Source organism: Thermobia domestica, chromosome 7 (genome assembly GCF_964235325.1).
Source record: "Thermobia domestica chromosome 7, izTheDome1.hap1.1, whole genome shotgun sequence".
Lineage (NCBI taxonomy): Eukaryota > Metazoa > Arthropoda > Insecta > Zygentoma > Lepismatidae > Thermobia > Thermobia domestica.
In genome coordinates this window covers 242771898-242890923 of record NC_137460.1, presented here as the reverse complement: position 1 = coordinate 242890923, position 119026 = coordinate 242771898, and the positions used below count along the sequence as shown (strand labels likewise).

Below are 119026 nucleotides of genomic sequence, written 5' to 3'. Positions count from 1 at the left end.
TGTTAAACAAAAGAGAATAATTGTTTGTATAGTATTCGAGAGTTTCTCGTCATGATTAGTTTTGTAAACAATTTAATTGCAGTTATTTGGTGTTCATTTCTAAATAATAAGTCCTAATACAATTTCGTAAAGTTGTAATTCTTCCTTAGTTTGTATCAATTTACACAATGATAAATCCAAAAGGTTAAGTGTGTTGTATTGGTGCAGTACTAGTTTTTCACGTTTTTTTAAAATTTTCCAAAGAATAATTTTTACTTTCCGATATTTTAGTCGTGACAAATTACTATTTCATAATGTAGTCAATGTTTATAATTATTTGGCAATTGGCCGTCTAAACTAAAGACATCATAATGGAGTCGAAACCATAATTTCAGTGAGCGATAAGAAATATCTCGCCAGTGCTTTTACAATAAATAAAATTCTATAATTATTAAAGAATAGTGGTAAGAGATTTTATAATAGCTCTTTTATTTATGAGTATTAAAAAAAAAACTAAAGAATAGTTTGGTGGAACCACAAAAGACTGTTATGAATACATACGTACCTTACTCACCTTTTATAATTGCTATGCTTACGTTCTCCATAAAAGCAGAAATTCTAGTTTAGTGATACTTTACACAAGATTATGAAGTGGACTCCAATTTAATTAAACGCAAAATTCAATAGAATAATCTACAAAAATTGCCTCAAGTGAGTTGAACGATTTCTAACCATTAGTGCGAAACCGGGCGATGCCGATTTGCAGAGCTTGAGACGAAAGTAAATTGCGGATCCAATGATGCAAATGAGAATTTCATATCCAAGATGAATAAATTAGTTTGTGTCAACTTTGTCTTTTTTATATATATTATTGTATATCAGTGATAATGATATCTTGTGAGTGCAGTCCATTACATTAATAGTATATAATCGTAAAGTGACTTGCAGAATCATCATGTCTAAATATTTTTAATTTCAAGAATGAATTAGAAATGATAAAATTATTACTTTTCCAAGAACCTAATTCTTTCCTTCTATGCCGCAGGATCTGGTGCTCACTATTTCTAGATAACTAGCGAGTGCAAGCCTCATTGAGGATCGAGCCCAAGCTCTACTCCAGTGAGGTTAATGAACACGAGATCGAACTAAAGAGGATTTCACAGTGAATATCAGGCTCAAGCTCGAACTATTGCGAATCTTGACTAGTGTGATCCCCATTGAGATTAGCAAACGCGAGCTCCATTGAGAATAGAGAGCATGAGCCCGAGTGAGTCACGGTTGCAAAATGAACATTTTTGCTTCTTTCCTTCTTTTTTTTCTCCTACTCGAATGCGTAAGGTTTATGAACAGCAGAAGTGCTTGCTAGAAAGACCTTAATCAGCATGTGTTTGAATTATGAATAGGAATTGCTTAGATATCTAATCCAACTTACGTTCGCATTTTAACAATTCAGGTTGTAAATAAAACCTTGAATACTGAGCAGATGAGCATGCAGAATTTTCTGTTGGGGCGTATTTCTGATACGCAATTAATTCTTCGTAAACAAATACAACTTATAGTATCTGAAGCGGATTGAGTTGGATTGAATAAAAAAGTGAACATGTATTCGAACTACGCCAGGGGCGGGTCCATGGGGGACGATCGGGGCAATCGCCCCCCCCCCCCGAAGAAGAAACTTTCTTATTTTATATATATAAATAAAACCCATCCCAAAGTTTGGAGCCCTTAAAAGTAGCAGTATGACAACCCACCGCCCCCCCAGAAGTCGGTTCTGGATCCGCCCCTGAACTGTGCAATGTATTGTTAATTATCGTAAACTAGAAAAAGTAGAACAAAAAATGGAAGCGCGACTGATGAGCACCAAACATAAAAATTTCACAAGGTATGAAATATTTGTTGACGTCAAAGCCGCGCACCTCAAAAACCAGAAAAAAAGATTGCCCCATCAACTATCCTTGTCTTGTCCAAGTCAGTTGCTTCTTGTCATAACTTGTGAAATTTCCTGCAAGTTAATCAGAATGTTGAATATTTCCTACATTTTAAATTTATTTATTATACACCAATCAGCCAGAACATTATGACCACCTACCTACTATCGATATAAACCTGTTCAGGCGATAGCAGCGTCACCTGACGAGGAATGCCTTCTAGTCAGACACACTTAAGTACATGTAGTATCAGTGAGAGTGCTGGCCGTGTGTAGAATGGGGAAGGCGCACGATCTATCTGAGTTTGACCGAGGGCAGGTTGTAATGGCCCGAAGACTCGGCCCGAGAATTTCGGAAACTGCAGACTTGTCGGATGTTCGAGGAGTGCTGTGCAGAGTGTCTTCAACAAGTGGCGAAACCAAAGGGAAACGACGTCCAAACGTCGAGGAGTTGGGCGCCCTTCCCCCTCACCTCATTACAGATATCGGACGTTGTAGGCTGGGCAGACTGGTAAAACAGGACAGGCAGCGAACTGTAGCGGAACTAATATCAGACTTTAATGTTGGGCAAAGTATAAGTGTGTCTGAACACACAATGCACCGAACACTCCTAACGATGGGCATCTGCAGCCGACGACCCATCCATGTGCAAATATTAACACCACGACATCGGCATCTACGACTGAAATGAAGACGTGACCATCGCCACTGGACCTTGGCGCAGTGGCAGAGGGTTGCATTGTCTGATGAATCCCGATACCTTCTTCATCATGACGATGGGAGGGTGCGAATCCGTTGTGTTCCAAGGGAACAGCTGCTTGACACCTGTACGGCGGGACGGAGACAAGCTGGCGGCGACTTAATTATTCTCTGAGGAACATTCACATGAACATCCATGTGTCTAGTGAAGCTAGAGCAAGACACCATGATGGCCGAGGCGTATTGCACACTGCTTGCAGAGTACGTATACCCCTTCATGACGACAATGTTTCCCAACCAGAGATGGAGTGGGTCAGTGGGTCGGTGGGTCAAGTTTTCTGGGTGGGTCAATGGGTCGTGGGTCAACAGCATGTGACCCACCACCCACTGCGACCCACCGGCTCAGTATGATCTACCGACCCTCTGTGCTCACTGCATTGTAGACAGTAACTTCTGAGGACTGGTAAATTTGTCTCCGTTTTACTTTCAAGACCTTCATTTCCCTTTCTTTTCCACTTGTTTCTGTCTGCTTACCTGAGGTGAGTATATCTAAGCAAGTGAAAAAAGAACTTCAGTCACTTTTGGATATTGATATTTTTAATAGTAATAATAGCAATAGGACTTACACTACTACTTGGCTTTCGATACCTGTGAGTTTTTAGAGCTAACTACTGGAAAAAATACATTTTTGAATCACTGTAATATATAAATTATTATATATAAAAAATTGAATGTAACTATGTGTGCCTGATCATCACGGTCAAATTGCAAAGTCAAATGAAATTACTTTTGGTATATAGTTAGGCCTTAATCCAAATTGGGATGTTATATTGCTTTTATTATAATGCATAATATCCTAAGGAGATAGTGAGGATCCGAATTTTTGCAAAAAAAAAAAAAAAAAAAAAAAAAAAAAAGTATCTACCAAGCCGTTAAACTTAGAGCTGAAATTCAGTGTATTAACTCTTTATTGAAAATAAACCGAGTGTGTCCTAGCATGTTTTAAAATTCTCCTTTATGTGGGGGAAGAGGGGGGCACTTTCTATATATGGAAAATTGGTAGTGAGTTGGTTTGTAAAAATGATCGAAAACGATCGATGTTATTTAAGAAAAAAAATTAGAATGAAAAAATACAGTGCTTGGCTTCATATATCCATTGCTTTCTGCTATAATAATTGCTGAAGTATATGTTTATTATATGGAGCGCTTACAGCACAGGCCAATCAACCCATAAAGTTGTGAGAAAAATAGACATAAAATTTGTACTGTAAGCTTAATTACACGGAAATTTGAAGTTTGGATTGTACTGTACGCATAATTGTATGGAAAATTTTACACTTTTTCTCCCTTTACGTTGGTCTACTTACTTTGATTTTTAACTTTGAAATTTCATCCTTTTTTCCACTGAAAAGTATTGATAATTCAACAAGAAATAATTATACTATGATAATTTAATTGAAATTCATCGTAATTTGGCACATGGCAAACAGCAGTGTGGTAATTGAAGTTGAAGAAGGAGGGAAATTCCCATTCAACTCTGAACACTTTCCAGGAACCTCGTTCCCTTTCGCTTTCTAGACAGGGGAGGGAACTTGGTAATGGTATCAAACCTTCATGTGTAATTACAAAAATTAAATTTATAAACAAATAAGAAATCATCAGTTTATCAGGCTTTAATTGATAATTTATTCACAAGATTCCTTATCAAAGGCGTGGTAGATGAAGTTTCTGTTCTACATGGGTCGACATTGCCAACTGACATGGTCGATATGGAAAATATGTTGTTTGGTGATAGAGAGATGATACTTCTTGCTGAGTATTTCAAACCTGACCAAGAAAAATCGTTATCAGACTTAAGTCTAACAAGTAGATTGTCGATGAGAAGTTGCAGAAATCGGGTAGAAATATTATCAATTTCCACGACAGAGTGCGAACGGAGATTTCCCCTTATGAATTTACAGGTGACTAATATTAGAAATACACTAAGTGCTCAAACATTGTCTAACTTGTTGCTCATCAATGTTAATGGCTCACCGCTAGACAAGCTCAAAGTAGACGAGCTAGTTATTTCTTGGCTGAAGGATGAACATCATTCCACTGCAGATGATTTACCGCCAAAAAGTTACCAACAGGAAATAAATCCGATTTCAGATTTGTTTTAAGGTGGAAAATTACGAGTTACGGAAAATGTATACTTGTATTACTAATGACTTATTTGTGTTATTCAACTTCACAAATGTACCTAATTTTTAGTAAGTCTCTTTTTTGCTTTAGGTAAACTACTTTGAATAAATATTCATAATAATTGCAATTATGCATATTTGTAACTTAAATTTAACGTGGTGTTTTAGTGATTACACAAATTACAATTATGAGCATACTTTATGGAGATGCTCTCACAGAGAATACCCGAGCACCTTTATACCCTATGAACAACTGATTTTTCAAGTCTTTTGTGAGAAAAATACTGTGAACTGAGAAACCATAACCTTTTCCATATTGTACAGGGGTATTTTCCTGCGAATAGAAGTTTCTTGTGGAATGCGTTCAGAAATTAACACTTGCAAGAATACTCTCTTAGTACAAGTATATTTTAGGCACACACTAATTTCCCCCCACCTCGAACTGTTTCAATTTCCTCACTGACAAACACTTTATATCGTAAAGGTCAGATCCACTGTTATTGTAACAGATTGGTGGTTGAGCGATTGACTTGAAATTCAAACTCCGATTATTGACAATTTCACAGTCTTGTTTTATTACAAGTGTAAACTCTTTAGTCAGTTCAGAAGAGGCTGTGGATCGTGTTCAGAGTTGATGACGATGGATTTTGGTGAGTCAGAGTAGGTCAAAGTGGATGAGAGTGGTTCATAGTGGGTGGTGGGTCAGAGTGGGTCACCGTAGGTGGTAGGTCACGGTGGGTCAGTGGGTCGTGGGTCAAGTTTCCATTGACCCACGCCAACTCTGTTCCCAACGGTAGTAGCATTTTTCGACAAGATAATTCACCATGTCATAAGGCCAGAAAGGTGATGGAGTGGTTCGAGGAATACAGGAGCTAGTTCCAAGTGATGTGCTGGCCCCCCAACTCGCCGGATCTGAATTCAATCGAACACATCTGGGATGTGATTGAACGTGACGTTAGAGCGCATCGCCCCCGTCCCCGGAATTTACGGGAATTAGGTGACCTGTGTGTGCATATGTGGTACCAACTCTCTCCAGCGACCTACCAAGGATCATTGTGTCCATGCCAAGATGCGTTACCATTGTTATCCGTGCCAAAGGTGGATATACTGACAATTAGGAAGGTAGTCATAAAGTTCTGGCTGAGGTTTGCATATATTTTAACTCGTATAATTTGTCTCGAATTCGACTCGAGTTGAGACGGAAACATATTTTCGAGTCGAGACAGGCTTAAATCTCGACTCGTGCGCATCTCTAAGGACGTGTTTTAATGCTTCCAGTATTTGTCAAATGGCTGACGTTAAAGAGCAACGGATTTGCATCAAGTTCTGTGTCAAGTTGAAGAAAATGGCAGCCGAAACCTGACTACATGCTGAAGAAGCATTTGGTGCGAGTACACTGAGTCAAGCAAGAACATTTGATTGGTTCAAGCGTTTCAAAGAAGGCCGCGAATATGTTGGAAGATGACAATCATTCTGATCGACCGTCAACATGCACAACACCGGAAATGATCATGAAGGTGCGTGGTGTGATTCGCGAAGACTGAAGGCAGACAATTCACGATGTTTGTAACAGATTTCGACTGTCGTACGGTACATGTCAACGAATTTTATTCGATTAACTGAACATGAGACGAATTGCAGCGAAGTTTGTCCCTCGCCTTCTCCGCATCGACTAAAAAAACTTCAGGATTCAGACGTGCACTGAGCTGCAACAAATAGTTTGAGTGTCTCCAAACGGTCCCCTCCCCTCCCTACTCCTCTGGCCGCGCCCCGTGTGACTTCTATCTGTTCCCGAAGACGAAACTCGCGTTAAAAGGGTGACGTTCTGACTTCATTGAAGACATCCAAGTGGAATCGAAATGGGTTCTAAACACCCTTCACCCTGTGGATTTCCAGGAGTGCTTCCAAAAGTGAAAATAACGCTGGGATCGTTGCATACATGCCGGAGGAGACTACTTCGAAGGTGACGGAGGACATTAGGACATAGTTTTCCGATTTTCACATTGACATTCTCAGATATTTTGGGTAGTACCTCGTATTTGAATGTTAATTAGAGACAAGTATTAGGATAATGGATGTGATGTTACGTTACAGATGGAAATACGTACCAATGAATCGACAGCTCTCATCTCACTTGATCGTACTGTTTATTTGAAATTGCAGATGATCCTGGGATAAGAATTGACGACAGAATTTCTTCGTCTGAAAAGGCTCGAATGTAAAGCTTGTATCATATTTAACAGCTCAGTCCAGCCTTTTTTTTCTGATATATCGTGAAGGCAATTGCAACAAAAGGAAATCTTTAAAAGCAAAAATGTGTAACTTAAGATTATTATAAAAACTTAATTTGACCCCGTAGTTGGCTCTCATGAGATCACCGAAATCAAGCAGAGCTAGTTTTGGTCAATATATAAATCGATGGTTGTTGACAACAACCACGCGTTATTCACACTGTGGCCTTTACCCAGCATTATGAGAACAGCTGGGAAGCAACTACTTGAATGAAACAAATAGCGGAGTCCGGCCAAGAAGACCGATGTCAATGGAGCTCATGTACTAACCACATATACTCCAGCCCAAAATCTACGTTGGTAGACCTTCGATTTGTGTCACGGAGTTGGAATGAAACGCAAAAATGTTCCAATCTTCCTCATATTATTTTCAGTAATGAATATCCAAGAAATTCTCATTACATGATTTGAATTCGCACATAAACTCCTGAATTTAATTTCCTTAAGGGGGAAAAAGTAAAAAGGATGCAAGCAATTGTATAAGACATGCATAATGAGCAATTATGAATACCATGTGTAAGAAATTTCGGAGCCATAGGTGAACTCCGTTATGAGTTTAAAGATAACGAAAAAATGGAAAGTTGTTTGAAACAGGTAGTTTTCAATCTAAAAGGAAGGAATTTTTCTAATCGCACCAGCCGTGTGGGCCCCGTTGGTAAGGTGCCCTATGTTAAGTGAAAAAGTAACGTTGCCAGTTCAGCAGACTTCTTTTGAGCCCCCACCAATACCAGCATACAGCATTGTTAGGAAACGGGTTTCTGGTGTTCACAGAAAATAATCATAATAATAACTTGATTTAGGGGCCATTCAAAAATTTTATCCCCTAATTCAAAAACCAATTATTGGCCAACATCGCAATCTTTTGATCCATTTTTCGTTTTTTGGATCATTCCTAAAATTCTTTTATTGTACCTGTCGAAAATAGCACTTTGACCTTCATTTTGAGCAAAGTCTCATTTACTATTGATGTTTGTGAGAAACACAGCTTTTAAACGAAATACTACTTGAACCCTCTTTCTATTTTAAGGGTACACCCCCTCCTCAATTTTGAGAAGAGTCATCATTACTGAAGTATTCCAAGATTCAGTTTTTTCTTCCAAAATGGTTTCAGCAATTACTTCAGAAGTTATAACAGTTATCGGTCATACATACATACATACATTCATCAGACTGACAGCTTTCGAGCACACATTCATCTCATCAAAAGAAGAGAATACTTAATGTTTTAATTGATACGCACAGCTACGGAATTATGGACGAATGAAAGTTTTCTCGGCAGAATACGTTACCTCAAAAATTTAACTAAAGACCCACAGATTTCTCATCTTATTCAAAACGAGATAAGATAGGCTTCTTGCGCTTCATTGAGACGCACTGGGCAAGGAATCTATGACAGAATCAGAGTTGTATCGGCTAAACAATATGTACATGGCCTTTATAAGCCTTGTATTTAACTTTATATACTTATATACGGTACCTTTTTGTTAATGGTTGCGTATGTAACTATTGTCAGTGAAACCGAAATTGTGTGAAAGATTTCACAATGATGTATGCTTCATATAGTATATGATGAGAAAGTTAAAATTCCAGTGAATTACTATTGTATATTCTTTGAAACCGTAATTAGTAGTTTGAAACAATTTATACATGGTATTCGTAAAATTTGGAGAGCAGTTGGAGCAAAAATAAAATGTTATTTAAATATATCTACCTGGAAACTCATTTTATTCTGATGACTGAAAGGAACGAGCTGTGAAACAGTGAAAAGGAAGTCGTTAAAATATGTGAACTGGAGATTATAAAATACTTTTTGCATGTATTATCCTTTGGAAAGAGACAGGAAGTTGCAAGGAACAGAATTTTCATAGTTGGAAACTAATGCCATATTCTTTGTTCGTGTGCTAAAACTTGGTTTCACATTCTCTGAATTTTAAAATAACGCCATTTGAGATATGTATCACTACGCTCTCTTTTCAAATGTACTGACACTTCTTTCGAATGAATCTGAAAAAGTGAAATATTTCAGTTTTACGTCCCACGATTCTGCTCTTTATATTAAGGGAGACGGTGATGGCAAGGCAAGGAAAGTGAATGAAAATGATTAAATAGTTGGTGGTGTGACAATCTAGGAGGAAACGTGAAATTCCAGGATAGCCTACGGAAATACTGTTGTCCACCACCAACTCAATTGGTTAGGGATCGAACCAGGGACTCGTTGCACCGGAGGTCGCTCTACCACTGAGCTACCGTGCCCTACAGCTACACTTGCATATACCAACTGTCTATAGTGACAAAGTGCCTCCACCGGAATTCCATCTGTGCTATTATGTAATAAGAATTGTATATTGTGCACATCTGTTGCAGTTCTGAAAATGTTTAATTTATAAATAAATGTTTTTTTTTTTTACAACACCGTTACTGTATACATATTAACATTTCACTATCATATTTGTTATGGGTATTTGAATGACTACTTATGTTATTTCAGTACCAAGGAAGATTTCCTTTTCCACTGCCTTTTAAAATCAAATCGTCTTTCCTTTTAATTCTGACCATCAGAATGTTGTTTGTAAAAAAAAATTAAAAAAATCTAATACCAAGAAATTCAAGTTAAATTAAATTTATAAGTTCGTTATTTCACTGTACAGAAATGACGATTCCATAGTTGTACAACATATTTAATCCTGATAAATCAGCATAGTGTAAGAACTTCACGCGCTGCAATCAGAGCTGGAATATGTCGTGATAGGGAAGTACGGAGGAAAGTGGGTTCTGAGGGTCCACTCCAGACTCCCCAAAATCCCGACTTTTCTGTAAGTTTCGTCTGATTTTTAGGGAAATTTTATAATTTACCTTCATACTCAACTTGGATCCTCCGAAATAAATTCCTTCGTTGTTACATCGATTCAAACATATGTTAGATGTGTTTCTGTGAAATTGCGTGTCGCACTACTTGTGTAGATTATGCAAGATGTCGATACTGTCTACTGAAGAATGGTGACGAAAAAGGTGCCAACCATACGTATCGCACATGCGTTCGGTGATGATACAAATGATTATGCAAGCCAATAAAGTAGCGGTACCCAAGCATTGTTTTGCTAAAACATGGCGGCAGAGTTGTTTGAAGAACGATTCTGTAAAAGAAGAGTACATTTCAGATCCATCTTGATGTGTCTGCTGAATGTAAGTGGTAGAAAATCTTTACTCCAACACTCCCGATTGCAGTATTAATCTCCATGAAACAAAAACGGTAAAAAAGAAGAAGCGAGAAACAGCTTTTTGATATGTGATTCTGTATCTGAAGTATATGATTCATCACCCACGAAAGGTTTTGCTGTCTGTGTGGTGGAATTGTAGGCAAGTATGTGCATTACGAGCTACGAGCAAGTCCCAATAATAATTCCAAGCACTTAGCCAATAGAGGTAACAGTGACGACAATGTAATAAATGCATATTACCAGAACGTGCGAGGTATAGCTAGCACGGAGCAAGGTAAACCTCAACATAATGCTATACAAGGGTGCACGAAAAACAATACAAAATTGTTTACAGAGTCATATAATGGCACAGCAAAAGAAATTGAGCAAATAGATAATAATGAAGTTGGTCGAATTAAACAATCTAACTTAACTAGACTTCTTAATGTTAGAAACATAAATGATATAATTTTAGCACAAAGTAACTCTGGTCTGTTTTCAAATATGAAAGGTGTTATAAATTCTGACTTTGAAAATATCTTGCTGTTCCACATTAACGTACAATCAATAAGAAACAAATTAATTGAAATTGAAATTTTTCTTGACTCATTTCCGTGCCATATTCTTTGCGTTAATGAACACTGGCTTAGAAATGAAGAAATACTTCTATACGTACCTAAAAATTATATCATGGCAGCAAGCTATTATAGAAGTAGAATTACCCATGGCGGAGTAGCAATTTATTTAAGAGATAGCTTCACCAATGACTATATTGTTATTAACGTAGATAATTTCTGCTATGAGGGGGATTTTGAAGTAGTTGCAATTTTATTTCCTAACGCGAAAACAATTGTGGTATCAATTTATCGAACACCAGATACGGATGTCAATGTCTTTTTTGCACGCTGGGAAGACCTTACTAACTACTTAAGTAAGCATGATAAATATAACATATTATATCTGGGGGATGTAAATATCAATGTTTTAGTTGATACTCCTACCAAGAATTATTTTTCTGATATACTTAGATCATATAACTTTTATTTTCTAAATGATCAGCCAACAAGAAAGGAAGCTTGTTTAGATAACATTATTACAAATGTATATAGAAATGATTTATCGTGTGGTGTAGTACAGTGCTCATTGTCAGATCACGATGGCCTATATGTGTTATACCCCTTTGTCAAACACAATAATACTAGGGTGGTGACCAAGAGTTTTCGAGTACTTAGTTTAGATAATATCTGTAGTTTAAGACATAAATTAAAGGAAATTGACTGGAGCAAATATTCTTCAGATGTAAAAATGTAGTAGAAGCGTGTGATTTTTTTATGTACAATTTAACACGAAGCCTAAACGAATGTTGTCCAAGAAAATTTAAACGCTATAACTTATCTACAAACAAATTACAGCAAAATGTTAGTAACTGGTACACTCCGCAACTAGCAGAGCTTCGTAAGGTTGTCATTGCTTGGTGCAATAGGACTAAATCGGGCTGTCCTGTGGGAAAAGAAAAATACATCAGAGCTAAAAGACACTCCAGAAAGGAAATAAGTGCGGCAAAAATTAAGGCAAACGACAATTTTATTGTAAACCATACAAATAAATGTAAAGCAGGGTGGACAATTATAAACAGGAAAATAGGGGTACGAAAAGAAAATGATTCAATATCAATATCCCCTGACACTTTTAATGAATTCTTTGTAAGTAGTGCTAAGTATGTAAATGGTAATACAAGCAATATCTCTAAGTCCGCAGAAAACGGTGTTATAGACTTTAAAAGTATTCTAAGTTCATGTAGAAATCACACTAGTAACTTGACATTTAAATGGACAAACGTAACACCTGAAGCAATTTTGTCAGTGGTTCGTAAGTTTAAGACATCTGGTAGCGAGGATTATTATGGGTTTACTAATAGTACAATTAAAAGCGTTATAGACGTAATAGTGGAACCCCTTACACACTTAATTAATTGGATACTAGTAGAAGGAGTGTTCCCAGATTGCCTTAAGATTGCGGTTACTATTCCCATACATAAAAAAGGGGACAAAAGCTGTCCCAGCAACTATAGACCAATATCTCTCGTACCAATTGTATCAAAAATTATTGAACATTGCATGAAAGAACAACTAACTCTAGGGATGCATTCGAGTCGAGTCGAGTCGAGATTTAAGCCTGTCTCGACTCGTCTCGAGAAAATGTTGTCTCGACTCGAAAATATGTTTCTGTCTCGACTCGACAGTCTCTGTCTCGACTCGACTCGAATTCGAGTCGAGACGTCTCGAAATTCGAGTCGAGACAAAATATACGAGTTAAAATATACGCACACATCAGCCAGACCATCATGACTACCTACCTAATTGTCAGTATGTCGACTTTTGGCATGGATAAAAACGGCGACACGTCTTGGCATACACGCAATGATCCTTGATAGGTCGCTGGAGAGAGCTGGCACCACATGTGCTCACTCAGGTCACCTAATTCCCGTAAATTCCGGGAAGGGGGGCGATGTGTTCTGACGTCACGTTCAATCACATCCCACAAGGGACATCACTCAAATGTCCGGCTCCAATTTCAATGAAACTTTTTTTGCTGATAGAAGGCATGTATGCATCATTACTTGTGATGACAAATTTTTGCCATAGTGCATGTTTTTTTTTTTTATTAACTTTTAAGAGTTGTGATGTGGTTATTAGAGATTACTACAGAAGTCCCTTACTACCCTTTGTAAACGGAGCGTTAATGAAGAAAAGTGAAGAAAAACCATGTGGATACATATAAGTCCTGGGGGGAAGTCGTATGGTAGATATGACCTTGATGGCAGCCATCTTGAAATCCGCCATTTTGAATTAAGGTCAAGTTTTCAAAATGGGAATAGGGTAATATGATACATAATTTCGGGCTAGAATTTAATTAGAAAAATAATGGTGAGGTTAGTTTTAAGATACACCCATTTGGGGGAAAGTTACAGGCATAGTAATTGTTTTTACTTACTGTGTGCGTAAGTCCCTTCTTACTTTCGTCTCAAGACCTGTAAATCGATCGCAACGGCAGAGCCCGGTTTCGCACTAGTGTTTAGAAATCTTTAAACTCACTTGTGGATTATTGTATTATATTTTGCCTTTAATTAAATTTGAACCCATTTCATGATCTTGCGTAAAGTATCACTAAAAGAGAAATTCTGTTTTTATGGAGAACATAAGCATAGCAATTATAAAAGGTGAGTAAGGTGCGTATGTATTTATAAGAAAGTTTATTTTACGAGTCTTTTGTGGTTCCGCCAACCTATTCTTTGGTTGTTTTTATTAAATACTCATATCTCATAAATAAAAGAGCTATTATGAAATCTCTTACCACTATTCTTTAATACTTATAAAATTTTATTTATTGCAAAAGCACTGGCAAGATATTTCTTATCGCCCACTAAAATTACGGTGGAGCTCCTTCGTGGCTAACGGTTAGCATACTTGCCTTTGGCGTGGGAAACCTGGGCTTGATTCCCGGTGGGAGTTCATGTGGTTCGGATTCCACGTTAATCAGTAGGTCCACGTCTCACATAGCCTCGCTGCTGAACGGGACCTTAAACTCAGAATCAATTCAACTCAAAATTATGGTTTTGACTTTATTATGATGTCATTAGTTTAAACGCCCAACTGCCCAGTAATTATAAACATTGACTACATTATAAAATTGTAGTTTGTGACGACTAAAATATCAGAAATTAAAGATTATTCTTTGGGTTTTGGAACATTTTGAAAAACGTGAAAAACTGGTACTGCACCGATACAACACACCTTTTGGATTTGTCATTGTGTAAAGTGATACAAACTAAAGAAGAATTTTACAACTTTACGAAATTGTATTAGGACTTATTATTTAGAAATAAACACCAAATAAGTGTAATTCAATTGTTTACAAAACTAATCATGATGAGAAAACTCTTGAATACTATTATACAAACAATTATTCTCTTTTGTTTAACACTGTAATGTAGGGTATAAAGATCCAATAGTCAGAAAAATAAATATAATAATAATTGTGTTTGAACATAATTCACGGTCGTTTTCTACAATCCTAAAACACGATTGTCTAGTTTGTTCAGCATTGTTTATTAAAAGAATACTTAAGAGCCTGACCCTAAATGATGTCTGTCCGACCTAATCTTCAAGGCTGATTACGGCCATGGATGTCAATATGTTTCCCATACTAAAAGAATAAGCCTTCAATTTAATTATGATTTAATTGGTTTTTTTAAAAAATGAAATGAAATCTTTGAGTTTAACGTCCTAGGATTATGTCTGTTAGGCTAAGGGAGATAAAGATTAAAGTAAGTGAATGATGATGGAAGAATTGTTGGAATGAAATTGTGGGAGGAAACGGGAGTACCCCGAGAAAACCCACGAGCACGATGTTGTCCACTACAAAACTACTTTGCCGGGAATCAAACCACATCCCCACGCACCAGAGGTAAGCGCTCTACCACTGAGCCATAGTGCTCCATCTAATTTGTTTAAATAATAATAAACTAAGTAGTAACAAAGACTATTTCAAAACCACTGGTTATTTACTAAGTAGTATTTTGTGCTCGCAAATATGATGTACGCAAATGTTACCACCAGGTCTCAAAGGGTTAAACATGCATTTCGCGGTCTGCAATCTGATTTCCAATAGTGATTCTGGACAAACATTCATCTACCAAGTGATAGAAACACGCAATGAACCCAGGAACATTGTCGAACATGATCGTTTTGGTGTACATGTGTTCTTGTGTGTGCGGTTAAAAAAAGAAAGAAAGAAAAGAAAAGAAAAGAAAATGAGTTCGTGGCTTCTATTGTTACTAGTGTCGCATTTAAAATAACATATAGTAAATAACTATTAGTCTTGTAATCTTTTCTTTAACTGTAAAAATTTGAACTGCCCGGTAAGTTTATCTAGGGTAATTAACAAGCACAGAGTAGTACATACCACATGTTTAAGGAAACTTTGATAAATAAAGCATTTCCACAGTCCATACAGGATATCTTGGTGCTTAAGAATGGTGCTCTGATTTGAGAAGAATTTCCTTTAACTGTCATGAAATAAAAGACCAACTTTTCAGTCCGGAGAAGAAGTCGCCTACTTAAGCCTTTATGAAACTATAACTCAAATCGATTTTCTTTAACGCAGCTAAGCTGTGCTTCAATCATGAGAGAGCAGAACATGTGTTTTCTTACATCATACTCCCTCACATCTAAAAGACAATTTCAATAATCAGAAAGCTGTCTGGCCTAAAGTCCTAAACATGGAATGGTCTATAAACAGACTCTCCATTAAAAAGGCTAATTCTGTTATTTATAGGATTGAGTTGGTTGAATATAAGAAAATTCCTCTCACCAGAGAAGTAAAGCGCCTTCAGCAGAATCTTCGTTTGAGGTTAGGTTCGCATCGAGAACTAGTCCAGTATTCTATAAGTTCACACTCAGTTGAATACAGTCAGACTGTGGTTTAAAAACAGTCTTTGAACCTCGTAAACAAGCATCCTTCTTGCTCACAATTCAAATAAGGCTCTCACTCTAAAATTCCTACGACTTGCTCCGTTACTATGGAAACCAGGTATTGCTAGCAATCTTAAATATAGGTGGAAATGTCAATATTCATAAAAAGACACTGTCTCCCGTGAAAATGTTAGATGTTCCCTACTAAGAAATAACATAAGAGTAATCTATTTCTCTATCCGGGGATTGATTTACCTTGCCTTAACTAGAAACAAGTCGAACGGACTCAAAATAGTTCTGAATTCCACTCATATACTCAGAAATAACTTATTTCAACAGATATGCTGCCTGCTTCAAAGTTTGTTATAGAGAATACTGCTCCAACTCGAGTTGTATATCTGATATATCCCAGATAATCCATTATTCTCGAAGAGAAACCTTTAAGTCAGGGTTGCCACTCTTGAGACAATCGATGATGCCAAACACGGGCCTGAATTACCATATATTTTTCTAAATTATGCCAGATTCTTTACTAATCTTTCCACACTAGTTTTAAAGACCAACCACCACTTATTTTCATTAAGAGGAGCTAACTGTATTCATGTACTTGTATTAAAGAAATAACATGACTCTTTCATATATATATATTCAATTTTTGTTTAAAGGTATTTGAATGACTTAAATTTATATTTGTACGATTTTAGTTCATATCCGTATCAAATACCAAGTTTATGATGAATCAACTACACAAAGTAGGATCCAAAAACGCTCATTGCAATTTGTTCCATCCTTCAGTCTAACCAGGAACTGAAACATAAAGAGTGAGATTTTCTTTTTAAAGATACTTTGTCCAGCTGAGTATTGTGAAGGTTTATGTCAGTAGAAGGAATTGCATTCCGTTATACAAGCGCAATTTCACAACTTTATGTACACATTACTAAATATCGAACACCCTTGTCCATATGATTAGCGTACGCGTCTTTGGTGCGGGAGACCTAGATTCGATTTCCGATGGGAACTCCTGTGGTTCTGAACCCACGTTAATTTGTAAGTTCACGTCTCATATAGCCTTGATGCTGAAAGGGACACTAAACTCTAATCTAACACTAAATACAAATATTTAAAGAAAAATGATGACGCACCAAGACGACGTGAATTTGGCTATCAAATCCATTTTGTGTTTTCAGTTATTTTCTAGTAGTATTTTTTCTAGGGATCCTTTCAAAAGACAGTGATGCAAATTTCGTAACTGCGAATTCCTGTTAGAAGCCATGAAATTATCCGATTAGATGCAAAATTTCCCGTCCACTAAAATAGATACCGTAAATTTACAATATCTAACAATAAATAATTTTGAAAGATATCGCTTTCGAGGAAAAAAATGAAGTGAAATCTTTGAGTTTTACGTCCCACGGTTATGCCGGTTAGGCTAAAGGAGAGGGGTGATGATGAGAAATTAGTGAAATAGTGGAATGAAGAAAGTGGGAGGAACGGAAGAACCCCGAGGAAACCCACGCACACGGTGTTTGTCCACCACAACGTTCACTTGGTGCGAGCTGGGATCGAACCACGGTACCCAAGCACCAGAGGTGAACGATCTACCACTGAGCCCCCGCGGCCCTGCTTTAGAGCGGCCATGACGTATAGTTGAACTCATTCTCGTAGCATGAAAGGCATTATTTATAATTATGCATGATAGGATCACAAACAAAATTTTAAAATATTATGTGCACTTTCTTTTAACAAACATTAAATTGTCTTTTATGGTGTGGAAGGGAATGTTATGTTCGAGAAAAAAGTCCTTAACACGATTCTTGTTGCTACACACTGCATGTTCCTAGCCACAGAAAAGATGCAGCGATAGGTAGGCTATTTTTCAATTGCTTTACATTAGCTTGATGTTTCAAGTCTTTTGTGTGTTTCTGAAGTTCACTTTTACCACAAAAGAGCTCAATATTAACATGTCTTACATAGCTTTGGTTCGATTCTCAACACGGACTGCAACTACCCGTTAAATTGTGCATCCGATAGGCACTCTTTGTTAAACCTCGCTTATCACCGCTCATCTTAATAATATATATAACTTCACCGCGAAGCAAATGTTGCATTTCTCTCTTTCATCCTAACAGAAAACAAAACTAGCCACAGCTGTGACACGAAGGAGCTATTTCGAAAAGAAACAAGCTGTGCTTCATAGAGATGTGTACCAAATGATAGAAGTATAAAGTATTGTTTTCTTTCCTGTTTATTGATATCAGTTGGTGTTCTTAATGAGTTTACTCATTAGTTTAGAAAGAGTATATATGGAATTTGGACATATGTTGTACGTATTCTCCTGAGAAATTGATGAGACCAGAAAAATTATAAGGACAGATGGAATAGGTTTAAGCGCATCTACGTGACTTTATCAAATATTTATTCTCCATAATGGTACCACGCGGAAAACTTGGTATAGGCCTACTTTTATCTTTACCTCCCTCTGTTAGCTGTTTCGTATCATATATATCGAATGGTTTTGATATTTCTTCTGATCATTAAAACAACAATGGTACCTGTGTGCGTGCAGAAATGCAAAAGCACAAGGTAACTTCCTATTTGTTTTGAAAACAACAAACCCATTTCACGTGTGCGAGAGAAATTGAGCACAGCGAGATCGGGTGTTTACTTACGGTCAGTTCGCAGCAGGAGTCCATGGTAAAAGATTTGGCTATCTCGAAAACACTCGCAAAACCTTACAAATACAAAAGACTGCGCTTCAAAGAAAGTTTAGACACAGATGTTTCAATTTTCTTTTAGCATCTTTCTTCAGCAAAAGAGTCGGTTCATTGTATTCGAAAAAGGGAAGGGAGAAAGGGTGAATTTATATTTTATGTGGGGGTTAACGTTGTAAGTAGTATAAACAATACATACCACTTCCGACTCCGACTCATCCCACCTCAAGTTGTAAAGTAGAAAGGGACAGAAGTAGGCCATTCAACATGACTGCGCACTTGAGTTTCAGTTCACAATACTAAAACCAGTGAGCAAGTAAACAGTCTTTTGTAGGATCGTGTTTTACTTCTTGAATTTATTTTTGAACATTTCTGTGAATTCAACAACAGAACGCAGTAGAAATACTGACTAGTTTTTACTCCAACCATTACTTTCGCTCCAACCCAGGGATGCCACATTTATGATTTCGTACTAGATTTAGTGATTTTACTATTGAACTAGTGATCTAGTACGTACTTGGGTAAATAGGCACATTCTAGTGATTTTTTTGCATTTTTTTTTCTGATGCAGACAAATGAGAAGGAAATGGTTCTTAAAATAAAAGGAAGAAGTATATTGCAGTTCAAAACAAATGTAGAAACCTTAAATTATTTTTTCTTTTCCCTCTGACTGAATGAAACCCCTGCTGTGTAACGACCTTAGGTAAACAACGGCTATCTTTGGTCCGCTACCTCCTTTGGTTAGCCGACATGAGATGGGTTACTTTTTTTTTTTGGAAGAAAGTGAAGAAATAATTATCCAGTACATTTACGTTTTGTCAGGCACACAGGCGCAGTCTGTACTTGTTTTCTAACGAATTTTAGCAACATAAATGAAACATATGTACCAGAAAATAGAGGCAGTACAAACGGAAATTTTCATCTGTGACACATTTGATGAGAAATATAGTTAGATGTCACGTGCAAGCACTCTAAACATGTCCTATCCTGTAATTCTATTCGTATGTTTATGTAGGTGAGACTGAGAAATCGAGAAACAATAATAACTGGTTTTCTTCCAGGGGAAAAATCTAAATGTGAAGGGGTGTTACACTGGGACTTTAATTGCGTCCTTTGTACAAGATTAACAAGTAATAGCATTTTTAAATTTATCTTAGTTCTTGGGGAGAGGAAGATGGAAGCGAACCTTCGTAAGGACCTCTGCAAGGAAACATGAATACTATCCGCCACTGTTTGTTACATTACACAAAATAGTTTTATATATATATATATTGAGTATTAGTCAGGGTTTTCATTCTGCAGGAGAGGGGGGGATAGTAATACCTGACGAACATTTTCTATTCTCAGAGTGTTGAAATGATAGCATTTCCTCCATTATAACTTGGCCAAGCTATTGCATTATATGTAAGGATTAAGTTAGCCTTAAAAGCTTAAATTTCTATGGCTGTTTTACTCTGTACCCATGTTTCTCATTTTCGGTCTACGGGACTCTGTGTCCGGAAATTTTCGATGGCTTCCAAGTCGGAAAATAAGTGTATCAAAGGCATATATATTATATCTATGGTTATATGAGGCATGGATCTACAGTTTAAAGTGGGATACCGGTAACAACTTCATGAGCTTCCACCGTAAATCGAACCAGAGTCTCCCGCGATCAAGGCGTATGTGTTAACCATACAGCCACGAGGAAATTCACATAAGCACATACACATATATATTGTTGAGTTGATTTTGACTTTACCGTCTCTTTCAGCAGCGAGGATATATGAAATGTAGACCTACTGATTAACGTGGAATCCGAACTAAAGAATGAGTCAGAAAAAACTTGGCCAGTAACTTTGACCAAAAAAATAGGTAAAGAAATGAAAAGAAGAAAGGTCATTTTAATACTTTAGTTGACTATCAAGTAAACAAAATTAAATACACAATATATATCATAAAGAACTAATTGTGGAAAAATGCTCGTACATTACTTTTAATCCTCTTCATAAGAGTTCGCACATCTTCTTCTGTTATTTGATTGGCAGCTGCAGTCCACTTGCGACGAAAAGTTTTCAAGTCAGCCACCTTCCCTTTTGATGTTTTCAATGTTCTTTTAATGTGGGCCCAATATTTTTTAATTGGCGTAAGTTCAGGGCAATTTGGTGGATTTGCCCCTCTTCGAACTGCGACAATACCCTTTTCTTTATAACAATCGGTGGCTGCATTAGAGTAGTGAGAGGTAGCAAGATCTGGCCAAAAGAAAACAGAGTTACTGTGTGACATCACAAATGGATGCAAGTGTTTTTGTAAACACTCCTTCGTATAAATTTCGCCGTTAATTGTACCTGTTGTGATGAACGCCTTGCTTTTTTTTACCGCATGAACAAATAGCTTGCCAAATCAAATATTTTTTGGGATATTTGGATGCCTTCCGTTGTTTAAATTTATCCTGCACATCTCCCCTCTTCAGTGCCACGTAGTACTCCTTTCCGGGAATTTGACTGAAATCAGCGACACAATAGGTTACGTCGTCCATAATGCAACATTCATATTGAGTAAGGTACTGATCATAGAGTTTTCTTGCTCTGGATTTTGCCGTCAGTTGTTGCTTTTCGTCTCGGTTAGGTACCTTTTGCACTTTGAAAGATCGTAAAATTTTCCTTGCTTTAATTCTGTGCACTGTAGATTGGGACGCTTTGACCACACCAGCAACTGCTCTTTCCGATAAATTCGGATTCTGACGCAGCAATACAGAACCCTTTTCTTCAGCTTCGGTTGACTAGTCCCCGGTTTTCTACCTGAGCCAGGTTTTCTTTCTACAGTTAAATCTTGTGTGTACTTTTAAATTACATTTTGAACAGTAGACCGAGGGTACTTTACGAGTTTGCTTAATTTTTTTTAAGGATATACCTGGATTTTCGAGGTATTTGTTCACAATTAGTTTTCGTTTTCCTAACTGACTCATCGTTCTTTACCACACCACGCGCACTTCACAACTGACAATCTATTCGTGAGTAAGATCGGCAGTCTGTCCTTGCTTATGCACCGTGCTGTCAATGTTCATCTTATATACTAGAAAATATGGCGGGAGGAAAGCGGCCAAGTTTTATCTGAATCATTCTTTACATGAGCTCGCGCCGGGAATTGAACCCGAGTCTTCCGCGGCAAAGACGCGTACACTAGCCGCGAAGTTCACACACACACACAGAATCAGAGTCCTCACACACCAAGGGTGAGAGCTGTGCCACTGAGTCACAGCGGCCACGGGGCTACGTCGAGTCCACTTTACGTTCATAGTTTCTTAGTACATAAATGTTACGATTATGAAATAGATTTTCCTTAATGAGCTGCATAAAAACAAAAGCTTTCGAAATGCATTAAACAATTAGCTCGATTTGAGTGTGAACTTAAAGTTATATCAGAGTGTAAATACGGATACGCACCAAAGCTCGAAAACTTAATACACTATTTCTCCTATATAGTCAGCATGTATCAAGCAATCGTTCAGCTTTCATTTGAGAGGATGGAAATCGAAGGCTCCTGAACAACTATGTTACTAATGTGCGGAATGTATTTATCTTACAGTGAACTGCTTTGATGCCAAGTGGACTAACTCCAAAATTGAAATTTTCCAGAAGTGAAAGTTGAAGTTCAATATCTCATGAACAATCCATATTTCTTTTATGTTGGGAACCAAAACCATAACTACTGTATGTAGTTCATTGTTTTATAACTTAGTGTTTACAAAAATCCTTTTAAAAAATACCTATTCATAGAAGTGAATGGTACTTATCTGTACTAGTTCTTGGCATCCAAGCAGTCCATTTATTGTAATACTAGCTTAATATACCCATTCTTCGCATGGGGGCTGTATTTGGAAGTCAACACCTGTGGAAGTATCACCATTCATTTCGTGACCGCGAAAACTATGGATTTGACACTAGTATCAATCAATATGGGCTATTTATACATGTCTCGGTATTCCTCACCTGCTGACACCCGGCCCGCATACAGTAGTAGCTGAATTTGCAAGTCATCGCTGATGAAAGTGTCACCATTGATCTCAGCGACCGTGAAAACTATGGATTTGACACTAATGTCGATCAATTTGGATTACTTTTACTACATGTCTCGCTAAACGCCCCCCTGAGACCCCCTGTTTCCAATTTTGACAAAAACGCTTCGCCTTAGACTGGGACCTGGACCAAGGTATCCGTGACCAAAATTTGGTAACTCTCGGTCAACTTGTCTAGTCCCCAGGTCGGTCCCAGTAAACGTCTCCCCCCCCGAGACCCCCCTGGTTCGAAATTAAAAAAAAAACGCTTCGTCTTGATCTGGGGCCTGGACTAAGGTACCCGTGACAAAATTTTGGGAACTCTCGGTCCACTCGTCTGGTCCACAGGTCGCACACAGACAGACAAACCCTTTATTTTATTTATATTAGATAAGATATACTATGTAAAATAGTCTCGTATCATAATATGTGATGTTCAACAAATGTTACATTATATATTATCCGTAGCTCGTGATATGCTGCAACATATTAAAGCCTCAGAATAGTTGGGAAAGCGAATAATCCAGAAGTTACGTAACCCTATTGCGTTCATGGGAACGAAAACACAATAATTATAACTATGCTAAATTACTATAGACTACCAACTGCTCATTCAGAGAATTTATGAAGTTCACTTTATCGCAATAGTTTTATACAAACTAGATTTAGACTGCGGATAATAGTTTTATACAAACTGGATAATCAATTATTATTATTATTATCATTATATTTGCAGTACAACCAAATACAATGACATTAACTATTAGTTCTAATTAACTGAATTGACCTGAAAATTAAATCTTGATCTTTAAAGATTAACTATTAATTTTATGCGTTCTGTACCTTTCTGAAGGAATAAAAGCTGGAATTGTTTTCAAGGCTGTTTCTGAGTGAATACTTTCTTCAATATAATATTAAAAATTATAGAAAGATTTTCGAGACATTCGAGTTGAGTCGAGATTTTTAAGAGCCGTCTCGACTCGACTCGTGTCTCGACTCGAAAATTCGAGTCGAGAAATACGTCTGTCTCGACTCGTCTCGAATTTTACAAAGTGAGTCTCGACTCGAATTCGAGTCGAGTCGAGTCGAGATTCGAGACATGTCTCGACTCGAGCGCATCCCTAACTAACTCTGTACTTTGAAAATAGCAATCTCATTAACTGTGCACAATATGGGTTTCGGAAAGGTATGTCCACAATTAAAGCTGTTGAAAGAGTTGTATCTGAGATAATTGATGCCTCTGAAAACAGTTCATTCGCTTGCGCAACATTATTAGATTTAAGTAAGGCTTTTGATACTGTTTCACATGAAATATTGATTCAGAAATTACAGTATTATGGGATCAGAGGAACTGAGCTCCTATTGTTCAGGTCTTATCTTGAATGTAGAAAACAAGTTGTGTGTGTATAAAATAAACAGTCAAACGTACTTGATATATTAACAGGAGTGCCACAGGGAAGTGTCATTGGACCTTTTCTATTTCTGGTATATATTAACAATTTACCTGACTACGTATTAGAAACCACTGTTATGTATGCCGATGACACTGCATTTATAACGAAAGATAATAATATCAACGCAATACACATGAAAAATAATAATGCAATAGATAAATCTACTGTTTGGCTGTTCCACAATAAATTACATTTGAATCATAATAAAACAGAGAAGTTATACTTTCATCTCAGCAGCTCCACAACTGATACAAAAGAATGCTCCTCAGTTAATCTATTAGGGATATACTTAGATACGAAATTAAACTGGAATGTGCATACTATGCAGCTTTGTAAAAAATTATCAAGGGCAGTATATGTGTTACGTAAATTAAAAATATCTGAAAGTAAAAGTCTATTAATCACTGCATATTATGCTTTCTTTCACTCTCATCTTTCGTATGGCATACTATTATGAGGTAATTCTTCCGGGGCACAAACAGTATTTAAGTGGCAAAAAAGAGCGATAAGAACGATAACAGGAATTCCAGAGAGAGAATCTTGCAGACATTTTTTCAAAGATTTTGGAATAATGACCATCCCATCCTTGTACATATTATCGTGCCTTATGTATATCAAAGAAAACTGTACAAATTATGTTACTCGAAGTAGTGTTCACTCACACAATACAAGGCGCAAAAATGAAATAAATATTCCCCATGTGCGGCTGTGCAAAACTCAAAATAGTAATAAATATATAGGGATGAAATTGTATAATCTGTTGCCACTTAGAGTGAGAGAAATGGAGATTAAAAATTTTAAATGTTTTTGTAAAAAGTGGTTCTTAGAAAAGTGTATATATAGTATTTAAGAATTTCAGGAAGAAATTTCAGGATTAGAATAGAAAAGTAGTACTAGGTAAAATATAAAATATTGTATTGATTAATTAAAATTGTAAATATTACATGTACGCAAACTTAAATTTTGACGTTGTCTATTACAACATCATGTTGTTTAACGACAATAAATTATTCTTATTCTTATTCTTATTCTTACTTCCACATGGTTAGAGCATCACTGCTGACCTCTATTCTCAGCAGTTGCAAAGTACTATACTGGCTGTACTATAAATGTTTTGTTTTATGGATACGTAACTTTATACATACATTAAAAAAAAGAAAAGTGATTGTACTGTACCTGTATCTGTTCTCTCCCAATAGCAACTATATTAATTGATAATACAAGACTGGCGTATATAAGAATTTTTTTTAAAAAAGAAACATTATAATGTGATATTTCGCAGGGCGCACTTTACCCTTCACAGGTTCTTTACGAACAGCCACTATATGAATTTATTATACAAAACAACTAAAACCACTTATCTATAGAGTAATTTTGAAAGGCGATTTATGTTAAGTGTGCGCTTATAACCGTCACCAGGTTATAGAAGTATTTTTGTGGACGCTCTGTATATTTCGTAAAGACAATAATTATTTTTCGATTTATACTTTATTCTGCGACGCAATAACTTCTTTCTTCGATGAGAACTGCTTCTTTCCCACGCAACAGGACAAAGAAGTCTCTCATCGTTTATTCATATATACATTTAAAACGTTGCTTTATGGTGAGAACATTTTAGTGAGCGACGACGGTTCTCAGTGTTTCTCCCTGACTTATTAATATGTAAAGAGTATGTTCTATGGTTATTTGGAACTGAATTAAGTGTATCTTCCACTCATTCATGAAAATACTGCGACCCAGAGCACACCAGGTGTTTGAGCGCCAGAACGACGCCAGCCACATCGCTTTACCAGTTCCTTATCTAAATGTTCCCATAATCAAGTTATCGCAATGTCTCGTGCGTCGTGGCCAGTGGAATAAAATTAACGTTAATTATTTTATATTCTATTTGCATGTACATACAGGTGATTTAACCTGAGTGTTTTTTAGAATGAACTACCAACATTAATCAGGCGATCAGTGCAGCTCGTATCTCGAACGTCTGAGTTCGAGGAGTCTTACTCCGTAACTGTAAGCAGCAACCACGTACGTTGCATCGGGCATCAAGCATAATCTTGTGCTAAGGGGTATACGTTATTAGCCAGTCAAGGACCTAGTTATGGCTAGCCCCAATCAGTAAAATCTCAGGTTCACATACATAGTGCATCTTATTTATAAACGCACCCTCCAACATTAACATTCCATTTTGGTGACTACATATTTTTGCTGAAGACTAACGTCGACCTCTAAGGATTTTCTGGAGTAGCAACCATACTACTTCGTGGAATCATCACGATATTAATCCCACAGTGCTAATTCCCCATATGCATTACCGGTGTGAGAAAAGTATCTATAATGGAATCCTAATCGTAATCTTCCATTCTAATATATAAAAGTGATAAAGGGCTACAGTGTAATGAAAAAGCAAAGTGTGACTTTATTAATGAAAATAAATAATACGGCTGATATTATAAGGATGGTGTCTTGCTCTCAGACTACCTTCCAAAGGGCCAAACCATAACTGCAGAGTATTACTGCAGTCTGCTGGCTAAGATAAAGAACGCTATTAAAGAAAAGCGCCGGGGAAAGTTGACACAAAGTGTCTTGTTCTTGCAGGACAATGCTCCCGTCCACAAATCTGCAGAACAATGGATTTTCTGAGGGACCTAGGGTTTCAGAGCATTGACCACCCACCTTACTCGCCAGGTCTTGTCCCTTCTGATTATTATCTGTTTCCAAAACTCAAAACAGTACTGAAAGGAGAGAAATTTCACAGTGATGAAGAGTTTATAACAGCTGCGGAACAGTTTTTTGCAGACCTTGAGAAATTCTCTTTTTTTTTTTTTTTTTGGAGGGGGTTGGAGAAGTTGCAGCATCGAAGTGCCAAGTGCGCTGACCTTCGAGGGGACTATGTTGAATAGCTTCACACTTTCATGCCTGCAGCTCAAGTCCTGGGTCGGGCCGAGAACTTATCAGCCCACCCTCGTAATTCAGTGTTGAGTGTTGTGACTGTTTTTCTACTACGTCATTTTTATAGTATTTTAATAAATAAGCATAGTGTCGTTTAATCCAGTGTATTTTTGTTGTATGCATGAATAATGTTTGTGTGCGTTGTAGTCTGAGTGACCGTCTGATTGTCCGTGAGGATTTAGAGACGAGACATCCGAACCTCTCAGTGCCTAATTCTCATCTCGTTATTGGAACCGGCGGGCAATTTGGGAACAATTTTGTAATATCTTTTTGGAGATGTCCTTCAACGCCTTGTGTCCGGAAAATACTCATTGGCAGGACAACGGAGGACAGACCCCGGAAAGCGGTTATACACTGTACCCTTCACAGATTCTTTTCCAACAGTAAGTGTATGTATTTTGTATACAGAGAACTCTGGTATACAGAAGAATAAATAAAATAGTTTATCTTTGATGCGGTTTCGCAAGGGCGCCTCATATAAACCGCGCGCCGTACTTTTCATTGGTTCTTTACCAATAGCAACTGTAGGAATTTATTATTTTTTAAAAAAAAAACTTTTACTTTATTTATAAAGCGTTGTGCTGGAGAGTGCACCGGAATATGTCCCGGTGGGCCAACCCATGCCCGGTGGGCCAACTACGCAGAGACTCGGAGACTTCTACCCAATACATCAATTTGTCTGGCAGAAATCTGGAAAATCGCACGGGATTGAAAGTCGCCCTTCAACGGAAACTACTTTTGGTTAGCAACGGATGAACGTCTGCAGCTACATGGTTACATATTAATGTTCATCAGCTTCGAATTCTAGACAACAATAATAGTTCATATGCCTCCCACTGCAACATCCCAGGGAACGACCATTGATATGCTTAGTAGTTATGAAACCCAACATGGCACACGTACTGATCTCCCAGCATCCGCCTTCTCCAAGCTGTTGCTTCAGCAACGGCAAACAGAGTGGGCCATCTATCAACAATAACAACGTCAGGATCTGGGATATATTGTTGGCAAATAGAACCTTTACCTACCACGAGCAAATGGGAAACTTCTCATAATTGGACTATAAAACATCATTGTTTAAATTCTCACCTCAGTCTCCATACTGCTCACTCCCATCCAGCAATATAAACAAGAGCAGCATTCGTTCCTTTTGTGTTCCTGTGGAGAAGGTTCTATGCACCACCTGACCTTTCAGTGTTTTTTAACGCATGATACTCACCACACACATTCACTCTGTTTATTTCACTAGTACCCTTCGCAAACAAAAACCACGTTATGCAACATCTGTTGCAATATTCAAAGTGAGCAACTAAGATTTAGAATGTGGTCAGTGTAAATAGTGGAGTGTTCTCTTTATTCATAGCATCATAGGTATGTAGTATCTCCGTCCTAGTCTGTGTTCCTGAAGTGATTGATTTTATTGTGCGTTCTCACTTTGCTCACTTATCCATCCTGGAAGATACTTTAAATGTAGTTTCCAAAATTACCGATTGGATTGCTCATTGGACAACTCCCTGGGGCATCAAAGCAATGAAACATATAAATCAAGGTGCCAATCAACTTCGTCAAGCCATAGACGGCCTACAACACTGGTGCAGAGATCATGGCCTTAGTGTAAACTGGCGTAAGACCCAGTACATCATCTTCACCCGGAAAAGGCGCACAATCGCTCCGCCACTAATACTTCAAGATGCCCAACTCTCGCCTGTTCCTAATCTCCATTACCTCGGAGTGACATTGGATTCTCGACTCCTTTGGAAAGCACATCTCGACACAATTCACACCAAAGTGCAACCCGTACTTAACCTTATCAGTGGACTCAGTGCCAAGAGATGGGGATTGGATATTAGATCACAGTTATGTATATTTCGTCAGTGTTTGGAATCAAGACTTCTATATGGCTGCCCAGCCCTTTCTCCACTACCTCGGCGTCTCAGTGAACTGTGTATTCGATTACAAGTGCAAGGACTCCGTTCAATACTTCGGCAACCTCGAAACTCACCCAACAGGGCACTCCTGGAAGAAGCAGGTATCATTCCATACAATATCCAAGCTTTTCATGTAGCTAAACTTTTCATCTTGAACCGTATGGCAATTACAACGTCACCCATCATCCCCAAAACTCAACTCCTATATGCTACTAATCGAAGCAAAACCCTACCTTATCATCGCCAGCTGCCTTGGACCTATTTTGCGTACGTTCGTGTAAAACATTGGCTGAATTTTATCTACCGCACGCCTAAACTCCCATCCTATCAATCCTCATACACCACGCACATCACTCCTACTCAAGTGGAATTTCCATCTCTCTCGCCCCACTGGCTGAATAATGCTCCCCGCTCTCTAACACCGCATTTATGGGAAGACTATATTAATCAACACCATTCAGACGCTTTACTAATTTATACGGATGCTTCTAAACAGATCAAGGCTGGACAATCGAAGGTGGGCATTGGCGTATTCATACCGCATTACAATTGGCGCTTTCATCAGGCATTGCCTGGCCACACATCAATCAACATGGCCGAAGCGTTCGCTATTCGAGCCGCATTGCAACGTGTGTTATGTCTCCAACCGCCTGTTAGCTGTATTTGTAGTGACAGTCAGAGCGTTCTTCGTCGTCTTCTTCCCACAGCCCAACCAGCACATTCCAACTGGATTCTGGTCAATATTCTCCAACAGGTATGTCAAATACAAAGCAAAGGACTCCAGGTAACTTTCATACATGTTCCAGCTCATAAAATGATACCAGGTAATGAAGAGGTCGACCAATTAAGTAAACAAGGAGCGTTACTAGAGCCTGTGACGGTGAAGTTACCGGCTACATCATTTATCCCAACACTTGGAGAACAACAGCAGACCGAATGGCGGAACTATCAACATCAGGCTCGAAGTGGACCAGGTAAATACTACTGGCGAATAGAACCTAACCCAACCACGCGTTCCTTTATCTATCACCCTAAATGGACTCATGCTCATCATGTGTTGTTCACCCGACTTCGACTCAACACCGTACAGACTCCAGTGCAAAAATATCGTCAGGGACTACGTGATAATCCACTCTGCTACTGCCAGGAAGATCTAGGTACCTTGAATCATCTAATCTATGCCTGTACATACACCCAGCACTACCGACCAGTGTTTCTTTCTTCCTTGCACTCTTTACTTGGTTATGGTCCCATGCCGGTGTGCACCATTCTATCCATCAACAATTCCACAGTGATTTATCATCTCCTACAGCTTCTTCTGCTTAATAACCTTGATCTGTAATCACTGAGAGCAGCCCCCATTATCTTTACCTACGCTAAATGACTTCCTAAACTAAGCTAACCTTCTACGTCATTTACCCTTGTACTTACCTTTCTTACTACACCCCATGTTCAAGGCGTCGCTGCTGGAACATAGAAGGGGGAGCGTCTCCTCCCCCAGAAGTGGAAGTGGAAGTGGAGTGGACCTTGATATAGAGGGAACTATTATTGCCAAATCAGGCATTTTGTCGCTAAGTCTAGTAATTTGATAATATATTTCAGAGACAAGATTTGTTTCGTTTACTATTGTTAGACTAGGGATTTAATGACTTTTGAAATGTTTCATAGCGAATAAACTAGCATTATTTCCATTACAATTACGGTTTCTAGCTATATTTCGCAGTATGTTTAGTGATACTCTTCTAGTGTTGTTGGCAACACTGGAGAGAATGATCGTACATAAACACAAATAAATGTCAATTCGATATTAAACTCAGTAAACTCCTTTACGAGGCCATAGATGTGTAAACAATCTGGTAAGTGCTTTAAGGTTCTGAGTATGAAATATATTTTATTTACTCCTTTATTTAAGATAAGCCCCTTTCTGTTCGGGACAGTCCCGTTTCTTCAAATCTTTCCATTTTTTCTCATGTCGGACTAATCTTGGTCGGAAAAGTCCCACAATGCTGGTTGTACCCACAGTTGAAGGTGGGTGAGTAGCCATGAAGGTTGTTTTCTTTCTATATTTTTATTTATTTATTTTTACAATTCACATAATGCAGAGCGAGAGATAGCGAATGAAGGCGGGTTAGTAGCCATGGTGATTTATTTTCTTTATTACAACTTAGCGAGGATGGAGACCAGTGTTCTAGAACTTTACCCTAAAGGTCCCATTGTTAAACAGAAAGTATAGTTCAAAATACAAATGATCAGATCAAATTTTAAACTGTTTCGTTGGACTACGAACAGAACTATTTTTGGGATGCTAGTCAAGTTTAAATGCACCTCCTTTTGCGAATTTTGCAGGTCAAGTTCAAGGTACTGAATAAGAATAGTTGTAAATGTGACGGTTAAATGAGTAAAGTGTGTATGACAGAGGAGTGTGCAGAATATTCAGTTCCACTGACGGAGGAATTTTTCATAATGTAGGAACCAGTACTTCATATTTGCAAGCATAATGTACAAGTATCAAAAGTATTACAAGCACTATACTGGAGTTATAATAGGTGCCTTCCATTTCAACTCAGGCAAAAAAAAAAAAAGGTAATAGTTAAAAACAGCTACTTCTCATCTTCTGTGCACGAGGATACTTCTTACTGTTGCACTACCTACAGAAATGATGCTATACAATGTACAAGTGGTAATAGAACACACAACAAACCCAGATCATGCTCTGTGGTCTGGAGTGTGAATACACCTTGGAGTGTGAATACACCATGATCTGCGTTTGTTATGTGTTCTTATTACCACTTCTACATCAAATACAATCATTTTTCTAGGAGTGTGAATACACCATGATCTGCGTTTGTTATGTGTTCTTATTACCACTTCTACATCAAATACAATCAGTTTTCGGCAAATTTTTACTTTGACTCAAAGAGTGACTTCAACCGATTCATCTGATCCGGTTCCCGGAGCAGTTTAGGAATGATTCCTAAACTGCTCCCGGAACCGGATCAGATGAATCGCTTACAGTTACTAACAGAGTGAAAGTTATGTACGATGTTAAGAATTATACTATAAGTACAAGGGCCAAAATGTTAGTATACGATGTTAAGAATTATACTATAAGTACAAGGGCCAAAAAGTTGCTATACGATGTTAAGAATTATACTATAAGTACAAGGGCCAAAATATTACTAAACATCATTCCTAAAGTCTTCCGAGAAATCAATTCAGGTGAAGCGGTGACTATCAATTTTGAGGTCTAAATGGGGGGCTACCGCCCCCCAAACCCCCGCTCGAGTACCATAAAAATATCCAAAACAACAATAAATAATCAAACCACTACTATAAACCTAATTTAGAAGCGGAAAACAAATCAAGAATAAAAATAATATAAATTTAAAAAATGAAAATACTCACCGCTAATGATAGACATATCCAGCATGCCATAAAAATTGAAAATATCGCTTTCCAACTTGCGCAATACTAAAGTTCACATTACTGAAAAATGTTCCTTTCCGCACAGACGTCGATTTATTAAACCGAGCACATTTGCTATTATTACAAAGAAGAAAAACCAATAAACGCCCACTTCTCCCATACTTCGGAAGTAACTTCAGCCTTCGACCACAACCATCACAGGTTTTCTCTAACTCAATTAAACCACATAGTGCCGCAAAGCGATATGAGTTAATATCCGAACCTAATACAAACTTATTTAAAAACGACAAGTTCAAATTCTTTGTATTAAATTCATGAAACGGTTTCTCAATCGCATTTGCTAACTCGATCGTCGCCATGAAACGAAAATTGAATTACGCGCTCCACGCATGCCACCAGCAATAGCACACACATACAAGCAGACAGAACATGTGACATCACACTAACAAACTACCACATGACTGTACAGACACACCTAGTGGGGAAAATATGAACTAAGACGTCACACCAAAGGCACGGACAGTTCCAACAAGTGACTCACGCAGAAACAGTTCCAGGAAGTGACTGAACTTATAAGAACCGATTAAAGTCACAGTTTGAGTCAAAGTAAAGACTTGCCCATTTTTCTAGGTAGTGCAACAGTAAGAAGTATCCACGTGCACGGAACATGCGATATGTGTTTTCAAATCCCCCCCCCTCCCACATATGTATCGTGTAAAACCAGAGTGAACCAAACACCAGAGTGTTCATCATGGAGAAAACTGTCTTCTTTGCTGCACTTATGGAATATCCAGAAGGATACAAAGAGGATAAATGTACTGAACCCAGGTCTTTTGGTCGTCCTTTCACACTTCTGTTAAAGTTGACGGAATCATATTCGTCCATATTGAAAGATGTCTTGTAATACGTTATTCCAGGATTATACTTTTCAACTTTTATTTCATTTATCTTCAACCATGGAACTTTGCACTTATTCGAATTCACTGTCCTGTAGAGTGTGCCTGCCAAGCAGCACTAGGTGCCGTGCATGCAAACGAATCCTGCTAGGAGAGGCCATCCTGACCGAAGTGTTCCCTGAGTTTCCTCAGTCCCACCAGGCGAATGTTGGAATGGTACCTTCTGTAAGGTCAAAACTTCTGTCTTTTCACATCCTTCCCCTTTCCTCTCTTGCCATGAGCATTAGTTGCCTACTGGCCATAAATAACAATTCAAATCAAAATACAATGAATTCCTCTTTTACCAATAAGACAAAAATGAAGTAAAATATTGAAAACAAATTGTTAATAATATAAACTGACATAAATTTCTGTTTGGGAACCGCATTGCTAATTAAAAACACCAGAGGATAAGATCAGGGGGGACCAGAGGGAAACTCATATCTGATTCATTACAAATGTTTAATTTATTCGCTTCTACAAAAATAACAAGAAAATACTGGGTCGTTTTGTTCCGTGGTAAGAACAAGCACTTTGCGAAGCATTCGGCTGTTTTGGCATCTTGGCAACGCTGGAATCATAGCCCAGCGAAATGTGAGAACCGGAAACAGAACGGCCTGATAGATACATTATCGTTTCATAGTGAACTATCTCCAAACTAATATAGAGAACATTATCATGCTATAGTGAACTATCTCCAAAATTGATGCATAGGGTCATTGCGTGCATGTGTTCACCAAAAGTATTTTCACTGTCGTGTAGCTACTCTTCATCTCTAGCATTTGCCGAATTTTTATGCATCAAATTCTTCATTTACAGATCATTTGTTCTGGACTAATATATCCAATTTCCCTAATCTAAAAGGGAGTCTCTAACATTTTCTGTCATTCAGGGAATTCCTGTCACTAATTGCTATATCCAAGTACACAAGAAATGTAGCACTTCTGGACTAATATATCCAATTTCCCTAGTCTAAAAGGGAGCCTCTAACATTTTCTGTCATTCAGGGAATTCCTGTCACTAATTGCTATATCCAAGTACACAAGAAATGTAGCACTTCTGGACTAATATCTCCAATTTCCCTAGTCTAAAAGGGAGCCTCTAACATTTTCTGTCATTCAGGGAATTCCTGTCACTAATTGCTATATCCAAGTACACAAGAAATGTAGCACTTCTGGACTAATATCTCCAATTTTCCTAGTCTAAAAGGGAGCCTCTAACATTTTCTGTCATTCAGGGAATTCCTGTCACTAATTGCTATATCCAAGTACACAAGAAATGTAGCACTTCTGGACTAATATATCCAATTTCCCTAGTCTAAAAGGGAGCCTCTAACATTTTCTGTCATTCAGGGAATTCCTGTCACTAATTGCTATATCCAAGTACACAAGAAATGTAGCACTTCTAGACTAATATCTCCAATTTCCTTAGTTTAAAAGGGAGCCTCTAACATTTTCTGTCGTTCAGGGAATCCCTGTCAGTAATAGCTATATCGAAGTACACAAGAAATGTAGCACTTCTGGACTAATATATCCAATTTCCCTAGTGTAAAAGGGAGCCTCTAACATTTTCTGTCATTCAGGGAATTCCTATCGCTAATTGCTATATCCAAGTACACAAGAAATGTAGCACTTCTGGACTAATATCTCCAATTTCCCTAGTCTAAAAGGGAGTCTCTAACATTTTCTGTCATTCAGGGAATTCCTGTCACTAATTGCTATATCCAAGTACACAAGAAATGTAGCACTTCTGGACTAATATATCCAATTTCCCTAGTCTAAAAGGGAGCCTCTAACATTTTCTGTCATTCAGGGAATTCCTGTCACTAATTGCTATATCCAAGTACACAAGAAATGTAGCACTTCTGGACTAATATCTCCAATTTCCCTAGTCTAAAAGGGAGCCTCTAACATTTTCTGTCATTCAGGGAATTCCTGTCACTAATTGCTATATCCAAGTACACAAGAAATGTAGCACTTCTGGACTAATATATCCAATTTCCCTAGTCTAAAAGGGAGCCTCTAACATTTTCTGTCATTCAGGGAATTCCTGTCACTAATTGCTATATCCAAGTACACAAGAAATGTAGCACTTCTGGACTAATATATCCAATTTCCCTAGTCTAAAAGGGAGCCTCTAACATTTTCTGTCATTCAGGGAATTCCTGTCACTAATTGCTATATCCAAGTACACAAGAAATGTAGCACTTCTGGACTAATATCTCCAATTTCCCTAGTCTAAAAGGGAGCCTCTAACATTTTCTGTCATTCAGGGAATTCCTGTCACTAATTGCTATATCCAAGTACACAAGAAATGTAGCACTTCTGGACTAATATATCCAATTTCCCTAGTCTAAAAGGGAGCCTCTAACATTTTCTGTCATTCAGGGAATTCCTGTCACTAATTGCTATATCCAAGTACACAAGAAATGTAGCACTTCTGGACTAATATCTCCAATTTCCCTAGTCTAAAAGGGAGCCTCTAACATTTTCTGTCATTCAGGGAATTCCTGTCACTAATTGCTATATCCAAGTACACAAGAAATGTAGCACTTCTGGACTAATATATCCAATTTCCCTAGTCTAAAAGGGAGCCTCTAACATTTTCTGTCATTCAGGGAATTCCTGTCACTAATTGCTATATCCAAGTACACAAGAAATGTAGCACTTCTGGACTAATATCTCCAATTTCCCTAGTCTAAAAGGGAGCCTCTAACATTTTCTGTCATTCAGGGAATTCCTGTCACTAATTGCTATATCCAAGTACACAAGAAATGTAGCACTTCTGGACTAATATCTCCAATTTCCCTAGTCTAAAAGGGAGCCTCTAACATTTTCTGTCATTCAGGGAATTCCTGTCACTAATTGCTATATCCAAGTACACAAGAAATGTAGCACTTCTAGACTAATATCTCCAATTTCCTTAGTTTAAAAGGGAGCCTCTAACATTTTCTGTCGTTCAGGGAATCCCTGTCAGTAATAGCTATATCGAAGTACACAAGAAATGTAGCACTTCTGGACTAATATATCCAATTTCCCTAGTGTAAAAGGGAGCCTCTAACATTTTCTGTCATTCAGGGAATTCCTATCGCTAATTGCTATATCCAAGTACACAAGAAATGTAGCACTTCTGGACTAATATCTCCAATTTCCCTAGTCTAAAAGGGAGCCTCTAACATTTTCTGTCATTCAGGGAATTCCTGTCACTAATTGCTATATCCAAGTACACAAGAAATGTAGCACTTCTGGACTAATATATCCAATTTCCCTAGTCTAAAAGGGAGCCTCTAACATTTTCTGTCATTCAGGGAATTCCTGTCACTAATTGCTATATCCAAGTACACAAGAAATGTAGCACTTCTGGACTAATATCTCCAATTTCCCTAGTCTAAAAGGGAGCCTCTAACATTTTCTGTCATTCAGGGAATTCCTGTCACTAATTGCTATATCCAAGTACACAAGAAATGTAGCACTTCTGGACTAATATCTCCAATTTCCCTAGTCTAAAAGGGAGCCTCTAACATTTTCTGTCATTCAGGGAATTCCTGTCACTAATTGCTATATCCAAGTACACAAGAAATGTAGCACTTCTAGACTAATATCTCCAATTTCCTTAGTTTAAAAGGGAGCCTCTAACATTTTCTGTCGTTCAGGGAATCCCTGTCAGTAATAGCTATATCGAAGTACACAAGAAATGTAGCACTTCTGGACTAATATATCCAATTTCCCTAGTGTAAAAGGGAGCCTCTAACATTTTCTGTCATTCAGGGAATTCCTATCGCTAATTGCTATATCCAAGTACACAAGAAATGTAGCACTTCTGGACTAATATCTCCAATTTCCCTAGTCTAAAAGGGAGCCTCTAACATTTTCTGTCATTCAGGGAATTCCTGTCACTAATTGCTATATCCAAGTACACAAGAAATGTAGCACTTCTGGACTAATATATCCAATTTCCCTAGTCTAAAAGGGAGCCTCTAACATTTTCTGTCATTCAGGGAATTCCTGTCACTAATTGCTATATCCAAGTACACAAGAAATGTAGCACTTTGGACTAATATATCCAATTTCCCTAGTCTAAAAGGGAGCCTCTAACATTTTCTGTCATTCAGGGGATTCCTGTCGCTAATTGCTATATCCAAGTATACAAGAAATGTAGCACTGCTGGACTAATATATCCAATTTCCCTTGTCTAAAAGGGAGCCTCTAACATTTTCTGTCATTCAGGGAATTCCTGTCACTAATTGCTATATCCAAGTACACAAGAAATGTAGCACTTTGGACTAATATATCCAATTTCCCGAGTCTAAAAGGGAGCCTAATTCCTTAACTATTGCACAGCATTCACTATGTACTTCTTTATTCCTAAGAGAAAATCCACCCTACCGTTCTTCCATTACAGGACCTAAATTAGTTCATGTAAATCTACCTGAAATACCCCTTCTTGCAGGACCTAACTTAGTCCAAGTAAGACGATAAAGAATACCCCTGTTGATTGAAAGTGAAGTGCGGCTTCTCTTAGCCGGCCAGTTCACAAGGACTGCATATTAAAAAAAACTCCCAATATTCTCCTACTATGAGAGAAAGCTCCCGTTCGGCTCATCCAGCCGAACTGTCCTTTTCGACTACATCTTGGAGTCTGACCCCTCTCTGGAAAAAGACCCGTTTATGTAGGAAAGTTATTAACGAAGACACAAGAGTGTCATATCTTGAACTATGTAGAAAAACGAGCGGTCGAGAGGAGGGTTCTCCCACAAACAAGAGGAAGAGTTCTGTCGTGGTCTGCCAACGTACTATTATACTCAGAACAGAGTTGCTATCTATCTATTCTTTTATCTGAAAGGCATTTTTAAAGTAATTGCTGAAAATAGAAATAATGTAAGTATACATAAGTAAATACAATTACGTTACAGTTGCGTGCAAATAATACTAATAGTTAATCGTATCGTCTGACGTTAAACTCAAACCAAACCAAAAAACAGTAATACCTTAAGATTATATAAAGTCAATAACAATATATAAATTAAAGAAGCGTTATTTAAATATAAAATCAGCAAGTGACCCGAAAGTGTCAATTGCACAAATTAATGTTGGACAGTATCAAAATTGTGTCGTGCACTGAGTAGTAGAATGATTAGGAAATTATTAACATATAATACGTTAACATGGGAACTAATATCATCGATTATAGAACTGGCCAACCTTAATCTATGGTAGTATAAGTACCGTATCAAGTTCATGACTACTAGAATTTAGTAATGCCTAGAATGAAGTGTGTTTATATGTAAAATAAATTTAAGGGTATACTGTTACTTAAAGGAAATGTATATGTATAATAATTTAAAATTCAGTCATAAGTAGAATTAGTATACCATTTATTAATATAAAGTGCTGTTACCCGGAAATTGGTGTAGATTGAGAATAGGGTATCGGCGAAACGGATTTTATAGAGGCAGCTACGGTATAGGTTCAGCTCTTCCTCCCCTCTCTCTAAAATCATATGCGCCGGTACATCCTAACTCTGAAATATGTTTATTTAAATGGACTGCGTGCTAGTTCCTCTAATATTTATTTAACTGCCGTTGATATCTCTCATAGTTTTAGAGCTAAGCAACCTCAAAGTTACAGTTTTCTCGATTTCGGCATCTCGTAACTTTAAAACAACGCGTTTTCCGCCCTATGTTCATATGGACCTTTTTTATTGTTTAGGTGTGAAGATTTCACTAGTGGATTTTGACTATATATTAAATGAAAACCTTGTATAAATAAATACATAAAATAAAGCAAGTAATCGCATGAACAGGCATTTAGTATTAACGGTAAATAAATAAAATAAATGCAAGTATTTGGGTTGAAATAAAATTATGATATTTAGTCTCTTTTAGTGATCAGGTCTAGAAAACGCATTGTACATTATGTGAATAGCGAGCAGATGGATTGTCTGCTGCGTACATATAACATACACTGTATTTCCCTATTCGCTTCATTATTCAGAAAGAACTCAATTTGTCCAAAAAAAAATCTTCTTGGAACATGTTTACCATCAGTTCATACTTCAGCACCCTGCCCGAAGTTCACTATATGTGATTCACGGTGAAGTAAATCACATATATCGAACCACTGCTCCAGGGCATTGAACCCTCAGCTACGACAGAAGCAGTACACCGCAACAATGAAAAGTTATAGAATAAGTGAAAACAATGTGAAATGAATAAAATAAGTTCTTTATTTAGTGCGCAAGAAAATTTTTAAAAAATCCAATAACGATATTCGCGATCTGACAAATTTTGAATTTTGATAACAGAGATTGAAGTCAGGGTTCTAATATTAGACATGGGACTTTAAAAATAAGTAAAATATAGTGAAATTCATAAGCCATTCTTTGCCGTGACAAGAAATAACGAACCTAAATCATACTGTGTAATATTGTTCCCGACATTATCGAAAATGAAACACTTCCGTCGTAAATTCATATTTAAGCCATTTACAGTTTGCTTTGTTCGTATCATTGACTAGAGATACTCAACATCCCTAAAGTTCTTTTCTTCGTTCGCAGCATTTGAAGATTTGTTGGCTTTACGTCGGTGCACTACTGATCTAGCAGTACACTTAAAATATGAAGATGTAGCTAGAAATACCTTCGAGACAGCCATGTTCATATTTCTACACGTTGACACCAGCTAATGGTAGCTGAAATATCCGGAATGATATATGCCGTTAGGTAATGACACATAACCGAGAATGATTATAGTTATGGAGACCATACTCCCGTTTTTAATAACCGGATTTTTTTTTTTTCCAGAATGTCATCCGGATCGAAGGAAAACTCAAACAGGACTTTTTGTTTGTTTGTTTGTTTAATTCAAGGATCCAGTTTTTGACTTATATAGTTACAGAATATACGTATTAGTAATTTCTTTTCTGGACTTCAACTATGCTTTCAAGGAAAGACGAATTCTTCTCAAGGAATTTAGTGGTAAAAGATATAATTTCAAAAGACAGTTGATTCAGGTTCCTGCTAAATGTTAAAAAAAAAAAAAATAATTAAAATTTAAAACTGGAATAAAATTAAATAAATAAAGAAGCTGATCATTTTAAAAACCTGGACATTTTCATCATTGACATGAGTAATGACGTAAATGACTAACAAAATAAGCTAGTTTGCCGAGTAATTTTTTTTCCTCTAAATCTGGTCGCCCTAATTCAAGTACAATGATATCAAATTATACATTATAGAATGGCGATATAAGGAAGCAAACACTATTGCAAGGAGAAGGATTTAGAAATCACAATTTATATTGTTCTATTTATATTTTTAAAGAAGTTTCGTTGGAGAAGAAATTTGCAATTGTGAATCAAGAAATGCCAAAACTATAGTCAATATTAGGGATGGCCAAAATTTTTCGGATTTCGGAAAATTTGGAAATTTCGCTTTCCGAATTTCGAAAAAATTCCGATTTTTTCGTATTCTGGAATTTTTCTGAAATTTTGACTTTTGAATTCCGGATTTTTTCCGAAATCCTGATTTTTCGATTTTAGTTTCTGGATTCCGAAAAGTAAAAATTCCGGAATGGGTCATACCTAGGTAATACCTAAATTTAAGTTTTACTGGCTAACCAGAAAATAAAAATAACTATATTGGCAACCCAAGAGCGTTGAGAATCAAATATGTTAGACACAGTTGTGGTTTTGACTTAAGGACTTAAGGGCCGACGTGAAAGCAAGGCTAAACATGTACAGGGGAAATGGTGCCTGTATCCTAGATGTATTCACTCTCATCTTAACGTTCTCTACTAGGCTCTTTAGTGAACTTAATACGAGGGACTGCTGAAAAGTTAGTAGCCCAACCGAGAAGGGCTCCTCATGGAATGAAGAATGATGAAATTTTAATGTTATTCTACATACTCTTCCCAAAGTCGGTACACTTTTTTTGCACGGTGCTTCAATTTTTGACGACTAGATTAAAAAAAAAAAAAAAAAATCGGACGACTGTTCCTTAGCACTAATCACCAACTTATCAGAACCAAAATGCCGTCCATTCAAGTGTTATTTGAGTTTGGGGAATAAGTAATAGTTCGACGGACTAGATCTTGGGAATAAGGAGGATGATCTAGATAGCAGCAGTTTGAAACGTGGATTAAAAACAAGGCTAATAGTAGTGAAGGGCAAAATACGTTTTATAAAGCAGGAAAATCGTACCTCAAAAACCGTCATGTCGATTTTGAGCACAAAATTAGTGTACGTTTTTATTTATAATATAGGTGTTGGTTTTTCGTCAGAAAGACTTTAATTTTTGATCCTTTCTATTCAAAAATTTCAAAATTTTAATGTAATGTATGTCGCACAAGCAAACGATTCTTTTAGTATTCTAGCAGATTTTTTTAAAAGTCGGTTTCAAATTGCATGGAAAAAAATTGTTTTGAAAGTTTGAAAAAAGGTGTTGATCTTCCTAAGAAACAACAATAGATGAATCTGAATTTTTGTTCGTCACTAGTTGATACGTTACGTTAAGGAACCAGGAACCATAAGGGAATTTGGCTGATTTGTGAGAATGTCGTCTCAAATAAAGTCCGCAATCTTGCGAAACTGAACTACGCCTGCATAAGTCCTTTTTGCTTGATTTTTTCAACTAATAAACAAACATTTTATGCCATCTGAAGATTGCTAACAGTTAATACCTAACAATATTTTAACCTGCTAGTAGGAAATGTGCTCTTTTAAATGATATCTACAACAATGTCTTACGTTTTAACAACGTGGAACAGATGTTTCATGGATTAGGAGTCGATTCATGCTGTTTTATACAACTTTCTCAAAATTTTCATCGAATTTCCAATAGGTAAAATGAGAATTTTAATATCCAGTAACTGAAGTGTAACATGCTATTCTGTCGTTTCACTGCATCGTTCACAAAACTTCCGAACACAGTAATCTTTCGGAGGCTGTAAAATCTTAACCAGAGGTAACATGGAAAATAGCATCTGCGAGGATTCTGGCTCTGACATTATAGGAAGCCAGAACGATTTATATGGGGAAAATACTACTGGACGTGCATAAGCGATTATGTGTTTAATGAAGAAATACTTACATAGTTCTAATCACAGTTGTCAACCTGTAGCTGCTCTGCTCCAGCTAGTAATTACTAGTTTACCGTATTCTTTTTGAACCACAGGGAAAGGAACTGGCTTCTACTCCTGCCTAACTTAGTGGCCCCATCTGGCTACGCTAGGATAAGTGGGCTTAAACCTACCTTCGTGCAGAATACTCATATAGGTAGATGTGGAGAAAATAATATGGTTCTTACGTTTCCCAATAAACATATACCAAGCTCCATGAAAACCTGATGAAAGGTAGACACCCCTGAATGATGTGATCCCAGTAATAGGTTCTTTGTACGCCAGACAAACCGTTATTAAAGATACTGGTATCTAGTAATTTAAAGTTAATTAGAAAATATGAAGGGGGTATGTGCTCTCGCTGACTACTATAGACACTTTCAAACAACATCTCCTTCCAGAAACGGTGATAGTGAATTTTTAATGCTGCAACGCCAATACATGCTTCCTTGAATTCATTACGGTAACAATTAGCTAAGGTTATTAGAACAAAGCATTTATTTAGGTATTATAAACCAGGGTTGAAATACGAGGGGCAGTCAAGAAGTTCCCAAAATGCTATTGTAGCAGGCCCGTTTCTACGGGGGTCTAGGGAGCCACCGCCTCCCCTAAATTTTTATTGCCCCTCCTAAAATTTTCACGGTAGGATTTCAAATGAACAAAAATATGGTTAGATCGGGACCCCTACACTTTTGGGCTGGCCACCGGCCTGTATTGTAGTTTTGGCATTTGTGATTAATCTTGTACAGTAGAGTTCTTAGGTTGCCTAATTATGAAATTGACAAGTGTGAACAGGTCATAATAGGCAATATATGAGTTATGTAGTAGAACAAAGGAATGTGTAGTGATCAGTTAGTGCAGTTTCACAAATCGAGCAACGCGCAAACATCATGTTCTCCGTAAATTGAGGAAAATCTGCTTCAGAGCGTTTGATAGCCTTAGAAACAGTTTAGCACCATCGGATATTAGGCTCTTCCCAAAGCTAAAAATGGTCCTTTTCCGTTTCCCCAACGTAGAAGAGATCAAAATTAACGCTACGGCCGAACTTCGGAAGATACGAAAACAGGCCTTTCGTCGGTGTTTTCACCAATTGTAGGACTGGTGGAACAAGTGTGTCAGGGTTTGGCCAAGTGGGCCCAGCACGAAAAAAAAAACTACGCGAGGTTTTGAGCTTTTTGTTAGTATATTATCAGTACAACTAAAGTGATCACATTGACAGTGATTGTTATCAGATTTTGGACTTTCCTTGGGCGAATTTGATGCTTTCACGTTAACGTATAGAACAACATTCAAATTCTATTCTATGTCTAGTCTATTTGATGTTAAATATGCAGTTTTATATTTTAAAAAATACTTTACGTAAATATTGTGCTCGATGACGCCGAGGGACGTTATCCCTCATACGTTTGGCGGGTTTAAGGCCATACGTGCTGTTACTACCAGTAAATATGTAAATACATCAGTAAAACTATTAGTATTATTTCTTACCTTTGATAGTAACACAAATAATTATAATTATAGACACACAAGTAATTATAATAGTAATTATTATTCTTCAGTAAAATTTGGTTTTTCAACTACAACAGTTTAGTTCCAGTTATTTGTTGCTACTCTTCAAATAAGCATTCTGTAGAATCAACACCAGCAATAGCGTAAAAAATTCTTGTTAAATTTAAGAAGCTTAATGCTTGGAGTTCCGAAGACTACGTAACGCTTACTATTTCAAGTGCTCAATTCAAACTTCCGTACTAGTGGAAGTTTCAATGTACAGTAAAGAAAGCTACATTTCGGGAAAAACTCGCCGTGACAGAATTGCTCAGGAAATTCCCGCAATTGAACACACAAAGCATTGGAAGTGAATACTTCAACAATAAAACTATTTATTTTACGCTGGAAGATATTTAATTTCATTTAAGACATTTTCAAACATTTACTTTCTAATATATGAATTATACCTTTGGTAATTGTTTTAGAATTAATTTTCAGGAAAGAACCGTCTTTGCAACGAGTGCTCTTGAAATTCCGGTAATTCAACGCACAAAGTATCGGAATTTAACTTCAACAATAAACTATTTATTTTACGCTGGAAAAATACTTTATTTCGTATAAGATTTTGAAACATTTATTTTATAAAATATGAATTATATCTTTGTTTTAAATTAATATATTTGGTATTCAATATTCATATATACCGAGGCTCCTGGGATGACTCGATCTACATTTATTCGTTTGTCTGCCTGTACCACACACACTACAGGGTTTTCGGTTCTCGGCTTTCGGTTTTTTAAATTAAAATTTTTCAGGTTAGTAGCACGAGACTCTCTAAATTTCCTGTATGAATTTTGACAGCATTCCAACGTAAAATTTCAAAATGCGGTCTTTTTTTTTCCCCCAAAATAGCGGGTATGCATGCTGCAAAATGTAATTTTCGATCTTTTAAGTTGAAATTTTCAGAGTAGAAGTACAAGACACTCTAAATTAGCGGTAAGTATTTTGGTGGCAATGCAATGTAAAATTTTAAAATGCCGGCCATTTGTTCAAAACAGCAGTGAATAGAAAATTGTTGCAAGTTGTGACAATGACAGTCTTGAAATATAAATCACATTTTAACACTTTTACCCCAAAGACATTGAAATATTTTGTAAAAACCCAATTAAAGATGAAAATACTCCCCCCCCGCCCCAAAAAAAAAAGCATGGAGTCCAGGTTGGTTGGGTTTAAACAAAACGGGTTTTTTCAAACCCTAAAGTGTGTGTGTGTTAACTTCGAAGGTTATTAAGTAAATGTGTTCTGATATTGTGGTAATAAAGAGCTTCAATACAATTCCGGGAACCTTCTGACTGCTTCTCGTAAATCACGATATTTTTGGTTTTAAAAAATCGATTTTGTTGATTTCTTTTTAAACGGAATACAATTTAAATCATATTTCTTTCCTTAATTGGTAAAATACGGAATTGGGGAGTTTCAACCTTCTTTATTAGACGATGTTAGAGTAAAATCGAAATCAGGAATTTCCCGATACTCTGTTTCTTCAAGGTGTTTCTCACAGTTACTCAGCAGCAGTGAAGTATTATTCACTCAACATCTAAGAATAGGCGAGGTCACGGTGAACTTGCGATCTCATTTCATAATGGTTTGACGAAAGAAAGACAATGTATGGTAATCTTAATTTTTCTATTTAAGTGTCTTAATCCGTCAGTGGCGTACTCAGAAGTTCTGCAAATGGGGCTCAAGGTCCCAAGTTCATATAATTTCACGGAGCAGGACGTTTGGGCACAAAACCCTATACCTAAATAGGTTAATCTACGTAATGTGTTATGATGTATTTCATTTAATGTGTTCATTTCATAACTAGAACCCGGATGTTTACGCACTAAAAGTCTTGAAAATAGGCACTAATATCACAAAAACTTTGTCATAAAAAAATAACTGCACAACTTAAAATTAAAACATTCAGAAAGATGAAATTTGATCCCAATTTTCTTTTTTTAAAAAAGACCATCTTCAAAAACCCTAAATTTTTGTTACGTTATGGTATGTCCTATGGTAAACAGTCACCGAAAGTCTCAGTTGGAGTAAGTGCTTACTTTAGTTTTTTGTATAATGTAGAAAGAAAAAATGCGGGTCTAATTATTTTGTTTCTAGAATGATATATCCTAATTTCAGGAAAATCGGAGACCATGACCTGCAGATTTTTTTTTTTTAAACCATCAATTTCTATTGGATTAAAATAAAATTTGCTGTAGTCATCCTGTGACACCTCAAAATAAACTTCTGTGAAGTTACCTTTATAATATCTCTTACTTTCAGAACCACCTATAGCATTAAAAACAACATTTTTATTCCAACATCAACTCTTATTAATTTTTTTTGACCTCCTGGTACAGGCCATACTTAATAAACTTTTTTTATGTTTTGTACCATGCGTTTTAATAATTTATTATAGAAAAAGAAAGTGCAAAAATGAAAATATGTACAATATTGTATACATTTGAAGATAAGTTGTATAATGTCTGCCTCAAAAAATCAAGCATAGTGCAGTATGAATGTATAGTCACATTTTAAAATAACTAAATATTAACGAAAAACGTACTTTTTTTTTTACACAAATTAGACTACTTTATGTCTTATTTTATTAAGAAGAAATATTATTTTCAAAATAAGTCATATAGTACGGAGACCGGATAGTCGGGAGTCTGCTATAGTTCCTTCCTTCCCCCTCCCCCCTCCCCCCAACTAGTAGAGACAAGTTGTGCATGATATAAAGAAACTTTGGTGTGTTCAAGATGTTGGTTTTTAGTTTTTGCAAAATTATTTGTGGAAGTTTTTCCAAATTTCCAGTGCTTATTTTCATACTTTAGTGCCTAATCGTCCGGGCTCTAGTTATGAAACACACTATAATATATGTAGGTAGATAAACCTATTTGGATAAAAGGTTTCGTGCCCAAATATCATACTTCCTAATTTCAGGTGTTTGTATGCGTATCAAAATGGTTAATGTTTATTTTTACGTAATATCTTGCTTAAGGAAGGGATCGAAGCCCGAAGTCCCTCTTGCGTACGCATCTTAATCAGTAAAGAACCATAAACTTAACGGTTACGGTTTAAGAGAAGTTGTCAACTCATAGATTAAATCTTATTTGCAAAGTTGGGCCCAAGCTGTTGAAATATCATTTGTGTCAGACTTAGCTGAATCAGCTACTCATAAATCTAAATTTAAAAGCATTTCTACCGTTGTTCCTCAAGGACCAATATTAGAACCCATATTATTTCCCTTATATGTAAATGATTTGCCAAATGACGTATCATTAGCAAATACAGCTATGTACGCTGATGACACAAGTCTAACTATAACAGACACAAGTTATGATATTATCCGCGATAAAATTGACGAAACAACCAGTAGTTTAGAAAACTGGTTTGCCCAAATTCAAAATAAGCATTGCGTAGATATTGACATAATGGTAAAGAATCAAATAATAATGTATTCAAACTCAATAAATTTTTGGGACTTTGGCTAAATCATAATCTTTCTTGGGAAGCACGCATATCTTGATTGGCACAAAAGCTCAATAAAATGCTCTATGCAATAAAATCTATCAAACATGTTTTAAATCTAGATACGCTTCGTAACTTACATTTCGGACTCTTTCAGTCTTTACTAACATACGACATACTCTTCTGGGGAAGTTCCCAAAAAAGTAATATGTTGTTCGTGATTCAAAAGAGGGTTTTAAGAACAGAAAAAGAAAGAAAGGAAAAAAAAAAAGACTCGTGTAAGCCAGTATTCAAGGAACTTAAAATATCGCCTTTATCCTCTCTCTATATATATTTCGCATGTTGCTCTTTGTTAAAACCAACATTGAATTACTTAACACACCATCAACTCATAAATACAACACAAGGCATAAGGATAAAATCCCCAGCAAACAGCATCGCGATAAGTTATATGAAAGGAATCAACATTTATTGGTACCATATTATATAATAAACTTCCTCAGCATATTCGAATGACAGAACAAAGAGGAAAACTCAAGAGATTACTTAAAACCTATCTATTACAGCACTACTTTTATTCTGTGAATGAATTCTAGATGTGTAAGTGAATTTGATTACTGACAGTATTAATAATATCTTTTTTTTATCGTAGATGTAGCCTAGTATTCTAATGTAATCAATGTGTATATGTCACTACTATGTATGTTTATGTATTTTATGCCTTGATGTGCCTTATTCATATGCAAGGATTCGTGCAATATGTATCATTATAGAGACGAAATAAAATGAAATGAATTGAAATGAAAGTATATGCAGCGTAGAGTATATTACCATTTGCAGCCTGCAAAAAATTTGCATTACGCTACACAGCGAGTGTGTAACCTTCTTAAAGTGTTTTATTTATAAGTTGAATACAATTTATTTATAGTTCTTTCATCATAGTTTTTTCATTATAAATATCAGTATCTTTGACTCTAAAATCGTAAAATTATTCAAGATAAACTTGTATATCAGCATGAATATAAAAATTTGATTTCAAGTTATCTGCACTCTATTATCTACAAAGATAATAGCTCAATATGTATATTTTAGTAAAAAGGTGTTTCTAATCAGGAATGATCTCGGTTTTTTTTTAAATATTTTAAAGTGCTTTTCTATTTATTAACAACTAGTTAAAATGTCCGTTCTTAGCACGAAGAATAGGTTCATTGCAAATATTTAAAAGTTATATCTGAACCTTCTTTCCCAACCCCGTGGATGCATATTTGAATTGAAATAAAATAATAAAAACCCAGGTCTTTCCCAAGTGTGAACTACGAGAGCTATAACCAGAAATTTAACTCAAGGTTTGGAGTAAAAAGAAAGCAAGTGAAATTAGATATTATTTATTATTGGAGCGAACCTCCTCTTTACTCGACTTAGGCGTTCGTTTGTCCGGATACTCCACCGAGTTGCCCGAACCGTTTTTAACTAAGTCTGACATGGTGATTGGAGAGCGTGCGCTGAGTGTCGTAAGGGGTCGCATGTCCCGATCGACCATATCATTGAGGAATAATCACCGAAAACCGAGGTACCGATGGACTTAACCTTGGAAAAGCATTTGGCGCGCGAATTCTCATTGTAAACAATGCAAAATAGAATTTTCAGCTTAAAATTTGGGTGAAGCTTTTTTCGTTTTGTTCTGCGAACACAGTTTTTCAAATTCATCATGCTTTTCGCTGATTGCCAAATTCAGCTATTTGCTTGTCTTGTTCGATCACGAAAGCAATTGATATATTTAAAAATATTCTGTGAGTAATCAACAAAGATCGATTACTTGGCTCCAAATTTGCTGTTATTACACACCTAGTATACATTTTGAAATGACAATCTTAGACGAGCTATTTTTCAACTTAGTCGTCGCACGTGTTCAGGCACGTATCTTAGCAATGAAGAAACTTACAAAATCCATTGTCATAAAAAGTTGCTGCCTGTGACTTAAACCGATCCTCCACGCCAGCCTGAATGTCTGTGTCATCATCAAAGCGCTGCATTGCTAGTCATGTAGGAAAGCAAGTGCTAATCACTTGGCGTTAGAACGAGCTATACGGCAGATAGTCAAAAATTTCTCAGCGAAAATCTTCTAAGAGTTCGTGAGTGCACTTGGACGAATGTGGACGGGAGTTATCATGAAACAGCAGGACATTTGCCCTCAGTTTTTCTCCGCTTGTTTTGAATTGCTCTTCGCAACTTCTGTAATGTTTTACAATATATTTCACTGATAATTGTTGCCCCATGTTCTAAACAGTAGGCTAACAGTACACCTTCCCTATCTCAAATTTCAGTAACAATAAGTTTTTTGCGGACATGGTTTGCAAGCATTTTCCTGGTTTTATGCAGGGTTGGCTGATTTAAACCAAAAAATAACGAAAAAAGTTCGTAAAAGTGTAAGTGTTCGTAAACTGTTGATGAACACACATTTGTTGGTTATCACGTTTCACTCTCGTATATTATTCGTATTATATTCAGACATAAATTTCCCATTCATTACTCAAAGAGATTATACTACAAAAGCAGCTTTTTTTTTTTTTTTTTAAATAAGTTTATGAATGTTTCTTTTGTCATTTTTTTTATAGTTTGTAATTATTGTTATGCAATTGCAATCAAAGAAAAATTTTAAATATTGTTTTGTTTTAATGTTTACTATTGATACAATACATCGAAGTGCCGTAGTATTGATAAAATGCATCGAAGTGCCGTACTTTTTTGGGAGGGAGGTCATACAAACCCCAAGAGAGGCATTTATTGAAATCAGAAGTATCTATTTACGAATAAATGGGTCAGAGCCAAAGTGGACTCAAATAATTCGTATCTTTGTTCACTTTTCTTACTGATATGCAAATTAAGTCGTCATATTTCTTTAACTTGGACTAATAAAAGTCGTAGTGAACTAACTTAAACTAAATTAGTTCTTCTGCACTCTGCAGTATTTTGAAATTGTTCATATGTAATTCTGTAAAATGGTTTCATTTGTGCAACAGTTTATCTTTTTGTCCTTCTGAAACGACTCTTGACAATTATATTAACAAGTATGTAAAGATCAGTGCAACGTCTTTTTATCAGGAGTACTTCGTAAGTGAGTCGGCAGACGTATCGCATTTGTGGCCAATTAGTCCTGGCTCCGAGTTCACATGGAGGACAATTTCTCTCGGATGTAACTCGAAAAGAGGTTTTTATTCCGCTTTAAGCTTATGTGATCCTTTCCAGCATAACCCGGTTGTTGCATAATATAACACCAAGTCGAAAGAAACTTATTTCTGTCCATATGTGATATAAATATATAGAGCAAATTATTTAAACCAAAAAACCGTGATTTTTGTTTTTTCAATAAAAACCATGGTTTCTGCCAACCCTGGTTTTATGGGTGAACTGGTGTCTTCCCACTCCGTACATTTTTTTTTGTTTCGTTTTGTTTCACAATTAACATGATAAATGTAAGGCTCGTCCCGAGTAACGATACGATCGATAAAGAAATTAACTTTGTTATAGGCCTCAAGAAATTTCAAGACAGCTGCTATCCGCTTAGTTCTGTGGTTTTTTGTCAAAATTTTCGGAAACCATCTTGAATGAAACTTATCGTAGCCTAACTTTTATGCCACAACTTCCTGTAATAAGCTCTGTGAAATTTGCGGAAACTCAAACGAGAGCTCTGTTATTGTAAAATAGCGACTTTCATGATCTTGTTATTGATTTTTGCGACCAGTTCATCTGTTACAATGCTCGGTTGCCCACTTCGGTCTTCATCGTGAACGTTTTTGCGGCCATCTTTAAACATGGGGCACCAACTCTTCACTTCACTTTCATATTTACCGCAAACTTCACACAGCCTTCAATGAATGTCAATCGGTTTAGTAGTTTTTGCCAAGAAAATTCGTATGACCGACCTCACTTCACAGCCGGCGAGATATTCAATCGGAACACTCATGTTAGTAATGTATTATGAACAGAGTAAAATCAACACGAACTTCACACGTCCACAGTTAGATGGACACTGAATGGGCGGAAGTCTCAGCACAAAATTGCGTCGCTCGCTCCGCCCTTAGCAGCATCCTGCCGAAACGTGACAATTTTTTTATAGAGGGAGTTTGGCTACGGGCATATAATTTGAAGTACTCAGCAACTGCCTCTATTAAAATTCTTGCAGAATTCTAAAACATGGATATTTGGATAGGGCACATATTAGTTCCTAAGTGAAGTCTTAAGCCGACTATGGTAGGTCCCATAGTATTGTAGCTATGGACCTTTAAATTTCATGTTTTCGGCAGTCTATAACTCCGAAAGGAAGCATTTGTGCACCCAGATTGGTCTATACTTTTTGTCTTATCTCGGTGTTAGGAATCACCCCCCAAACGTTGTCGGTGTTGTTTTGAAACGCCATATATATATATATGCCTTCAACAGAGTAAATAACTCCAATTAAAGAAGGCTTACAAATACTGCTTACACAAATTAGATATATATCAATAAGCAATACAATTAAATAACACACTATTAATTACATGCATAGTAAAAAAATAAAACAATGAAAAAAAATGAAACCAGTCAAAAGAAGTAATCTAAATAAATCCTACGTACATACAAAAATCTAAATTCCAGTATAAAAATAATGTTTATCTAGAAGAACTCATATTTTATTAATACCATATTAACAATGACGAATGTATAATATTGTTAAAATTCAAATTTAACAAGGATACTTATATAATATTCATACTTAGCTATTTGAATTTTTAGTTACAGATTTTATGATTTTTATAAATGTTGTCAAGGGAACTCCTAAATCCAAAACTAGATTTTTTGCTGACAGGTTATTATATAATTTACACAAACGTACTAAATGGGAGTTCTTGAATTTTTCAGTTCTAGGAATATCATATTTAAATAAATTTCTGTTCCTGTTTCTAATTCCAACAGCATTAAATGAAATGTTTTCCAAAAATTCTCAAACATCTATCTTATAATTTACAATTTTATACAACAAAATGTGCTGGTGTATTACACTCCTATCCTCAAGGATAATATATTGAAATTCAGATAATAAATTGGAGTATGAAATCCTTAATCTTAGTGCAGACAGATGATATTTCTTAAAGTAAAGAAATTGTAAAAATTTCTTTTGTATCATTTCTAATTTACTTGAATTTAACTTACAAGATGTAAACAACACAGATAAACCATACTCTAACTTACTTCTAACTAATGTGTTATATAGTAATTTGAAGCTGTTAATATTATTTAAATCAAAAGCATTCCTAATTATGAAACCTAACTTTCTATAAGCTTGATTTCTTACTTCATTTATATGAGCCTTGAAGGTCAAACAATCATCCATTACCACACCCAAATCTTTACACATATTCACTCTGTTTAGCTGTTGTCTGTTTATTGTGTAGCATGTATTATATGAGCGTTTTGTTGTTGAAAATATCATATATAAGCACTTTTTAATATTAAACTGCAAATAATTTTCAACTGACCATTTATAAAGTGAATCTATGTCATTTTGCATAGCAATAATATCATCGTTACCTTTAATTTTCTCCATATAATTTTATATCGTTTGCATACATAATGCATTTTGCAAATTTGACCTTTGATGGTAAATCATTAACATAAATCAAAAATAATAATGGGCCTAGATTTGAACCTTGTGGTACTCCTGAAGTTGCCACAAATTCAGCAGATTCAAAATTATTGTAAACTATATATTGAGTACGATTTACTAAATAAGATTTTAATAGAGACAGGAACTGATTTGACAAGCCCATATTAGATAACTTTAACAATAAAATTGAATGATTGACTTTATCGAAAGCTTTAGAAAAATCGAAATATATGGAATGTACAATTGACCTTCTATGTAATACAGAGTATGTATATTGCGTATACGTTATTAAGTTGGAAATAGTTGACCTTCCTGGGAAGAAGCCATGCTGTCTAATATCAATATATGATTTTACATGAGCAAGAATACGATTATATAAACTGTGTTCTAATAATTTAGATGGAGCACATAAAATTGCAACTGGTCTATAGTTTTCAATCTTACTAACGTCTCCTGATTTAAAGAGAGGTGAAATACGAGTTTTTTTTTCATAAGATTGGATAGGTCATAGTCTTTATAATTAAATTGTAAATAATACATAATGGTTTCTCTAATATTTCTGCACAAGCTTTCAGTATGTAAGGTGGAAAACAGGGTTGGCAAAAACCATGGTTTTTATTAAAAAAACAAAAAAATAAAAAAAAACGGTTTTTTGTTTAAACCAGGTTTTTATGGTTTAAATAATTTGCTCTATATATTCATATCATATATGGACAGAAATAAGTTTGTTTCGCCTTGATGTTATTATGCAACAACCGGGTTATGCTGGAAGAGGTCACATAAGCTTAAAGCGGAATAAAAACCGCTTCTCGAGTTACATCCTAGAGAAATTGTCCTTTATTTGAACTCGGAACCAGGACTAATTGGCCACAAATGCGATACGTCTGCCGACTCACTAACGAAGGAATCCTGATTAAAAAAAATACGTTGTACTGATCTTTACATACTTCTTAATATAACTGTCAAGAGTCATTTCAGAAGGACAAAAAGAAACAGTTGCAAAGTGAAACCATTACACAGAATTACATATGGACAATTTCAAAGTACTACGGAGTAAAGAAGAACTAATTTAGTTCAAGTTAGTTAACAACGACTTTTATTGGTCCAAATTAAAGAAATACACCGACTTAATCTGCATATCAATAAGAAAAGTAAATAAAGATACGAATTATTTGAGTCCACTTTGGCTCAGACTCATTTATACATAAATAGATACCAAAGATACTTATTTCACTAAATGCCTCTCGTGGGGTCTGTATGACCCCTCCCCCACACACACAAACACAAAGTACGGCATTTCGATGTATTTTATCAATAGTAAACATTGAAACGAAACAATATTTAGAATTTTTCTTCGATTGCAATTACATAACAATAATAACTACAAAAAATCACAAAATAAACCTTTATAAACTTATAAAAAAAGTTGCTTTTGTAGTATAATCTTTTTGAGTAAAGAAATGGGGAATTTAGGTCTGAATATAATACGAATAATATACGGTAGTGAAACGTGATAACCCACAAATGTGTGTTCATCAAGATTGTACAAACACTTACACTTTTACGAGCATTTTTTTGTTTTTTGGTTTAAACCAGTTTTTTTTTTTTTTTTTTTTTTTTTTTAAAAACAGCTGGTTTAAACCAGCCAACCCTGGTGGAAAACCATCTGGGCCACTAGCTTTTTTCGGCTTGAGTTTCTTAACTGCTTTTCTAAATTCTTCAACAGTAATTAAATTCAATACTAACGTGGGAGCCGCGGTGGCTCAGTGGTAGAGCGTTCACCTCTGATGCTAGGGGTCCCGGGTTCGATCCCCGCCCCCGCCAAGTGAACTTTGTGGTGGATAAACACCGTGTGCGTGGGTTTTCTCGGGGTTCTCCCGTTTCCTCCCACTTTCTTCATTCCACCATTTCATTCATTACTCATCATCACCGTCTTCTTTAGCCTAACCGGCATAACCGTGGGACGTAAAACTCAAAGATTTCATTTCATTTTTTCAATACTAACGTGTGTGGAAGTAAGTTGTTTAACTGATTTAGATTATTAATTTTACAACAATCCGAATTTTCATGAACTGATTTAAAGAAGTCAGCAAAGCCATTCGCAATTGAATTATTTGTGTCCAATATATTTTCTCCATATGTCATTATTCTGTTATAATTATTTTTAGTATTTATGTTTTTACTGCTTAACAAATTCCAAAAACATTTTATATTTGACTTCAACCCTTGCTCTATATTATTTATATATTTCTTATATGCTTTATTAATCATTTTCTTGGATTGTTTTCTGAGTTGTCTAAACATTATTCTATCATGTTCTGAATATTTCATTCTCTTTCGATGTATTTGTTTTTGTTTAATTATCCCAATTATCTCATTGTCAAACCAACATGGGTATTTGTTTTTAGTTGAAGAGATCACTTTCGGTACATTTTTATCAAAAATGTTATTCACTTTAGAATAAAAATAGTCTATTGCCTTATCAACATTATCACAATTGCCAAGCGTTTCAAACGTTTCTTCCCTCAACATTTTATAAATCTGTAGAAAATTAGCTTTTTGAAAGTTACGTTTTGATACATATTCATTTTTAGTTTCTTGTTTCTTAATTTTTAAAATTACATCCAGCATTAAAGCTGGGTGATGTATATCTTCGTTGACAAATGGACTCTGAATTCTAGATAATTTCATCGCTTCTTCTACCATTAGTTAACACCAAATCTAACGTTTTTCCATTTTCATTACTTACATCATTTATTGATTTTAAACCATTCATATTAATGAAATCTGCAAGTGTATTGTAACATACCCCATCCTGATTAAAATCATACGTAGGACCACTAATATGCGGCAGATTAAAATTGCCTCTTATAATTACATTTTTGTGAATATGTCTACCATAGAATCACAAGCATTAAAGAACGATACATAGTCTCCATACTTTGAAGAAGGGGGGTATGTAGCAAGTAATAATATAGTATATACCACCATTTATATTTACTTTAACACATAGACTTTCTGTATTGCATTTAAACTCTATTTTATTAGAAATATAAATAGTTTTAATAGCCACTAATACACCTCCCCCACCTCTATCAATCCTCTCATCTCTATAAACAACATAATTATCAGTAATGAATTCGCGACTATGAACATAACTATGCAGCCAACTTTCAGTAACTATTATTATATCATACATACCATCGGCACTATTAACATAAAATTCATTTAATTTTGTGTTTAGTTAGTCCCCTTACATTTTGGTAATATATTAACCCATTAGTGCCCAGAATTTCCCACTGGTATTTTGAAAAGTTTTTTCGCCTATTTGGTCTTACTAGTACTCTAAAATATATATTAGAATATTTTTGATTTTTTTTTTTTTTTTTTTTTTTTTTTTTTTTTTAGCCCGGCAACTTAAGTTCCCAACAGGCAACATATTCAAAAAAGGGAACATTTTGAAAAGATACAATTTTCAAGGAGAAAATACACTCGAAAATCATAACTATCAAAATCAAATCAATCTTTCCTTTACAGACCCTCAATCCTTTCTTCTGGAGTCTTTCAAATCAATCCAGTTGCGTCTTTCTCTTCTAAACACATTGTACCCAAAAAACAGTGCTAATCCCGCATCACTATATTATACAAAGAAAATGCAACAATTCTATAACGAAACAGACCCCAAAGTTACTTTACGGTTACAACTAGCAATGCTAATCCATGAGTTTTTGCGCTATGACGAAAAATTGCCATGGCAACTTAAGTTGCCAAGGGGCAGTAATGGGTTAATATATTGCTGTCATTTATTGCCATTAGTATGAGTTACGAATCTCGTGTCTGAGAATTGGGCATTTTACAATTTTAAAACATCATCCATTGTCTTTAATAATACAATATCTCTATCAGTATCCTTTTTCTTTAATTTTACCATTCCAGCATTATCAACCCAAACAAACGCATAGCTTTTTCTTTTTTTTACTTTCCTTGCTTGTCCCAAAATTTTTCTCCTATAATTAGTTATACTATGATTGATATAGATGGTTTGCATAGCGTTCAAACCCAAGTGGGTTGTATTTAAATTTCGCTTCACCTTACGCCTTTGTACAACCTTTTCCTTATGCGTTCTCCTAACAAACTTAACAATAATACCTCTGTCTATTTGATTTGGCACCTTTTTCATTCTATGACAAATGTCAATTTGTTCCTCCCTGATATCAATGTCCAAAGCTTTACAGACATTCCAAACAGTTTCAAAAGTATTTTCATTCTGATTTTCAGGTACACCGTAAATTTCAATAGAATTATGTCAATTGTATTGATCGACCTCATCTAATTGCAAATGGTATTCAGCTAATTGCTTCTTTAATATCACATTTTCACTCTCTAAATTTGAAATTTTTTCAACATATGAATTCAACATTTCCGATTGCTTTTGATTAAGTCAGTGTTTTCATCTAACTTCTCATGTATAGGCATAGGTATGTATTACAACGATGTGTAAATTCCTGAATCAAAAATTGTGATGTTGAATATTAAATGGATTCAAGCTTTCTTCTTAAGTCCTCCGTAGAATATAAACTCGTTAAATGAAATGCATTGTCCAAAAATTCATGAACCATAATAACAAGTTTAAACAAATATCTAATTTCTTTTTACACTAAAGTTAAAGTAGTACTACCTTCATGTAGTACGGATTAAGATGCTAGATTCAGACTGACATTCGATTAGTGTCCAAGAATGGTCAAAAATAATGTATTTCTGTATTAAGCAAAATAAATTTCATTTAAATAATGGATTTTAATAAAAGATCATTCGATTTTAATATTTTTTTGAGATAAACATTTTGGATTTAAATTAACAAAGAATTTGTTGCCAGTAAATCCTCCCGTGGGGAAACTAGACACTGTCCACACGTTTCGGTGCAGAAAGCTAGTTCCGTGTGCATTGGTAAGGTAACAGGGATAATAGTGGTTGGGACGAGAAAGAAAAGTGTAGACAAAGGAATACATACCACAGAATGAATAAATATAACGTGAAGGTAGTAAATACAACTACAAGTCACAAGAAGAGGGCATATCGGGATTGGCGCTTTACTTAAAACAACATAAACACAATATAAAGCAGGTTAATGTAATAAGTTTAGCAAAAACAAATTAATAAGTGGAGATTAAAGAACCTTTTCTTATTCATAAATATAAACCAGCTTTAAATTTGGATTTTAGTAACATTGATAGAATCTGGTTACCTACCTTTGATGTATATTTTGGATCTGGCAACAGTGACGTAGCATAGACATCGCGCTTCCATCAACTCAGCTCATTCTTTTGCACTGTGCTCTGCTTGTGGTATTTTAGCATCCTTTACGTTATATTTAGTCATTCTATGGTATGTGTTCCTTTCTCTACACCTTTTTTTCTCTCAACCATTATTATCCTGAAGACGGAACTAGCCTGTTGTTCCGAAACGTGTGGAGGGTGTCTAGTTTTCCCCATGGGAAGATTTATTGGTAAATAACCAATTCTTTGTTAATTTGAATCATCCTTTTATGTGTCTACATAATAATTTTAATTTTGGATTTTGTGTTTCTTTGTGCTGATATTCCTTCTTGATAACTAAATAGTATTTAGTCCTATTGAACTTAATCATCAACATTAGAATTACGTAAATAATAAACTGTGTTGTATCTTTCTTCCAGGTTGGATAATTCAGAAGTTTTAGAAATTTCTTCGGAAAGAACGTCTCTAGTTATTAATTGTTTCCAGTGTACCTGGATTCCCTCCTCCATAAAAGAGAAGGCAACACTAGTAAGCAATGGATTTACCGAGAATTCTAAAAGGTGTAAGTGGCACTTTGAACAATGTAAAAACCGGACAAAATGTTTTAATTTCAAGATGCAACAAAAAGAAAATAAAGGTGCAATTTGACTCGGATTGTTTGTATATTAATGGTATACAGTTTAGTGAGGACTTCTGCGATGTCTTAGGTTCAGTCGTTTTCGATGCTTACTGTATTGATTCGGAGAATCTTCTGTATGAAGCATCGCTGTTATGGGTGAGAAAGAAACCAAAAATAGTGCCTAGAAGATTCTCACATTTAAGGTATGAGGAGCCATATCGTGCGATAGTCAACGAATATCTAGACGATTTCAGTGTTGTAGCAACCGTGATTGATTCTGAAGTGCCAGTTCCGATTATGATATCCACAACCAGTGATGCCTTGTTTCCAAGTTGGGGCTGTGCAAAAGGTGCTCGAGAAGTGTACAAGAAAGGTGAAGTTTTACGTGTAATGTTGGTAGCGAGTAGCAGTGGAATATTTGAATGGGAGTCGTCCCTTGTTTGGAAGGAATCACAAGATCAATGCAGATTAGAATCATTTCAAGAATGCATACAATTAGCTAAAATCTCCTTATCGAAGGAGGTCTCCCATACTTTAAATGTAGCTGGAAAAGTACTTTTTATAGTCAGCTCGACAGTGGGTGTGGTTTCATGCATTATAGATGGAAAGCAAGAAAATATTGTGTTCTCGAAACAAGTTTTCTTTGAAAATGGTCAAAAAGTTCCTGAGACAACTTCATTACGTGAGTGTTTGCACCCAGGAGATAAAGTTAACTGTACGATAATTTGTACGATTTGTAAGTCAGACGATGGAAGTGAAGGATCAACGTTCAAAGTAATTCTGATATGGATAGGCGAGAAGCCAAATTTGGAAATGATATCCCCTATTAGAATAGATGGACTAGATATCCACACACAGTCACGCGTAAAGTATGAGAACTCGATGTCTAAAGAGTCCAATTCGAAACGAAAGTCGCAACCCTTAAACACCAGTATCCAGAACGATACTGCAAGTGGGCGGTTCGTTTATTTTACTTCGGTTGGAGGTGTGTTGAGGTGTCAGAAATTAGGAAGGGTTTATTTCCTTAAACGAAAATTGTATATTGAGGAGGGGCAGTTTATTACAGATATTGATATGGAGCGTTCATTAATAGGAAAACTGTGTTCTTTTCATGTTATGTTGATGAAGGTGAAAGATCTGTTCATCTATTATGCTCCATTTGTGTGGGTAGGAAGCAAACCCTATGGTAGGAAACGAAGGATAAGCAATCAGGATAGGATAGATATTGAGGAATTAGTGTGCGAAGATTTTGCACCAGTATCGGCGTTATCGAAACATACATTGACAGGGGCAGAGAGTTCACGCAAGGTAGTGTCATCCGAAGTCAAAGAACAGGTGTCAGCACTCAGTATGCCTACATCATCGACAACGACGCTGGACGACGATATTGGTCTGGTTGCAGGTGAAATATATGAAGGTGTTGTAACGAATATATGTGGAGTATTGTTTTATTCTATAGTGAAAGTAAACAACAAGAGCTTCTCTGTGGTCGCTCTATTGTCCAGCTGTGCTATGTCCGAGGATAGTGGATCCTTGACATCAAATCCGTGTGTTCGTGTACAAGATAAAGTGAAACTACTGATCAAAGGCAAATCACCCTCTGATTGTTGGGAAGCAAGTCAAGTGTGGAAGTGCTCGGACTCCTGCAATCAAAACAGTGAGAATGAATCATTTAGCGCTTCTTCAGAGGAAGATACAGAATCACAAAGTTATAAATCGAAGATATCTGTTAAACAGGCACAAGTATCTGCGTTATCGAAATATACATTGACAGGGGCAGAGAGTTCACGCAAGGTAGTGTCATCCGAAGTCAAAGAACAGGTGTCAGCACTCAGTATGCCTACATCATCGACAACGACGCTGGACGACGATATTGGTCTGGTTGCAGGTGAAATATATGAAGGTGTTGTAACGAATATATGTGGTGTCATGTTTTATTCTACAGTGAAAGTAAACAACAAGAGCTTCTCGGTGGCCGCTCTATTGTCCAGCTGTGCTATGTCCGAGGATAGCGGAACCTTGTCATCAAATCCGTATGTTCGTGTACAAGATAAAGTGAAACTACTGATCAAAGGCAAATCACCCTCTGATTGTTGGGAAGCAAATCAAGTGTGGAAGTGCTCGGACCTCTGCAATCAAACTAGTGAGAATAAATTTAGTGCTTCTCTAGAGGAAGATACAGAATCACGAAGTTATGAATCATATATACCTGTTAAACTACTACAAGAGAAAATAACTGCTGCCACACTAAAGGATTACAAAGGAAAATTATACAAATTTGTGTCTGATTCTGAAGCAATTATCAGGTGTAAGTTATTCTGTGAGTCAATAGATGTATTATTTAGTATAAATAACCTATATCTTAATGACTCTCCTTCTGGGAAAGGATCATTAGTTGATGTTTTGAAAATAAGAAGAAAACAATTAGGATTTTCTGCAGAGCGTCTGAGTGAACGTCACTCGTCAGGCGCTGAGTTCATAGCAAAGTTAGTGTGGGTGGGCAAATGCCCGAAATCTGTTGATATTCCTAAAACTGTAACAGCGGCCAAGAATGATCCATATTCTTACCTGAAGAAAGTGGAGCAAGGTAAAGTGCATAAGATTTTAAATCCTAATGAAGCTCTTTTTACAATTAATAACAATAATAGAAAAGTTCTGTGTGCAAAAAGTGTGGTATTTGGCCCCAAGAATGGAAGAATGGTGTCCCATGTTTATGAGTTATTTAAACTTGGTCAGAAAGTTTTATTTTATTGTAGACCTTTAAAAGAAATCCATGTTAGTGGCGCTGAGTACGAGTGTGTTGCTGCGTGGTTGAGTTACAAAAAGCTGAAGAAAGCGATATTACCAGAAAGGGATGCTAAGAATAACATGGACTCTATTTCTGTATATTTTAAGAATTTAGCGTACAGTGGAAAGGAAAAGGAAGGAATATATGAAGCTGTTATTACAGAGGTTAACCCAAAGGATTTCATTGTCGAAGTTCAATGTAAAAATAAACCAAATCTAAAGGTATCCGTCAATATAACAAAATTCAGCCTTTGTATCAGTGGAGAATTGTTACCAGCTGGATCCATTGCCTACCATTACGTCTCTCCTGGTGATTGCGTACAATTTAAGTTTAAGCGTACAAAGAAGAGTAAGAAGATTAAAGTCCATCATGCGTGGCTTATTCCTGTTGACAAAGAAGCTACGCATAGAAGACAAAGGAAACTAGAAGAGCTAGGGCAGTCTCAACAACATTCACTCAACCTTCAGAAACCTCCAGCCTCACAGAGAAAGAGCACAACAAAAGTGAAGAGTTCTGAAGATATTTCACAGCAATGTACATTGTTAGAAGAGTTCGTGATTAAAGAGCAGCAAAATAATGTTTTTGTGGGAAAAATTGTGTCTCTGAACTTAGATCATGGGACTCTTCAATGTGTTGATGGTCAAGTTACGGAATTTCACAAGGATAGAACTAAATTATTCGGAGTGTCTTTAGAACGCTTTGGTTTGCTCGATTTCTTCAAGAAAGGTACGCTTTGTTGTATTTTATATATTGTATATTAGAAGATATAGAATGTAGTTAGATTCCAAAATGCACCCATTTTTGGTGCATAAAAGGCTGCTATGGGAGTTGTTATGCAGCGGTAAATAAATTATGTTTATGGTTTGAATAGTACAAAATATGAATTCACTTGGATTGACTTTTAGTATAATGTCCTCTTTCAACACTGAGATTACATGTGACCAGACCAATTTTTAAAGTGAAATTCGAGGCCGTAGTGACTCAGAGTGCATCTCTGGTGTGTAGGATTCCCGAGATGCAGTTGCATCAGTGGGCTTCGTGATGGACAGTCTCGTGTGCGTAGTTTTCTTGTAGTTCCTCCGTTTCCTTCCACTTTCTTCATTCTTCACATCATCACCGTCTCCTTTAGCCTACACGGCATAACCATGGAACGTAAAATTGATAGATTTGATTTAAAGTAAGGTTCGAAGCAGTATTCGACTTTGCACTCGAGGCAAGTATCTTTTCCAGAAATGAAACCGGGGACCATAAGTAACAAATTAATAAAAGTACTAATACAAGGCGAGGACAACGTGAATATAGGGGAATGTTCAGCGCGCATGTTTTTCGTGCATGAATTCTCGATATTTCTTTAACGCCCTGAGGCAGTTGAGGTGCTGCTTCAGTTGAAGATATCAAATTCCAGTGTGGAAAAGAAGAAATAACGTCCATAGTAGCCTTTATGTTTACGATACGACAACAAAGTCGTATACCGTGTAGGCCGAACAATACAGCGATTATGAGAAGGAATGAAATGGTAAAATGAAGATAGTGTAACTAAATGGGAGAACTCTGAGAAAACCTACCCACATGATGTTTTTCTCCATCCACTTGGCGCGAGCTGTGACCAAGCCAAGGACAGCATGAACCAGAAATGAACGCTCTATCATTAGGCCGTCGCAGCCCAAAAATACGTACGGGTGCAGCGGCGACGGCATTAATCAGCCACTCAAGAAGTTGATGATTAGCAGCTCATAATTATACAGCCTCTAAATATAAATTAATTGATCAGTTATCTACAAGAGGTCTTGTAAAACAGATTGCATTATGTGATTTTCCATGCGAAACAATGTCGTCCTTCTATTTTAGATATTTCAAGCACGAGCATGAAGTATAGTTTCAGTGTTTTAAACTTTATATCTCATTTTCTTTTAATATTTACAGGGCTCATAGCGAGTCACTTTTTTTAATTTGTCACTAAAAGTTACTTTTTTGGGATTTAAAGTGACTTTTTCGTGTGATTTATGTTTTGCATTGGCAGTTTTCTAAGAAAAATATAAAAATAAATGGAAAAAGGCAGAAACTTGTTACTCATTACTCTTCTGAAAGCTTCAGTACTTGCTGCCACATGTGAAACAGTCAGCTTTATTTTCACTTCAACTTTTATTCTTTTTAAAGCACAGCGGATATTTGGTGGATGCTTAAGCTCTCAAGGAGGGGTTCAGAACCCTTTTGTATCTATTCTTTCTGCTATCATAATAGTCTTTTACTTTTCTTTCGTAATAGTTAACGCTCCGCTCAACGTTTGTGTGTTTGTGTGGTTCATCATATTCGTCTTATGTTATGCTTCTTGTATGTTCTTCTGAAGAGTAGGTGATGAATTTGAATATTTCATGGCTTTGAGAACTCTCAATGCTAAGTTAAATATAATGTCTGGGATGAAGAAATTCGGAAATAGGCCAGAACTGGTTCCACTTACTCAGAAGCTTCTTACATCTGCTAAGTCTGCTTACTGTAACTACAAAGTATACTTAGAAAACCTAAGAAAGGAGGAAGCTCATAAAGAAGAAGTAAAGATGAAACAAAACAACAAAGAGAGAGGCGATGGAGAAATTGACAAAGAAAAAAGGGGGCATGATAAGATTTTGGTCACTTTTCAACTATTTACAAGAGACAAGACCACTATGAGCCCTGTATTTACAAAAGAAAGAGTGTTTCCAAAAGTGGATACTAGGAATTGCTTTAATTTACAAAATGTGAAGTTTTTGACCAGATATGCTATCATAAAATAATTTCATAATAACGAATTACTAAAATAGAGTAAATATCAGAAAAATTCATAAAATCAACAAAATACACTTCGGTGCGTATACGTACTTTCAGGAATATTCAAAATTAATGAGTTTTAAATAATAGCAAATTTAACAGTGATTTTGTTTCTGTTACGATTAGGCACACATTTATGTTACTGGCACGTATTTAAAATTAGAAAAATAACAAAATACGTCAACAGAACAAGAAATGAATATAAATAAAACTCGAATAAAAGGCACTATAAAACGGGTCCTTTCAGGGTTCCAGTAAGATCTGCCCTTTTCACACACAATATGCTTCCTCCTCTTGTGGGGAGTTGACAGATGTGATGATCTGTGTTAAAAACACTGTTATTAAATTCCATTTGTTTCGCATAATTTATACTCTCTTCTTGTTTACAGTAATAATAATATTAATAATAAATATTGCTTTAAAATAACCTTTCCCTCGAAATGAACATCGCAGACATAAATTTTTTTACGCGAAAATTTGTCTTTTCGAGGAAATGCTATTTTCCGTTGTTGAAAACAAAGTGTTGTGCATTTCGTTGACTATATATATGCTACGTATAATAAAAGGTGAAAATTGTGTTCATTGCAGAAATAGCAGCTATACATAAAAAATATATTTAGAAAACACGCAATTTAATTTCTGTTTTTTTTTTCTTAATTTTATGACTTTTTAAAATGAATTATAGTTTTGTTTGAAAACAGTGTATATGTATATATATATATATATAGAATGACCCAGAGGAAGGAACAGTATTTTGAGAAATGATAATATGGGTTATTCAAAGCAAAAAAAGCTCATATGAACATTGGCTCTAATCTCAACGGCTTGAGAGCTAAAGTTATTAACCATTTTTGACTTTATGTTGTGTATTGTCCACCGTGTAAATTATCCTACAGAGGTGGGATATGGCGTATTTGAAAGGTCATGGAATTACCTTTCCAACGGTATGCAACATGTGACAGTGATGGCTTTGGAAGGGAAGTTATTGAGGGAAATTTGGGAATCAGTGTTGTCATCCAATTCCCTTACATGGTCTTAACTTTCTCTCAACGACCCCCTTTCCAAATACACCACTGCCACATGTTGCATACTGTTGGAAAGACAATTAAATCACCTTTCAAACCCGTTATGTTCCACCTCTAGAATAATTACAAGATGAACAATACGCAACAAAGTCAAAAATGGTTCACAACCTGTAGCTCTCAAACCGTCGAGATTAGAACCAGTGTTCATATGAACTTTTTGCTTAGAATCATCCATACTACCATTACCCGAAGTATTTCCCCTTCTTCCTGGAACACAGTATGTATATATAGCGACCGACTAATTTGTTATACCCGTGATTTTATTCATTACATTATTTTATATTAACTGTTGAAATCCAAAACAATCCTCATTTCTTAATACTGAAAATTGCCATTTTCAGTTTGTTGAATAATTTTAAAGTTATCTTTAATTTTAGCCGATTTTTTCTGTTATTAATACTCGTATTTGATTTACTCAGTTATTTTACTTTAATTTGTTATTGTAATTCGTTGACATTTTCATTAGTTTTTCCAACTCTGTATTACTTATCAATCTGGCTTTCATATTTGCAGGTCAAAAGATAAATTACGGATGGATAACGGCTTGCAACAAGCAGGTTGTTCACGTGTGGCTTGGAACACAAAACCAGAAAAGATTCTATCACTACAAGGACATCTATAAGTACTGCTTGCTTCAAGGGATCAATCAGCAGACTGTATTAAAATTTGTAAATATCATATCTAGAGATCCTTATTTTACGAGGGCCATTCCATAAATAATGCACATTGAATTTTGTTTGGTTACATGTTTAGGTATATAAAACTCTTAAGAAGCCTTCAGTGTAGTCTCCCTGTTTCTCAATGACCAGGTCCATTTAGAGCATCCCGAAAATGTGGGCCCCCTCTGTGTAGCGGATCATCAACGGGAGAGGTGGAGCTGAGAGGGCAGCTTCATTTCTTATCCTCATGATCATGCATGCCCTCTGAGCCACGAGTACCGCTATCAGACTCGCAGGTGGTTGGTGGGAATGTTGGGAAGTGGATGATCTGTGGTCGTCTTCCCCCACCTGGGGTGGACGTACACCCATTCTGACCTGCTATTGTGTGCGTCCAGTGTTTGTATTATCCTTCGTCCAAGTCTTTGAAAATATAAAAAATACAAAAAATCTGTCTATATATTAAAATGCTAGGTTTATATGTTTGTCGCCAATCCTTTCGACAATGAGATCTCGAAAACCACAAGTGCTAGAAACGTGCCGCTTTTTCTGATTGATTCCAAATTTTGTGTAGATTGTCATTTCTAATTGAATATTTAAAAAAAGGCCATTATTACATTTTTAGAGGCACACTGGAAAGGTAGATTTTTTTTTCTTTTAAAGCATCATATCCAACAACCAACACCACATTGTTGTATATAGGGGTTGTATATCTCTCAGACGTTAGTTTCATATTCAAATGATGATGAATAACGAAGGATAACCAATTCTTCAGTCTAAGATGAATCTTTATTATTTGGAACGTTTTGCTCAACGAACATCATATATATCACTGACATTATAATTAATTGTGTATGTAATATATTAGCTTATTACATACTGCATGCAAGAAGAAAGAAAACGCTGATCATACATGAATTAGAAACTCCAACAGAAAGTACGCTCAAATCTTGCAAATCGTGCAAGATATTGAAGAAAATAATCGAGAAAATCTCTCCTTTATGGTACCTCTTGCCGATTTTTATAAAGACGTCCTTCACTTGTGTCTGTAAAGGGACATGTACAGATGTTTTGAGAATTGATAAGGACACACAATATATTTTGTTCTGTTCTGGGCTGGTGGTGCTCCTTATTGTTTTTTTATTAATTAATTAATTTATTTATTTTTGTTGTTGTTGTTCGACAGGTTGTGTCTTTCAGTTTCAATTCTTTTTCCGTAGCCATGCGTTTCTATAGATAGGAATGGTTTTCTTGCAAGCCCATTCCGCTTAACCGCATCGGCCCGACCCTGATCCGAAGGTGAGGACGTGCTTATAAGGTGGCCAGGGGAGTAGCCTAAGTTCTCCTTGCAAGCGCCCCGGTGTGAATTTTCGACGTTCACACTCATTTTCAATTGATAAATGTATATTTAATACCAGCCTTTTACGGGTACTAACAAAACTTCAAAATCGGGTCCGCGCTTCGTGTCACGTTGTTTGCTATCGCTGTCAGCAGTGTTCCTTCGCAGCTCCAGACTCCTGTCCATGGTCTGCTTTGTGTTGAGGATCTTGTTATTTACTGTTGCTCCCGACACCTTCGCACCAGTACTCGACAATTTCAAATGACGCTACAGCGCCTTGTTCGCCGGTCGAATGAGAGAGGATTGTGCTTTTCCGTTGAGAATTCTCAATGTGTTCACTTCTGCCGCCAACACTCTTGCATTGTTGACCCGGACTTGCATCCCGATGACACTCGTTTGTCCTTTGTTGATACTGTCCGTTTCTTTGGTCTACTGTTTGACCGTCAATTGTCGTGGGCACCACACATTCGCTGTTTTAAGTATTCTTGTCTCCGCGCTCTGAATCTCCTTCGTGTCTTGTTCCGCCGCACATGGGGTAGTGATCGTACTGTTCCACTTCGCTTATACGTAGTCTAATCCAGTCCAAGTTAGACTATAGCTGTATTGTGTATTCGTCTGCTCGCTCTTCTCTGCTGCGGAAGACACAGTTTATCACCTGGGTATCCGATTAGCTACTGGCGCTTTTCGTACTAGTCCCGTTGCCAGCCTTTATGTTGAGGTCAACGAACCCCTGTTAACATTTCGTCGTGAGAGATTTCTCCTGAATTATTCTGCATATGTTCGCTGTATCCCTGGTCATCCCTGTAGACCCTGTCATCGTGGTGGGCAGATCTAGCAGCGCCATGCTACACATCCTAGTGCTACATTCCCATGTAAGACATTCCTCATTTTGAGGTTTAAAAATAATAATATAGAAGTACACAGTTAACGGATCAACTCTAAGTTTCTAGAACAATATAACAGAGTGAAAACATTTTTAAATAGAACTAACAACACGTTTGTAGGTAACGCGGACGAATTTAGAAAAGTGAAAACAAAAACAATTCCAGTTCCGTGAAATGAAAGTATTATAAAAACCGTAGACAATTCAGTCTAGGTGTGCAGAAGAATCTATCAACCTCCTAGTTACCACTCTTGCTTTGTAGAAAAGTGACATTGGGAAGGAATAGTGCAGTATCTGATAATAATGGACGTAAAGACACTGTAAGTACGCTCACAATGAGCTCTGTTAGTGACTCTGGTGAAAAATACACATAGACAGTCCTGACATGTAAAACGAGAATGTGAACCCTTCAATTATCTTGTTAATATCATTCATTTAATAATCTCTTTTGGTAATGGTTTATCTTATATGCTCTTTGTTATATATAATTGTAATAAATTAGTTTCCTTCATGTAATGCCTATAAAAGTGAATTTCTAATTCTATACTACCTCTCTCAATCTTAGTCAATCATTCAATCAATCATATTATTTTTTAAAGATTTGTTATGGCTCCCCGGCGGGGAATCGAACCCCGGTCTCCCGCGTGACAGGCGGGGATAGTAACCACTATACTACCGATGATTAAGACATTCCTCATTTTGAGGTTTAAAAATAATAATATAGAAGTACACAGTTAACGGATCAACTCTAAGTTTCTAAAACAATATAGCAGAGTGAAAACATTTTTAAATAGAACTAACAACACGTTTGTAGGTAACGCGGACGAATTTAGAAAAGTGAAAACAAAAACAATTCCAGTTCCGTGAAATGAAAGTATTATGAAAACCGTAGACAATTCAGTCTAGGTGTGCAGAAGAATCTATCAACCACCTAGTTACCACTCTTGCTTCGTCGAAAAGTGACTTTGGGAAGGAGTAGTGCAGTTTCTGATGGCATTGGACGTAAAGACACTGTAAGTACGCTCGCAAAGAGCTCTGTTAGTGACTCTGGTGAAAAATACACGTAGACAGTCCTGACATGTAAAACGAGAATGTGAACCCTTCAATTATCTTGTTAGTATCATTCATTTAATAATCTCTTTTGGTAATGGTTTATCTTATATGCACTTTGTTATATATAATTGTAATAAATTAGTTTTCTTCATGTAATGCCTATAAAAGTGAATTTCTAACTCTATACTACCTCTCTCAATCTTAGTCAATCATTCAATCAATCATATTATTTTTAGAATTTGTTATGGCTCCCCCCGAGGAATTTAAGCTCTCGTTGTTAAGACTGTCTTGTGTACATTTCACATACTTGTAAGGCAAGACTTTTATTTTCATATTTCATTATACTTATATTTTCTGTTATGGTATGCCTATAACTCGTAGACAAGCATCTTTCATACCTCTCACCATGAATTCCACTTCAGACAACAATACCAATAATACTTCTGGTACAGTTTCTATCATTCCCGACATATATGATCCAAGTACGCACCCATCCGCGGAATTATTCTTAAAGAATTTTCTCAAAATCGCATTAGTGAATAATTGGTCAGACTCAAAATGTGTGCAGATTTTTGAGAAATCCTTAGTTGGACCCGCTCATTTCTGGTTTTCCACCCAGAACCTCTCATCCCAACCTTGGGCAACCATCCAATCAAAATTCTTACGTCAGTTTGGTCAAGATCAGGTCCCCCGTTCCCGTATTCACCAATACCGCTCACGCGTTCAGCTCCCCAACGAACCTCTCTCTCATTATGTCTTTTCCAAAAAGCATTTAGCAGACCGAGCTTATACCCAGCTAGACTTTCAGGAATTTTTGTTAGAATGTGTTTCTAATATGTTACCTGAATATATTCGTTGGTTCGGGACACGCTCAATTCCTGACCATTCTACCCTCCTAGATGAAGTAACCTTACTGGAACGGACCAACCACCTTGTTCACAAACGGGAAAACGAAACAAAGACACATTCCACAACCGCGACCGATACCACAGCGCAGGCTATTTCCGAACTAACAGATCAAATATCTCAACTCCGTCTCCATGTTAATACTCTTTCAAATTCCCCATCCGCATCTGTCCATTTTGCTCCCTCCCGTTCCCGTTCTCCAAGTCCTCATAACCGCTTCTACTCCTCCAAACCATCCCGACCTTCTTCCCCGAACACAACTCACTCACCTTCCTCTTCCTTCCTCCCACATTCCCATTCCACCAATTCTCTCACAACCTATCAACACCATTCTTCGCCGACTCCTCCACCTTTTCATTCCGCTGCTTCCACCTCTACCTCATGTGCATCTTGCATTACGCACTCCGCTCCCCTCCCACATTCCCATCCCACCAATTCTCTCACAACCTCCTATCAACACTGCTCTTCACCGACTCCTCCACATTTTCATTCCACTGCTTCCACCTCTACCTCATGTGCACCTTGCGCTATGCACTCCATTTCCCTCCCACATTCCCATACCACCAATCCCAGTACACCTTCCTGCACTAACTGTATCCCACAGCAACATCAATGTTGCCAACACGTTTCTTCAACCCCTTCCCATCCTTCTCATAACTTCACAAACGAACCTTCATCTACAAACAATACCAAACGAAAGAACTCCAAGAAACAGTGGCGTTCCAGTCAGAACAAACAACCTCCATCCCAGAATGTTTTTTCCACACAATCTACCCAAATACCTATTCCTCCCTACCCGTTTTATCATCCTTTTTTCCAGTATCCCCCACCTCCGTTCCCTCCTTCTGCCCCTGGGACCACACTAAACACACCTAAGAATTCAAAAAACGGCCAAAATTAGCGCGGGAGTCACCTCACCGCGCGTTAACCACGCAATCTTCGCTTCCCCTTCCACTTCCTCTCCCACCGCGACTAGCCAGGACTACCATACCCTTCCCTTGCAGTTTAAGGGCAATTCTCCGTATATACAGGGCACTTACGCAAACAAAGAATTACTTTTTTGCCTCGATAGTGGTGCAGACGTAGGATTATTCCCATTTGAATTATTGGAACCGAATGCGCATACTTTCCATCTTCCGTCCCTTCTTCACGGTTTGTCAGACAAACCCGTCCAATTAAATCGCGCTACCATTCTCAAAATTAACTTTAATGGTCGTAATTACTCCATTCTTTTTCGGTTAGTTCCCTTCAAAAATTTCCCACCCCTTCTTTCATCACGTTTTTTGCAAGATCACCAATCAATTTTGGATTACCCACAAGGCACTTTGTCCTTGAAACATTTTGGAAAAATGCCACATACTGTAAAGGATAAAAACCCAGTTAGTATTAACATCTCGCATTTCTTTCAAAAACACTCCAAACCTCAGGTTGTATTTTTTGCGCGGCGCACTACCGTTATTCCCCCTCATTCTGTTAGATTCGTACCACTGGCTACTAATGGTTATTTCCCTGATGCACAGTTTCGCCTACATACACCGCTTTCTCGGAATTTAAGTAAATGTTATATGGCACATACTGTAGTTTCCACACAAAACCTTGTTCTCCCGTTAGCTAATCTCACAAACAGAAAGCAAACTATTCAGGCTCATAATCCGGTAGTTATAGGTTCTCTCTTTTCCCAACAAGACAATGACCACAATATCCTGACTGTTAGGCAAATATATTTTCCTACAGACGAAGATGCGGCACGCAACAAAGAAAAGCGTCTTAAAGAAATTGGTCATCTCATAGATATTAGTAAATTTAAGCTGTCTCCAGACATGAATGAGGAACAACAAGCTCAAATGCGGGAATTACTCTCCGAATATGCCTTTTTATTTCAATGGGCAAGTGACCATTTTACCAAGATAGATTCTTTTGTGGCAACATTAGATTTAGAAGACAAAACTCCATTTCAGTGTAACTCTTTTGTCATTCCGCTCAAATTACGTCCCAAAGCGAGAGAGTAGTTATACAACTTTTGAACCAAGGGATTTTTGAAAAATCGGATTCCCCCTATAAAAACAACATCCTATTTGTTTTAAAACCGAATTCTGAATCTCTTAGAGCCGTATTTGATTTGAGGGTTTTAAATGGGAAATGCCGGACTTTAGCTTCTCCATTAGAGGACATACAGGACGTTATAGATTCGCTTAGTGATTCCACTTTTTTTTCGAGTTTCGATCTCCATTCCTCTTTTCATCAGTTATCCCTTCATCCCGATGATCGCCCTGCAACAGCCTTTAGTTTAAAGGGCCTCTCTTTGCCCTTCAATCATATGCAACTCACTTCAATTCCACAGGGTTTTAAAAATTCATCTATTTTATTACAACAGGTACTGCAAACTATCTTTCGGGATTTATATACCAATAACATCACTTCGTTCGTAGATGACATGTATATCCATGCTGATTCTTTTGATCACATGATGACAGTTTTACGCGCATTTTTTCATACAGCTGCAAAACATTCTTTGCTGTTCAATATCAACAAATCAGTATTTGGCACTAGACGGATTAAATGCTTAGGTCATATTGTGGAAAATCATACAGTCAAACCTGATCCCGAGAAAACCGCTGCCCTCGCCAATGCACCCAAACCAACCACCATCAAAGGGTTAAAAAGTTGGTTGTCTTCGGCTAATTACTTTAGGAAATTTTTCCATCACATTTCTCTCATATTAGCCCCACTTTATGAAGCTATTTCGAATGGAAATCGCAAATTGATATGGACACCTGAAAGAGACCGTGCCTTCGACTAGATGAAGCACCTCCTCACTTCCCCACCAGTGCTTGCTTTGTACTCAACAAAGAACGCAGAACATATTTTAATGTGCGATTCCTCAGCCCTAGGCGTTGGCGCCGTATTGTTACAAAAAGACCTTAGCTCTAATGTCATTCAGCCCGTCTGTTATGTTTCTTCCAGGCATCCAAAAACTGTCAACCCACTCCCGATTTTTCATCAGGAATTATATGCAATTTTCTTTTCGCTTAAGAAATTAGAAAAATACTTTCTGGGAAAACATTTTACTTTGATCACTGATAACATTTCCATTCTCGCTATTAGGAAAACTGTTATCCCAAACGCAAAAATTCTCCGGTGGATCACTTATATCAACACTCACTTTTACAATCAAACACGTAAAAAGTCAGTCTAACGCAGTCGCCGACCTACTTAGCCGTTTTCCTCTGGACGTCTCACCAGACGCCATTGCCTTAGAACAGGATGACACTCCCGATGCCGTCCTCTTTTCCAACACGACTGATACTGACCAGACCCACCCATCCTTGGAGGACACTCCTCCTACTGTTCTAACTACAATAGGTGACAACACTGACCTACCAAATCTCCAGCTTCAGGACCGTTTTTTTGGCAAAATTATTACGACTCTAAATACCGAAAATGAATCAGACCCGGCCTTTCAACCTCTCACGAAACAGTACGTTCTTAAGAACAACATCTTGTACAGAAAAATGTATCGTGCCTCGCAAACCCGTTTGCTTGTCTGTATTCCGGACGCGCTAAAACCTGCTTTATTTCAGGAATACCACGGTGAACTTACTCATGTAGGCTTTAACAAACTTTACTGGATGATACGTTATAAATATTACGTACCACGCTTGAAATCTTGGTTAGCGAGTGAACTCAAATCTTGCAAACAGTGTGCAATTTTTAAACGCAATTATTTGCCCAACAACCCCAACATACAACGTTTTCCCCAAGCTCCCCTATTTTCGGTTTATAGCTTGGACTTAGCAGGAAAATTCATAGCCAGTGACCCAGAGAAATACCAATATTTCTATGCCGCAACCGAACATTGCACAGGCTTTACCATTACACAACCCATCACTACCCCAAATACTGACAATTTCATCTCCTTCATTACGAACCAAATAATCATTCTCTTTGGTGTTCCTTCCTGTATTTATACGGACCGTCAGTCAAGCCACACTTCCGCTTTATCCCTGAACTTTCTCAAATCACTGAACATTACAGTTAAGTATGGATTACCATATCAGCATTTCACACTAGGAAAAGTTGAACAACGTCTGGGCACATTGCAAACCAGTTTTAAATTTCTGTGTCAATCTAACCAAAAACTCTGGCCAAAATATTTGCCTCACGCCACTTCCGCACTTAACAAGACTCCATTAACATCTTTAGGTGTCTCATCTCATGAGTTGTTATATGGAGTACCTCCTCGCCTACCCATAGATAACTTGCTACATGTTGAGAAAGAACATCTAGATTTACAGGACCGCCTTTTGGCACTGAAAGACATGAGGGATTTAGTTGAATATAGGAAGCACCAAGCATTTCTTGACTTCAAAAAAAAAGTCGAATCAAGCAAACCGCCCACAGAGTTCCTACCGGACTCTCAAGTTATGGTTTTGGACACATCCTCTCAGCCTGGTACTTGTAAACCACTATCCAGAATTTATAAAGGACCTTATAGGCTCATATCAACTGTTTCTCCAAACGAAGTCCTCGTTGACATAGAGGGTAAACCCACCCTTATAGGAAAGACTCGTTTGAAACATTATGTACCACCAACAACACCTAATTCAGAATTCGAAATGAAATATAAGCGTTTTTTGAAATCGTCTAATTAAAGTTTTCAGCTGGCAAAACTCCCGACTTTGTCTCTCGTTCTGCCATGGACTCATATTTCAAAAGGAACTTTATTTTCACATCCCCTGTTAGGTAGGCAACACAGTTCACACAAATCTTTCTCCCGTGCAATCATTTTCGGCCGTACACTGCACTCATATCTCACCTACCGAATCCTGATTTCATATTGAGGCATTGGTTCATTTCCCGACACACCTTAACCTCTTATCCCTTTTCCCCTTCTTCCCTTCACATACGTACCTCGCCACTTTACAAATCGCAGCGTTACCCTTTCTAAACATACAAGAACAGTTCCCCTACCCGTTTTCACTTATTTCCTTCCTGTATCTTAATCTTAAACAGCTGGTTCTGTTTAAACACTTGCGCGCGCTTTGGGATACACGAAAGAAATCTGATGAACGTTTTTCTTTTTCTTTTCCAGGTATTTTATTATCTTCCCCTGCATATACGTACATGCAACCCTCATGCCTCACGGCATTCAGTTAACCAGTGGCGTTGATTATGAACTTGTCCCACAGGCTATCCCCTATACCCAAACCTTTCCCCTCCTATACAATATCTCCACACCCCAGTTCCAACCCTTAAACCTTTCACTCCAATGCCAAGCCAATACTTCACGCCTATGCACCCACTTTCAGGATTTTCTCCACTCTGTTCAAAATATTTCAGATGATATACAACAATCTACCTATTTCTTTAAATTTCTTTCCGATGATAAATTTATTTTACGGAATACGAAACGGCCACAGAGGGGACTCTTTAACTTTCTTGGAACTGCCTTAAATTTTTTAACTGGCGTTGCCACTGAGGATCAGATACATTCCACACAAATTGATTCTAACCAGTTAAAAACTCATATTCAAGATTTAGAAAAACATGAATCTGTCCTCACTTCTCAGGTCTCCGACCTATCTCATCAACTGGCTAACTTAGCGAAACAAACCTCCACCTCATTATCGGATGTTCAAACTACAGTTTCTGCTCTCATCAAAGAAGAAACCCGCTTATTAAACGCCTTTACTTCGGATCATAAATCTTTCATCACCTTCTCTAAAATGTTCTTAAAATTTGATAATTCCATTCTTCTCATGGTCCGCCAGTTACTCTACTTAGTTAACTTTAATGACATCTTTGACGAATGTAAAGACAATCGTTTATCTCCACAAATTGTTCCTATTAGACAATTACATGCTGACCTCCATAATCTAAATGCTAAACTGACGCCTAAACACCTTCGCATTCATCCGACCCTCACAGCTTATATTGTATATACTCTTCCCATTACCACGTGTTATTTCTTGGATAATCATATTTTACTTCACGTTAAAATTCCCGTCATTCCCCTTTCAGCTTTACCACGTCTTTTTCAGCTACATCTCTACCCCATTGCCACACCGCACGAGCAATGCTCTCTTCATCCTTCATCAGATTTAGTTGTATTTTTTAATAAACAGGCAATACCGTTCTCGCAACCAGACTTACGCAACTGTCGAATTTCTAACAAACATTTTTTATGTAAAATTCCCATAATTTTTAATCATACGGTTGCTTCCTGCCTTTCAGCGCTGAAATATCAGCACATATCAGGATTATTAAAAAATGCATGTACCTATACATGTTCTACTTCCAAACACTTTTCAATTACTCCCGTACACAATCACCAATATATTTTGACCAACCCTCCCAACGAACTCCATTTTCAGTTCCTTAATGATACACATATACCATTATTTGTCAATAACTCACATAACCTACGTGTCACTGTCCCTTGCGACTCTGCTTTGCTCTCCGGATTAAGAGAGCTCATTCCACGTTCTCATTTTTGCTTACCGACAACTACGATTCATAGATCATTAATCCTCCATCACATCCATCTCATTAACACAGACTTGCTCATGCTCCCCGCAGATCGCATTCTTTCCTTTCATTCTATTCAGCATTTGCCGCTTAACTTTAGTACTCGAATCTCCCCCATTCCGGAAATAAACTCTACCTATCAACCTCCGGTATGGCTAAACTGGATCCCTATTGAATCTTACCCTACCATTTCGGTTTCCTTTTCCCTACTTTTCTTTTTTCTGTCTATGGTGAATTCTGTTTTCATCTACATCCTCTATAGGCGTGTTCAACATCATAATCACCCACATGTCTTCCACCCCACTCCTGAAACAATACCCCTTACATAACAGGCATAACCAATTTCATATATTTCCCGTTGCACCTATATATAATTATATAACAAAAAAAACGTTGGACTTACCTCATCACCTCTTCTTTCGTTTCCCTTCTCTCTTCTCGCCGCCACCATGCTTATGAAGAACAAAACACCACACACTTCCACCCTCACCTTTTCCCACACTTTCAAAAAAAAAAAAACTTAATGTTTTTCATAACCTCCGTCGGCCTGCGCGTATTACCGTCATCAGCTGAAACTCCATTTTTTTTCACTCGATCTGTTCTCCAGAACTACAATAAGACTACTGAATGCCACCTGTCAACACCCCGTAATTCCACTACCTTACAGTACCTCCCCAGAACTACACTTATACGCCAGTCATTGACCTCTGTAACCTACTTCCGGGTTACAGCAACATGGACCTTTTCCGTTCTTCCTAACCTACGGGCACCCCATCTTGCGCTGTCTAACCACTGATCTTAACATCATTACAAATATCTTCAGGGTAACATGCCACTAATAATAATAATAATAACAATAATAATATAACTCATAAGCATACCCATCACATTTCTTAATCATTTTATCCACTTATCCGTTTTTTTTCTTTCTCTCCTTTTGCAGCCTTTTTCTCTCATCCTTCCCCCTGAAAGTAACTGCTTTCGATTCCCGCTTAATGTACATTTATATTTCCTTCCCGGTTTTATTCTTCATTTTAATTCTACTCGGCTTAATTATTTTTCACTACTGCCTTCGCCGACGTTTACTGCTTAACACACTTCCCCTTCGCAACCGACCATCACCTGTGGTTGTTCAATACACCCCTCTCCCACCTCCACTTCCCACCACCCCTCCTCTCTTCCTTCACTATCAACATACCTCACCCGGTATCTCGGCCTCTTAAGCAGCAATATACTAGATGCACCATTTTCTGTCTGTCACCAATTGCAGTTTTTTTTCCGTAACCCATTTGTTAACAACAATTCTTGGGATGCATACCTGGTATCAGACATGTCTTATCATTATTTTTTCACCTTTCTTTCCATTTTTCTTCTTTTCATATACTGAAATTTGAATATAAGAAGCCTTGCCTACAAACCTAACAGAGAAACTCGTACACAGGCGTACTTTCATTTTTTTGATCCACGTCCTTTTTTGAGTTCCTTTCATTTACGTCCTACTTCCTGGACCCGTGCTCCACCCGCCCTGGGACAGCCATTTCCAGAACCCAGAGGGATGCAGCCAGCAATGTCTCCAGAGATTTCCTGTTCCTGAGAGATGCAAACAGCCCTGTTCCTGAGAAATGCAGCCAGCAATGTCTCCAGAGATTTCCTGTTCCTGAGAGATGCAAACAGTCTTGTTCCTGAGAAATGCAGCCAGCATGCCTCCAGAGAATTCCTGTTCCTGAGAGATCCAAACAGCCCTGTCTCCAGAGACTTCTAGCTCCAGAGCGACGCAGCCAGCCCTGCTCCTAGTGCTCCGGTACGATATGCAACCAGCACTTCTCCACGGCATTCCAGTTTGCAGCCTTCTGCATTTTCACATGGACCTTCTTCGCATGTCAGTGTTTTTTTTTCTCATCCCATGTGTTCACACCCTTTAGTGTTTTATTTTGAGGTTTAAAAGTCACTAGTTCATAAGAACAGATGACAGATATTTTTTTAGCAGAGGATTAAGACATTCCTCATTTTGAGGTTTAAAAATAATAATATAGAAGTACACAGTTAACGGATCAACTCTAAGTTTCTAGAACAATATAGCAGAGTGAAAACATTTTTAAATAGAACTAACAACACGTTTGTAGGTAACGCGGACGAATTTAGAAAAGTGAAAACAAAAACAATTCCAGTTCCGTGAAATGTAAGTATTATAAAAACCGTAGACAATTCAGTCTAGGTGTGCAGAAGAATCTATCAACCTCCTAGTTACCACTCTTGCTTCGTCGAAAAGTGACATTGGGAAGGAATAGTGCAGTTTCTGATGGTAATGGACGTAAAGACACTGTAAGTACGCTCACAATGAGCTCTGTTAGTGACTCTGGTGAAAAATACACATAGACAGTCCTGACATGTAAAACGAGAATGTGAACCCTTCAATTATCTTGTTAATATCATTCATTTAATAATCTCTTTTGGTAATGGTTTATCTTATATGCTCTTTGTTATATATAATTGTAATAAATTAGTTTCCTTCATGTAATGCCTATAAAAGTGAATTTCTAATTCTATACTACCTCTCTCAATCTTAGTCAATCATTCAATCAATCATATTATTTTTTAAAGATTTGTTACATGGTACATCCGTGTGTGTGAAAGTTTTCTCTCTGACGATTTCATATGGCCCTATCTCTCTCTCATTGCTTCAGTTTTGTGCTGTATTCCCGTGGTTGCTTGTACACCAAGACTTGACTTGCGCTTGTCTTTGCATTCGAAACAGCACGCCATTCCGAGGTATACCACAGGAGTTTGCAGCATTATTGGAGCAGTACTCTGATTTTAATGCGTTCTATTCGTACGGTTCTAAGGATGGAAATTCTGTTAGCTGTGCCTTTGTCACTGACGAGCGTAGCTGAAAATTCAGTTTGCATCACCTGTGTTCAGTATATACTGCTGAAATAACTGTAGTTAAGCTTGCCCTCCACCACGTCCTTACGCGTTCGTTACGTCATGTACCGGTTTGCACGGACTCGCAAAGCCTAGTTATAAGCCTACAGAATATCTTCAGTTAGCACGCCCTCGTTCAAGACATTTTCGTGAGATGCTATCAGCTACAGCAACAAGCTTGTGTTGTCGTTGTGTGCTGGGTGCCGGGTCATGTCGGCATTCAGGGAAACGAACATTCTGACATAGCTGCCAAGAACGCCGCTTTAGCCGAAGAGTTGCATTGGAGGATAAAGTTCCTTGGAGAATAGTACCCATTCGCTAGCTCCCGTCATCGAAATAAAGTGCTCCTAACGCGTTTACATATCATATACTCTCATCTGATGCATAGTTATTTGTTGCGTGGTTTGAATAGTCCGTATTGTGAAGAATGCGTTGTCCCACTAGGTATTCAGCACATTCTTGTCGAATGTCCTGAATACTCTGAACCCAGAAAGTCACAGACTGTCACTTAAACTTGATTGAGCAATTACATTATTATTGTTGAGCGTGTCCTGTCTTTTGTGCATGCTTGTAACATTGCTCACGTTATCTGACTTTTCTTTCGTCCTTTTCTCGTATGTTTATTGTTGCTGCACTTTTATATTTTATTCTGCCCTTCTATTGTTTTTTTCACTCGTTCTTGTTATAGTTATATATATTCTCTATTGTTACCAGTATTAGTATTTGTTGTTATTGTTCTGTTTTTTTGCTATTTATTGATATTGTTCTATCTTTACTATTTATTTTTATCTTATATATTTAGTACGAGGGTTATCCAGAAAGTGCCAGTCATTTTTAATTTTTTTTAAAGTAACAATAAACAAACCAGATTGTATTATATACATTTGAAAGGTAAAGCTGCCGCCTGCGATTTCAAGCACTGGCTTACACAGGCATGCAATTCGGCGTCAGTATCGACCACTTTGTTCCCATTATTTGCAATCTTCGAAGAAAGTCAGCGATGCAGCTATTCTCTGTTTCTTGTGGCCTTCCGTTAGGATTTTCGAAACCCATCTAGCAAAAAATTTGTGGCAACCAAACTTTTCTACCAGAATTTCATGCACTAACTCCGTGAAATTTGGGGAAATTGTTCAGCCAAGTTCCGTAATCGTGAATGTTCATCAGACACAAGGCTAGGCCTACCACTATGATCCTCATCATGAACATTGGAACAGCAATGTTTAAAATCAATGCGCCATTGCCTCATTCGGCTTTCACTCTTATTCCATATCCATACACTTCACACAGTTGGCGATGGATTTCAATTCGCTTGTAGGCTTTTGCCAACAAAAAACTAATCACATACGCACCTCACAAAAGGCGGGATTTTCTATTGCAGCGCACATTGTAACACGTCACAGAAAGCACAGTAAAAGCGTCACAGTCCTCATGGTACTACATCTGGATGCGTACCGAGTGTGGCAACGTTCTGACACCAAGATAGTGTCTCTAGCCACGCCCACTGACACGGTAGGCCAAAACGTCTGCTACTTTGTGGACAGCCCTCGTAATTATTGTTATGCTCATTTTTACTTCTTTTTTGCAGCCGTATTTTTGTTATATTTTAACATGTTTATCTTTTAAATTTTATTTACGGGAATCGTCTTGATCGTAATGGAGACAGAAAAATGTTTATTTTTTAAATTTTATTTACGGCAGTCGTCTTGATGGTGACGGAGACAAAAACGTTCGTTTTTTGAAGTTTATTTACGGCAGTCGTCTTAATCGTGGCTGAGACAAAAACATGTTTATTTTTTTAAATTTTATTTACGGCAGTCGTCTTAATGGTGGCGAAGAAAAAAACATGTTTATATTTTTTTAATTTTATTTACGGCAGTCGTCTTAATCGTGGCGGAGACAGAAACGTGTATTTTTTAAAATTTTATTTACGGCGGTCTTAATCGTGACGGAGACAAAAACATGTTTTTTATTAATTTTATTTACGGCAGTCGTCTTATTCGTGGCGGAGACAAAAATATGTTTATTTTTTTAAATTTTATTTACGGCAGTCGTCTTAATCGTGACGGAGACAGAAACATGTATTTTTTTTTTTAATTTTATTTACGGCAGTCGTCTTAATCGTGTCGGAGACAGAAACCTGTTTATTTTTAATTTCATGTGCGGTAGTCGTCTTAATCGTGGCGGAGACAAAAACATGTTCATTTTTTAAATTTTATCTACGGCAGTCGTCTTAATCGTGGCGGAGACAAAGCGTGTTTGCTTTTTAATTTTATTTACGGCAGTCGTCTTAATCGTGGCGAAGACAAAAATATGTTTATTTTTTAAATTTTATTTACGGCAGTCGTCTTAATCGTGACGGAGACAGAAACATATATATTTTTTTAATTTTATTTACGGCAGTCGTCTTAATGGTGTCGGAGACAGAAACCTGTTTATTTTTAATTTCATGTGCGGTAGTCGTCTTAATCGTGGCGGAGACAAAAACATGTTCTTTTTATAAATTTTATCTACGGCAGTCGTCTTAATCGTGGCGGAGACAAAGCGTGTTTGTTTTTTAATTTTATTTACGGCAGTCGTCTTAATCGTGGCGAAGACAAAAACATGTTTATTTTTTAAATTTTATTACAACAATTGTCTTGATCGTAACATGGACAAAAGCATGTTATTTTTAAATTGTATTAAATGCTCAATCAATCAAGCAACCGGAATGCGGTCAGGCGTTGTCTAGAATGTGTGGCTCTTGCCTCGAACAACTGAGATCGGGTCTTGTGCATTTTTCTGAGTAGTTTTTGTAAGAAGTTATAACAATACACTAATGTAACACTTCTTCCACATGGAACTCTGTCTCTTATGATGATTCCTTGGTGACTATAAGTAAAAATCCACATTTGTTTGACCGTTGATTTCGGTCGTTAACATTTTGTTGGACGTTGGGAAGATGTCCTCTCGTTAGACTGTGATTGCAACTCCGGCTCAAAATCTGTAACCTACGTTTGAACCCAACGAGAAACTGCAACAGGTTACTGTTAGCTTATCACTAACTTCACGTAAAACACTATGTATTCCTGTATTTTTTTTAACGAAAAGTTTCACTCTTAATGTACAACCTCTGATCGTCAACCGACGTAGTACCTGAAAAACCTGTGAACTACTTTTTAAATAATAGTTATATTTAGTTTATAATAAACAAAATAATTTTAACATACAGTTATTAAAATTAAATAATAATGTGTTTTAAAAAGTAGTTCACAGGATTTGAAGACAACATGATACGTAGTCAAATGCAGTTAAGTTTGTTCCTCTAATTGCTGCCTCAACTTAGATTTTGGAGGAAATGTTATTGTGGCAACACTGTAATTTCTATGGATAGCAATACTGAAAATTCTTTAGGTTCATATTTTCTGTTGTGGAATAACATTATCTATGGTTGCTGTAAGTTGCATTTCATAATCTCCTTTCACTTACGAATAAACAAGCAAAATCAAAATGATAAATTTTGTATTACTATTTTTTTTTTAATTTTTTTTTTCATATACAGTAATTTTGTTCACTTGATTTTAGGTATTCAAAAGTACACATTTTTGGATATTTTGAATTTTGAATAATCCGAATTCTTTTCATGGACTTTGAATTAAAAGAGTCCTCCCACTGTGTATGAAAATAGTACGTGCTGTTGTTTTTCCTTAAACATGGTGAGTCCATAGTCTGGTTATGAATGGTGTTAAAGAGGCCTGAGTATTTGGTGCATTAAAAAAATAAATATTTCTAATTCGTCCTATCCTTTTTTGTGGTTGATTTGATGCACCCTCTGTCGGATGGAAGAGGAGATGAGCTTTATGTAGAGTATTTATAAAAACGTTCGTTCGGAAAGTAAGTTCCGTTTGGTAATGAAAAAAGAAATTGAGTACAGATAAAGATAACAATGTATAGCACAAAAATCAATAACACTTACACTACTCTTTCACATAACCTGTAATTTTCCAGGCATTTTTCATATCGTGGTATAAGTTGATCTATTCCTGCATCATAGAATGTTGTCGCCTGTGTTGTCAAGCATGTGGTAACATGTTCTTTTAACTCTTCATCGTTGTTGAAGCGCTTACACGAAGGAAAGACTTCAAATGCAGAAAGAGATGGAAGTCGCTAGGAGCGAGGTCGGGACTGAACGGAGGATGGTCAAAAACGTCTCAGCCAAAGCTTTCAAGGAGTTGTTTGGTCACATTTGCATCGTGTGGTCGGGCGTAGTCGTAAATGAAAGCCACACCTTTGGAGAGCATTTCTCTGCGCTCGTTCGGTATTGCATGGCACAGTTTCTTAAGCAATTCGCAATAAACATCTTTATTGGTTGTTGCACCTCGTGGTAAAAATTCAATCAGGAAAATGCCTTGTCTGTCCCAAAACACTGTGCACATGACTTTTCGGGGTGTTAAGAATTGCTTTGGTTTTACCTTTGTTGAGAACGAAGTGTGCCTCCTTTCCATGGATTGCCGTTTCGTTTCAGGGGTGTCATAAGCAACCCAAGTTTCATCCTCCGTTACTATCTGCGATAAAAAGTTGTCGCCATCATCATGATAACGTGTCAGAAAATCAAGTTCGCTGGCCATCCGTAGTTTTTTGTGTTCATCAGTAAGCAGTTTAGGCATCCAACGTGCACAAAGTTTACGAAAACCCAGGTTTTCAGTAACAATCTCGTGAAGTACTTGAAATTTGTGGAAATTCAAGACTAAGAGCATTAATCGTAAAGCTACGGTTGTTCTTAACTTTTTCTTCGACTGCACTTACCAGTTCATCAGAAACCACAGATGGACGCCCACATCGTTGTTCGTCATGCGCTTGATCACGCCCTTCCTTAAATTGTCGGACTCATCTTCTCACCATTGAATTACTCATTGCATTTTCTCCGTAAACCTCACAGATTTGTCGATGAATGTCACTTGGTTTTACGTTCTTCGCATTCAGAAAACGAATCACATATCTAATTTCACAAGCGGTGGGATTTTTGATCAACTCTGCCATCATAGACAATCACTACAAACGACACACAATACAGAGCGATCTCAAAATGGCGTCGTTTCGTTCTGCTTGGATCAGAGTAACTAGTGCGCGTGAGTAGAACTGCGATTGTAGCACTGCCGCGGAGAAAAATCGAAACGGAACTTATTTTACGAACTTCCTATATATAGGTATAATCGTTTATTTGAGGTGAGCTGGTCGCTTGCAGAAGAAGAAAAAGCAAATAAATCATGAGATAAGAACAACCAATTTCAATGAATTTTACAAATTACTGAAGAAAAAAGATCTTGAGAGATTGTGCTTTTTGAACTTGGTGTTATGTTTTTATTTTTCATTATGTTAGGAGAGAAGTAAATACAGATATTGAAGGTCAGAACAAGATTCGACCTCAATAACAGCTATGCTCTTCGCTCTATTTCTACCCAATCACATTTAGTTCGAACCAAACAGCAGACTACTTTGTGTAGTTAATCGACAAGAGTCTTTCGTGTGCAAACGGCACATCTCTAAATCTGAATATAAAGACCAATATTTGTAGCCTGTATTTCATTTAGCCATTCCTGGCTGGCTGTTGGATGAAGTTCATGGCAAATATTTGAAACTTACACAATCTCAGGAAAGTCAATGATGCGGGTTCAAATTCACTATAGTTCCAGATACCCCTTCTCTCGCGTCGATAATCTCCTTTAAATGAAGTTTTGCTAGCTTCGTTTCTGTGACCCGTAAAAGGTAGATGCACCCCATTTCATAGTCATTGGGCGTTTTAAAAAAATGTTATTATTCAACGTTTTACACATCTTCACTCTTCACCCATCTTTTGCGCAATTTTCTGAAACCTAAGCGTGATAATAAAAGTAATATTTAACCATCCTTAAATTCCAGTGAAGCCAGTGGTGGTAATCTCATTGTTAGTTCGTAAGTGAAATAAACAAACACCGTTTAGAGTCATAAGTGTAGATTTACCTGTGTATTGGATAAGGAAAAATACTGCAGTTTCATGGGTTCCTTTTATGTAATGAGTTCCTTATTTGTACGTTTATTTGCATATTTTAGATTCAGTCAGTTGACTGTTCGTATGAGGATGATTCTGAGAACTCAGATGAGGAAGAGTCTTCAGACTCCTTCGTGTATCCAAAGACACAAATGCCTAGTAAAGAATCACATAGAAGACAGACATCATCGTCGCGTTCTTGTGAGGATTATGCAAAATCAGAAACAGCTTCCATATGCCATTCTGATGTAAGGAAGATAGATAGGTGAGTGATATATAAGAGCTGTATCAATTCCATATAATTTCATTTATGTTTGTTGCACTTATGCCTTGAACACATCAGCATAAATAACATCGAAATGAGCAAAATAATGTTAACATACCCGAGAATGCAATTTCTAGAACCAATGATCATGTAGACTTCACTGTAACTTTTGAACGAATGCATAATATCAGTCGTATTTGTAGTTGAGTACAAATGCTGAATACATAATGTAAATACATACTGAAAAACTCTATATGATGTATATATATATTCATATTTATAAAGTATAAGTCTATATTCACATTTATGTCAATAATTCATCAAATACCAGACGTAACAAGGATGTATGTCCATAACATATTTATATTGAATATTAGATTGACAGCCATATCATCGTTTGTAATTCCACGTTATTATATTCATAAAATTATTATTATTATACTAAACACAAGCGTTTCTCGTGACCCATGGACAATATACACTACCGCTCAAAAGTTTTAGAACATCCTGGATTTTTGTAAGCATCTACTGTGACTATATTATTTTGCCACGAGAACTTTCTTGCTGTGTATCAGAGGTACTCCTGCCTACAGCAAAAAATTGGATGACAATTGAATCAAGGCCTGAGAGGTACTGCAGATGATATGCCAAATTATAATTCTTAAAATTGAAAGCAGAAAAGACAATTTGATATAGATATGGCATTGTATATACAAAAGTGTGGAAGATGAAGCAACGTATTAGTTTCGTTTGGAAAGTGTAGACCTAGAGAGTGAATGCAGTGACAGAAATTTCAAAGAAAAAATAGTTTTCGACATTTTGCAGTTCCTTATATTTTGTTGATATGCTAACGTTTAAAACGCCAAATATACGATGCTTTGAAAAGTGTTTACGATGGTTTCGTATGCTACATTGTTGCTCGTTAAAAGAGTAACAGCGAATATTACATATACGCTTTCACTGAGCAATAGTTCACCAGAAGAGTGTATTGATCATCGTAAACACTATCAACAAGAACTGCAAAATTTCAAAAACTACCTTTTCTTTAAAATTTTTGTCACTGCATTCACCCGGTATGTCTACACTTTCCAAACAAAACTAATATATTGCCTCACCTTCCACTGTTTTGTTTATTCTATGTAATATCTATACAAAATGTCCTCTTTTGGCTTCAGTTTTAAGAATTATAATTTGACATATCATCTGCAGTACCTCTCAGATCTCGATTCAACTCTTTGTCAAATGTCTATGCTTTAGGCAGGAATACCTTTTGAAGCAGGGTGGTAAAGTTCTCTTGTCAAATTAATATGTTCGCAGTAGATGCTTACAAAAATTCGGGGCGTTCGAAAACTTTTGAGCGGTACTGTACATATTTAAAAGTAATTCTATTGCTTCACCACTCTCAAATTAGTATGAGAAACGAAATTACAAATGTATCCAAGCGTGGACACTTTTTACTAGAAGCATGATCGTTTCTTTCATCATGAATACATCATGTTGCACATCATAATTTTTAATGTTTCAATGACTAATCTTAAGGAAATAATTGTTCAGTTTTACAGATGTTCTTTTTTTGTTGTATAGTCGGCTTTCGTCACTTTAATTTTGACAACAATGCAATAAAGCTCATTGCTGTTCGCAACAAGAAATAAACTGGCTTTTTCTCTCTCGTTTTATTTCTCATGTAGTTCTGTCTATCAACAAGAAATGTTTATAAGAAGTACTTCTTCTCTTTAGTTTTGGGTTCTTCATTCAATTATTGAGTCTACACAACGATAGGGGGCACAGTGGCTCAGTGGTAGAGCGTTCATATCCGGTGCTTGGGGTCCCTGGTTCGATCCCAGCTGGCGCCGTGTGGACTTTATGGTGGATAAACATCATGCTCGTGGGTTCTCTCGGGGTTCTCTCGTTTTCTCCCACTTTCTTCATTCCACGATTTTATTCATTTCTCATCATCACCGTCTCCTTTAGCCTAACCGGCATAACCGTGGGACGTAAAACTTAAAAGATTTCATTTCATTTCATTTCTACACAACGATACATCTTAAAGAACTAAAGCTATTTACATATACTATGGTCATATATATATGTTGAATGATGGAAGTACTGAAACAGACTCTTATTTCTTGCTGTCTGTATTGCATTAAATTATCACTTCTGTTAAGAGTAAAAAATAAGTACAAGGTGTGGTGTAGACTTTTACCAACCTGAGCGTTAACAATATTATATGGCTTCAATACATTTGTTAAGCCACTAACTAGGGAAGTACTTGAAGTGGTACGCGGGAATCTGCATGTGTTGGAAAGATCACACCGAGTACACTTTACATGTGGAATATCTCGCTTGAATGGGGCTTGTAGGGACCGTGGCGACCATTTGAAGATAAGAACAAGGCACGCTCCGAAACACCTGAAAACGTGGGCAAAATAAGAAGCTATAATGTAATTGTTTTGAGACGTGGTATATAGTTTTAAAAGGTAGCTGGATACGAATCGAACACCAAATGTTTAGAATTCAAAATGATGAATCCAACATGGCGGACAGAAATTACCAAAAAAAAAAAAAAAAAAAATGCTATAGATCTGAAATTAGGTATATAGAGATATTCGACGTCGCTATGTATGAATCGGATATATCAAAAGTGTAAAATTCAAAATGATGGATCCAATATGGCGGACAAAATGCAAAAGACCTCTATGGAACTGAAAGAGGGTTCGCTGAATACGAATTTAATGTTAAAAGTGCAAAGTGCAATATGATAGATCCAATGTGGTGGACGAAAAATAAAAAAAAAAATAAAATAAAAATGTACAGAACGGGCATATATTATTCTTAAACACGAAGCAGAAAAATACCTATAGCACATAAGAGGGCAAGTAGGGGCAGGTGATGTTTTACAACAAACAGGAAGCGTGTTTTGCTATACAATCATGCCAAAATTGAGGCACAGAATGCAAGGCAGGTTTTGTAGCGCACATGAAAGTTTTATGATACGAACAGATTGCAATCATAGACAATAATTATTTTACTACCAACCCCCTCCTCCGGCCCCGAAGAGATATGCGGGGATCGATATATGTTATAAATCGTCGGAAAGCTGCATCAACTACGCTTTACATCTGTAATATCTCGCTTGAATGGCGCCTATAGGGTACGTTGCGATTATTTGCAGATACCATCTGAAGATCCGAACAATGACAGTGAAAAGTGCGCGTTTAAAACATCCTTATGCTTCCATAACTGTCTCCGGTTTCACATTATGTCGTGTACACTTGAGAGCAATAAGTATGGCAAATGTCCACTCTCCGTAGTAGGGATGGTAGACTAGTTTCGATCTTGTCTCGGTCTCGTCTGTAATGCGCTTTACCAAATCGAGATTAGATCGAGACGGAGCCCAGACTCGTCTCTATACACATGCGTCCATTCTGTAGTTTTGAACATTTTATCAACCATATTGCGTCATATTGGATTTTGCACTTTTAACATTGAATTCGTACTCCGCGACTACGAAAACCTCTACCTACCTGCTTTCAGTTCCGTAGCAGTGTTTTGCATTTTTTTCCGCCATATTGGATCCGCCATTTTGAATTTTACACTTTTGGTATCCGATTCATATATAGCGACGTCCAGTGTCTCTGTATATCCAATTTCAGATCCATAGCTTGTTTGTTTTGTAATTTATGTCCGCCATTTTGATTTGTAAACATATGGTGTCAGATTCGTATTCAGCTACCTTTCAAACCTATATATACCACATCTCAAAACAATTACATCATAGCTTCCTATTTTGTCCATGTTTTCTGGTGTGTCGGAGCTTGTCTTGTTTTGATATTCAAATTGTCGCCACGCCCCCAAATGCTCCATTCAAGCGAGGTATTTCACATTTGAGATATACTCTGTGTGACCTTTCCAATGATATATAACACATGCAGATTCTCGCGTACCACTTCATGTATTTCCCTAGTAAGTTCCTCTTGTACTATCTCGTTCAAAAAATCTGGCCACCTTTGTATTATCTTTGTGAATCCTTTCATTCTTATCCAAAGATGAAATAAAGTATAACAATGAAAAATATTTTTTGGCCAATTGAGTTTTTTCTTCTCGCTCAAGCACGATAATTTCCTACGTACGAGAGGACTACAAGCATATGGTTTTCGAAAGCGAACTAGGTAGTCAGGTTTTTTTGAGTTCCGATTGACAATAGGAATGAAAAATGTCTTGTGATTGAAAATAAAAGTTGTGTGAATAAATTTCATTTTGACATACCATATAAGCGATTTCTTACTTAACTATTCTTTACTGATGAAATCATGTTCTGATGATGAGTAGTCTAGTTCTGCTTTTTCATATTTTAGTCACAGCATTACAGTGTGGTATGATTTATGGAGTTAGACTGAGAAAGTTTAGTGTGGTCCCATGCCTTTTATTTATATTTATTTTGATATTACTTTCGCATTTGAGCCTATTTAAAAATGTAATAAATATAAACATATAAACAAGGAGACGGGATTTGTAAAAATAAATACATCTTATCTTATTCAATACACATGTTGTGAAGAAACAGCATCTTACAATGACAAGTTAATCAAATTGGATACTTCAGTTTTAAGTAACTTGAAAGAGATCAGTCTCATCTCTCGTAGTTTTATATCTCTCCATTCTACTCTTTACATGTTGATAGTTTGCATGAAACTAGTTCATTTTTTTTTTCTTCAATAGCTCTCGAACATTAAATAATGGGCTGTTTTTCTTTAGGACGGCTGGTCATCTCTCTGCGAACTGAGAAAGCTGGTGGCTCTTTGCCATTCATCTTTGTTTGAGCGTTTCTGTTGTTAACCAATAACAGCATCATAAGAAGAAAGAAGGAAGCGCATTTCCAGACATTTCCGTTGCTTTGCTTAAAATACAAGGCATACCTTTGCAATGTCTCTCACATTAGGTATTAAATAATAATAATAAACACTACTGCTATTACTACTAATAATAGGCACGCGGTAGCACAGTAGTAAAGCTCTTATCTCTGATGTGTGGAATTCCTGGTTCAGTTCCATGTAACATCAATTTAGCTTTGTGGTGGACAAACACTGTGTGTGTGGATTTCTCGCGGTTAAAACGTTTCTTTCCACTTTCACTGTTTTCCTTAACCTGGTGCGTACACGCGGGACGTTAAACCAAAACAATAATAATATTACTAAATGGTGTTGCATCTAATTGCAGTCTGTAAATAAATTAAATGTATCCCTATCCACTGAGCAACTCCATTTGACTGGCTACTAACCTGCGTGAAAAGGAAGTGCAGTATGGGATTTACGCAAAAGTCATTTGGGATAATATGACTGAAAGTAGGTTGATTTTTACTATTTACGAAATAGTTTGTGAGAAATGGAGTATACCAGTATTCGTTGCCAAGTGAACACACCTGTTGACTATTATTACGATTGTGTGACGCATGATATCGAAAAATATCGAGATTATTGTTTCTGAATAACCAACTAACTCTGTGGTCTAAGGGATCCGGAGGTTCAATGCCGCGTTCACAAAAGCTCTCCATCGACTTGTATCCTTAGCCAACTGGATCCATTTTCGACTTTCTATTCCTATTTCTGTCAGATCCATATTAATATTGTTCATACATCTGCGCGTAGGTTTTCCTAATGGTCGTTCCAATTGGACTTACAATTAAAACTGTAAAGGCGTTCCCACGTTCTTCCATTCCCGCTACATGGCCTGCCCATCTGAGCCTCCTAGATTTGATGATTCTAACAATGTTTGGTAAACGGTATAAATTATGCATTTCCTCATTATGAAGTTTTCGCCTTTCCCCATTCATGTTCCTCTTGGATCCGAATATTTGTCTTAGGATCTTGTTCTCAAATGCTTTCAGTCTACGCTCTGCCCTCAGGGCAAGCGACCATATTTGGCAATATATTTTAAGCCTGATTAATTCCTCCTATTTTAATTCCTCGACAGAATTCGCGATGAAAAGAGATTTTGAACTGAATAGTAACACGAATTTCTTGTTTCTAGTGGACATCTAATTTCTTCGTGAATATGGCTTTTGCCTGTTAATATTGATCCTAGATATTTGAAACTATCCACTTTATCAAAAGTATTATTTAATATTTTAACGCATCTATAATTTGCAGTATAACGATCCCGACAAACTTCCATGTATTTATTTTCTCTGCATTCTAAACCTATGTCCCTGTAAGCGTTTAGAATAATTAAAATTAGTGTTATTCGTTTCCCAATATGTCATATTTATGGAAATTTCAGACATGATGCAGAACCTCAGAACATACCAAGTAAGAAAGAAAGATAAAAGGAAGTTCAGATAGTTGAGCACTAGCTGTCAAAAACTTCGAGAAATACCGTTTTTTTGCTGACCTATTCGTTCCTCCAAATTTTTTTTTTTTTTTCGACCGCATAAAATATCAGTAATATGAGATATACTTGGAAGGAACTTAATTATTATGTAGATATGTACTTCCTGACCAGAGGTATATGCTGAAGACACTAATTAACATATCTTAAACTTGGATAGAGCAAGTCACGCTTGATGTATGTAAGGTACGAAATAGTTGTATTGTTGACATGCTAAATACTGCTATTTATGAACACCCGTTGGAATTAAAATACAAGGAATAGTGTAATCGTACTGTTGTGATCCATGTAATGTGATTCACTTTTATTGTGTTCATTTCAGTGGAGATGATGCTGCACATTCTGAAAGTGAGAAAAGTGAAATATTGGGAGAGACTAATCCAATATATACTCCAAACATAGTCCCTTGCAAACCAAAAAATGCGATGTGTGAAGAGAAAGCAAGTAATTCAGAAGACTCGGAGGCCATGCAGATTCCGCATGAAAATAGAAAATATACGTCCTCACATGCTTATAAATCCAGGAAAGAAGAATTATCTGCCATTGATTCCTATCCAAAAGAATGGGGCAAGACTGATAAAGACATTTTAGATACAATTTTCAAGCGAACTTGCAAGCAGGAGAAAAGTTCCGTAAGTTTTACTGTTGTGATTTTGTAATAAGCAGCTTTTGCAGCATTTAATTTTGCTCTTCAATTTATATCTTCCCAAGATCGAAGAATAGAGAGAAAAAGGTGGTCTGAGTTCCTCTAATCAATATCATGATCGAGAACGAAAAATGTGATGTTTATATAGAAAGAAAAAATATTTTATATCAACATTAATATATGCAAGTCATGAAATAGCTGTAAACGTTGATAGGACCATCGTGAATATTATGCCATTGAAGATCAGTTGCCAAAAATTTATGAGATTTCTTGCCGTGTGGTTTTCAGCTAACCTCTTTATTCTAACATAAATCATCTTCAAACAACCGCTCTTTAAGATCGTTAAACAATTGTAACGTTCCCCTTTTCTCTTCTACTTTGTATCACTTGACATCTGTATTCTACAATTACTGGATTGACAATTTACTCGCATATAAATTAAGCCTTACATATCGAGGAAAACACGTTTAAGTACATTGCCACATTCACTGAATTAACATACAAACCAACATATAACTAGCAGCCTCATTTATCTGTGCTCACTTAAAGGAGTTCGTGATCTTCATTTGGTTTGATTAGATTGTTTTCACGCGGTCAACAAAATCAGTTTCATTTATTGCGTAAAATGCATTATTAGAAACACGTGACTGACATACAATACATATTAAATTTCTAACGATTTCGGAAGCTTCAGGTAGGGTTGACAGATGCTGTTTCTTTACTTCAGTGCCGATCTCGTCCCTATCTTCTTCCTCATCAGATATATTGTGTTTTTCTTTGTGTCACTCTCTTCTATGGGTGCCTCTGAGTAACTGAAAACCAGTTGAAACCACGCTTTTCTGTTCGAAATTTGCCCAGCTTTAAACATACTTGTATTGTGCTATTTCGAATTATTCAAGCAGAAGATTCAACAGTTCATATTGCCTATGATTTTTTACCATTGTTTTCAATACAGTTTTCAAGGGAAATAAACTTTGATGGAATTATCTAAGTTCGAATTAACGAGAGTCCACTGTATTAAAAAAAAAAAAAAAAAAGTTTCTCGCTTTATTCTCGTTCTTGCTCTGACATTTTTCACTATGTCAGAAGAAAAGTAAATACAGACTAACTGGTATGCCCATCGCTCTGTTTCTACCCAGTCAGATTTCGTTGAAGTCAAACTACGTTTGAATAAAACAACAGACTACTTGGTGTAGTTAGTGGGCAAGAGTCATTCGTCTCCAAACGACACATCTCTAAATCTTAGTATAACGGCCAATGTTTGTAGTCTATAGCTGATTTGGCCATTCCTCGCTGGCTAATCATGAAGTTCATGGCTTGGAACTCGTACAATCTCAGGGAAGCTGTTGATGCGGGTTTGAATTCACTGGAGTTCCTGATACCTCTTTCCTCACCCCGAAAGTCTGCTCTAAAAAGCGTTCGCTAAGTTGGTTTCTCTTAACCGAAAAAGATAAATTCACAGGATTTCTTGATGGTCATTGCCCAATGAAAAGAAATTATAAGAATTGAGTTATTCAACGTATTTTTCATGTCTTACACAGGTCTCTGAATCGTAAGCATGATGATAAAGCAATATTTAATCCTGAAATTCCAGTGAAGCCAGTGGTGAAGATCTAGTTGATAGTTCGTAAGTGAAATAAAGAAACAGATTCATCCTCCTTTCAGAGTCGTAAGCGTAGATTCATCTATATATGGATATAATACAAAAACAATATTAACTGCTTTAAGAAGGAAGAGAACAGTAGTTTCATGTGTTCCTTTTATCTAATGAGTTCATTATCTAGACGTTTATTTGCATATTTTAGATTCGGCCAGTTAGCTGTTCCTCTGAAGGTGATTCTGAGAACACGGATTCTGACTCTATTGTATATCCTGAGAAACAGACGCCTAGGAAAGGATCACAGTCATCATCATCATCGTCGAGTTCACGTGAGGATTATGCAAAATCAGAAATAACTTCCAAATGTCAGTCTGATGTAAGGAAGATAGATAGGTGAGTGAAATATATTGGGGGCTGTCATTTTTTTGACAGTAAATGCAAAGAGATAAAGTGTGAAGATTTTTTTTTAATCAATCACCCTCGTTATCAAGAGCCTTTTGCCATCTAGTGTGCAAATTTTCAATGCCGGATCAATAAAACTCAATTGGTTTGTGATCAAAATATCTGGAGAGGGCATTTTGGACATCATCCACAGTTTCAAAGTGTTTACTACTGAGATAATGTAGCGATCGGAATAAATGAAAATACAATTTCGGAAGATCGGACGATATGGTGGGTGTGACAATACCTCCCGCCTCAAGTCATTAACTTTTTCCACGGTTCGTCTTGCTTATTGTGTTGCAGAATAACGCCATTTCTGTTGACAATCACTGGCCACTTTTCAACTAAAGACTGCTGTACGCGACCCAATTGTTCACAGTAAAGGTCTGCATTTACAGTTTGTCCAGGTTTCAGCACTTCAAAATGAACGATCCCGTGAGCTCTCCACCAAACACACAAAAGCACAATTTGTTGGGTCTAAGTCTGGCTTAGCTGTACTGCGTTGCGATTCAGTCAGAGAGAGTCACTGCCTTTTTCGTTTTGAATTATCATGCAGTACCTTTTTTTTTTTTTTTTTTTTTTTTTAATCTCCGGTGATCAAGCGATCGAAAAATGGTTCTGTATTGTGCCGTTGAAGCAATAAATTGCATGTGTTAAACCGGTTAACTTTTTCTTCGGACAAATTATGCGGGACCCAAACGACTGTTTTGCTTAGCTTCCCAATCTGCTGAAAATGTTCTTGGATGTTCCACTAAGGTTGGTTAAGAGTGTGTGACAATTCCTTGACTGTCTGACACGGATTTGCTTCCAATTCCGTCACTAACATGTCATTGTCGAAAGTAGTTGGTGTTTCTGATCGAGACGAGTCGGAAAGATAAAATTACCGAATTTGAACCTCGCAAACCACCGTTGGCATTTAGGAACATCAAATGCACTTGGATACACAGCGCAAATGTTCTTGGTAGCAACTGTTGTGTTACTACCCGTGTGAAACTCAAACAGCATACAATGATTTATATGGGCCTTGTTTGGTATTTGGCTGGCTACCATCAACTGGAAAAAAAAAAAAAAAAAAAAAAAAAATTTGCATTATTTACGACTAAACAAGTCATTATAGCCGAGACATGTATTTGGCACGACTTTGAAGTACACAATGAGCTGCTAAATGACCAATCAATATCGACATGCGAAAAAGCGGCATTACTTTCCGGTCCCCTAAAAAAGCTGTTTCAGTTTCAGATAATTACATTTATGTTTGTTACACATATGCCTTCGACATATCAGTATCAATGGTATCGAAATTAGCAAAATAATTTTAACATACTCAAGAATGTAACTTCTAGAATCAATGATCATGTAGACTTCATTATAACTTTTGAACGAATGTACAATATCAATCGTGTATGTAGTTCAATACAAATGCTGAATACATAATTTAGATACGCGCACAAAGGCTCTATGTAATATATATGTCAATAAGTCATTAAATATCAGACTAACAAGGATGTATTTCCACTTTTGAATATAGTACGTACTTTGAATTGAGTTTTGATCGTGTTGTTCTGATTAAAATGCATATCCTAGAGGGCAGGCAGGAACTTCAAATTTAAGCAAGAAATGAAATATGTCAGCAGCTTCTCAATTCAGGGAAATAAAACTCGGTATATAATTCCCTCATTAAAAATAAAGGGAAATATGTAGGGTGTAACATAAATGCATGGCCAAAGGTGACGAGGTGATTGGGGACATCGAAATAAGCAAAAATGTTCTTTTAAACATGGGTCCGATGCTGTTTCGTTTCCGAGATACAGGGTGTTCAAATGTTGAGGCCCTCCAATGGCTCAGTATGGGAAAGTGATGAAAATGTTCAATATAACAGGAATAATACAATGAAGTGAAATTATGCCTGTGCAGATACGTTTACACTAACAAAGAAAATGAAGCTAACCAACATTTGAGGTTATTGAGTTGTAAGTGTTGCCAACCTGGTACGAAGTATTATGTTTTCAGATAGCACTAGAGGTCCATATGTTAGCATATAATTGGTGACATCAAAACGTTCTTAAACATGAGGCAGATTTCGCTTCGTTTTCGAAAGACAAGGCGTCCAAATGTGAAGTCAATTAACGGCTCACAACAGTAAACAACGGTTCATAGATCATAACTATTGCATGTTTCGAAAGATAAGTAATTGAGAAAGGTATTCGATAGAGGCCACAGCTTTCGTTTAAACCACACATAAACTTCGGAAGACAGTGCCCCACGTTTAGGAACGTTTTGATGTCAGTAATCATATGCTAAAGTGTAGACGTCTAGTGCTATTTAAAAACATAACACTTTGTAGCAGGTTGGCAACACTGACAACCCAATGACCTCAATGTTGATTAGTTTCATTCTCTATGTTAGTGTAAATGTTATATATATATATATGTATGTATGATAACGTGGTCGAAAATGTCGCTTTTAAGGAGAAGGAGCGATTTCTATTCTTTTCCTTCACATTCAAACCGACGTTGCCTGTCTCATGATGATGGGAAAATTCCTGAACCATTTGAAATTAATTTTTAAACATTGTTAACATTGTCCTTGAGTAAGGTTTTAAAATATTTGTTTTATATATACAGGGTGTTACAAAAGTGTATCAATATTTTGGAAACTGATTCCTCACATCAAAATAAGAAAAAAAAAAAAGTCCATATGCATCTGTGCTCAAAAGTGGATACTTTCGGAGTTGTAGGGTGGCGAAAATGTGAAACAACTGAACTTTAAAAGTTCATAGTTCCACTATTATAGGACCTATCATAGTCGGGTCAAGACATCATTGAGGAACTGGTATGTGAACTATCCAAATATCCATGTTTAAGAATGCTCCAGTACTTGCACACCAATTTTTAGAAAGGTAGGTGGAGAGTGATCAACTACTCCCAAATAGCCTCTCCAAAAATGATTGTGCAAGTACCGGAGGTTCTGAAAGATGGATATTTGGATAGTTCACATACTAGTTCCTCAGTGATGTTTTGATCCGACTATGATCGGTCCTATAGTAGTGGAGCTATAGACATTTAAATTTCATTTTTTTCACGTTTTCGGCATCCTATACCTACAAAACAATGCACTTACGACCACAGGTCCGTTTGAACTCTTTCTCCTTATTTTGATGTAACGAATCTGTTCCCAAAATATTGTGACAAATTTTTTGTAACACACTATATATATATATATATATATATATATATATATATATATATATATATATATATATATATATATATATACTAATCACCAGTTGAATTAGAAACCGCAGGACAGTTGCAGAAACCGCCCTGCAGAGGCTCCATCAGTACATGTGAATGAAACGCATCGCGCGTGTACTGCTGCCGTGTGCATCCTCTCTCGGTATCCGTGTCAGTGCGTTGTGTGATGGGCAAGACGAAGGACCTGAGTGCATTTGACCGTGGTCAAGTCGTAGGGACTAGTGCTGTCGAAATCGGTTTTTGAAAAAACCGAAAACCGGTTTTTGAAAAAAGTGAAATTTCATAAAACCGAAATGTCGGTTTTGAAAACCGCTTTTGCGGTTTCGGTTTTGAAAACCACATTTGCGGTTTCGGTTTTGAAAACCGCTTTTGCGGTTTCGGTTTTGAAAACCACATTTGCGGTTTCGGTTTTAAAAACCGCTTTTGCGGTTTCGGTTTTGAAAACCGCATCTGCGGTTTCGGTTTTAAAAACCGATTTTCTCAAAAACCGAAAATTGCAGAAGTCACAAAAATTCGACAGCACTAATATCAAGTAACGACGAGGAAAGAGCAAAGAATCTTTCCCATCTTCGGCTCACAGTTGCCAGATGGAGGGAAATTTCCCCCGGCGTAGGGATAAAATGCTCAAAATTTGTAGAGGTGAAAGAAGATATTTTTTCTTAAGATGTCTTAACGTGTAGGGAAATTCTTGTTTAGTATTCTTTTACAATTGGCAGAATAAAAAAAGAACATAAGTTGCAGTTTCTCACAAAGAGGCACGGCTATCGTTATTGGGAAGTAAAAAGATATAGAATAAAATATGATCGGTGTGGGTATATCCAACATTCTACCTGCTTGTGGCAGTTCAGTTACAACATGAACTTGTGTAAGGACATAGTGAATATGGAACCTCCACAGAGCGTCATAAGGGCGTGTATGCTGTACGAATTCAAACTTGGATCAAACGCCACTGCAGTGGGGCGGAAGATATCTCAGGCCTTTCGTGAGGGTGTCGTGATTAAGCAGACAGTGCAAGGGTGGTTTAGAAAGTTTAAGGACGGTGACAAAACACTCACGAAAGACGCACCACGTGCCGGAAGACCAATACATGTGCAAAATGAAGATCTTTAGGTAGCAATTGAGGCGAACAGTGGAGAGACCTGTGAGGAACTGGGGCTAACATTCAATGTGAGTGGAGAAACCATCCGGCAGCACCTCCATCAACTTGGGAAACACTACAATTTGAGTCTATTGGTCCCACATGAATTAACTCCGGGTCAGAAGACTACGCGTGCAGACACCTGTGTTTCTTTGCTGTCTCGTCTGAGGAAGGAGCCATTTCTGGACAGGATGTTGACATGGATGAGAAGCTCCATGGCGTCGTCATCATTGGTTAAAATCCCATGAACTGGTTCCAAAACAGCTGAAACCAGTAATGCAGCAGAAAGTCCTGCTGTGTGTTTGGTGGACTGCTCGCGACATCGTGCATCGTTAACTGCTACCGGCTGGTCAGAGCAGAACATTAATGCAACTGTCTACTGTCAGCAGTTGAGCCGTGTTCAAGAAAAACTCAAAACCCTGGAGCCAGCACTTCTCAATCGCTAAGGGGTTCTCCCGTTACGGGACAACACTAAGCCCCACATGATTAGAGTGACCCGGGACACCATCCATACTCCCTGGACAATGCACCGTCCGATTATCCCTGAACCATTTCTTGGACACTCACATTAGAGAACTAAAGTTCAACTCCGTAGTGAAGGTGCAAAATGCACTTGATACCTTCTTTGCTTCACGGCAAACCAAGTTCTACCGCGAAGGAATCCATGCCCATCCCGAACGTTTTCAGAAGGTCGTTGATACTGATGGGTACTATTTTTGATCTTCCAGGTACGTCTTAGGCAGGGGTGTAGCCACGGGGCCAGGCTCCCCAAATGATTTCCTGGCCCCCCTAATGACCAGATGTTAAAACATCATCGTGAGATTACTTCGCTTCAGTCATTTAAAAATAACAATGTTTACATATAATTAATAATTTACGGTAAAATAGTATGGAAAAATAGTATTTTACCATACCGATCACAAAATAGTATGGTATTTCTTCCTTATAGCGATCCGAAAATAATATGGTATATTTTTGTGACAGTAGATTACATAATTTACGGCGACTTGTATTTGACAGTTTGAAGACAAACGTTTTGACAAGGTACTATAAAATCTATGAAATGAAATGAAATCTTTGAGTTTAACGTCCCACGCCTATGGTTAGGCCAAAGGAGACGGTGATTATGAGAAATGAATGAAATGGTGGAGTGAAGAAAGTGGGAGGAAACGGAACCCCGAGAAAACCCATGAGCACGGTGTTTGTCCACCACAAAGTCCACACGGCGCGAGCTTGGATCGAACCAGGGACCCCAAGCACCGGAGGTGAACGCTCTACCACTGAGCCACCGCGCCCCCCACTATAAATTCTATCATAAAACAATGGTACTATACTAAATCGTAAGTACCAAGAAAACTTTTTATCAGATGGAAAATTTGGTGAAAAGCAACGTTTTTATTCAGTTTTTCAGTTTGGATTTCATTCGCTTTTTAAAATGCTATTTCGTGTAAAACAGGAAGTGAGATACAGTTGTTAATAAAATAATTATGTCTTTTTAGTCACGAATAATAAATAAACATTTTTTTTTTCAGAAAATCTTAAAATAAATTAAGTGCAATTTCAAAGAAAATCAGTCTTATGTATAAAAGTAACCACGAAAGTTCTGTCGCTTTTTGTGGAGGTCTGCGATAATTGGCCCTCACTGGCGGCCGGGTTTCGTCGAGTCGAAACATATATCTCGCGTCGGGGTGTTGAAGTTACCACCGCGTAGCAGCGACCAGCGAGAACTTCGTCTTGGTCCGCACTTCTTAGATTCTTCGCGGAGAATCGTGAAGGGACCAACACGAACTGTCGCCAGTCATGTGCATGCGGTTATTATTATATTTTATTTTTTGCTGACAAATTGTTCCTAAAGTGAGCTCCGAGGGTCAAGAATAACCTCTGCCTCAACATCATGACGTGAAAAATCTTGAGATAAATGCGATAATTGTATGAATTTAGATGACAACTGTCGTCGATCATTAGACAGTGAGTATGCGAGAACTATGAAATAAAGTAAATGTTACACCTGTTAAAATTGTTTATGGTGAGTGCTGCTTTATGCACTTTAGCCGTAACGTTTACTTATAACGTTAGGCTTACAAGTTAAGCCTAACGACATACAATTTTTTCCACATATATAACATCCCATTAAAACCAATCATTGTGAAAATGTACGCGAATGTATACTTTTATACAATCTATAATTCCATGTAAAAGATGATATAAACAAAACCATATTTATAAAATATAGAACCATAAACAAATACTTAATACATCATAGGAAAAACTATATGATCTGAATCTAAACAATCCACATAATACACTATTCTTTTTTCTTCTTTTAAATATCCTTACACTTTTGATATGTGCAGGTATTTATTACGGCACTTACATCCCAACATCTTCCCCGGGTCTCACTGACAAAGCTTTCCTGTTCTAAACACCTCGACATCCTAATGCTTCTGAGCACTAAGCTCCTTTTGAGCACACAGCTCCTTCTGAGCACCAAGCTCACTTTAATCTGAGCGCACAAAGCTCCTCTAAAAGCTCCTCCTGAGCCCAACTGAGCACACAGCTCCTACTAAACACAGCTCCTCTTGAGCTTCCACTGAGCATACAGCTCCTCTAGAAGCTTCTCCTGAGCTTCCACTGAGCTCACAGCTCACTTTAATATAAGCACAAAGCTCCAACTGAGCACACAGCTGCTCTAAAAGCTTCTCCTGAGCTTCCACTGAGCTCACAGCTCACTTTAATATAAGCAAAAATCTCCAACTGAGCACACAACTCTTCTAAAAGCTCTCCCTGAGCTTCCACTGAGCTCACAGCTCACTTTAATATGAGCACAAAGCTCCAAACGAGCACAGAGCTCCGACATCTTCATAGGATGTACGATTCTTCAGACGCAACCTTTGGCTATAGGCTATTCAATGGAACTAAACTTTACTTATGCACCTATCCTCGCATGATCTTATCTGGGAATCGTCGATCTTTTCCAAGACTGCGCCATTGTTACACCTGTTACACTTGTTTATGGTGAGTGCTGCTTTATGCACTTTAGCCGTAACGTTTACTTATAACGTTAGGCTTACAAGTTAAGCCTAACGACATAGAAATTTTTCCACATATATAACATCCCATTAAAACCAATCATTGTGAAAATGTACGCGAATGTATACTTTTATACAATCTATAATTCCATGTAAAAGATGATATAAACAAAACCATATTTATAAAATATAGAACCATAAACAAATACTTAATACATCATAGGAAAAACTATATGATCTGAATCTAAACAATCCACATAATACACTATTCTTTTTTCTTCTTTTAAATATCCTTACACTTTTGATATGTGCAGGTATTTATTACGGCACTTACATCCCAACAGTAAATAGACACGCGTCATTTTGTTACAAAATTATATGGCAAACACATTTTATCTAATTGCAAACAGTTATCGTCGAATATACACGGTTAAAGGAGCACTGTGATTGACCAAATTAAAAAGATCTTAACGATTTATCCCTTTACAAGCGACGTTTCCTTCATCGCCATCGTAGCGAAGTAGGAAGAACACTTGCCTAGTAATCGTAAGGTTGGTGGTTTGAGTCCCCTTCGGGGTAATTTTTTGGTACTTTTTAAAAGTGTTTTTTAGACTCATCTTAATGTAACTAAATCACACATATAGCCGATTTAACATTTTGGGGGAGTAATTTTGTGGTTCATTGGCGTTTTGTCGCATCTCTGCCGCTGGTGGCATAATTTTCAAAACGGTAGAGGGGCCACCGGGGATCGTCGCTGCGGCGCCGCCAATGTTTGGCGTGATGTCGCTAATTGCCCATTTGTGGTTCACTGACGCTTACGGCATGGGGACAATTCAGTGTGAGTGGCGAAACCATTCAACAGCACCTTCATCAACTGAGGAAACACAAGAAGTTGGGTCGATGGGTCCCACATAACTTGATTCCGGGTCAAAAGGCAACGCAAGCAGACACCTGTGTTTCTTTGCTGTCTCGTCTGAGGAAGGAGCCATTTCTGGACAAGGTGTTGCCATGTGATGAGAAATGGGTCCTGTACGAAGTTCCACGGCGCCGTCATAATTGGTTAGCATCCCATGAACGGTTCCAAGACAGCCGAAACCAGTACTACACCAGAAGAAAGTCCTCCTGTGTGTTGATGAACTGCTCGTGGCATCGTGCATCGGGAACTGCTACCAGCTGGTCATCGCATCAATCCAACTGTGTACTGTCAGCAGTTGAGCCGTGTTCAAGAGAAACTCAAAACTCTGGAGCCAGCACTTCTGAATCCCAAAGGGGTCCTTATGTTACAGGACAACGCTAAGCCCCTCGTAGCTAGGATGACCCGGGACACCATTTTACGCCTTGGATAGGAAACACTATTGCATCCGCCATACTCCCTGGACATTGCACCGTCCGATTATCATCTGTTCCCTGCCTTGGACAATCACTTTAAAGGATGCCAGCTCAAATCCCAAGTAGAGGTGCAAAATGCACTTGATAACTTCTTCACTTCACGGAACACCAACCTCTACTGCGATGGAATAAATGGCCTTCCAGAACGTTTTGCAGAAGGTTGTCGATCTATTCTTGATCTTCCAGATACGTGTTAGGTGACATATGAATGTCCGGAGGTGGTGGGTGAGAAAGCGATAGAACTTTCTTGTTTACCTATATAGATCGGTTCTGTGTATTGAAATAGTTATGCACAAAGGTATAATGTTTGGTCGGGGGCAGTAGTTCTTGGTTAAACATAATACAAACTATCTGTAATATAATTTATGAAATTATTATTATTATTACTATTATTATTATTATTATTATTATTATTATTATTAATAATAATAATAATAATAATAAGCTAAAACAGTGTTTTTAGTTTTCCGGAAGGAAACCAAAATTTTCCAGTTTTTTTCAGGCTTCAAAAACACTAGCTGTAACACATTTTTTTAAGATTGTAGCTGCCCCCTTTCAAAAACGACGGGCCCCTCCTACAGAAACCTGCTGGCTACACCCCTGATCTTAGGTGACATATCATGTTCTAAGGTGATAGGTCAAAAAGCGACAGAACTTTCTTCGTTAATTTTATACATACTATGTAAAACTACTGTATAAGTTCTAGTATCTCGAGTTCGGGAAGTCGGAATGTCAAAATTCCTTAAGATTGTGTTCCTCGTGCTCTACTTTACAAAATATATAAAAATCAGGTGGGGTCCAGTTTACTTCCCTGCAACCGAAAAGTACCTTGGAAGTGTCATCAAAGAAGTAACTAAAAAAAAAAGAGCAAATGATCCCAGGTCAGTATTTGTAACACACAAGTTCAGATCAGTACTTACGGAGTTCTAAACCGTAAGAAAGTAGGAGGAAACGGGAGCAAATAAAAAAAGTTGAAACACAGACATAAATCAATACAATTGTCTCGATCGATAGATGCTTTCACAATTGTTGAAAGGTGTAATTAAAAACATTGGTTTCGGTTTTGAAAAACGCATTTGCGGTTTCGGTTTTGAAAACCGCTTTTGCGGTTTCGGTTTTGAAAACCGCATTTGCGGTTTTCGGTTTTCAGAAAACCGGATTTCTCAAAAACCGAAAACCGCAAATGTCACAAAAATTCAACAGCACTAGTAGGGACCAGACAACTGGGTGGCTCGATTTCGGAAGTGGCTGCGGAACTCAGATTTTGAAAAACAACTGTGTCAAGGGTGTATCGAGAGTACCTGGCTTCTGGTAAAACCGTACCCGCACAGGAAAACTGCCACGGCCAGGGGCGTGTTGACGACAGGGGAAGAACGAAAAACTGGACCGCATCATAACAGCAGTCCAGTGCGTCAAATCACGGAGAGGTTCAACGCAGGACAACAACGCCGTCTTAGGAGCCACACAACGAACAACCACCTACTCGCAATGGGGTACAGAAGTCATCGGCCCACGCGTGACACGGTCCCCTAACCCTAATTGGTTCCCTAACACGTGTGACACGGTCCTTCACAGGTAAACGCTACCATAATCTTCTGGATGACCTTGCCGTGTCATTTGCTCGGCTGCAACATCGGATGGTGACCTCATCTTTCAGCAGAACAATGCGCCGGCCTTCCGCTCTAGGATGGCAGCAGACTGGTTTGATGAGCACTCCTCTGATCTGGCAGCACTTCCCAGGCCATCACGGTCATCGGGCCTCAATCCCATCGAACACATCTGGGGCACCATGGAACGACGCCTTCGGGCTGTGGACCCTCTTTCGGCCAACCTGCTGGCTTTGTGGGAGGCTTTGCAGCAGATATAGATTAAAATGCCACAACAATACTTCAGACGCCTCGTGTAGTCCATTCCGTGACAGCCACCGTTATCAGAACGAAAGGCGGTGCTACACGGTATTAGGTAGATATCTCTAATTCAACTGGTAAAACTGGTAATCAATATAATTATATATATATATATATATATATATATATATATATATATATATAATTTACAAACATTCCAGATACAGCTGAACGTCGGTTTTTGAATGGAATTTGAAATTACAATTCTGAGAGTATTGTTTCGGACCTGAGTTGGCCATGTGAAACTTTATTCAAATATTTTAGACAGCTGATGTTATGATGAATGGGTCAGATAGTTGAGTATTTAAACCGCATAAAATATAAGTAATACAAGATATACTTGGTCACCTATGGAAGGAATTTAATTATCACGTGGATGGGTAATTGGTGCCTAGGGATGTACACTCATGTCCAAAATTATTGTCGTACGTCTATAAATATGTTGTAGGAATATAATTTGATAACGAATTCGCCCGGCATTTCTTATAATATTAGTATGTGTATAATCGGCAAAGACGTGTATGTGGCAAATTTCATGTCACAAAAGCAGTAAATAAGAACAATAAAACAAAAATAAAACTTTCTTGTCCATTTAGCAACATTTTGTTTTACTCATTCTAATTTTCGTATTTATAATTATTTTCCTATCAAATTTACCACAAATATACATTTCCCGAAGTACCCTGCAAAGTCATTATCAAATTATATTCTTACAAGAAGACAGTTATAGATATGGGACGATCATTTTGGACATGACTGTACATGCTGAAGATTAAAATTAACATACCTTAAACTTGGGTAGAAGCAAGTCACGCTTGATGTGCGTAAGGTACGAAATACTTGTTTTGTTGACGTCCTAAATAGTGCCAGTTTTTTATTTAAATACAGATGATGATCAGAAAAATGGAAACACCTGTAGTTGGCAACACGTCAGATGTATGGGTTGGCAGTGGTGTCGTGGCGCCCGCAGCGCCGGACCGCTGGTGGTGGTGTGTTAGGTCGGTCTCCATACTACGTCAGGCGCAGTGGAACAGCAGTGTCCAGTGGCTGCAGCAGACGGAGGTAGTGTAAAATGAGAGACCTCTCAGATTTTCAAACAGGGCAAATTCTTGGTGAGCGGTTATGTGGAGTGAGTGTGACGACAGTGGCTACTGTTTTAGGTGTGTCGCGTGGGACAGTGTCGAAGGTGATGACGGCCTACACAACACACGAGAAAACCACATCGGGAAAGCGGAACAGTGGGCGGAAGAAAATCATGAGTGACAGGTCACGCCGGGTATTAAAGCGCATTGTCACGCAGAACCGTCGTGCCACTGCGGAGCAAGTGACGGAGGAACTCAATCAGCACCTCCCCACCCTGTTTCGACAATCACAGTCCGCCGCGAATTACATGACATGAACTTACGGGGTCGTGTTGCACGGGCAAACCGCTCATCAGGGACATAACGCTTTCGCACGCCGCAAATGGTGCCGCGACCATGCAACTTGGACCGTTGAGGACTGGAAACGTGTGATATGGTCGGATGAGTCATCCTTCACCCTATTCCCAACCACGGGCCGTGTTTATGTGTGGAGAACGCCCAAAGAAGCTTATGATCTGCAGTGTCTCTGCCCAACTGTGAAACATGGCGGCGGCTCGGTGATGCTGTGGGCCGCAGTATCATGGTTTTCATTGGGTCCTGTGGCCACACAGCGGACGAATCACTGCCAACGATTATGTCGCAATTTTAGGAGACCACTTGCATCCTATGGTCCGGGTGTTTTTCCTGGACAATGACGCCATCTTCCAGGATGATAATGCACCCATTCACACAGCTGGCGTTGTTGCAGCGAGGTTTGAGAAACATCGGGATGAAGTTCAACACCTCCCCTGGCCGGCCCAATCCCCAGATCTCAACATAATTGAACATTTGTGGTCCGTCTTGGAAACACGACTCCGGCGACGATTTCCACCTTCATGCTCTCTCACAGAACTGGCCGATGCCCTGCACGAGGAATGGTGTAAAATTCCACTTGCTACCATTCACGACCTCTATGCCTCCATCCCACGTCGCATCAAAACTGTTCTGAAGGCGAAAGGTGGCCCGACACCATATTAATCTGGTAAGTTGCAATTTCGTTCAGATGTTTCCATTTTTCTGATCACTATCTGTATATAAATACATTGTAGAATTAAAATACAAGGTATTTGTTTTAGTGATCCGTGTAATGTGGTTCACTTTTATTGTGTTTGTTTCAGTGGAGAAGCTGTTACACGTGCTGAAAGTGAGAAACGTGAAACATTAGGAGCAAGTAATCAAATATATACTCCAAACCTAGTGCCTTGCAAGACAGAAAGTGTGGTGTATGAAGAGAAAGCAAGTAATTCAGAACACGTAGAGAACATGATGATTCCGCATGGAAATAGAAAATCTACGTTCTCACATGCTAAGAAAACCAGGAGAGAAAAGTTATTTGCCACTGATTCCTTTCCAAAAGAATGGGGTAATACCGATGAAGAAATTCTAGATACGATTTTCAAGCGAACTTGCAAGCAGGCGAAAATTTCGGTAAGTTTTATTTTTTTTTCTCTTCTTTGTTTGTAATGAACTTTTTGCAGCATTTAATTTTGACCTTCAGTCGAAATCTTTCGAAGATAGAAGAATAGAGGAAAAAAGTGATCGAAGTTCCTCTAAACAATATCATGATCGAGAACGAAAAATATTAGTTTTATATTAGTTATAGTTATCAATATCACTAGTGTATGCGACTGTCATGAAATAGCTATAGAGATTAGTGATACGATTATTGTAAACGTTATGCCATTGAAGATCATGTGCTAAAAATTAAGATTTCTTGCCTGTGGTTTTCCGCTTACCTCTAGGTTTTAACACAAAACATCTTCAGACAATTTCTTTTTAAGATCGTGAAACAATTGTAATGTTTCCTTTTTCTCTTGTGATTTAATCACGTGATTAATCCCTTTTTCTTGATACTTATATCGTGTGAGTAATCAATTTCTAATCCTTTTCTCTCTTGTAACTTATATCACGTGATTAATCACTTTCTAATCCCTTTCTCTTGAGACTTATATCATGTGAGTAATCACTTTGTAATCCTTTTCTCTCAATTGTGACTTATATTACGTGACTAATCACTTTCTAATCTCTTTTGTTTCTTGTGACATAGCAGTGACTAATCACTTTTTAATCCCTTTGTCTTGAGACTTATATCATGTGAGTAATCACTTTCTAATCCTCTTTCTCTTGTGACTTATATCACGTGACTAATCACTTATTAATCCCTTTCTATTTTATTTGTTTACTATCTGAAGTCTTGTTTTTTTCCTTAACTTCGATTAACACTTGGCTGTTCGTTTCCTCTCATTAGGATCACGCAACTGGACCTTATAAGATTGAATGTTTGTATGTACGTCCGTTATGCCACAGGATAACTCGTGAACGAAAGCGAATTCTGTTTTCTGCAGTTTCAAGCGATTTTTTTTTTTTCGTAGATTGCTTGAGCGATTATCTCGCCAGGTTAGGTAATGAAGTCAATCCAGATTTCTGCAGCCAGTTAAGTGTTACTAAAATATATTCCATCTCCACTCTAACCTCTCTAATAAGAGCAATTTCAATATTAATAATTAAGAAAATATTACGGCTTAGAAACCAAACGTCTTTACGTGATGCACATGTGACAGTTCTACTTGTTTATTCAGTTTCCTCATTAATACTGTTCAAAATGAATACTTTCGCCGTGAGATTACTATAAGAATGAAATAATTGCTCGGAAGGGAATTACGATTAGCTTTATTTAATAATTTACTTTTTTTCTATAGTGTTTCGTTTAAGGGTGGCGTTGGTGCTGGTTGGTGCTATGTGCTTGGTTGTTTGGAAGGGTGACATAGTTGTCACTATTTCTAAGTAGTTTAGTATTAGTATTATTGCATTTAAATTCTAGCAGTGATTGTGGAATTACTATGATCTAATTCTTATGGTAGTGTAGTTAAAGTTCTTGAAATAATGTACAGCCACGTTATAACCCTTTTTCCATTAATATGTTCTAAATGAATCAACCAATAGCAGAAAGGTTCTTCCTTGTTTATATTAGATCACGTTATCTTCAATTTACAGAAATACATAAAAACTGTACACAAAGTATATAGTCCGTTGTAAAAAAAATGGATTGAAGAGAATCTACTTTTAAACGTGACTTACATTATTTAATGAATTTTATATGGTAAGTAGAGGAAATAACCGCTTTTATTTCACACTAATTGCTCTATGCAAGCGACTGAAAAAACGCACGACTGTACCGAACCCTGGTCTCTAACTACTGTGCCGGTGCGTGAACTACTATGTTACTCTGTTCGTTCACTGAACAACTATATATTCTATCAATCTTGAAGTCCGTGCTCAGCCACTCAGAGCCGGGTTTGAATCTCGGTCCATTTATGCACTTTTTACGTCTGTATGTCAAGTTAAGTTCGTTTCTAGCAAAAAGTTAATTTTAATTGATCTAATTTGTACATTTCTTTGACACCTCTTAGAAATTATTTGAACTCCGTCTTCACAACAAAAGTAGCTGAACGTAACATTAAAAATTGGTCACTGCCATTGTAATTGTATCTGAAGTATGTTAGATTGTAAGGATGTTATTAGCTGTTACTGATTGTAATTTTTTTGCTATTCTCGCTTTGTAGAAAGACATTGCGGAAAAGAAGACTGAAAAAGTTGTTTCTGTGACAAAGGACGCCAAAGTGAAATCTGAAGAGATTTTCCAGAATGTGTAAGAAACTTTTAGTAATATTTTATTTCCTTGAAAATTCATTTTATTTCTTAATACAAACAACAGTCATGTTCAGAAAGTTAATGGTGATATTAATTGTTGCAAAATTAATGCAAAGTTTATGGTATCTTTGTTTAGTACACGATTGTGATCACAAAACATGTTGATTATATACCGCGTTATATATCGTTTGGAAGCTTATTACAGACTTTCTGGTTATATATGCCGTGAGAATATGCCCCGTGTTTTCGTCTGTTTTCAAGACTGAGAAGATTGGATGTCAAAACATGACTTTTGTCAAATTCACTTTTACGAATACAGTTTGGCTGCAGTGTCGCACAACTATATAGACAAATTAATATAATGTGAAAATTTAAACGAATCCACAGTGATCGTTTCTTTGAGAAACTGTGCCATGAGGCTTTAGCCTGGAAGACAGAGAATGTCATAAACCTGGTTGTACTGGTGATTGGGATGAATTGAAAGCTGGTGCCTTCCATTTCAACTCAGGCAAAAAAAAAAAAAAAAGTAAAATTTGTACCATCGCCGTCTCAGATATTGTTGAAACTTTTTTTATAGCAACTAGACATGTTTTAAAGGACCCATATTTTTTTATTTTGTCGAAAAAAAATTTCCCGCCAAGTAATGGGTCATCAAAGACGGGGAATACAATTTATGAATTGTAAAAGACATGGAAAATAGTCAACTTCGGAGCCCCACCATTCAGCTTACGAAAAAAACAAATTTTAAGTTCACTTACTTAAAATGGTCTTCGGAAACAAAATGTCATTGATTTTTTTTTTTTTTTTCACATGGATCAATAATTTGCTTGCTTGGTGTCTTCTTCGCTAATAGCATGTAACCGTGCAGATGCTCCAATAGGTGTTCGTACATTCACAACTCGTCCAGAGGTGGATCCAGGGGGGCGATTACCCTCCCAGAAGAAGAAACTTTTATTTTATATATAAATAAAACCCATCCCAGAGTTTGGAGCTCTTAAAAGTAGCTCTAAGTAGCAGTATTACACCCCCCCCCCTCCAGAAGTCCGTCCTGAATCCGACCCTGCGTAGCACATTGTCGATAGTCACAAAACACTTATTTTCACTTCTCTTATGCTCTTCTGGAAACCTGTATCCTGCTGAAGGTCCATGTGGAAGCATATACAACACTTCAACTTTACATAATTCATAATTTATTTATAATTCTGCTACGTATATGCACGGGCGCCGATCCTGGGGTAAGAAGGGACCCCCAAAGCTGATGTGGGCCCCATATTGTATATATGAATATACAATATTTGGCATAATTTGAATGCAATTTATCTTAAAATCCTCATATATATACCTTCTGCATCTAAATTCCCCCCTCCCCAATTTTACAGAGAAATCGGCGCCTTTGCGCATATGTATGTAACAAAAGTACCTTTTTGCAGACTTCTTAAATCTACACTTTGAATTGCAGAAGCTCGATTTTGGGGGAAGCATGAAATTAGTTTATGGTGACCCGTTACTGCCATAAAAACTTCGCCATTTTCCGAAAGCCAAAGGTGACTTCGTTGAATACCAGTTATCGGTCGCATACTTTCCCATTCTTGCTTTTTTTTTTTTTTTTTTTTTTTTTTTTTTTTTTTTTTTTTTTTTTGGGAAGTTCTCGAATTCAGTTCCAGGCAACAAAACAAGAGTAATACCCGAAGTTTGTACTTGCACTATACTCACGAATTCTTCTGCGGTTTTATTACTGTGTATCTGTTTTTGCCTAAGGTTATGTCGCGTTGCCACATTCTTTACAACCCCCCCCCCCTTCCCTCCAATACCGTCGCAGAGACCCTAGCATGGCTGGTTTCACTGCAAAACCACTGCTTTAACGAACCTGTCTGCATCTCGAACATCTGAAAGCGATTTTTAAAATGGGATGCAGCACCATCAGAAATCACTGACACAGTTTGGGAAATTGTTGACACTTTTTTTCATGTATTCGAACCTTTTTCTATAACATATTTTCGCTTTTCTTCGAGTATTTTTAGAATATTGTCTATGGCTATGAGTGCATGAGCCGAATCGTGTGCTTTGTCGTCGCTTATTACAACAAAACTGTCAGTTGTTCCATATTCCGATGATAACTCTGAATTTCACTTTCCAGAATAACAGTCCATTTTTCTACGAAGTCCACATAAAGTAAAATAGAATTTATATCTTGAAATTTTATATGTTGCTTTTCGGTAGCAATTAATTCTCTTTGGATTTTCTTGATGTAGTCGTGAATATTCTTGTGGAATGTCCTGAATACTCAGCTCTCAGAGAACGTTTCAGATTGCCTTCTGCTCTCGCCCGTGCTTTGGGGGATTCAAGTGTTATGGTTCGCCGGGTACTTGAGTTTGTTAATGCTTCAGAGGTTGCTCACGTTCTCTGAGCTGTTTTAGTGTGTTTCCACTGTTTTATTGCTGCTGCATTTTTAATTTCTGTTCGCTTTTATTGTGTTTCTATATATTGTTATTGTTATATATTTTAATTTATTTATTGTTTTATTTTCTATCTTTCGTTTTCTCCTTTTATTTAGTAGCACTTTTGTTTATTGTCCTCTACTCTTTTAGCCTGTTTCTCTTTACATCTTTTAGTCCAGAGCAACCGTGTTAATCGTGACGGGGATATATACGCTTGTTAGCTTCGAGCATGAAATGAATTGCTGATATTGAGCGCAACATAATATAAAAGATTTGGCAGGAGATACACTGTGAGCTTGAAGTGTGCCGTGTTACGCAAGATGCTCACATAGAGAACACTTGTGATATGTTCAAAGAAAACTTTGACAATTTACCTTTCTTAACACATGTCTCACAATAACATATGTTTATAACATTTCACAGAATATATTTCTGAAATCGGATCCATCATTTTGCATTGCCGTCTATATATATATATATATTTTTTTTTTTTTTTTTTTTTTTGTAATTTCCGAGATCCACTGATCCAAATGCTTCAACAGCTCAAATCATTAACATTGTTTGGCGGCTATTGTTTGTTAATACTACAAATATGTTAGCTCACGAAACACATCCTTAGCCCTGTCACTGGCCTAGTCGCTAGCGCACGCCTTTGGTTAACGAGGTGTCGGGTTCAGTTCCCGGTGGGGAAAGCATTGAAATTTGAAGGGATTAGGGTGGATCGGACTACGCCCTTAAGCTGTAGGTCCACGCTTCATATAGCTTTAATGGAGGGAGGGACGCTGAAGTCCAGTTCAACAAGCCAGTAAAGAAACACATCGTTGTGATAAAATATGTTTGCTTTAAAGAGAGTAAGCCTTGGCCTAGTGTGGCGGATAGTGTTTGCATTAAAGAAGGAAAGACTCCCGACAATCCGGTCTAATGTGACGGAAGGCGGTCCGGATAACAAAAAAGTTAGATAGACCGGAGTTCTATAATTACACACTTTTTACCCCTCCCATACCACTAAGAAAGACCTTGTACCAAAACTCGCTGTTTATTCACATGTTCTGACTTCTGACTACAGGCCAACATTTTATAAAAATGTTTCTTACGTGCTGTACGTAGGTTTCAAAAATTTGTTGCAGAAAAAAGCAAGTTAAAGAATAAATAATATTTTTAGATAAATTCTATAATGTCTATAATTACAAAAAACAGATTGATGTACACTGTAATACTTATATACAATCTAAAAAAATAAATAAATAAAACATTAAAGTAAAACTTGCGCCTAAGTCTTAAATAAATGATTTAATCTTTTTTACTGTACATTGATAAATTATTACAGAAATATGAAAAGGTCCGTTTAGTTTTCAGTTTTTGAAAAAAAAAAAATCTTCATAGATACTTCTTTTCTTTGCCAAAGTAATGTTTTGTGAAGGTGTTGTTAGTCGAATAGATCGTTCAATATATCAGGGGTATAGAAGCAAAACTTTGCTAAATCCATTTTTCAATTTTGCCAGGAGACGAAACTAAAGTGACTCCCTTATGTTTCAGAATTGTTGAACAACTGTTTTTGTTCAGTGATCACTACTTAATGCAAATGAGTGAAATCTACCACCAAAGATTTCAACAATTCTGAAACATAAGGGCGTCGCTTTTGCTTCTATACCACTGATATATATATATTGAACGATCTCATTTATAGGGGGGCGCGGTGGCTCAGTGGTAGAGCGTTCACCTCCGGTGCTTGGAGTCCCTGGTTCGATCCCAGCTCGCGCTGTGCGGACTTTGTGGTAGACAAACACCGTGCTCGTGGGTTTTCTCGGGGTTCCCCCGTTTCCTCCCACTTTCTTCATTCCACCATTTCACTCATCTCTCATCATCACCGTCTCCTTTAGCCTAACCGGCATAACCGTGGGACGTAAAACTTAAAGATTTCAAAGATCTCATTTATATATATATATATAGGGTATATATATAGGGTATCTCGAAAGTTTCCTGACATAGGGTAACTATTATTATCAGAGTTACAACAAAATGCAAGAGGAGAAACCGTCTCCAAATATGATGTTTTCAATCTAAAGTGAACGATTTTTTTTTTTTTTTTTTTTTTTTTTTTTTTTTTTTTTTTTTTTAAAGCGGACGAGACGTTTGGGCTGTACACTCTTTGCGTGCCCAATGTTAAATGAAAATGCGACGTTGCCATTTACCTGGACCCACAACATAAATGAATGAAGTTACTGTCTTTTACGCTAACGTGTCGATGGCCAGTCCCCATTCGGCCAGTTATGTTGTGGGTCCAGGTAAATGGCAACGTTGCATTTTAATTTAACATTGGGCAAGTAAAGAGTGTACAGCCCAAACGTCTCGTCCGACTAAAAAAATTCCTTCACTTTAGATTGAAAACAAAATATTTGGTTTCTCCTCTTACATTTTGTTTAAGAATGCTCCAGTACTTACACACCGATTTTTATAGAGGTAGATGGAGAGTGATCAAGTACTCCCAAACAGCCTCTCTGAAAATGATTATGCAAGTACCGGAGGTTCTGAAAGATGTATATTTGGATATTCACATACTAGTTCCTCACTGATGTCTTAATCCGATTACGATCGGTCCTATAGTAGCGGAGCTATGGATCTTTAAAGTTCATTTTTTCACGTTTTCAGTATTTTATAACTAGGAAACTATGCACTTCCGACCTCAGGTCTATATGACCTTTTTTTTTTTTTTTTTTTTCTTGTTTTGATGTTAGGAATCTATTCTCAAAATATTGTAATAAATTTTTGTACTAGGCTGGATAGTGAAGAATCGGCTGTAAATCTTTTTTCTGACAAAATTCGGTGGTTGCCATGTGGGATAAAAGAGATTCACTATGAAGGAAGTTCTAATGGATTGTTGTTACGGAATACGTTTCCTTCCCAGTAGCAATAGACCGTGATGAAGGATGGTTGTCTTACGAAAAAAGTCGTTCAGAGGAGTTTCATTGTATATTGATTACAATATACAGTCATATTAACCCCTTACCGCATGCCGTGCCATATATGGCACATACCCTTTTTTTACTTTAGCTTTTTTTTGTGATTTATCAATGGCACCAAATGATTGTTTTGTCTGCTGTGTGAGATATGGACGTGTATGAATAAGAAATTTTGGTGTCATCTGGCATGTTCTTTGTGAGTTGTAAGTGTGTCATATATGGCACTTACTTATTTCTCGTCGGAATTAAGTGAAAAATCTAAAATTCAAGTTTTAAATCATTTTTCAAGTTCCCATATAAGGATTTTCAATACTGATTAATTTTTTCGCTAAAAGAAAAAAATCATGCGGAAAGGGGGTTAAAAAATAACCTGGTCTATATAAAAAGCTCTGTCTATATTTTGACCAAAAAGAGAATCATTATTATTTGTTTTGTGTGTTTGAGATCTTTATTTAAATCTGAAATATGAAAACATCATGCCCATTGTTTTTGAATAAATGGTATTTAAATGGGAGAAAATTGACTAGTATGTCAAAACATGATTGTTTATATTAGGATAGTAAATTATAAGTAAGTCAGTGAACTTTTTATTACAGTGTCATACTTCCTTATAATGATTCTAGTTCTCTTTAATTTCAGAGTAACTGTGAAAGAAGAAGCAACGAAATCCAAGAAACGGAAAAGAAACGAAAATGTAGCGTATGTCAAAATGGAGTCCGATGATCGCATGATGTGTGCTACAACCAATCAGATTTCACAGAACCTGCAAACGTCTTGTTCAAAGGCTGAAGCGAAAAAAGACGATCCACCCAATTACGCTTCAACTTCTTCCAGTGTTAGTGGAGAAACTAGCGATATAGCTTCATGCAGTGGCACAGAGCATGAAAACAATATTTCTAGTCGCGTCGATGTAGCTTCCTTCAAACAAACAGAATCCAAAGTAGAAAATGTGTCTGATTGCAAAGTTAGTCTACCTGCCAGCATTTTAGATCCGTCTCTTCGAAATCTAGTACAAAAGAGTTTCCCTGGAGTTCCAGTTGGAACGGAGTCGTATGAAGCAGCGGAATATTTGTGTAATGAGGTACTGAACTCGATTGAAAGGTACCTTCAAAGTGATGTTATTACCAGAATGCTGAGTTCCGCGTTGAAGTCTGTTGTTTCTTCCGCGCGTCCGGATGTTTCTTGTGAACTAACAGTTGAACAAGCTCTCAATAAAATCACACTGGAATGGAGAGAGAATCTTTTAAAGAAAGTTCGTTCGGAATATGCTGTCAGGAAAGAAAACACAATTCCTGAGAGTTCTGGCTCTGTTCAAGAAATATCAGAACCAATTCAATTTTCAGATAGCTCAAGTAATAATAGTAGTAATAATGTAGAATCTTCCGTGGGAGACGAAGGAGGTATGGAGTTAACTGGTGATAATCTATTAGGTGCTATTAATAATGAAGTTCCTGCAGTTAGGTTCGGTAATACTAACGTCAACGATAAAACGACTGATCAAGCTACTCAAACGCTTTCTACTGGGGATGTTTATTCTTTAAATTTCTTGCCAGAATACTGTTAATTCGATGACATTCATACTGTGATAAGTTCATGAAAATGGGACGAATTTTCCAATAGGAAAATGTTTGATACTTATTAATTATTGTTATTATTTGGTAAAATGTACTTTTGTTTATAAAATTACAAAATTAGGTGTTTGAATTTTAATACTAAATAAATGTAAATGAATAGAAAATCTGGTGTTTCGTGTGAAAGATTGGTAATATAAGAACTAAAGCGCAGTGGTTGGCAAACACCTACGTTTGCATTGCTGAAGAAAAACAGAAATTAAATAACTGTTTTGCGTTATTATCCTTTCCATTCATAGCATACATCGTGATCGCCAAACCTTCGATCGCGAGCTACTAGTAGCTCACGGGGACATTTTCGGCAGATCACGTTAATCCGGTTAGCTACATATTGGCTAGTTTATTTCATCTTTACTAGAAATGTAAGTTTATAGGCAATAAACAAATGTAAGATTTTTTTTTAATAAAGTTGGTAGTTCTTTTGGTTGGTAGCTCACAGTAGGATTTAACAACTATATGGTAGCTCAGAAGCTTTATAAGTTTCACGACCACTGGCATAGAGCGTACAAGAACATACGATAAAATAATAAGAATTGTAGAAAGTAGTAACAATTGAATTAAACAGATTTTAACTCTAGAAAATTCAAGTTTATGATTGTTATTCAACGCAGTAGTCTCCGCAGAAAAGCAGATTTCTGTTATTCAGATCAACAATCGCTTCCGTTGCGTTGCGGAAACATGAAATAAAATCTTTAAGTTTTACGTCCCACGTTTATGCCGGCTAACCTAAAGGAGACGATGATGATAAGGAACGAATGAAATGGTGCAATGAATATAGTGGGAGGAAACGAGAAAACCCACGCGCATGGTATTTGTCCAACACAAAGCTCACTTGCCGCGAGCAGGAATCGAACCAGGGACCCCATGCACCAGAAGTGAATGCTTTACCACTGAACCGCCGCGGTCCACGTTGCGGAAACAGCGAAACCACGCAGTCACTAAGTTAGCTGTGGAAGGCATGATGGCAGAAAACAAAATCAGTCGCACTTTTTAGATTTGCAAACTATGCTATGCATAAGTGTTGGAAGTCATATAGAACAGGTCTGTCCATTCGTCCGTGTGTAACAGCAAAGAGATATCGAGAAGCGATTTACTACAATCGATTCGGCATTACAACAATAGGTTCCATTTCCTTTGTTAATCATCTGTTCATACTGGAAATGGTTGAGGTTAGTAATTTTCGGTTATCGATTGAAGGTAGCGAGAAGCTGTTTTTTTTTTTTTTTTTTTTTTTTTTTTTTCTCCAAACTATTCAACATCCCGAGACAACATTATCATGACTCTCCGCAATGTTACCGAAATCGAAAGTGGTTCAAATGTACTATTACTTCTGGTTTCAACACTGATTTTCATAGAGCAAAA

The 119026-nt window shown here is 37.1% G+C and overlaps 2 protein-coding genes and 1 pseudogene across 2 annotated transcripts; 2 read left to right on the top strand and 1 right to left on the bottom strand.

Annotated features, from left to right (window-relative positions):
• Window positions 1-28430: 28430 nt before the first annotated feature.
• Window positions 28431-30170, top strand: LOC145689634 (uncharacterized). Its single transcript, XM_081763823.1, has one exon. It carries the CDS (start codon window positions 28431-28433, stop codon window positions 30168-30170), a length of 1740 nt encoding a protein of 579 aa, XP_081619949.1.
• Window positions 30171-30583: 413 nt separating this feature from the next.
• LOC145690795 (uncharacterized) lies at window positions 30584-117771 on the top strand. The gene is made up of 9 exons (XM_081766081.1): window positions 30584-30684; window positions 58642-62355; window positions 66033-66187; window positions 85873-86075; window positions 92782-93091; window positions 94911-95098; window positions 108103-108412; window positions 110548-110633; window positions 116673-117771. Exons 2-9 carry the CDS (start codon window positions 58758-58760, stop codon window positions 117595-117597), a joined length of 5775 nt encoding a protein of 1924 aa, XP_081622207.1. The 5' UTR covers window positions 30584-30684; window positions 58642-58757; the 3' UTR covers window positions 117598-117771.
• Window positions 95744-96586, bottom strand: LOC145689032 (uncharacterized; annotated as a pseudogene).
• Window positions 117772-119026: the final 1255 nt, after the last annotated feature.

What these genes read in the sequence shown, in the direction of transcription:
- LOC145689634 (XM_081763823.1), top strand. Translation starts at nt 28,431, where the DNA reads ATGAAACATATAAATCAAGGTGCCAATCAACTTCGTCAAGCCATAGAC.
- LOC145690795 (XM_081766081.1), top strand. Translation starts at nt 58,758, where the DNA reads ATGGATTTACCGAGAATTCTAAAAGGTGTAAGTGGCACTTTGAACAAT. An exon ending in AGCAGACTGTATTAAAATTT is followed by an intron (nt 66,188 to 85,872) that starts GTAAATATCATA and finishes TGCATATTTTAG; the next exon opens with ATTCAGTCAGTTGACTGTTC. An exon ending in GCAAGCAGGCGAAAATTTCG is followed by an intron (nt 108,413 to 110,547) that starts GTAAGTTTTATT and finishes CTCGCTTTGTAG; the next exon opens with AAAGACATTGCGGAAAAGAA.